Source organism: Mirounga leonina, unplaced genomic scaffold, assembly GCF_011800145.1.
Source record: "Mirounga leonina isolate KUSES-001 unplaced genomic scaffold, KU_Mleo_1.0 Mir_114, whole genome shotgun sequence".
NCBI classification, from domain to species: domain Eukaryota; kingdom Metazoa; phylum Chordata; class Mammalia; order Carnivora; family Phocidae; genus Mirounga; species Mirounga leonina.
The window spans coordinates 40,080,116-40,217,127 of NW_023270265.1; the positions used below are offsets into that span (position 1 = coordinate 40,080,116).

General features: G+C 50.2%; 4 protein-coding genes across 7 annotated transcripts in view; 2 read left to right on the forward strand and 2 right to left on the reverse strand.

Annotated features, from left to right (window-relative positions):
* Positions 1–12,019, forward strand: part of PNLIPRP1 (pancreatic lipase related protein 1) — a 15,501-nt gene extending 3,482 nt beyond the window's left edge. The window contains exons 5-13 of the mRNA XM_035029820.1: positions 118–252; positions 1,565–1,673; positions 3,306–3,425; positions 3,525–3,644; positions 4,963–5,081; positions 5,841–5,970; positions 8,030–8,138; positions 8,716–8,883; positions 11,897–12,019. Of these exons, the coding sequence (XP_034885711.1) occupies positions 118–252; positions 1,565–1,673; positions 3,306–3,425; positions 3,525–3,644; positions 4,963–5,081; positions 5,841–5,970; positions 8,030–8,138; positions 8,716–8,883; positions 11,897–11,960 (1,074 nt within the window). The 3' untranslated portion in view covers positions 11,961–12,019. The remainder of the gene's footprint in view (positions 1–117; positions 253–1,564; positions 1,674–3,305; positions 3,426–3,524; positions 3,645–4,962; positions 5,082–5,840; positions 5,971–8,029; positions 8,139–8,715; positions 8,884–11,896) is intronic.
* Positions 12,020–20,466: 8,447 nt separating this feature from the next.
* On the forward strand, positions 20,467–39,336 carry LOC118020942 (pancreatic lipase-related protein 2-like). The gene is made up of 12 exons (XM_035020865.1): positions 20,467–20,623; positions 23,179–23,333; positions 24,122–24,247; positions 25,240–25,374; positions 26,155–26,266; positions 27,723–27,842; positions 29,021–29,140; positions 31,318–31,436; positions 33,505–33,634; positions 35,384–35,495; positions 36,590–36,757; positions 39,132–39,336. The coding sequence occupies exons 1-12, from the start codon at positions 20,575–20,577 to the stop codon at positions 39,193–39,195; spliced, it is 1,410 nt and encodes a 469-aa protein (XP_034876756.1). The 5' UTR covers positions 20,467–20,574; the 3' UTR covers positions 39,196–39,336.
* Positions 39,337–49,925: 10,589 nt separating this feature from the next.
* On the reverse strand, positions 49,926–56,958 carry CUNH10orf82 (chromosome unknown C10orf82 homolog). 2 transcript variants are annotated; one of them, XM_035029839.1, is made up of 6 exons: positions 56,878–56,958; positions 55,409–55,474; positions 52,862–53,086; positions 51,040–51,226; positions 50,420–50,520; positions 49,926–50,298 (listed from the first exon to the last, which is right to left on the reverse strand). In XM_035029839.1, the coding sequence occupies exons 2-6, from the start codon at positions 55,461–55,463 to the stop codon at positions 50,153–50,155; spliced, it is 714 nt and encodes a 237-aa protein (XP_034885730.1). In that variant the 5' UTR covers positions 55,464–55,474; positions 56,878–56,958; the 3' UTR covers positions 49,926–50,152. The 2 variants fall into 2 exon arrangements, with proteins under 2 accessions (XP_034885730.1, XP_034885722.1); XM_035029831.1 differs by lacking the exon at positions 56,878–56,958 and adding an exon at positions 56,221–56,793 and having other exon boundaries at positions 52,868–53,086.
* Positions 56,959–59,700: 2,742 nt separating this feature from the next.
* On the reverse strand, positions 59,701–121,378 carry HSPA12A (heat shock protein family A (Hsp70) member 12A). 3 transcript variants are annotated; one of them, XM_035029859.1, is made up of 12 exons: positions 121,223–121,378; positions 92,386–92,471; positions 90,811–90,938; positions 87,076–87,262; positions 84,847–84,951; positions 80,274–80,390; positions 72,319–72,490; positions 68,399–68,485; positions 67,721–67,825; positions 66,584–66,842; positions 63,603–63,706; positions 59,701–62,455 (listed from the first exon to the last, which is right to left on the reverse strand). In XM_035029859.1, the coding sequence occupies exons 1-12, from the start codon at positions 121,263–121,265 to the stop codon at positions 61,818–61,820; spliced, it is 2,031 nt and encodes a 676-aa protein (XP_034885750.1). In that variant the 5' UTR covers positions 121,266–121,378; the 3' UTR covers positions 59,701–61,817. The 3 variants fall into 3 exon arrangements, with proteins under 3 accessions (XP_034885750.1, XP_034885742.1, XP_034885754.1); XM_035029851.1 differs by lacking the exon at positions 121,223–121,378 and adding an exon at positions 107,047–107,475; XM_035029863.1 differs by lacking the exons at positions 68,399–68,485; positions 121,223–121,378 and adding an exon at positions 107,047–107,475.
* Positions 121,379–137,012: the final 15,634 nt, after the last annotated feature.

Consider the following 137,012-nt stretch of genomic DNA (forward strand, 5'->3'; position numbering starts at 1 on the left):
GCCAACAAGGAAAAGACCCAACGACCAATAATAACTCTTAGCGACCATTTCAGAGCCCTGGTTGGATGTGGTTTCACGTGCCCCTATGATAACATCCTGGCGTCTCTTCAACACCAGAACATGTTCAAAGTCGAGGAGGTGAACTGCATCTGCGTGGACTGGAAGAAAGGTTCCCAAACCACGTACACACAGGCCGCCAACAACGTGCGGGTGGTGGGCGCGCAGGTGGCCCAGTTGCTCAGCATGCTCTCGGTGAGTCCGCTGGCTGGGCTGCTGCCGAGGCAGGCAGCGCCCACTGGTCTCTGTTGGCTGAAGAGGCAGCTGGGAGTTAGATATTTAAAAAAGAAATAGAAAGAATTGGTATTTGTCTCAGAATCTTACTTCTAACACTGAAATTTGCCTTAATAATGACACGGCAGTGGAAGAAAAGTCTGTAATAGGTAACACTTAAGAGGTGGGGACTTTTATTATCATCTTCCATTGACAGATATGAAAACTAAGGCCCAAAAAGATCAAAGGATTTGCCCCCCAAAGCATAGCACGGGCTAATACAAGAGCTGCCTAGCGCCCGGGTGCCCCCCACTACACCAGGCCCTCTCTCCGTGGGACAAATACGACATCGCCAGGGAGAGTCACGTGGAACCAAAGGGGAAGCATTTGCCCTTTTGATGATCCTATTGGTGTCCGAGAACTTCGTTTGTCACAATCAATTCAGCTGTTTTTATCTACCCTGCTCTTCCATTTTGGCTACTTCTTTAAGTCTTTAATCCTTTCAGTGAAGTCACTAACTCTTCATGATTCTGTTCTATACCAAATAAAGGCCCCAGCCATTTCTGTCTTAGAGTTAAGGGGTCTACAGAAGATCCGGTTGTTTCTAACTACTTCTGCACCCCTGCAAAAATTAAAACCAATGGTGTTTGTTCTGGAGGCACTGAAGATCAACGAATGAGTACAAATGGGTGAACACCTCTGAGCCCCACATGTGCAAACACTCGTAGCTTTATGTCGTTTGTTTGTTCTCCAGTATTGGGGGAGGGCGGAGGGCACAGCGTCAGGAGCTCTGCTAAGAGGTCAAAAGGATACATCCCAGCCCTGAAGAAGCTCATGATGAAGACTTACAATGACAACAGAGTATGGTCAGCATTCTAATGGGGGCACTACAGGGCTTAATGGGAGCTCATGAGGGGGCAGCTAATTCAGGCGGGGGGAAGGGAGCTAGGGGAGTGATTAAGGATGTCTCCCAGGGAGAGACTTTTACGTAGAGAGCTGATGTGTAGGCTGTTTTGACATGAGCTGGGCAAGTGGTTGCGGAGTGGATGGCAAGACCCAAAGATGAGAGAATATGATGTATCTGAGGCCTGAAAGTTCCACATAGGGTTTGGCTAGAATCTAGAAAAATGAATGTTGAGTCAGGAAAGTTCTGAGGGCCTTGTAATGACTTTGGGCTTGATCCCGAGGACGGTGGGAGCCATAGAAGGTTTTCAGCAGAGGAGTCCCATTAGGTTTGCATGTTACAAAAACCACGGCACAAAAATGTTCTGAAAATACAATCTTCCCTCTCCAGGAAAACTACAGCTACTCACCTTCCCAAGTCCACCTCATCGGCCACAGCCTGGGAGCCCACGTGGCTGGAGAGGCAGGGAACAGGACTCCAGGCCTGGGCAGGATTACAGGTAAGGCCTGAGGGGCAGGGCCCCAGGTTTTGTCCCCAGTATCCCCAGAACGTGGTATAAGCCTACAGTCCAGCTAGAAGCTGGCCCAAAGTAGTCTGTCCCCTCAGCCGTGGTAGAGCTGGTGAGAGCCCACACAGGACATTTCAGGAAGCCCCCAGGAGGCCCATCTTTGTGGAAGGAGAAGTAGTGCTTTTGTTTCCCCTTGTTTCCCTTTGCTTCTTCCACTTCTGTCCCCACCCATCCTCTCTAGATCCATGTTTCCTGGCAGTGTGGGTCATTCAGCAGGACTAAGCACCCAGGAAAATGGAGAAGAAAGCTAGTGTGAACCTGAGCAAACACAATTAAGAGTCCACGTTGTTAGTCCCTGCCCCCTTCTCTTTGAAATCAAGGGCAGAATGGCACATGAAAGTCACACACTTCCTGGTAGAGGAAACCCAGCCACCAGTCCTGCAGATCGTTCTTTTAACCCAAGCAAAGCCTCTAATGTATAACAACAGCAACAAAATATATCTATATAATACCATTATAATAATATAATGCTATTATCATTATTATAGTAAGCATAGATGAAGTGCCTACTTGTTCCAAATGCTATGCCAAGTGCTTTACATTTCCTCACTTAATTCTCAGAACTGAAGAAACAAGCTCAGGAAATTGGATAACCGGCCCCAAATCATGCAATGAATCAGGGGCGGAACTGAGATTCAAACCCGGTTCTGCTGTCATGTGGCTCAAGCAAGCCTCTACTTTATAGGAGCTCTCCCTTTTATTTTCAGTAGACAATTATGTTTATGCCTTTTCAGTTGCTCTGGCCAGACTGCCAAAGAGCTATTGACAAATTCAGGAGCCCTGCCAAGAAGGAGGAAATAACAATAATCAATATTTTACTTATATGCCCATGATGATATGCCAGGCACTGTGCTAAAACCTATATATCTTATCTCATTTAATCTTAGTATAACCACATTATTACCCGGATTTTATAAATGGGGAAACCGAGGCACACAAAAAAAGGTTGCATGATTTGCCCAAGGTCATGCCGCTTGCCCAAGAAACAGCTGAGTAGGGATTTAGAGCCACGTTGCCTAGTTCCAGAATCTGTGTTCTTAATTATGATACCATACTACTTTTTTCTTCAAACTTGTGAAGAGGAAAAGAATGTTAAAGGAGAAAGATCTGCAAGTATGGGAGAAAATAATGTGGGGGAAAAAAATCCTTGGTCAGACAAATTTAAATCTCTTGGCTCACCTGCCCTTTTTTTTTTTTTATTAACATACAATGTATTATTTGTTTCAGGGGTACAGGTCTGTGATTCATCAGTTTTACATAATTCACAGCGCTCACCATAGCACATACCTTCCCCAATGTCCATCACCCAGCCACCCCATCCCTCCCACTCCCCTCCACTCCAGCAACCTGCTCTTCTTTATCCATGCACTGGAGCCCTCTACTGAGGAGCAACATTGAAACTCTCTGTCCCTATATTCAATACACAGGGCCATGGCACTGCATGACTTCAGAGTATGGCATCCCTTGGGTTGAGCAATGCATAGCCTGAGCAACTGTACACCGTGGTCCTGCTGGTACCTATGGCCAGGTCTTTTGGTCTGCATCACTGATCATCTCTTTTAGGGTTGGATCCTGTAGAAGCAAGTTTTCAGGGTACACCTGAAGAGGTTCGACTCGATCCCACCGATGCTGACTTTGTTGATGTGATTCATACAGATGCAGCTCCCCTCATCCCATTCCTGGGTGAGCCCAATGATGCTTTAGCTGCAAGCATGTGCCATTGTGTTTGAACCAAGGGAGCCCTCTATGGTGAAAAGCTCATTGCTGTCCCAAACATTTCAGGTTTTGGAACAAGCCAACTGTTGGGTCACCTTGACTTCTTCCCCAATGGAGGAGAGGAAATGCCAGGATGCGCGAAGAACCCCCTGTCCCAGATCGTGGACCTAGATGGCATTTGGGAAGGTAAATCCAGAGCAGCGCGTCACATCCCAGCTGTACAAGTGACAAAGAATGACAAAACAGTTGCTTAAAGCAATTAATTGGTAGCTACCTAATGAAGAAAAGAAATACCATGAAAGCAAACATCCTGGCTCTAAGAGAATTTTTCTGCCAATTCTCCCTTGGGAGTCAGTGATATTGTTCAAGCGCATGTAACTGGCTTCAATTCTGTAGCCAAAATAGAATATTCCCCAATCGTTTCAAAGGCAAGGTCATTTGCACAATGGGAGTCACTACTCCTTTATGTTGGGTCAGGATGAGAAATGATCACCGGTAGGGAAGGCTACGCTGAGCCTGTGCTGTTCCAGGTGGTTATTCTTTGTTGCTGGTGGAGCGCACCTGGGGTAGAGGTCCTCCTCCAGATACAGATTCTATATCTGATGAGGTCAAAAGGACAATGGATAAGTGAACTTTTCAGCCCAAGTCATCACTTGGCACCACACAGGTTTAAACTTTTAGTGGTCTGACCGTATCTAAGGAGTATAGATTTTTATTGAATTTGATCAAAATAACTCAGCACGTATGGATGCCATCAAAGCAGGTATTAAGAATGCAGATTTATATGTTTGTCTCTTACAACCTTCTGAGGGTTTACATGGATAGGGTTGCTTAAGCTCTCCATGAGTAATGATCAAGCAAGTTCAGGTCATGTCTAGCAGGTGCGCTGTGACCTCTGTCCCTTAACAGGAGATATGGGGGCCAAAGAAGGTTATCAGGAAAGGCAAGAGGCTATGCAAGAGAGAAAAGAGCCACCTAAAGTTACTCGACTCTCCTTTTTATTCACCTAAACACAGCATGGAACTATCCTAAATGTCCTTGCCCTGGTTTTGTCATGTCTGAGAGGTCACGTCACATCTGGCTGTGTCTTCAAGGACCTCCAGCCTGGTGCCTGGGACACAGGATGGCACAATAGTTAGAGGCAAGGGCTCAAGCACCATATGGGCTTGGGTTTAATCCCCAGTTCTGCCCCTTCCTCACTATAATCTGTACATCTGAGGCTGGAATTTGTATATCAGTCTGTACTTAGGAATGGTATGGTACCCATGCCCTAGAAAGGCGAGGATTATAGGAACAATGCATGTGGAGTACTCAGAACATTGCATGGCACACAGAAATCTGCCTCTTTAAGTTAACTGTCATTTCTTTTGGACTTACCTTAAATTTACCTTACCTTAAATTTCTGAAAATGTGGTCCCACTTTGGAACCTGTCCACTTGGAGAGAGAGACATTGTTGGCCCCTGACCTGACCACCTATGCAGACTTCCTCCTTTCTTTCCCCAGGAACTCGGGACTTTGTGGCTTGCAATCACCTGAGAAGTTACAAGTATTACTCAGAGAGCATCCTCAACCCTGCTGGGTTTGCTTCATACCCCTGCGCTAACTACAGGGCCTTTGAGTCTGTAAGCGATCATCCCTCCTTGATGGTGGTTGTCCTGCTGTGTTGGAAATTTGCAGTTTCTGACCATCCCTTACTTGTTTTGGATTGCCCCTCAGAGTTTATGATCCTGGGAAGCAGAGGGGAAAAAAATTTTAGGCAGGTGGTGCCTAAAATTCTAGATAAGTCATGTGGGTGAGGAAGATGCTGGGAAATCAGAAGACCCATCATTTCAATGATCTAGAAAGGTTTCCTGCAAAAGGCAGTGTTTGAATCTGGCTTGGAAAATCATAGATTTTAGGAGGAAGATAAGGGGTGCACATTTCTGCCAAGGGCAGAGCAAGGACAGAGCAAGGACAGAAGAACGTATGAGAGAAGAATTCATACGCCAGAGAGAAGGAAAGGTGGATGCTCAGGTTCTAGATACCAGGCTGGGGGTTGGGCCTCTGAAATTGACTGCAGCATATTTACACCACGGAAATTGGCAAATGCTAGGCTCTCGCTCTCGGGGCTTTTTGTCCCAGAGTTGGCTGTTGATCATTCACCAGCACATCACGTGATAGGATGTGTCATCAATCTAACCTGGGGCCCAGGCATCAGTATATCCTGATGGGATGTACATCAGTCTTGGGAGGTCCTGTCCTGGGTGAAGGTCAGTTAGAAATCAATCTCCCTCCTGTTACAGGTGAGGGAAGTCAGGCTGTAGGAGAATTGCTCCCCGAGATGTGTGGGTCAGAAAAAGACCAGTTCACACCTTACAGCTAGATCTCTCTCTTCTTCTTAGAACAAGTGCTTCCCCTGCCCAGATCAAGGGTGCCCCCAGATGGGCCACTACGCTGATAAATTTGCCAGCAAGACAAGTGGCGAGCCGCAGAAATTCTTCCTGAACACAGGAGACTCCAGCAATTTTGCTCGTAAGTTGTATTTTGCCCCTGCTCACCCACGTCAAGGAAGTTGAGCTTCTGTTAGACAAGAGGGGCTTGGCTCTAACCTGAGCTACTTGGGAGCACCTTCTATCATAGTGAAAGGACACATCTGCCCAAACGATCCCATTTAAGACTCGGCCTAAGGATTTGGAAAGAGTCTGCTTTTCTTCCATTTTGTGACAATAACATGAAATGAATAGAAGCATAAATGATGGGATAATAGCCACTTGCCCATCTCTGTGGCAATTTTTATACCCCTGCATTTTTACCATTCCACAGTCCATTGTTCTTTTCATTCTGAAGACTGTGTCATGCACACCCGTTCTTCTATCCATTCATCAAACGTTTATTCGGGACCAGCTCTTTGCTGGGCTCAGCCCCTTAAGAGGCCCAGTTCCTAATGCCCCATTTTCCCCTCTCTGTCCCTCTGTCCCCGATGCCCCTGGCAGGGGTCCCTCTCTGGTGAAGGATGGGTGGGAATCAGGAAGGGGTGATTTCTCCCAAAAATCTGCTGAATCGTCTAGGACATAGGGTAGAGACAGGACATTGTTGGGCCACCTTGTGCCAACCTGTCTTGTGACAGTTCCCTAAGAAGTTGCCCTGTAAAAAAGACAGTGTTTAGGGGCGCCTGGGTGGCTCAGTTGGTTGAGCGACTGCCTTCAGCTCAGGTCATGATCCTGGAGTCCCTGGATCGAGTCCCGCATCGGGCTCCCTGCTTGGCAGGGAGTCTGCTTCTCCCTCTGACCCTCCCCCCTCTCATGTGCTCCCTCTCTCATTCTCTCTCTCTCTCAAATAAATAAATAAAATCTTTAAAAAAAAAAAAAGACAGTGTTTATATAAAGACATAAATATAACATCTGTCTTATCTAGGTTTTGAAGTCAGGTTTATTGAGGTACAATTTATATACAGCAAAATTCACTACCCTCTGTGGAATAGAGTTCTTTGAGTTTTGATAGATGAAGAGCCATGTAACCATCTCTGCAATCAAGATGTAGAACACTTCCATCACTCTACATATTTTTAAAAAGGACACTGGTTAATCAATCCTTCTACTGTTGTAGGGATGCATGAAATGCTGGCCCATATTTCAAAACAACAAATTAAACATGCAAAAACCACATATTCATTCATCAACCAACACTTATTTATGAGCCACAGACTACGCTAGACACTGGGGATGCAGGGATGAGAGAGACAGTCTATGCGTGCAAGGTACATCCCGGCAGAGAAAGCGGGACTGAGCACGCAGCTACGCTCGGCCTGGGTGCGGCAGGTCGCTGCTGTGGAACCGTGGAACCGAGGACCTGACCCTGAAAGGGACGGGGACAATCTCTCTGAGGATGTGAAAGCCGAGTAGGAGTGAGGCAAGCGATGTGTGCTGTTTATGTACATATGTGTGCACGTGTGCGGGTGTGTGTACTCAGTGTAGTTATATGTGTGTAGGTTGTGTGCATGCGTGCTCATGGGCACTGAGACAGCTCTGCAGGTATAGATCTGGGTAACTGAGCCCTGCTCTCTGCTGGACACCACTTGGGCCACTGGGGCTGCATAGATGTGACACAGACCTGTTGTCACAGGACAGCACTCTTGAGCCACCTTTCCAAACATGGGAACAAGCCCGTGTCCCTTCTCTTTTCATCTCATCTCCTAGTGCGGTCCCTCTAGAGCAGAGCTGTCCAACAGAACTTTCTGCCATGATGGAAATGTTCTCTGTTGTCCAATACAGTAAGGGGTAGCCGCATGTGGTAATTTAGCACTTGCCATGTGGCTAGTAAGACTGAGCAATTAATTTTTGATCTTATTTAATTTGCATTTAAATTTAAGCAGCCACATGTGGGTAGTGGCCCCTTTCTTGGGCAGTGCGGGTCTAGAGGGGATGCTGCTAGAGATGTCCTTCTCCTTATGGCCTGGTTTGAGTTGTACCTTAACAGGTAGGATTTCTTATATTTTGATGTCTTAGTGTAAGGGGGTGGGGGACAGGATCTGAAATTTGGGTCAACTGTTTTATGCATGAATAAATTGAACTCTTTTCTATCCCCTGTGCAGGCTGGAGATACGGGGTTTCCCTAACACTGTCTGGAAGAACAGCCACTGGTCAGGTCAAAGTTGCTTTGTTTGGAAGTAAGGGAAATACTCATCAGTTTGATGTCTTCAGGTGAGTTTCCTTTTTTAGCATCATATCTCACTGGCTGATATACAGGGCCTTCAAATCCATGTACCGAAATGCTTATCATCTTTTTATCAATTGATTTTAAATTATTTACTTTATGTGGTAAAGTCAATTTCAGACTTCTGCTGACAATTTTCTTTTCTCAATTATAAAACCAGGCATTTAGTTTTTTCTCTTTCAGTAGATGCATTTTTAAAAGAATATATCTAATATTACCCGCCCCCCGATGTCATGTTTCCTGATTAGCATAGAAACACACGCTTGTTGGGTTAAATGAAGTGGATAACTTATTACTATACAAATAGTTCTTCCAGAAAAAAAAAAATAATAGGAAGGAATTATATAGTTTTCTATAAGAACATTTTGAGTAGAAATTAACTTGAGTTTGAGAAAACAATATTCAAATAATAGTATGAGGCTGCTGGCGTATAACGGGCTCCTCCATTTCTTCATCCATTATTTGAGAATTAATTTTTAAGAACTGATCTCAGCAATCTCGAGTAGAAAAAAGTGTTTTGGCCTTATCTGTCACTAGAGCTTGTTTCTATCTCTTTATTTCAAGGGGGATTCTCAAACCAGGCTCTACCCATTCCAATGAATTTGATGCAAAGGTTGATGTTGGAACAATTGAAAAAGTCAAGTTCCTCTGGAATAACAACGTGGTAAACCCAACCTTCCCCAAAGTGGGCGCAGCCAAGATCACCGTGCAAAAGGGAGATGAGAAAACAGTGTATGTATATCTTCACTGGCTTGTGCCTAAGGATGTTGGTAGAGATTGGTGCTTGTAATGGAAACTCGCCCCAGAGAGTTAGTCATGGTTCAGCCAGCAAAGCCAAGACAATCTACCCATCTGGTGCCCTTTCTTTGCGGGCAAGCAATTGACAGATGGCATAAAGCTTTTCTGTCGGGTGTTCTCAGCCCTATCTGAGAAGGATACAGATGGTATCACCGTGCCTTCAAGGAAAGATAAGGAGGAAAAATGAGAAAGAGAAGAAAGAAATAATTTTTGATGGTATAAGCTTATAAATATGAGCTAGAGAGTAGCTACCTTTTAAAGAGGGGAAGATCATGAAATTTCAGGATAATTTAAAAAAGCAATTTTAGCAAAATATATAAAATCTGAGATAGGACAAGGGAGAGCTGAGGTAACAATCCTTGCAGAATCTTTATCCTGACTTTCAGTGTCCTTTACTGTAGAGCAGCTGGAGGGATGTGGGCATAGTGACCTGAGGGGGGCAAAGCGATTGTCCCCCAAGGCTGGGACCACAACTGTGGTCAGTAGAACACTCCTGGGGTGGCTTTGTGGAGGGGATCCTGGGAACATGGTCACTGATGGTCTTGAGGTTTGGGAAGTTAGGTGAGGTTGCTCGACTCGGACCTCAGAGAATGTGACTCCCCCAGGCAGGGAGGGTGGGTTGGCAGACTTCACAGTCACATCTCAGGCTGAATGACCCCTGTGGAGTCCTCCCTATCCCTGTGAGTCAGGGAGGACAGAGGGACTGGTCCAGCCAGGTGGTAATGCAAAAGGATCTCTCAGCTAGAGCAGAGCACTAAGGAAGCTGGTGGAGAGCCCTCTGAAGGCTCCAGGTGCACCCAGGACCTCCCTGCCCACCCCCATCGGAGGACAATGAGCCTCTAAAATGAGTTCCCAGAGCCCCATTAGGAAATGGACCGTAGCCTGGATCCTGGGACTGTGTAGTTAAAAAGGTGTCAGAAAAAGGTGGTATCATTAGAACCTTAAAAATGCAGAGTGTTTCCAGGAGATGACTTGCTCACAGACAGATCTGAAGAAGGAAACAGATACAAGACCAAATCAGTAAGGGTATTGTACCTTCCAGGTTTTCTGAGGAAAGGCTGTGACTTCCTGCACTTTCTAGAAATGGAACAGAATGTACTCAAGGCCAGCCCTGAGGCCCTGAGGCCATCAGTTCCCACCTGAACCCTCCAGTGGCCTGAATCCCTGAGTCCCTTCTTCCCCTGCCTATCAACCGCAGAGGAAATCTACCTTAAGAGAAGCTAATGTTGGACATCAGATTTTTAAAATATAGTTAGATCAAAACAGCATCAAACATCACAAACTAGTTTGGGGGGGGGGGGTAAAAAAAGCTGAATTTGTCAAATTACTCAAATTTTTTGATGTTAGGAAAACAGCCAGTAAGTAACATTTTAAAAAATCAACATCATCATGGGGAGGCTATGGAAAAATCAAGATTTTAGTCCAAGCGCTTCTTGGACACCCTTCGAATTCTTCTCATTGCCCCATTAGGATTGCAAGTCCTACTAAGGAGCCTGCTGACTAGAATTCCTCCCCAATGACGTGGCTTCGAAGGAAAAATGCAGTTCTCCCTCTCTTGGTTTCTCCCCCACCCCCAGCATCTTCTTCCCACCTTCCTCTGACTTTATTAAGTACCTACTGTATGCCTGGCAAATGGTAGGGGATGCAAAGGCAGAGCCTGCTCTTGAAGAGTTTGCGTGTTAGCTGTTGAGCACCATTGGACCTAAGGTTCACATGAAAGGTCAAATGACAGAAGAAAGAACTCACCAGAGAGGCCCAAAGAGCGTGGCTAGAGAGGAGGGCAGAGAGCCAGGGGGCCAGGGCAGGCCATGATGGAGGGGAAAGGGGGCCACGAGGATCTCCCGGGCTGAGGGATTTCCACTGGGAAGGACGTGAGTGGGGGCGATGGGCTTGGGGTATAAGGGGCAGGGAGCCCCGAACACAGGCGGCAGGGCTCAAGGTGCTGGCAGAACCGGAAGTAGGATCGGAGATACGGCAATAAGGAAAAACAAGTGAAATGCAAAGGGACCGTGGTGAAGATGAGGGAGAAAACCCAGCAAAGCTTCAGAGATCAAAGGCGGGGAGGCCCAAGAAGCTCATGGTTCTTGGAATAATGGGCATGATAGCCACTTACATCCGCATTGGGTTTTGTTTTTTTTTTTTTAATCTTTTATACATTTTTACATTGACTGTCATGACATTTTGCATTATTAACATGGGATTCTCGGCAATCGTGGGAGGGAACGGTGCCTTCTTCTACAAATGGAGACACTGATGTTCAGAGTAACCAGCCCCGTGTCACCCCTGGAAGGCAGGGAGTGGGGAGCCCAAAGGGAAAGAACCACCGACTCCAGGTGTGGAAGGCAAGGTCAAGGGAGGTTTAAAGCATCAGACCTGCCTTTGCACCTTGGTTCCTCCACTCACTGAGAGCCCTCCGCACCTCAGCTTCCTCTCCTGTTACGTGCGACTCATAGTAACACCTCCTCACACATGGCTTGTGAGGATGAAGTCTGCCCAGGTGAGTCAGCGCCATCGCCCGTAGTGAGTAGGAGCTCTATTTACTGTCACTTTTAGAAGGTTGAATCCCGTCTCCAGAGGGGCTCGGTCCAGAGAGAGCCCATCTGCCAACCAGTCTGCTGTGTTGAAGGAGGGCGCACGGGTACTTGTGGAGAAGGAGGCCAGCGAGAGGTCCAGCCGCTGCCTCAAGCCCTGACGGTCCTGTCAGACTGAGGTCGCAGAGACCAGGGCCACTGGGAGCAACACCCACAGGCCACCTTGTCACAGACACCAGCCACCTGTCTCAGGAAGCTCCAAGCTCCAGTCGGTTTTCCAGTGACTCGTTGAAGCTACAACCCTAGTGTTCCCCTCATTCCTTGTGAATTGGAAATTAGCCATGACCAGTTCTTAACAGCCCAAAACCCCACGTAAAGCTGCCCAACACTGACAAAGCTCTCACTGCTGTCTGCAGGTACAGCTTTTGCAGCGAAAGCTCCGTGAAGGAGGACGTTCTGCTCACCCTCATGCCCTGTTAATGTCCAGGCGCCATCCGGCCACTGTGTTAACAGCAATAAAAACCACTGATGCATCGACCCACTCACAACGTCTGTCACTGATGTCAGCTGCCCCTGTGGGGACATTGGGAGTAGCTCATTTAAATAAGTCCTGAGTGTTTCCAGACATTTGGGTTTCTTACCACTGACTTCTGACCACGCACCCCCTTCTTCCCAACTTCCGTGGGCCTTGCGTTCGCTGTCTGCTCCTCACCTCAGGGGTGTGGCATAGAACAACTGGAGGATGGGCGTTGGGGGCCTCAGCAGAGCCTTTGGCCCTGTCCCTCATCTTATAAGTGAGGAGGACATGGAGGCCCAGAGAGGGGGAGGTAGCTGTTCAAGCACAGAGTGAATTGGGGTCCCTTGGGGGCTGCAGGTCCGTGCCCCTGACTCTGATCAGTCACCTTGAGGGATTATGGAAAGGCCATGCTGCGACGTGGCCTCCTTGTGGTGATGGAGCTACTCGGCAGCCCCGCCTCTTGGTGAGGTCTAAGATGCACCAGCATCCAGAGATGGCATATTTGCTGAGCACCGACAGGCTTCCAGCCCCCACTCTTCCTGGGCCCCAGCAGGGGCCATCTCAGGGCAGGGCTCAGCACGGAGGAGGGATGGCTTCTGAGAGGAGTGCCTGGGGCACGCCCCTGCTGAGGAGGGACTTTTCAGTCACCCAATCAGCTGGGCCACTGGGGAGCTCTCAGCCAATCAGACCTTGCCATGAGCCCCCCCACATAGGAGAAGGTATCCTTCAAAGTGGCCCAGCCTATCCCATAATCATTCCCTGGAGCTTTTGCAGGACCAGGAAGGTCACCACCTCCCCTGAGTGACTCCCTTTTTGGTCACGAGACCTCACAACCCATCACGACAGTTTCGGTGCCTTGGCCTCTGTTCCTCACCATTGGTGGTACATCAAGCTCTGACTGAGCTTCAAACTTGAATGTGACTGGACTCGAGATTGTTCCTTGAAAGCAGATGGTGGGGTAAGGATAAAAGGAGCGACTGCAGTTAGGGTCTCACGGTGAAGGGCACAAGGTGAGTGCTCAATCACAGTGGTAATGAGGAGGGTTTTGAAGATGACAGCGGTGGTAGGGGGACGTGCAGGATCTTGCGTAGGGGCACCGAGCAGGAGAACACGAAGCCTGGGGCTGAGGCCCCTTTGTCACAATTTTGCCCAGCGCTGGCCTTGAACCCACACCCTGAACAAGGCAGCACCATGTTGGCAGAGAGCTCAATTAGTGGAATGTAGACTCTGCAAACACCACCAAAGGCCAACTCTGCACCAGCTTCTAGAACCTGAGGAAGCAGACTTGGATTCAGTCCTGGAGGTGTGCACAATAGCAGGGAGCCCAGCACCTAGATCAACACCACCATGCCACCTGATAGTGCAAAAAGGCAAGCATGTCCCAGGACAGGGTGGTCCAGGAGCTGGAGGAGCAAGATGAGGAAGGCTCCTGGGAGCTGTTGGTTCTAGGCCCAGGTCTGCAGGAAGATGGCCTACTGAGACTGCAGGCTGGGAGGTCAGCTAGGAGGAGGAGGCCTTGCAGCTATGCAGAGAAGAGGTGATGAGGATCATATGAGGGTGGCAAGTGGAACTGAGTTACAATGGAGTGGGTGGGCCTTTTGGTTGGCCATGAGAGCCCTTCTCTTTGGTCAAGGACAGCCTGCTTCTCCTGCTCCCCAGACTGACAGAAATGGCCAAAGACTTGGGGGAAAATTATTTTAAATCAAAGAGGAAACTGAGAAAAGGTATGCGGTACAGAGGGAGGAAGCCAGTTGGGGAGAATCCTCAAGGCTGTGGACCACATCATGAGCACTCAGCCCAGGCACTGCCTTGAGCCACAGGAGACCTGGGGTGGCCTGGGTCCCACCTGCAGCTACAGTGGTGGCCATATGCACCAGGGGCAGGGGAGCAGCTGATGGAGAACCCAGCTGGAGTGGGGCAAGGCCCCAGCTCTCTCCTCCCATGTCCTTTTCCTCAAATGCGTGTCCTATTATTGGATACACAGCTGGAAAAAAAACTCCCAGGAAAGCAGAGAACAGCAGGTTCCAAGATGCCTGCTGTGAATTTTGGCTACTTATCAGCGTGGTTATGGGGCATCTACTTCCTGACACCATGGGGGAGACCACGCTCAGCCCCATACATCTGCAACCCAAACATACCATCTCAGGAAGAAAGGGAGTTTGGTGCTCTCTGTAGTTACCTGGGGGTCCATCTGCAGTGTCCGTGTGGCCCAGGCCAAATCTGGCCCACTTTCCAGATTTCAGGGACTACTTGGGGCCAGTTTGATTGGGCTTCTTTTGTTTGTTTGTTTTATTGTTTATATAACAAAAGTGGTACAGTGGGGTGATGAAAATATGCCATATTCACATTTAGTTTATTAGCATAAAGCTCAGAGGACACTCAGTCTGGTTGGGAGCAAGGGAAAAGGCACTGAGCTAACAGTCAGGAGTCTAGTCAAGCCACCTTCCAGTCAAGGTGACCTTGAACAAGGGGTTTCTGTAGAGGCTGCTTTTAGGACCACAGGCTTCAGCAATGGAAACTTGATCAAGACACAAGGGTTCAGGGCGCCTGGGTGGCTCAGTCGTTAAGCGTCTGCCTTCAGCTCAGGTCATGATTCCAGGTCCTGGGATCGAGCCCCGCATCGGGCTCCCTGCTCTGCGGGAAGCCTGCTTCTCCCTCTCCCACTCCCCCTGCTTGTGTTCCCTCTCTCGCTGTGTCTCTCTCTGTCAAATAAATAAATAAAATCTTTAAAAAAAAAAAAAAAAGACACAAGGGCTCACAGCGACCACTGAGCTGGATGCACACAGGCTCATTAAGCGACCCACCTCATAATAGCTATAGGCCCTAACTGACCAACTACAACCAGGCACAGTTCCTAAGATTACCAAAAAAAAGGGACCATTCCATTGCTCCCCATCCCCTCTCGCTCTGCCCTATAACCGTGGCCCCTCACCACCGCCTCGTGGTAGTCGGTCTCTCCTTTGCTGTCCTGTCCTTCATTCCCTTGCAGTGTATTCAGTAAACTTTTTGTCCTGCCTTGCATGAATTCTTTCAATGCCCGCACCACTGGCCCCCACCCAATGGGGACGCCCCACATTTGGCGGTCCCCCCATCCGATCAGAGAGCCGCACCGTTTCCACCTGTCAGATGGAGGCCACAGCCCAGAGCCCTGCCTTCCTGGTACTGTTGTCTTAGGGATCTAACCAGAGAAGCAACAGCACCACAGGAGTGCAGGCTCTGTCTTGAAGTCAGGGCGCTGCGAAGTGAGCGAGGCAACCTAAGGAATGTGGCCACCGTTGGGCTGGACTCAGAGCTACCAGAAGGCTGCAAGCATGCCCCCAGGCCCTGAATGCACACGCTCTGTCCCTGGAGCCTCCGAGGACTCCAGCGGGGGCCAAGGCCTGGCCATCCTGGCTGCAAACCAGACTCACCTGCACTCACTTGGGACCTGGGAAAAGGGAGGTGGGGCGTCATCCCAGGCCCCACCCTAGCCGGGAATAATCTCAGGCCCAAGCGTTTGGTTTGTTTCTTTTTTTTTTTTTTTTAAGATTTTATTTATTTTTTTGAGAGAGAGCACAAGTAGGCAAAGAGGCAGGCAGAGGGAGAGAGAGAGAAGCAGGATCCCCGCTGAGCAGGGAGCCCGACGTGGGGCTCGATCCCAGGACCCCGGGATCATGACCTGAGCTGAAGGCAGCCACTCAACTGACTGAGCCACCCAGGCGCCCCTGGTTGTTTTTTTTTTTTAAAGCTCTCAGGTGATTCTCACATGCAGCCTGTAAAACTCCACCATGACACAGTAGTTTCATGATAAACATGAGTCTCTGGTCGGCTCCCACGGTTCCAGGCATATACTCTTCTCTGAGAATTTATTAATTTTTTTTTTAAGATTTTATTTATTTATTTGAGAGAGAGAGAATGAGATAGAGAGAGCATGAGAGGGAGGAGGGTCAGAGGGAGAAGCAGACTCCCTGCCGAGCAGGGAGCCTGATGCGGGACTCGATCCCGGGACTCCAGGATCATGACCTGAGCCGAAGGCAGTCGCTTAACCAACTGAGGCACCCAGGCGCCCAGAGAATTTATTAATTTTGTGTTTTTATTTTTTAAAGTTTATTTATTTATTTATTTATCTGAGAGAGAGCGCATGAGCAGGGGGGAGGGGCAGAGAGAGAGGGAGGGGCAGAGAGAGAGGGAGGGGCAGAGAGAGAGGGAGAAGCAAGCTCCCTGCTGAGCAGGGAGCCTGACGCGGGGCTCGATCCCAGGACCCTGAGAACATGACCTGAGCCGAAGGCAGCTGCTTAACCGACTGAGCCACCCAGGCGCCCCTTGTGTTTTTATTTTGATGAGAGTCTAGTTTTTTAACCAGTTATAGAGACCAAGTTTTCTTTGTTGTAGTCATTTGCAGCAAGACCTTGGTTGCCTGAGTTGATGTGCAATGAAATGAGGTTGAGGGAATGTTCCAGGGACTTGTGAGAACCTTTAGCGAGGGTGACATCCATGCATTTATTTACTCAGGCCTGAGTATGATTTGGGTCTGAAAACGTGGGAGAGACATCCAGCTTCCCGGCTTTGAGAGCAGAGTTTGTCCCCAGACCTGGAGAGGAGGAGCATCTGCACCCTGAGAGCGGTGGAGGAGGACGGCCTGGGGGGACCTGGGGGTCTCTGGGAGCAGGGGATGCAGAGCCATCCCTGACGGGGGAGGCACAGGTGCAGGAGCTCGGAAGAGGACACAAGCAGGTCCGTTCCAGAACCGTGAGCCCTTCCATCCAAACAAGTGCAGGGTGGGAAGGCAGTCTGGGGAGCAGGGGAACAGCGCTGGGCAGAGGCCCCTTGGTGGCCATACTAGTCTGCTCCGGCTGCCCTCACAAAGCACCACAGACTGCGCCCTTCAACCACAGAAACTTCTGTCCCGGTTCTGGAGGCTACAGATGTTGCAGGGTTGCTTCCTCCCAGGAGCCGTGAGGGGAGAATCTGTTCATGCCTCCTTCCTTCGGGCGGTTGCCGGCACTCTTCGTGTTTCTTGGCTTGCAGAAACTGGACCCCAATCTCTGCATGTTCACGCAGCGTTCTTCCTGTGTGTCCGCGTCTTTCTGTCCAAATTTCCCCTTTTGGCAAGGACAGCAGCCTGTTGGATTAGGACTCACCCTAATTCCCTCATTTATCTCTGTCAAGATCCTATTTCCAAATAAGGTCATATTCTGAGGTCCTGGGGGTTAGGACTCCAACAAATCTTGTGGTGAGGGACATAGTTCAACCCACAACCTCGTATACCCAGCTTCGGAGTTTGGACTCTGCTAAATTCTGACCCCTGTCCACCAGATACCCCCAAGTTATTCTCTTTACATACAGCCCAAATTACATAACCAGCATACAAGTTCCTCGGTGTGCTTTTTCCTCTTCCTAGTCCTTCGATCATTTGTAATTATGTATTTACTTCTAGGCGATCAGTGCCTGTGCCCCATGGGGCCGTCAGTCCCAGTCCCATGAGGGCAGGGAAGGAGCATGCTCTGTTCACTGTTGTACCCTCAAGGCTGGAAGGGCATCCAGCATGTCGTAGCCACACACAAATGAGCATGAGTGAGCGAGAGAACACATCAAACATGCCACTGAAGGCAGCAAGGAGCCACGCACGGGATCAAAGCCCGGAGGAAGCTGGGGGAGGCACCAGGGAGGGGAGATGCATCGGCCTAGAGAGAAGGGAGACCAGTTGCTGCAGGGCAGGCGGAATGCAGGGGAGGGGACAGATAAAGGTGGTGCTGAAGGAGAGGAGGAGACCAGTTTCAACAGACCTCAGGCTGTAGGAGAAGGAGGACCCAAGCCGTCCCCTTCCCCGGGCAGCTGGTCTACCAGCTGGATGGTTCCCCTAGGCCCTGACCCTGGTGCCTGCCAACATGTGGCCAAGGAATGTCTTTTCCCACAGGTGCTGGCCTTCCCTTCCTTCCCAGGGCAGACAGCTGGCAGAATGTTAGAACCTCAGAACCTCAGGCCTCCAGAGAGGAGAGGACAGGAGGGCTGTCTTGGGCCACCCTCCCAAAGAGACTGATCAGGCTCTGGGATGCTTGGGAGCACCCAGTAGGGTCGGCCCTCGGCCACTGGTGACTGTGGAAGGGGTGCCCAGCCCCTCTGGGGGGGCAACTTGGTGCAGGGACAATGTCCCTAAATTGAGAAATAAGTGCAGATATTGCCCAACCATGGCACAGAAGAGAGGGAGCCTGGGAAGAAATATTCCAACCTCTCTCTCCTCCTACCCTCTGATCTCCCTATGGTGCCTCTGGTTGGCTCAACCCAACCAGAAGGCCAAAGGCATGTAGCCTAGGGAGGCAATCCATAGAGCAGGGAAGAGATGGCAGGAGAGATCTAGAAGTTATCCAGCCCAACAACCCAGTGAGTCATTAGCTTCCAATGTCCCATTCTTTCACCCAGCAAATGTTTATTGATTATCCCATAACTACCAGATACCGTGAAAGGCTCTAGAGACAGAAATGCCTATACAGAACTTGACCCTGCCATCGAGGCAAGATCCAAACAAATAATCATGGAAATATAATTACCAACTAGGATATGTTCTATAAAAAAAAAAAAAAAAAGGACAGTGATAGATGTAAAGAAGGGTCTGGTTCTGCTTTGGACATTGAAGAAGGCATCTTTGAGGATGTGACATTGAAGGGGAGCCCTGAGGGACAACTGATTTTAAGCAGGGAAAGAGTGAGGGTCATGTGTTTCAGGAAGAAACAGAATATGCAAAGACCCCGAGATGGACACTTTCAAGAGAGACAGCACATGACCGGCGTGCATGGAGTTCAGTGAGCAAGACTCAAGGTGAGGAAGGGGAGGAGAGCAAGGTCCAGGTGCCGTAAGGGCCATGGTAAGGAGTTTGGGTTTTCTCAAGAGTAATGGGCAGCCACACTGGTGCCATATCATGGGTCTCGGGCTTCCATTCAGTCTAATGTCATTCCAGGCTCCTCAGTGGGGTCCTTTATGAGTCTTGGATCTGACCTCCTCTCTAAGCTGCTGGAGACCTCCAGAGGCAGCATTAAGCTGTGGGGGTCACTGAGGCACAGGCATCCCTGTGAGGCTTCATCATCACCTTACTTGTTCCAGAAACTTCTCTGAAGCCGACTCGAGATACGGAAGTTCAGTCCTTAGATTCCCTCAGCTCTGCGCTGCTCACCTCAGAGTTCTCAGAAGGCAGTGTCACACACACAAAAAAAAAGGAGCCATTTTTCTACACTCTTTCTAAACCTTCAGGAAATTGCTAGCAACCTCAGTGGTTCTGGGATTGGTCCAAGGGTAGGAGTGGAACGTGGAATAATTAGAACTCTCACCCAACTGCCAGTGGGACCCTTTGGGAGAGTGTTTGGCAGCATCTCCTAGAGCTAAGTATACACACACCACAGGACCGGGCAGTTCTACCCCCGGGTATAAGCTTGAGAGAAATGACTGTGTGTGTCTACCTAAAAACTGGATCCAGACTAGAAGGTTTCTAGCAGCATCGTTCATCATAGTCCCAAACTAGAAAGAACCCACATGTCCACCAATGAAAGAATGGATAACCCCACTGTGATATATTCACACAGAAATAAATCAATATAACAGAGTAATAAAAAGCTAATAAAAAGTAATTAAAAGTAATAAGGTAACCAATTAAAGTAAGTAACCAAGTACTTAAACATGTAACAACATGGATGAATCTCAAAAACGGGTTGTGGGAAAGAAGCAAGACCTTAAAGTGCACACACTGTAAAATTCCATTTATAAGCAATTCTAGAACAGATCAAATGAATCCACAGTGATAGAAATCAAAGCACTGGTGTGGGCGTGATGCTAAAAGATCATGAGAGAAACTTCTGCCTGCTGGAAACGTCTTATATGTTGATCTGGGCCACTAACATAGGAGGACACATTTGTCAAAGCTCATTACGCTGTCCTTTAAACTTAAGATTTCTGCATTGTGGTATATCTAAATTATACACCAATTAAAAAAAAAAAAATGGCAGGGCGGCACCTGGCTGTCCTCTCAGCAGTGAAGGAAGGACCTTCTTATCTCCAGGTCAAAGTACAGCTGATACAGCTCAGAAACGGTCTTAATATAAAGACTATGTTTCTAAATAAAGCCAGAGCTGAGCTGTGTTCGTTTTCTTCTTTTGAGCATCTCGGTCGTACGGCCAAGCTGGTGGAACGTGCGGATGTGTTTATGTGATACGTGTTTGTGAGAACCGAAGTTCGAAGCACGCAGGTGCACGGCCCTAGCTAGCCTCCCCTTCCTCTCCTCTCGGGAGGCCAAAGGAGAGGGCGGGTGTAGAAGCCCCAGCCAACCCTTCTGGTGCTGCACGGTAAGTCTCGGCCCCCGTGGGGCAGCTTGGTGGGGCTGGGGCTGCCAGAGGGATGCGGCCCTGGGGGCGGCAGGTGAGGGCCCTGCGGCGGGGAGACCCAGACACTGGGGGTCTCAGAGCAGTGTGTGTGGGGGCAGGGGGAGGCCCCAGAGGGCCCAGGTGCTGGGCTTTGGGTTCCACACACTGTGTGTCCTGTCTGGGCTCGGCTACTGCCGGCCTCGAACCTGTGCCCAGGGGTGTCTGTGTGTCTGTGTTTTTATCTGCGTAGATGCTGCCTTCCTGGACCATCGGCCTTCTCCTGCTGGCCACCGTCAGAGGTGAGGATGCTGTTCCCCTCCCGTTGGGGAGAGAGTGACACTGCCTGGGTGGGCCTTCCGCCGCCACGAATAACAGCATTATCATTATTTCAAGAAAAGCAACTGCCATCCTTCAGGGAGGCTTGACTCTGTGGCAATGGGCTTGACACGGATGATCCCAGGGAATCCTGCTCCGTCCTGTTCTTCCTGCAAAGGCTCTAGGGACGGTGAGGCAGGTGGCAGAGGTGACAGCAGCTGGGGCAGGGGGAGGGGGAGGCGGCTTCGGCAGGCCCCCCACACCCTCGGTCCCTTGAGTGGCCAAGCGCATGCCCGCAGACTAATGTCACAGAGATGACACTGTGTGACAGGCCGGCCAAATGAACCCACCCTCCCGCCCACGACCCCCACTGTCTCTCCTCACATGGTCTCTGTCTCCCCAGCTCCGATCAGTCCCTCTCCTCTGGCCTCTGTTCAGATTCAGATACAGATACCAAGGTCTACTCATCCTCAAACAGAAATAACCTCCCTTACCACCACAGTCCCTGGAGCCTCCGGCCTGCTTACTTCCCATCACCCCCACCCCCGCAGAGGCCGGCCTCACACCCTTGCTGCCTCACTTCGTCCCATCAGGCAGAACCCCTCGCTGCCTGGCTCGGCCCCCCAACCCCTGCTGGAGCATGCTTCCCACAACAACAGACATGGTCTCCTCGGGTCCTTACTGAGGCTTTCTTCCGCACCCAGACTCCCCCGCCTCGTCTCCTTGGCTTGTCCCCAGGCCCCCTCTGGGCCTCCCATCCCAGCCATGGAGCGAGAGCTGGCTCCCAACAGCAGTCCGGGGTGGATGGGGCTGCATCTCAGGCCTCTCTGGGCCCTCTGGTCTCCTTTGCTGGTCTGCCGCCTCCTCCTGCCCCGGACTCGGGCAGCCTCCAGAAGTCACTCCCAGGCAACCCCACCTTTCTTTCTCTACTTTCGAGCTTCCTCCTTGCCTAGCCTCTGCCCCCCCCGCTCCTGAATTCCAGGACCTCCCAGCATGCCTCAAACTCACTTGTCCCAAACCAGGCTTAGACGTCACCTCCTACCCCCATCTCCCCACCTCTGCCTTAATTTCCACTATCATCGGGGGTTAGGACACCTGTGACCTCCCCAGGCTCCCTGCCCCTGCACTGCCCCACCCCACACCCCCGCCTCTCCCAGGCCTCCCTCCTCAGAGTCACCTACACTAGGCTCTGCAGAACACCTTCATGAAGCAGGGCCCCCACACCACTCACCGGCTCGACGCCCTCCAGCACTTCCCCACTCTCTGCCAACAGCCCAGGTGTCTTAACCTGGCCCCCAAGTCCCTGCACTGGCCACCGAGGCAAGCATTACCTTAGTCCCCCCGCTTCCCAGAGTGAATTCCCCTCCTTCGTTACTCCTTCCCTGTTACATTTCCTCTCTCTCTCAAGATGGGGTTTGGCCCCGATCTGTCCCAGCCTCTCCTCAGCACCTAGCTGTAATCCCAATTAAACTTCACAGGTTCAAATCCTGGCTCCTCCGCTGGCCGTCCCCTGGGGCAGCTTACTCTGTCTCTCTGTGCCTCGGTTTCCTCATCTGTAAAATGGGTGTAATAATACAACCTCCTTCCTCACGGGGCTGTTCTGAGTCTTCAGTGGGACAATACTGGTAAAGTGCTAGCATGGTGTCTGGTGCACAGTAAACAAGTATTAACTATCACCAGTTTTTGAATGAACGGCCAGCATTTAGCACCAGCACTTTAGGAGCTGAGGAAGCCTAAGACAGAGACCCACTGCAATCCTCCGGATTTGATTATGTCACCCTCAGTGACAATTTCTTGCAGAAATGTGCATGTTGTAGGCAGAGAAAGGAGTGACATTTATGGTTATGTGCCTTATCAGGGGCATGGGTTGAGCCCCTACTCCATATAGTATGATGCAACAATAAATCATCCCTGTTCTTTAAAAAATTCACCTTTTAGGAACAACAGGGAAAATCTGAAATAGCAGAGAATAATTTGGCGCAAAAGTGTGTGTAAAAGGATGACATGAAGTTATGTGCATTGGACAAATACCCACAAATGCCTACTGCGTGCACGGCCGGCGGTGGATGTAATGGAGAGGTCAAGGGGAATCAAGAGGCACCATGCCACAGATTTTCACATTTGGATAATTACCTGATGCTTGATGAATATACATCCAAGGCCATCTGGGAGTTTCCTGGGAGAAGTAGTTCTAAGGCAGAAGGGTCCCAGGAATTCTCAGTGATTCCCCGACTGGCCAGATGATAAGGGTTAAACATCATTAAATGTGCAATTCCCAGCACCCCATCCTAGGGAGTGAGGTGAATCAGAATCTCTGAGGGAGGGGCCTGGGATTGTGTAGACACACATAGTCACTCCCAGCCCCAGGTGATTCCTATCACCACGGAAGTTTGGGGAACAACAGCTGGCAAAGGTGAAGACCAGTGTTGGCCATAGCCAGGCTTGGGCTCACCCTGAAGAATCCTCTTGTGTAGCTGAGAATACAGTGCTCCTTTCCAGAACCTCACAAGTGCCCTGTTCGTTGCTCTTCCTGCCCCAGGAAAGGAGATCTGTTATGGACATCTTGGCTGCTTTTCTGATGAAAAGCCATGGTGCGGGACCCTTCAGCGGCCTTTAAAGTTATTTCCCTGGGATCCCAAGGACATTGACACCCGCTTTCTCCTGTACACAAATGAAAACCCGAACAACTTCCAAGTAAGAGTGGGTGTGGAAACACTGCACGGTGGGTGGATTTGGGTGCCCACACTGGAGCTTTCACATGGTTGTCTAAAGAAAAAAATGCACTGCCTTGGAACTTTGCAGATGATGCTTCCTCGCCAGTGTTAGACCTAGAGCCAACTTAGCTCTCAGGATCACAGACCGCTATGCATAGCTTAATGAAATCTCTGGACGCCCAACCCAGAAACTAACACATCCACGCACACCCGTGCACAGACCTTCAAAAGTTTCCCAGCTGCAGTTTAGCCTGTTCCTGGGAAAGTATGAGCAGCATTTATGGAGAAGCCCAGGCCTGGCATTCCCTGGGAGGGTCTGTCTTCTTCCTGCACCAGGCAGGGGTGGGAGAGAAGCCCCTCAACGGGATGGAAATGGGGAACTATGAATCCTTCCTGAGGAGCCAGAAGACAGATAGGAAGAGGGGAAACTTAGCCACAAGAGACAAAAGGTGGGGACCCTCGGGGCACCCTTCAGTTCCCAGAAAGCCTACCAGGTGGAAGCAGGGCAGGCTTCCTGCTGGTGGTCAGAAGTGACCAAGAAGGACATGCTCAGAATCCAAGCAGCTCCCAGCTCCAGTCCCTGAGAGGTTTCAGAGAGCTGGTGTCTATCTATAGGTCCCTGAGGTCACCCACTGTGGGGTTCTAGGGGACCAACGCCCTGCTCCCAGCTCCCAACTGGGAGTCTGCTTGGACGCGGCTATGATGCTGTTTTTACTTTGTGATCCTTCTTCAGGCATTTTGCCTAGCACTTTTTTGTAATTAAACCAGCTGATCACTGCCACTGATCTAGCCACGGTCGAGGCTTCCAACTTCCAACTAGACCGCAAGACGCGCTTCATCATCCACGGCTTCATAGACAAGGGGGAAGAGAACTGGCTGATGGACATGTGCAAGGTAGGGATCCCCCCCACCCCGCACCTAGCCACTCCAGATGGAGATCAGCACCCAGCACCCAGATTCAAACCCCGCAGCCCCAGGGTCTCTGAGGCTGGGAAAGGAAATACTCAGGGAAAGAACTGTCCTTTGCAAAACCACCAAGGAAAGCCTGGATTCCCAGGGTATCCATTGTCAAGTTCTCCCAACCCAACAACTTCTGGCCAACCAGCTCCTCTTGAGGCCGAAAAGAACCAGAGTGCAATCAGAAAATTCCAGAGGTGGAGACTACAGCACATTTCCTGACATTTTTCTTTGATGCTTTATGTAAAACCCTTGGGTGACAGGAAAGCACTTAAGTTTACCTTCTAGAGCTTTGCTATCCAATAGACCATTTCTGTGCTGATGGGAATGTTCTGTATCTGCACTATCCAAATGAGGAGCTAGGGTCAGGCTAGAACACCTAGAGTATTGTTGGGAACATAAAAGCAGCACTACCCCGGGCTTCAACTATCTAGTGTAGAGGTCCACAAACTTTTCCTGTAGGGAACCAGGTGGCAGATACTTTAGCATCTGTGTTCAATTTGGGTCATATGGGTCATATGGTTTCAACTCAACTCTGTTTTAGCTCAGAAGCAGAGATAAACAGTAAGTAAACAAATGGGTGGGGCTTTTTCCAAGAAAACTTTATCTATAAAAGCAGGTGGATTTGGCCCTACCTTGATAAGTCTGCTAACCCCTGTTCTAGTAAGAGATCTTTTTGATCTGGGTGTGTCACTAAGTATCCATGAGACCTTAGACAAATCATTTAATCCATTCCGGGCCTCAGTTTCCGCATCTGTTAAGTGAGGATAAGCATACCCAGTGATAGTGATGTGGCAGAAGTGTGGACAAGTGCAAGGAATCAGGCTCTGGCACAACTAGGAGCTTGACGGGTGTGAATGCCTATCTCTGGAGTGTACAACGTGTGGCTGTTGATAAATTGGTTTCTCCCTCTTGCTTGTCTTCCCCAGAAAATGTTTAAAGTGGAGAAGGTGAACTGCATCTGTGTGGACTGGAAACGCGGGGCCAAGACACAATATACCCAAGCCGTCCACAACATTCGCGTTGTGGGAGCACAGATAGCTTTCTTCATACAAAATGTGTCGGTAAAACCCTGCCTGGGCCACATCCTGTGGGTGGCGGGCAGGGAGGAGAGAGGGGGGCACGCAAACACCACCTTCGTCGGACCTAAGACACACCCTAAGGAACCCCCCCCCTCCGCCCCCCAGCCCCGGGCTGGGGCCAGGCCTGGAAGCCCAAGGAGGGCCTTTTCTAAGGTGAAGTTGCACCTTTCCTCCCTCCTGAATTGTCCCGAAGACTCCTACTTATGGGACCCGAGGCAAATTAACCTCTCTGAGGCTCAGTTTCCCCTTCTGAAAGAAAGCCTTCCCTGCATGCTCTTCTGGGGACTCCAGAGCACGCTGGGCTGCCAGCTACTCTCAGGCCAGATGAGTCTTCATTCTCAGACAGCCCAGGACGGAAGGCCCCTTACAGCCTTCTGGAAGGTCTATTCTGGAGAATCCCAGAGCCAGGCCCACTACCCACGCTCTCCCAGGGATCGGGGAGGTGGCCCCGCGGCGGGGTGCGGGTGGCAGCAGGCAGCGCACGGCGGTCCCCGCCCGGGAAGCCTGCAGTTGACTCGGTGGCCGCTGGTCAGCACTGTCGCCCCGCGCACAAGCCGGGCCGGGTCGCGCGGTCGCAGGCGGCGTCCTGATCCGGGGGGTCGGGGGGAGGGGAGATCGGGGCGGGGGGGGGGGGGATCGGGGGCGGGGCTCCTCGCGAGTTTCCAGCCCGAGTCCCGTCCCCATCCCCGCGCCCCGCGCCCGCGCGCATCCCCTGCCCCCCACAGCCCCGCCGGCGGGACCTGACGCGCCATCCGTCCGCAGACCGTGCTGGGCTACAGCCCGGAGGACGTGCACCTCATCGGCCACAGCCTGGGCGCGCACGCGGCGGCCGAGGCGGGCAGGAGGCTGGGCGGCCACGCGGGCAGGATCACAGGTGCGCAGCGCGCGGCCCCGACCGGGTGCGCGCGGCCGGGGCGAGACGGGAGCGCGGCCCACGCAGGGGCCCCGGCCGCGCGCACCCCTCCCCCGCCAGCGGGAGTGGGGGGTAGGTGGTGCCCCCCCTGGAATCAGAAGGTAACTGTCCGTGTTTTCATGTGTATTAGAAAATGCCTGATTGTAAATAAAAATACATTTATTTTTTAAAAAGAAAACTATAACTAGAATATTAAGCGCCTGACTTCAGGGTTATTATTGCAGGAGTAATATAATAATAATAATAAAACTGATTTTTTAAAATTAATTCATCCGTTCCACAAATACGTGTGCTGTGCCATGCACAGGCAGAGAATGAGAAGTGGCCACCTGAAACCTGCCACATCGGAGGTGCTCAGTAAATACTGAATAAATGAATGAGTCACTTGGCAGAAATGAACGCATATAAGACAGACACGGACAACTACTTATTTTGTGCCGGCAAATCAGCATGTGGCTTTGGCAAACAGTTCAATTCACAATGTAATGAATGTCTCCTTTGCTCGGGGTGCTGTGCTGGTGTCGGGGGAGGGATAAGGGGATCGTAGTTCATGTTTCTGTAGAGGTTTTCAGTTTGCAAAGTCCTTTCTCTTCCACCTTTTCATGGGGGTTTCACAATAACCCTGTAAGAGAGTGGTTGTTATTCCCACCATCCGGACAAGGAAACTGAAGCTCAGAGCGGACAGGTGTTTGACCTTGAGCAGAAAACCAGGGCTAAATATAGGTGCCTGAGTCCCGGGTGCCGCTGGGTTCCACCCTCTGCCTCTCTTCAAAGATGAAGCGGCCACAGCGCATTTCAGGAGATCCACAGTCTAGTCCAGGAGGCAGACGATTAAGTAGGCAAGTCAATTCAGGGCCAAATTAATTAAACACAAAATAATCCTATACAAGGTTGGTGGTGTGCGCTGAGAAAGGAGAGGCTAAGTTTTCCCTGAGGAGGTAGTGTTTGAGCCCGGTCTTGGAGAGAAGAGATTTATTAGGGGAGGATGTGGGGAAGTGAGCAGCGGGTGGGGGTAGCGTAAGCAGCCGGAGGGGACAGACAGTGTGGGGACAGGGGACTGAGTGGAGCTGGGCAAGGCCAGGGAGCTTGCAGTCTTGGAGAGCTGTGGTCGAATAGTAACAGGTGAAGGTAAAAAGGACAAAGGAGATGAGGGGGCAAGGGGGCCCCCTAGATCCTGCTCAGAGTCAGGCACTGGGGACTTCTGGATGTTTGTTGACAGTCAGTGACCCCACTTCTGGCCTTTCTATCTCAACTTCTCTCTCCTGAGCAGACCGGGAGCTACAGACCCAATTCCCCAAGTCACGGCTGCTGAGGCCTGGGACTCTTGGCCCAGGAATCCCCATGGATTTTGTGGGTAGAGGGTTTAGAGCTGGTTCGTCTTAGAGTGTGGCCTAACTACTCACCTCCCCCATTTCAGGACTGGACCCCGCACAGCCATGCTTCCAGGGCACGTCTGAGGAGGTTCGGCTGGACCCATCTGATGCCATGTTTGTGGATGTGATTCACACGGATTCTGCTCCCATCATCCCCTTCCTAGGTGGGTTCCCCACTGCACCTCCTGGTGACCAGGTGTGACTGATGCGAGTGGGTCCAGGTGCACCTCACACGCATACCACGAGGCTAACCACAGGACTACCTCAGGCACCAGCCACAAACAGGCAGGACGGTGCCAGTGGGATCGAACTGCCTGCTGGCCCAGGTAGAACCAAAAACACTTCTACAGCCTGAAAGGCTGTCATCAGTCTTCAAATCTTTAGTCCTTTCAATCTGCCAATATCCAGAGGGACAGTTAAAATTCTTATTGATGTTTGACTTGTACCGGCAAAATGCAAAAGTTAATTTTTGAAATTTTTTTTTTTACTTCTTTTGTCAAAGCTATGGTTACTAACAGTTTGTTTTGTTGGAGATGAAATATATCCTTTTATCTAGTTCTTCTAAAGTCAATGTTCTTTTTTCATTATATTCTTATACAACCACTCACAAAACGTGCCAGTGAAAGCATGTTTTTAATGAAAATTATATCATTTATTGAGTGTTTACCATGCGCTGCTTTGAACATTTTGTATACGTCAGCTCATTAATCGTAACAACCCTAAAAAGTGGGTATTATTATTGCGATTTCACTGCCAGAGGGAAGGAGGCTCCACAAGGTCAAGGCCAAGTAATTGCCCAACATGGACAGAGCCTATAGGTAGAACCAGGTTGTGATCACAGGTCTATATGCTTCAAAAACCAAAACTCCTACCATTGTGCTGGGTTCTCAGTATAGCAACATAATGGAATGTGTCTCAGCATAACAATATAACATAGAAGTAAAAATTTTTAAATGAATACGGTAATAAAAATTGCACTAGTCCTGATATGTATCTGCTGGTACATAGTGGTGTCAGGGCATGACGGTACCGCTCAGGGTCTCCCCAAGACAGACAGACGGACAGACACACATATACATACAATACACCTGTGTGCATGCTCGCCCAGAGCCCACCTTCCCCCTCATCTCTCTTCCTGTGTGCTCTCTTCCCTTCTTGAAGTCTGGCCAAGTGCCCATTTCTGAGCACTTTCTGCAGAGCCACAGACAGGGTGGCTAGGCCGAGGAGAGAATTTGCCAAGAAGGTTCTCGCTGTGGCTGGAAGGAGCTGAACGCTGTCTGTGACCACAGCCTACCATTGGGACCACTCACCTCCCTGCTCCCCTCTGCTTACAATATTTCAGGTTTTGGAATGAGCCAAAAGGTGGGCCATCTGGATTTCTATCCAAACGGAGGAAAGCAAATGCCTGGATGTCAGAAAAATATCCTTTCAACCATCGTTGACATAAATGGCCTCTGGGAAGGTACGTAAGTTAGAGAAGCAAGACAGCTGCTGTTCCACTTGGGGAGAAACGGTGCGTGCTCTGTGCCAGGCATTTCCACAACAATGACATGAGATCTTTACTCTCATCAGCCCCATTTTACAGATGAGGAAACTGGGTCAGTACAGTTACAAAACTTGCCCAAGGCTACCCTAGATTTAAGCCCAACTTCTGGCTGCAGAGCCCCGACCTTGTGCCCCTTCCTGCACCGTCGTCCACTTGTCAGGATGCTGAGGCAGGAGGGGACCAGCCCACTGGCAAAGACCCAGCTTGGGCTTTGGCCCTCCGTCCTCCGTGCCTGTTCTTTGAAGGACTGCTCGCTGGGTATAAACAAAGATCTGAGCGGCTTAGACTTTCTTGCCATTTGCTCTGGTCAGGTTCTAGGTACAGAAAGGAGCTGAGCTGGTAGGAAGACAAAGAGGGGGATGTGCTCTGCAGGTTTGGGGAGAGTGTGCTGGAAGCAGGAGGCCTGGGCTCTGGGGGATGAGCCTTGTGTGGACTTCTGTTCATCTGAGAAGGTGGGCTCAGTGCCCCGAATAGGAGGTGACCTAAAGCATCATCTGGGCTCGCTGCCCTTGTTCTGACCTTCGGCTACTCTTGTCGCCCAGCCCTGAAACCGGGCTTCACTGTCCTCCCTGAGAGTGGAGGCTTTGAGTCTGTGATCATTTCATTTTAGGATTTATTTGTCCGAGCTGGGAGTTCCCCGAAGCCAGGGAATGTGTCGGGGACCTCCCAGACGCACCGGGGTCTAGCCCGAAGCAAGCATCCGTGCAAGTCCGTTACACGGGGCTCAGTGACCTTCGGTGGCATTTTTATATTTTATATAGCATCAACATTTATATATGTTGATGTTAAAGAACAGGGTTGCTGAAGCCACAGGCGATATCCACTGACAGTACATGGTGCTTTAACCTCCTCTGGGCTCCGCGCCAGGTTACTCCGGGGAAGACGCAGCTGTTCTGCTCCCTGGGAGACCACCGGAGTCACAGGGAGGGCTGCCCCCTCCCGGAAGTGCCGAGCAGGCCACACATAATGGGAGCCCAGGTTTAATTAAAAAGGCCGTTTAGAGTGAAGAAGCCCATGAACACTGGAGTGTGTGTGGACTGTGTGGGGCTCCTAGTTACCCAGGCTGAGCAGAGGACAGTGCAAGTTACTTGCTCCTGTAGGATGGGATCCCAGGGCAGCAGTTTTGGATGAAAGAAACAGTTCCGTTTGAAACAAGTTCTGTTGTCTGGAGATGAGCGTTGGTGTGGGGCACACGGAACCAGCTTCTGCAGGAAGTTTCTGGGCTGGGGGGCATGTAGAGCCCAGAGCTGTGGGGAGCTAATCCCACTTCTGCTTCCCAGTGTGCCTTTCTCCCTGGGCAGGGAATGAAGCCACCAGACCCCCGCCCCCGAAGGGACCCCCAGCTACGTCTGCTGTTGCCGGGGATCACTTCATAGGAAGTTTTGTACCCAGTAGCTGGAGAAGTGAAAAAACAATTTTCCAAACGAGGGCTTTGGGTTAAAGAAAAAATGGTGAATAAAATGCAGTGACAGAGTGGCCAGAAGCCACAGTAATCGCACTGTCCATTGCTTTTACCTTGTGCCTGGAATAGTAGGAAAGAAAGAGTTCTCAGCCTGGAGCCAAAGACATGGGTAAGCCTGCTTCACTCAAAAGGCCTGTCCGGCATGTCCAGCTCGCAAACTGAGGCCCAGCCTGCAGGCAGAACGCAACCCCCAGCAGTATGTGATTGGCCTTCACAGTGACTATTTAAAAGTTGGAACGTACTGCTCTCATGTGAGCATGGAAAGATTTTCATGGAAAAGTCAAGATGCTAGCTACTCGTGAAAAATCAGAACAAGTAATCTGGGCCTTTACCATGCGATGACTGGCTGGGCTGTGTAGGGTCCCCTTAAAGGCTATTGCTATCCCCACCCCACCCCACCCTCTCTCTCTGCATATACATGTCTCACTGCCCCCTGCATGGCCCCCAGCCCCTACCATTCCTTCACATTACATGCCCGGCCCCAGATTTCCTCCTCGCGCCTACGTATGTCCAAGTCAGTCACAGGTATTTCAGACACTCATCTTGGAGGGGATTCCTCGATCAGTCAGAGTGGTTCAGCCTTCAAAAGTGAAATGCGTCCTGTGAGCTCCGGTGGCCTTTGCTTCCTCAGGGACCCGAGACTTTGTGGCTTGCAATCACCTAAGGAGCTACAAGTATTACTCAAGTAGCATCCTCAACCCTGACGGCTTCCTGGGCTACCCGTGCGCCTCCTACAATGAGTTTCAGGAGGTAGGTCACACCAGGGCTGGGGGAAGATGCTGGTGGCCCTGTGGGCAGTGGGGGTTTTGTCCCTGTGGCTTGGCACAGAGCAGATCTGTAACCTCATGAGGAACGGGAGGAGGGACCGGCCATGCTGAGCCTCAGGGAGACCTTCTCCCAGAAGCAGGGTGGGACCTGACCACTGGGCTTTCCCTAGATCCCAACTTTTTGTTCTAGAAGATTCCCAATCTACACAGGAGCCAAAAGAAGGATGCACCAATTGTTAACATGCAAATGTGTGCATATGTATAGTTTTCTTCTAAATTATGTGAAAGCAAACTCAAGACTTTACTCATAAATACATCCATCTCCTGAGAACAAGGTCATTCTCCTCTAGAACAATGTTTAAGAAAGTTAACATTGATACACTAATATTTTCTAATATATAGTCCATATTCAAACTTCTCCAAATATCCAAACAATGTCGTCTAGAGCTCTTTCTTTTTCTTTCTTTCATTCGCCCTCTCTCTCTTCCTCCTTCCCTTTCTTCTCTTCTCTGCCTCTCTCTCTCCCTTCCTTTCTTGCCTTCTTTTTCCTGCATTGCATTTTTTTTTAATCTCCTTTAATTTCTCTCTCTCTTTTTTTGTTTTTGAGAGAGAGAGAGTGCACATGCGCAGGCAGGGAGGGGATAGAGGGAGAGAGAATCTTAAGCAGGCTCCACACCCAGCATGGAGTCCGACGTGGGGCTCAATCTCACGACCCTGAGATCATGCCCTGAGCTAAAACCAAGAGTCGGACACTCAACTGATAAGCTACCCAGGACCCCCCTTTTTAGGCTCCTTTAATCCAGAACAGCTCTCCATCTTTCATTGGTCTTCCAAGACATTGACAGTTATGAGGATTCCAGACCAAGTGTTTCGTAGAATAGCCCACAATCTGAATTTGTCTGGTTATTTCTTCGTGATTCACCGGGTGTTATCGAGTCCTCAGTGTATCACAACCAGAGACATTGGCATTCATTTAGTGACACTTTGTCTTATTATTTGATGACTTGCAGTTTGATTACTTGTTTAAGATTAAAAAAATCTGCCAGATTTCTCCACTCTAGAAGTCCCATTTCCCCTAAGTGATCTCTGAGGTGATACTGTTCTGAAACAACAAACCAGTGCGAAGGGTTGAGCTTCTTACCCGAATCAATTAGCACTTTGGAGTTGCAAACGTTTAAGGCTTCAAAATATTTTTTTCTCAAAAGTAAAAACAAAAATATATTTATACTCACACGTTTTCCTTTCAAAATTGATTTCGACCTTAACGTTCTCGGGTTGAACTAAGATCAGAAGGGCATCATGTTCAATCCCCAGGGTCTGTGAGTATTCGTTGTGCAGCCTTGGCCATGCTGGTTATTGCTGGGGCATGGATAATAATATACCCAGCCTCCAGCACGTGTCTTGTGCTTTCCAAATCGCAAAATAGCTCTGCATATCATGGAAGATGGATTTGGTGAGAGCAAAGAACAGAAGACCAGTGACACTGTACTATAAAATGTTAGTCTGATCTGAACAGAGCAAACCACCTCCTCCATCCCCAACTAATGAGCTACCATTTGGGAAACATCACACAGGGATCAATTATATAATTCACATTAAAGTGAAGATGGTCATAGACCTTCTCTTCCTCTGCTCTTTTGAAGTAACTTATTTGTCCCATTTATTCCTCCTGGAAGATGTCTTGCATTTCCCTTCCATATTTTAATATTATTGCTTCCTGGATATGACTTGTCTACGCAACTATACTCCAAGTTTTCTGGGTACTTCTTTGGGTACATAGCAGGGCTTCATACAGTTCTGTGCATGATTCTGAGGATGAATGCATGGATGTATGGGTAGATGAATGCATGCATGTCAGTGAAGGGGTGGAAGGATGGATGGACGGTTCAATGGGCAGGTAGATGAGAGGATGGATGGGGGATAGATGGGTGCATGGGTAGATAAATAGGAAGATGGATGGGAAGATGAGTGATTCCACGAGTGACTGAGTGAGTCGGTCAAACAAGCAGTTTGTCAGTCACTAACAAGCAAATTATGTTTTCTTTTACCAGAATAGCTGTTTCCCTTGTCCAGCTGAAGGATGCCCCCAAATGGGGCACTACTCTGACCAATTTCTGGGGAAAACCAGTGCTGTGGGACAAACCTTTTTCCTGAACACAGGAGACAGTGGTAACTTTACTCGTAAGTTTCCATTTTACTCATTTAAAAACTCTTGCAAATAATTTGGAAGGTGTATCAGCCTAATTAGTCAGGACCCCTGCTAGCAACTGACAGAAACTCAACTCCAACCGGCTTAGCTGTAATAGAAGGTCATTATTTAACCAATAATCCTGATCAACGGAATGAAGTGCAGTGATTGGCACAGGCTGGTCACATTTTCACCCACCCTGGTACCAGAAAGGGTGAATCCATTAACAGAAGAAGAGGGTCATGTGGGCAAAGCCACTGTAAGTCAAGAGGTCATGCCTGTGATTATCTGCCATACAGATAATGTAGTCTCCCTACACAATCACGCATATATGCACGTGCACATGCACACGCACAAACACACACACACATAGTGTTTGTGTTGTTGTTTTGCCCAGCTTCTCACCAAAAACGTACAAGATAGTAAAATCATCAAGATTCATTTGTCATAAGTAATAATACATGGTGGCTAAATAGAAGAGTGTTATTTTCCAAGGGAGTGATAAATTTAAAAATATGTACGTATAGCACTTTACAAAACACTTGTCATGTAATCCTTACAATAGTTAGGATGGAAGATAGCAGTTTGGCAGTATCTATAATGTCTCATGTGCATATTTCTTCAACCCAGTCATTCCACCTATCAGACGTACCTTAGGGCAATGCTTGCATAAGAAGGTGCGCTCAAGGATGTTCACTGCAGCACTGTTTTTTTTGTTTTGTTTTGTTTGTTAAGATTTTATTTATTTATTTGAGAGAGAGAATGAGAGAGAGAGAGCACATGAGAGGGGGGAGGGTCAGAGGGAGAAGCAGACTCCCTGCCGAGCAGGGAGCCCGATGCGGGACTCGATCCCGGGACTCCAGGATCATGACCTGAGCCGAAGGCAGTCACTTAACCGACTGAGCCACCCAGGCGCCCTGGAGCACTGTTTTTAATACCAAAAGTTTAGTGAGGAGAAACCTAGATGCCCACCAACTGGTAAACAACCAATCCTGTATTAACCATTAAAAGCAAGGAGATAGTTCTATGTACTGAAGAGAAAAATCCTCTATAGTAAGTGAAAAGGCAAATGACCAAAAAACCATGTATCCCACAACATGTATCAGTCAGGGTCCCAACAGGAGAGAAAACTCATCGAAGAGGCTCAAATGAAGAGACTTTATTGAAGGGTCTACTTTGAGAGGTGTGGGCAAGGTTAAAGGAACAAACAAGGGACGCTGAGGCACCCAGAATCTGGTGGCTGTGGGGCTCCTGGAATGACACGTTATCATAGAGGGGGGAGTTACTGCCAGACATCCGGTACTAGAGCCAGGAGACAGCAGGGGAGCATGAGAGATGGGTCCCCCTCTTTCCTCCTGTCTTCTGATTTCCTGCACACATCTCTTACCAGCTGAACTCAACTGAACACCAGTGGCAAGATCCCTGGTGGGGGTGGCCTTCCAGAACACGGGGTAGGAGAGAGAAGGGTGGTAAATCAGTCTGGGGTGAGGATGGGTGGAGACAATAGAGAATAATGGTGCATCCTATTTGTGGAAGGGGAAAAAAGCCTGGGTATTCTTTTATAAACTTATCTGTGTGTGTGTGAATGCTCAGAGAAAGCTCTAGATTAGGGTTTCTCTATCTTGGCACCATTGACATTTCAGGCTGGGGATTCCGAACTAGGAGCAAGAATCCTTCCATGGGATGATTTTTTTTTTTTCAACAAGATTAGTTCATTGAACTGATTATATGTCTTTGGACAGGTTGGAGATACAGGGTATCGGTCACACTGGCTGGAAAAAAGAAAACGAGTGGGTACTTCAGGATTGCTTTGTATGGAAGTAACGGAAACTCAAAACAATATGAAATTTTCAAGTAAGTTTGACGGTAAAGTGAAATGGTCAGACTTTTCATCACAGAGTATTCATAAGAGATTGGGTATAAAATGATTTATAAATCTGACCATCTACTCTATAGAGAACCATTGAATCCTAGAATGTCAGAGCTGGAGGAAAATCTTAGCGTCTGATCCAGTCATCCCATTTTACAGATGAGAAGAGTGAGGCCCAGAGGGGGAATTCACTATTTAAAATCAAATACGTGCTAACTTCTTTTGGAATGTCCAATTCTGACTTCGGTTTTATTGATATCGACTTCTCCTTCGGTGACGCACGTTTATGTGGCAATTCCCCCAACACGTGCCCTCTCCACCCCCCAAAACAGGCATCCCTAGCTTCTTGTTGCTGTGGTGGTAGCCTCAGCACCTAGCTTTTGCTGGGCAGATGAGGTGCTTGGTAAATATGTGTTGGATGAACTGTAACTGTGCTGTAAAATTATATTCTGTTTTTTGTACTTTTACATAATGCTTTTCAAGTTAAAGCTCTTTGACAACTTTCTGTGCCCCATATGAAATCCTAACAGAAGACCTCTGCTGAGCCACATGCATCTTTAAACATAAGACATTGCGGGGCGCTTGGGTGGCTCAGTAGTTAAGCGTCTGCCTTCGGCTCAGGTCATGATCCCAGGGTCCTGGAGTTGAGTCCCGCATCGGGCTCCCTGCTCCGCGAGAGGCCTGCTTCTCCCTCTCCCACTCCCCCTGCTTGTGTTCCCTCTCTCGCTGTGTCTCTCTCTATCAAATAAATAAATATAATCTTAAAAAAATAAAAAAATAAAGATAAGACATTGCATTAGTTAGTCTTGTAGTGTAATTATAGGGTTAATATGCCTCCCCAAATATTTGATTTCCCCTAAGGACAAATTAAGACAGTAGAAATCTAGAGTCCTATATTTTTTGGCAGATGTGTGCTTCACAAATACATTTGTGTTTTAGCAGCCCCTGGACGAACATGAAGTCGTTCAAGGTATTTGCAGAAAACCTACAACGGCATTGTTTAGGGAAACATTCAATTGCTATCATGCTTTGTATTCATATATCCAGCTGATATAACATTCTATGTCTGTGTTTTCAGAGGATCCCTCAAACCACATGCAAGTCATATGCGTGACATTGACATGGACCTCAATGTTGGAAAAATCCAGAAGGTTAAGTTCCTCTGGAACAACCATGTGATAAATCTTTTCCGGCCCAAGCTGGGGGCTTCGCAAATCACAGTGCAAAGCGGTGAAAATGGGACTGAGTGCGTATCTCTTATTCCACCTACATCTTAGTATCTATACTTACCTATCAAGCTATCTATACATCCATCCATCCATCCAGTCATCCACTTACCCATCTATGTAACTATTTACCCGTCCATTCATCCATCCCTTTCTGTCCATCCACTTAACCTACTCACCTATCCATTTATCCATCAGCCATCTATCCAGTCTTCTGGTCATCCAGACATTATCTACTCATCTATTCATCTCAACTCCCCATCTGTCCATCTGATTTACTTTGAAAAATCAAATATCATTTTCCTTACGCCAGATTCAACTTGGCAGGAGCAAGGCATCAGTTATTTGAGAAACAGGCAAACATGAGACTGTTTTATCTCAAACACTAAGGAAAACACCTAGGCAGAACTTGAAGGAAATCGCTAAGTTAATTCCAGTTGGGGTGCAGTTATTAATGTAAACTGGTTTGTTTGGAGACTATGGCATGAAAAGGATAGAAACTGGGTTGAGATCTCACTCACAGGGGCATTCTCTTCTCATTCAAGGGAACAGAATCTTACTTGGTTGGGGCTGGGAGAGGATATAACTGTATTTAAAATAAGAAGGCCACCTTCAAAGAAGATCCTCATAAATAACAGGCTGTTAGGGTCTGAAGGAAACCTAGATAACCCCCTCAACTGCTCTCATTTTAAGATGAGGAAAGTGAGATATGGCGAGTCGGGCAACTTGTTTAAGATCACAGAGGGAAGCTAGAGAGAAGAATACTAAACCTCAAAATGTGTTCGAAAACACACATCAAGACCTTGCTCAGCAGCATCATTTAACTGTGCTGGCTGTCAACCATACTATTCCCAATTCCTCCGCATGTTGTTGGAAGGATCAGATGTCACTCTGGCTGTGCCCTTCCTTTGTATACTCAAGAGCAGAGCAGAAGCATAAAGCGTAGCCCAGACTTGGGCCCCAGGTCCTCTGACAGCCAGTCTGGTCCTCCTGCCATGGGGCCTGTCCTGCTCACACAGCCAGACGTGGAGCTGAGGATCTGGCAGGCCTGGTGGTGGGATGAATTGTGAAACTGTCTGGATTTCAGAGTCATGAGGTAGGGGTTGGGTGGAGTCATTGTTTTCAAGTACAGTAGGGCCCACACACAATATTTTGCAAGTACCAAAGTCATCCCCTCACATAAGGGATCCCTCATCAAGGAGCTACATTCTGAAGCTGAGCCCTGAGGGAGGGCTGGGTGGTCAACCATCCTCCCCTAGCCAGAGATACCACCAGGGCTGGAAGAGGCCAGGGGTGCCCTGCATCTCATGTCTGGGTACCTGCCCCACCCAACCAGGCTTCACCCCTCAGGAGTGACAACACTTCCCAGTCTTTTTTTTGTTTGTTTTTTAGCATCTTTATTGAGAGATCATTCCCATACCATACAATTCACCCATGTAAAGTATGTAATTCAGTGACTTCTAATATATTCACTGAGTTTACAATCATTTCTGCAATTTTAGAACATTTCCTTACCCCAAAAGGAAACCCCACACCCATTAGCCATCACCCGCTCATCTCCCTATCCCTTTGCCCAGCCCTAGGCAACCACGAGTCTATTTTCTGTCTCTGTAGATTTTCCTGCTCTGGACATTCCATACACATGGAGCCAGATAATATCTAGTCCTCTGTGCCTGGCTTTTTTCATAGCACAATGTCTGCAAGGCTCCTCCATGTGGTAGCCTATATCATTCCTTCTTACTCATTCCTTTTTATTGCCAAATAAGATCATACAGATAGACCACATTTTAGTTATCCATTCATCAGTTGGCAGACATTTGGGTTGTTTCCACCTTGGGGCTTTTATGAATACTGTTGCTTGTATCCAAGTTTTCATGTGGACATACGTTTTCATTTCTCTTGGGTATATAGGAGCAGAATGGCTGGGTCGTAGGAGAACTTTAGGTTTCACTTTTAGAAGAACTGCCAGCCTGTTTTTCCAGAGTGGCTGCCACATTTTATGTTCCCAGAAGTAGTGTATGAAGAACATTCATGATCTTGACTCAATAGGGAAAGTCCCCTCTGGGCAGGCTAGGGTGCCCCTGGGAATGCATTGCCAGGCCCACAGCTGCAGGCCCATCAGAGACTCTTATTTTGGGAAAAAAAGAAAGAAAAAAAAAAATCCTTGGTCTAACACAGCTGATTCACTCCCAGCTCATTAAAAAGCTACAGGAGAGGAGGATGTTGTTTGAGTGGTTTTGCTTAGTAAGAATCACCTGGACTCTGCTTGGTGTAGCAGAGCCTTTCAGTCAAAGAGATCTGAATTCCAGGGGGCTGGCTAACTGCTATTTGCTCATCTGAGGTCCCATTTCCATAAGCAAATGAGTCTCATGCTGAAAATGCTTTCTTCCACAGGTCTAATTTTTGTAGCAGTGACGTGGTCCAAGAAGATGTTTTACAATCTCTTTACCCTTGTTAAAAACGTGGTCATCTCTCTTGTATCTTTGCTGTAATAAATTTTTTAATGCCCTCGGTTTGACATTGAGGTGTTCAATTTGGCATTCTCTGTGTTCTGGGGTCACATTTCAGAAATGATTTGTGGGACTGGAGCCAAGTTTAATCAGAGGTAATGCCTGAAAGCTCCCACCGGCTCTCCCCTGCCACCATCTCTCTCTTTCAGGGCACATTGTGGGGCCTGTTCAAATGTATTTTATTTCCTTAGGCAACGAATTTCTCTCATATTTGATAAAGTCATCATTGCTCCCACGTGTTGCCCACCCAGCTTTTAACATGCTAGGGGAAGAAGTGGACCCCATGCAAGAACAGCCTCTAGCAGGACTCAGATCAGTCATTATTTAGATTAAAGCCTGTCTGTGGCATGAAGGAAGAGGGGCTTAAAAAAATTAATACATGCACGTGGTGCAAAATGCAAAAGATCCAGAAGAATATTCTTACACAAGGTATGTCTCTGTCCACCCTCACCCTCCAAGTCTCTGGTTCCTCTTCCCAGAGACAACCAGAGTTGTTTGTTTGGGTTTTTTTTCCCAGAAATATTCAACTTGTACACTCATGGGTGGCCGTCTCACACAGCCAGCCCCAGCCCCACCGTTTTTATTTCAGACAAATGGTAGCAATAGGTACCATCCTCACTTTGCTTTTTGCACTATCAATAAATTGGATATTATTCTCTAATGGTACAGAAAAGAGCCTCTTCATCCTTCCTACAGCTTCATAGATTCCACTGAGGAGTGTTTGTGGTGTAGTTGTCTCTGCTAATGGACATAGAAGTGTTTTCCAAAATTTCCCATTATGAATATTCACGCAACCACTCTCCTTTATGACTGTTTTACATTGTAAAAATTTGTCCAATAAATGTTTCAGATAGATTTCCTTTGGTCAGGATTGCCAGATTGCCTTCTGTAGCCAATATACCAACCCACACTCCAACCAACCTCATGGCATGGCCGGCCCATGCCAAATTGCCAGCCTTATAGGCCAAGAAGCCAAATACTGGTAATTTCATTCGGCTCCTTCTTTTTTTTTTTTTTTAAAGATTTTATTTATTTATTTATTTGACAGAGAGAGACACAGCAAGAGAGGGAGCACAAGTAGGGAGAGTGGGAGAGGGAGAAGCAGGCTTCCCACCGAGCAGGGAGCCCAATGTGGGGCTCGATCCCAGGACCCCGGGATCATGACCTGAGCCGAAGGCAGACGCTCAACGACTGAGCCACCCAGGCGCCCCTCATTCGGCTCCTTCTAACAGAAGGGGGCTTCGCACCTTTTCCAGCACAGTGAATTGTCTAATCATTTTTTAATTTGGTAGGTTAAAGTGTTGTTCCCTAAATTGTAATTTGTGTTTGTTTTACTATGAGGGTGAACATCTTTTCCGTGTTTAATGGCCCTTTGTCTTTCTCTGTAAATCATCCAAATTGTTTGCCAAGTGTAGGCATTTTTTTCATCTCATTTTTACTTTAAAGAGCACTTTAAAATTAAGAAAACTGGAATATTCTGTCAAATGCAAATATTTTCCCCAAGTTATCCTTCTCCCTGGGAGGAAATGGTAAGTGAGTCGAAGGGCCTGGACCCAGCTCCTACCTGGAAAGTTCTGCAGGTGCCGTAATCCAAGGGGCTGCCCAGAAGGATTGAGCCACCTGAACTCACACTAGGTTAAGGCCAGGTGGTTGAACCAGGCCCAGGTCTCCTGCTTTCCCTCCCAAGCCAGATACGGGCCTGTATGGTCTTCTTCCGAGGCCACTGAGCAGGCAGAGTCTGTGCCCAGGTCCTGGGGTTCTCGGTGCCACCCAGGCAGAGCAGTGGGGGCCTGTGTGGAACTCAGCCCTTCCGGCCTGGCCTTCTGCCCACACGTGGCCTCCCACGCCCCCTGGCCAGCCTGCCCACTTGTTCCCGGGACCCTAGTGACAGGTAGCAGATGTTACTTTCGGGGCCTGAGGCATGGTGGCATGGGGTACAGGAGTTGGGCAGGAGTTGGAGTATTTACTGTTCAAGTCTTAGAATCCAGAAACGGCTCCAGTTAGCAATTCTGGGACTGGCGTCATGACAGAGCACTGCAGGTGATTCATCCCGAGATTCCAAGAATGAGAGCAGAAGGAGCTCTCCCTCCCCTCTCCAGGGATGCCTCGAATTTCTAGCAGAACAGCAGTGCTCGAGCTCAGCACCCGGGGGGGTTTCTTCACTAGCCTTTTCTCTTTGTATTTTCGACATTCTTTTCTTGAAACCCTATCCAGCATTTAAAATCTTGCCCTAATGTGGTGAAATAGGTCCATATCTGAGACCTATGAGGCTCCCTAGGTCTTAATAAAGCTACAAATTCTAGAACAGAGGTTCTCAGCCCTGGCTGTATATCAGAATTGACCAGGTAGCTTTAAAAGAAACCCCACGTCCAGGCCACACCCTAGGCGAGTTAGAATTTCTGGGGTGGAGCCCAACACCAGTACCCTGAAAGCTCCCCTGGAGATGAACAGTCAGGGTTGAGAACTACTATGTATGTTCCCTTCTAGGGGTGCGTAAGGACACTTGCTAATCTTTTACCACTTCTCACCCCGTGATATTGGGCTGTGCAGGAGGGCAGAGGTGACTTCGAATCCTAGTGTCCTGTCTTTCTACCCAAACTACCTGGGCTGGTTACTTCCTACCTCCAACCTCAGTGCTTCCCCGGGAATAACAGTAGCCCTCCGGTACAGGGTGGATGGGACGATGAAACAAGATAAACCATGCAAAACCCTCAGTGCAGTGCCTGACGCTTGACAGACAGCCAATAAATGAAGCAGGACAAGCAGGCGGGCCTGAGTTATTCACAGAGACACCACGACCAAGATTGTAGACAAGTGCAGCCTCGGAAAAGGTATTTGAAGTGGAGACAACAGAGAATTAGTATCCAGCATACATAATAAAAAGGACAGCCCAATAGAAAAATGGACAAAGGGACCGAGCAGGCAACGCACAAAGGAGGAGCCGAATAATAAATATTTGAGTTACCAGGGCGCCTAGGTTGTGCAGTAGGTTGAGCGGTTGAGCGTTGGACTTAGTTTCGGCTCAGGTCATGATCTCAGGCTCCTGAGATTGAGCTCCACATGGCGTTCCGTGCTCAGTGCAGAGTGTGCTTGTCCCTCTCCCTCCCCCTGTGCTCTCTCTCTTGAATAAATTAAAATAAAGTCTTTAAAAAATTTTAAAAATTAAAAAAACAAATGTTTGAGTTACCTTTGCCAGTAATGAGCAGAATATAAATGAAATTAACAACATGACATTTGTACCCATCAGACATTTTTAGCAATAAAAAAGAAATGAAGGGTCCATATATAGCAATATGGGTAGGTCCCCCAAATGTCCTGTTGGGGAGAAAAGCAAATGTTGGGAAGATACCATTTAGATACAGAAATTACCATTTATGTACATTATTATTCCCCAAATACTGCTACCTGCTGCATATGCACTACAAAATATCAAGACATGGGCATTCAGAATCCTTCCTTTTTTTTTTTTTTTTTTTTAAATTTATGAAAGAGAGAGGGAAAGCACGGGCAGGGTGGAGGGCTGGGGAAGAGGAAGAAGCAGGCTCCCCACTAGCAGGGAGCTCAATGAGGGGCTCGATCCCAGGATCCTGGGATCATGACCTGAGCCGAAGGCAGATGCTTAACTGACGGAGCCACCCAGGTGCCCCCCAGAATCCTTATCAATAATGTCATTTATTTTTTGTTACAATAGGATGTAAAGCAAATATGACAAAAAGTTCATCTTTGCTAATTCCACATGGTGGTCACAGAGGTGTTTGTCAATGCTATTTTTTATAGTTTTAATTTTGTATCCAATTTTAAAAGAAAAAGGAGAGAATTAGAGGTTTACAATATTTTGGAGTTCAGAACCTGTGGCTGATAGGAGGGGTTGCCGGTGAGAGGTGACTGAGTGGTTTCTGGGACCCCAAGATGGTTCCATGTCTGTATTTGCATTCAAATCCTGATTTATCAGCCACTGTTCCCGAGACACACAGCAAGAGCCTCCCTCCCTCCCTCCTGCATCTGTCACATCAAAACCCTCCATCTTCAGCCTCTGACAGTCTTGCTACTCGTCCCCAGTGTCACGCCCATCATGCCTGGACCAAATGGCACTACCGAGGAGGACAAAACCCAGGACCTGGGCAATAGCCTGCCAGAGACAGCAGAGACCACAGTTGGAAAGACAGCTTTATTTCTTAGCATTTACCTGCCCCCGGCACAAGCCACGAAATTACTACGAAGATCTCACTGAATCAAGATGTAATGGTAAGAAAAGTGCGATACAAAGCCCTCCATTAAGAACCAGGCGTCTTCATCTTGTCTTCTCAGCCTCCGTGGGGGAAAAATAATGAATACTTTACAAAGCTATTTCGTAACATGTTATGTTAAATGAACAACAAATTACTTTTTCTTTTACTAGCTTTTAATGCTAATAGTCCCATTTATTCCTGACCTTCAGATATATGAGCTATTTTAAATGACAACGTAAAGAGTTCTTGTTTGAAAACGCAAGCTACTTTAGACTGCATATTACTCCTTCTAAGTATAGCGTATGGCAACATCACACATTTATATCTAACTGGTATATATTTCAGTTGACATTTATTGTTCTCCTGCATATGTGTCAAATTTCTTAATGATGACTCCGACAAAAGCATAGAGCTTGGTATATATAAATTACATTTGCTACCATATAATCAGTGTTATCTATTAGAATGCTATTTGTGACAAATCATGTTCAAAATAAAAATTGAATTGATTTGTCTGTTATTTTAACATTGTGCCGCTCACAGCAAGCCTTTGATTGAATCTTAAACACTTTAATGTTCTATTTTTGTTTCAGGCAGATCAGAAATGGGGTTTGCACCATTCTCAAAGCTAAAACAATCTGTAAAACAACAAAATCAAATTTCAAAAAGCATCTTTGTTTTCCAGCCACAGGAGTAAATTTGGTGAAGCTATCGTGACAGGGTCCACAACTTGGCGACCAAAGCCTCACACGCACATTTAATTTCTGTGCATCTATTTTCATCTAAATTAGATTTTAGCTGTAATGCAGAGTATGAAAAGCCTCGGCCAGGCCTTTGTCTCTACATTTTCTGTCGACCCATTGCAGGATTCCTCCCAGCTAATCTGAGCTCCACATCACCTCGCCCTGCTCTGTTTTGGCAGTGGATCTGGATGATGGTCTGTGTCCTGGGAGCACGGCGGTTCCATTTCCCAGAGCCCCCAAAGGGGTCTCTCTTAAGAGGGCACCTGCTTGACCCAAATTACTTATGAGATGCATCACTTATGACTAGCTCCTGGCTAGCATTATCCCCTTGGGTTAACTCGTTGTTTAGGGCAGGGGTTGGCAAATGAGGGCCCGTGGGCCACCTGTGTTTTTAAGGCCCTCCAGCAAAGAAGAATTGTCACATTTTAAAATGTTTTTTTTACGAAAATCAAAAGAAGAATACTATTCCGTGATGCATGAAAATTATATGAACTTAACATTTTAATGCCTATAAATAAAGTTTGATGGGAACCCAGCCACACTTGTTCATTTACATATTGTCTGAAGCTTCTTTCCTGCTAAGATGGCAGAACTGAGTATTTGCGACAAAGACCAGATGGCCCAGAAGCCTAAAAAATTGACTATCTGGCCCTTTAGAGAGAAAGTCTTCAAACCTTGTTTTAGAAGGAAGGGCCTTAGTAATTTATGCTTTTATTAAAAGGGTTGTCACCCTCAGGGCGGGAGGCTGAGGGAGCGTTCAAATAAAACGCCGCGTTCGCGACAATCGATTTCATAGAAAGCTTTATAGACGCATTGGCTGAAAGGTCCTCAAAATGTTAGATAAAAGAAGTTAGATAAAATGAGGGAAAAAAGGACAACCAAGGAAATAAAACAACCCCAACCTTCACCAAGCCACAGATGTGATCAATGTGTATACAAATTATAAAATAAGTCCAAAATACCCTCAGACAAATGGATTGAAAAATAAGCAATCACCAAAATTGTGTTGAGTTTAAGCAAATGGGAGTGGCTTTGGGTCAAATAGCATTAAGCCAGAGGTCTGTTAGCACCTGCCAGTCACCCAGACCCTGGAGCCGGGGTCTGAGATGATGGAAGGCAGGGAGTGCCTCAGCCAGATGGAGAGGCCTGGGGAGAGTTGCCCTTGGTGTGACCTTCAGGAGAACACATACCAGAAACAAGGCCTAAAGGAACTTGGGGCTGGGTGTTCGGCCCGTTCAGGTCATGGAATGCCTGGTGCCCCTTCCTGATGGTACCCCTGGCTGGTTGGGGAAGGTGGGGTATATGCTCCCTCTCAGCCTTTGGAGAATCCAAATAAATCTGGTTTGAATTCAGATATGAACACAGGCTTTTGTGGGGGACACATGAGCCTCCTTTAGGGGAGCCTATTGTTGGAAGACTAATGGAGGCTGGTGTACCCCATTCTCTTCCCCCCCCCTGCCAAGGCCACCTCCATCAGCAGAGAAAGAGGCTTTCAGGGGAGGGCAGGTGGGGACTCTGCCTGCTGGGTCTTCCCATCTAATGCTGGCTCACATTGTAGAGTGCTGATTCTGGGCTGCGCAGCAGGGGAAACTTTGGGTATTTGTTGGGGGAGAAGTAATTTGCTTGAGGAACTCAGAGGCCTTTGGGAAAAGAGCCAAGACCCCAGCTCTTGAAACTCTTGGGGTGGGAGAGAGTCTGATGAGCAAGGCCTAGAATAGGGCAGGGAGATGAGGGCCTCCAGTCTCTGGCCTTAATCCAACCTCTCAACTTCTGCTTTTGGTGGTGGTGTTCCTTTCTAGAGCCTTCAGCTCAGTTAAGGGTAGCCTCTGAGTCTTGGGCCAGCAAAATGCCAGGCCATGCCCTTTGTGTGCATGATTTATTTAATCTTCTCAAATAACCTCACGACAAGGCATCATCATTGTATAACAGGAAACTGGGGCTCAGAGTGGGTGAGATTCTCACACCAAATCACACAGCAGTCCCATGGCACAAACCAGTGTGAGCCCCCCCCCAGCACCTAGCTCTCAACATCCTGAACCCCATCATACCAACTCTGTCGCTTTAGTGTACTTGCGGGTTTCTCATTAATCCTCTCATCTCTGACCTCAGACTGCCTGGGTTCAAGTCTGGGTCTGCCATTTACTGGCTGTGTGACCCTGAGCAAAGTGCCTCAGTTGGTTCATCCATAAGACGAAAATGTTCATAATAAAGAATACTAATTAAATAAGCTATTCCAGGTAAAAGACTTAGACCAGAGCCTGACATAAGCAAGCACATTAGCAGCTGCTGCTGGTTTTATTATTGGTCAGTGATGCCTGATCTGCCTCCCTCCTGGGGTAGAATCCCTGGAAGAAACGTACGGCAGTAAAGAGCACTTCATTAGTGGCCGGGGGTCCTGGGTGCGGGACCGTTTGTGTTAATGATTCACAGTGTGGGCTCAGAGACATAACGCCCCCATCCCCAACCCATGTTGGCAACATTCCCGGGTCCCTCTGCCCCAGTTGGTAATTGACAATAACAATATTTCCTGAGCACCTGGGGGCCAGATTTACCTGCCTAATCTCTCTATTCTCATAACCAACTGGGCCCTGAGTGAGCTTTTTTGTTATCTTCATTTTACAAAGTAGGAACTTGAGGCTCAGAGAGGTTAAGGAAAGCGTCCAGAGTCACACAGCCAGAAAAAACAGAGTTGAGATCCGAACTCAGGGAGTCTGCCCCCTGGCCACAGGCTTCACAGCGGTGCTGGAGCAAGTTAAAGCCGTGACTGAGATCCTGTTTAGAGGCAGCCCATCACGACTCCATGGGATGGGGAGTCAGCACAAGCAACCGGACATGCCCTCCCAACAGCCTGCCCCCGGGGCATTCTCACCCAGGAAGATAAAGAAGTGACCGCAAAAGAGCACTTCAATGCTAGGGAAGCCAAAGTATCCCCGACAAAAGACCCCGTTGTCATAAGCAAATGCACAAACCCTCACCCTCAGTTTGTTTCTTCACGTCTCCAGATCCAGGGACATTTGTCTTATCAGGTAATGGAATTGTTTTTAGTGGCAAGAATGAGCTCATTACGGATGCAGCTTGTGCTAATAATGATAATGTGGTCGGCAGTGAAACCACCCCTCTGCTTCCCCTGACAGACGACGCTCCAGAAATTACAGGCTAGGGAGAAACAGCGCGGGTAAAGATTAAGGAAAAGAATTACAGTGGGGGACCGCTTCCACAAAAGGAGTTGCAGATTTGCACATTGAACTTGGTGATCTTAATCACGAAGTTGTGGAAGAATTAGATACTACGAAACCATTTTTAATGGCATTATTCAATTTTGTTACCTCTGTCACTGGGTCGCTATTTTTTGCTTTTGTTTTACAGTTCAAGCCAATTTTCAAAGGCAGTACCAACTGATTTAGTCGGTGACTTAAACACTGATGCACAATAGGATCCCATGGATAAGATCAAGATGAGAGCTCCTTTCAAGGAAGCATTTCCATCCTGGCCACCCCTCAATTTCACAGGTAAAGAGCTCAACAACCTTGAGTCCAGAGCAGTCATCTACAAATTCTGTGGGTTTGGGAGAGGCGGCCAGGCAGAAACGGCTTCCCCCCCTCCCTCTAACGAGGGGCAAGCAGAGCCATGGCGGGCTGGACCACCTGTCCCGGGCGGGGGACCCATCTATCTCCTGCTTTCCTTAAGGATGGATGCGGGGGTGGGGCGGGGTGGGGGGGAGTCAATCTCCCAGGTCTTAACAAAGTTGGAAAAAAATCTTAACTATATTCACTGAGGTTTGTCCCAGCCCTTTGAACAAGATGTCAGCTACCTTCTACTAAGACATGGCTTTTTTCCTGTAAACATATGATCTCAAGAAGATTAAAATACCTAAAATAAAGATTTTTTTTTTAAGATAACATCTTTTTTCGTGATTATGAAAACAATACCTATGGGCTGTGGAAAACTGGAAAGCACTCAAACAAGAAAATAAAAATAACTAATGATATACCGTCATCCAAATAACCACAGGTAGCATTATGGGCTAGCATCCTCTCCGCTCCCCTCACTGTTTTAAAAATGAAAAACATGATCATAGTGTGTGTGTGTGGGTACACATGGGTTTGCTGTTATTGCACAGTTTTATGGCCTGTTTTTCATGTCCTATATTATAAATATTTGTCCATAAAGGTATTCTTCTATCACATTATTGTTTGGTAATGGGGATAGATTGTAATCCCAAGTCCTGTGGGGTTTGGGTTGCTGCTTTGTTTTGTATGACAATCCCCCTGTACACACATCCTTGGTTGTTCCCCTGGACGAGGAAACCTATCTGGGCCGGGGCCCCTCTGGCTGTCTGGTGAAATATGCAGGCCTCTTCTCACAATAAACATTTTTAAATGCAGAAAGCAAAATACATGACATTACAAGGGAAACTAATTATATTGAACTATGATCAAAGCATTAAATAGGATAATTTTATGAACTAATGTATTTCTTTGTACATAGATTGAATAGCAATATGTTAGGGTGTAGATATAGTCACTCTAATAACTACATAATTATAAAGTAGTGATCAACACTAACATTATGTTAAGCTGTATGTAACAAAAGTCATGGTACGACCGGACCCCGGCTTCTATTAGGCCAAGGTGACAGGTACGGCTGTGGTTTGTTGCGTAAATGAAGGGAATACTAAATCACACTTGGAGGTTTGTAAAAACAAAGAGGTAACTCTTTTCTCATCAAAGTTCTTTATACTCATCGGAGTTAAAGATTTGACACCTGATTTTTCTGCCCAGGGGACCCCAGTGAAAATTCCCACCCTGCGCAAGACTCCCAGGAGTGGAGGGTGCTGTATTGTTTCAGCTCTGCCCATTATTGAGCCTTTGGATGCCTGCAATGGTCTCTCAGCTCCGGGAGCTGCATCTGATGTCTTCTGAGGGCCAGTGGATGCAGAGCGAGGGCAGAGAGAGTGCCTGTTAGTGGCAACAAGTATTAGCCAGCGCTATGGGCCGAATTGTGTCCCCACAAAACGCCACGTTGAAGTCCTAACGCCCAGTACCTCAGACTAGGACTTCTTTGGAAAGGGGCTCATTGCAGGTATAATGAGCTAAGTTTAGACACGCTCATCCTGGAAAAGGGTGGACCCTAATCCAGGGCGACTGGCGTCCTTATAAGAAGGATGTGAAGACACAGAGACACAGAGGGGACGTCATGTGACCATAAAGACAGGGATTGTAGTTATGCCCCAAGGAAGGCCGAGGATTGCCAGCAAGCCACCAGGAGCTGGAGAGAGGCAAGGAAGGATTAAGCTTCTGAGGAAGCATGGCCCTACTAACACCTTGAATTTGGATTTCTAGCTTCCAGAACACTTCTGTGTTCTAGCAATATGCCTCTGTTGTCTTCTGGCGTCCAGGTTGAGGTACTGTTACAGCATTTGAATCGTGAAGCAAATGCGTCTCATGTCTGCCAGTTGGGGTCTCCTGAGGAGGGGGACTCTGAAACACCAGGGTGGGGTAGGCATGGCATTGTGCCAGCGCTGGGAACTGCCACGTCAGGACCCAAGACGGCTGACAGGGACCGCTGGTTAGAGGGCGGGGCTAGGGCTACCTAAGAGCCTCACCCAGGTGCCCAATGCTACCTCAGGGTAAGGAAGAGAGCGGCCTCACCCTGGCTCTTCTCCAGGTCAGCATAACCTAGAAACCCGTCCCCCATAAAAACCTTCAGTGTGCTGAGAAGTATCCTCTTTATTCCCACACAATGAAAGGTCTTTATCATTGATGACACGCTATTGCCAAACAGACAGGGTGCAGGTGGCCACTGAAAGGATTCTTAGGTTTTGAAATTTCCCTAGTGCCTGTTGGGTGTGGGTGAGGGGCTGGTTCTCATGCAAGAATGGTGAGCTTCTGAGTCCCCCTTTAAGTTCACCTCTCCCTGGGAGGCTGTCTGCATCAGCTTTCTGCATGCTTTGCTGAGGACAGTGGCTCGAGATAAATCTTCCCGTTGCACGACATATTTGTCCTTTGGGCACAGCCACACGTCACTGGAGGTCCGGGGTCCTCTGTCAGCAGTCTTCCGTGGCCAAGACAGCTCCCACCTGGAAGAGAAACCATCCTGACCAGTTGCAGGCCGATGGCCCAGCTAAACCAGGAAGCTACTGTAAACATTTCATCCCCTTTTTAAAAGTAGTGGGAAAGAAAGAAAGAGCACTCCCTTACCTGGGAGAGAAAAATCCAGATACTTGGGCAGCAGCCCTCCATGCTGCAAAACTTCTGGAGAAGGGGCAGGAGGAGGTTGTGTGGACCCATCTCCATATATTCTAAAGGACAAAAGTCATAGGCTTACTCCTCTTTTTAATAATAAAGAGAAGAAGTTTAATCTATGTAGGTCCTGTGTGAGCACAGCAGGTTACTTTCTAGTCCTGACGATTTATCCTAAACTTAAAGGATTATCATATCTCCATTTTGCAGAAGGGAAAACTGAGGCCAAAGAGCCGCCCTCTGCAGGGCCATACCATGCCCCTCCCTCAGTGCCCTCGGGCCTTAGGTTGCCGCCAGGACAGGTGGCCCTGTGGGTTTTTACACCCGGCTTCTTCCCTGCGAACCAGCAAAGGCCACAAGCAGGGCTTCTGGAGAATGCTAGGTGAGGTGGGATGGGGAGTGGAGGGTGCCTGCTTACCGTGAAGGCCCTGCTATTACCAACAAGGCCCCTTCTGTACAACAAACCAAACAAAAAAGCAGCCCTAGAGCTGGGATGGGGTATCTGCGAACCCCCTGGCCCAGCATCTGCTCTGGCCCTGGTTCTTGTCACCTGCGGCTGCGCCCCACGCCGGACTCACCCCTCAAATGGCTTCAGGTGTGCCCTCTTGGCCTGCTCCACGATGCCCAGGAAGTCCCTGTAGCAGTTTCTGGCCATGACAGCATATCGCGTGGCACAGCCCAATTCGGTGACCCTGGCTCTTGGGAGGTAGCCAGCCCAGCCAGGGATCGGGGGCTCCTGGAAAGGTTTCTTTATGTTTTTGCATTCTGTAAAAAGATACCATGCTTCCTGAGGGCTTTGAGAAGCCACACAGGGGGTGGTGGTCCCCAGGCAGCTGGCACCCCAACAGTTACCCAGCGAACCCCTAGGCTTCTAGAGGCCCTAAGATCAGCTACCCCTGGTTGGTTGATTCTGTGTGCCAGGCACCTTGGTAGGGGCTTTACCAACACCCTCTGAGTTCCTGCTCTCACGCACTTTGAGGGGCTGACACCATTATTGCCTCTACCTATGGAACAGGACACTGAGACTAAGGTCTTTAAGAAGAGGTTAAGAGAGTCTTGGCCAAGGTCACATGACAAGGAAGTGGTAGGGCCAGGCTTCAAACCTGCGTCTGAGTCTCAAGTTCTTTCTCTTCAACAGATCCTGCTCCTCTCTCAGATTAATAAAAAAGCTTCACACATTGCTCTTTTTCAGTCTACAGAAAAGAAGCAGGAGAAGCACCCAGGTCAGAAGAAAATACATCAGACTGGGCCCCAGGCATCTGCCTTCAGGTCATGAAATTGACCTGGCGGAATTTCCCACCGGTGAGATGAAAGACCCTGCCCGCCTGCCTCCTCCAGGGGCTGTCAGAACACAATCAGGCCACTGAGTCCCAGAATTTCAGAGCTGGAAGGCACCGTGGGGAACATCTAGTCCAACCTTCCCTGCACTTGGATGAAGGAACTATAACCCAGAGAGGGGAAGCGATGTGCCCTAGGTCACACAGCAAATAGTCACAGAGCTGGGCTAAATCTCAAACTCTTAGGCAGATGTTCTTTGTTATGGCTCAGAAAACTTTAAAGCCCAATAAACATGTGAGTCAGCCGCCCCAGACAACTATAGTAATAGTAATAAAGACAGTTCTGGGGGCGCCTGGGTGGCTCAGTCGTTAAGCATCTGCCTTCGGCTCAGGTCATGATCCCAGGGTCCTGGGATCAAGCCCCGCATCGGGCTCCCTGTTCGGGGGGAGGCCTGCTTCTCCTTCTCCCTCTCCCACTCCCCCTGCTTGTGTTCCCTCTCTCGCTGTGTCTCTCTCTGTCAAATAAATCAATAAAATCTTTAAAAAAAAAAAAAAAAAGACAGTTCTGGAGTCCATTACTTTTCCTATAAGACTTTAGACCTTAAAAAACGGTCCAGGGCAAATCATCGTGGTGATTAGCCTTATAGAATCACATCGTCAGTTGTTTTTGTCATTGTTATTGTGGTTGTTATTCAGTGCCTGCCAGAGCTGGGTTCCAGCTGAGGTCTGACCTCAGACGAGGACCACTGCCTCTGCAGACTCACTTGCCCCATCTCTAAAATGGGAATAATAGTATCAACGTCGTGAAATAATGGTGCCCGGCGCAGAGAAAGCAACCCCAAAGCGTACATACTGAGACAGCAGGTGCGGTCTGAACGTTCATGGCCACCTGCAGGGGGGAAGGGGGGTCCCCGTTTGCAGCCCCCTCTGGCCTGACCAGGACCGTGTCCCTCTCTCCCAGGAGATGTTTCTTTCTCATCGTATGAAACCAAGCCCTTCCACCTTGCACCACACCGCCTGGGGATGCAGACGTGGGTTGGAGTCCGTGCTCCTGGGGTGGCTCAGCGGGCTTGCCGGGCCCCGCACTTGGGCCCCAGGAGAAGGGGACTGGTTTCCGGGGGACCGGTACCCAGACTCAGGGGGTGGTATTGCCGATAGTATTGATGTAGCGCCCGCAGGACGGTCTCCTCGGAGCAGACGGGCTTCAGCCTCCGGGCAGTGGCCGTCGAGCAGCGAAATTCCTCCATCTGGTTTTTATAGTGCTGTGTGCTCTCCTGGAAGATCTTCAGACAGTGGGCCATGTTGTCCTTACTGGTGGCTTGCTGGCAGCTAAGGTAGGGCACGAAACCTGCAAGAGCCAACAAATTGCAGCCTTCAGCGAGGCTGTCGGAACCTCCAGAAGCTCCCGAGAATCTCAGCCCATGCCTTGGCATTTCTTCCTTGGCCGACAACACTGCGTTTTCCCAAAGGCCATTAATTCAAGCAGGGCTGCTGTTTGCGCTGCACTGGGCCCTCCCAAGGCCACAAAAAGAAAATGACCTTGGAGCTGGGGAGGGAAGGCCCATTTCAACAAAGACGATGACAGTAATATTCTTTGATAGCAAAGCCCCTGATGTCAGTCTGAACAGCAAATGGGGAAAGCATTTAATGGGCCAAAATGATAGTCTGAGGAGTAATTGAAATTATTCATCTTTTTAGAGAGAAAGCTTATTTTCCTTGACACTTCCCAAATGCAATTTGGGATCTCTTTTTGTTGGACTATCGGGAAATTGCGGGCTTATTAAAAGCTGAGACCTATTACACAAAAAAAGGTAAATTCATTATCTCTGGGGCCGACCCCCTAGAACAATTTTTTACCATTTCCCACAAAATAACATATAATCATTACAATTAGTATGGGTAAAACACAAGTATTTATTTAAACTGGAGGCTGAATCCCAGGGCCTACACTATGGTCACAATAAACTATTTTTTGAAAGAACAAAATGAAGAAAAATTGGTTAAGAACTTGGTTTTCAAGGGCTAAATAAATAAATACCCCTCGCTCATTACTGAAGCCCAACATTGTGCCTGTGTCCCTAAAGAAAACCTGACTTCAGAGTCAAAAAGCAACGACCCTGCCTCCCACATCCTACAAGCAGCCACCTCTCGAAGAATCTAATTACTCGACTATTCTCGAAGTCCTCCCCCCACCAGCCAGGCTCCTCAACCCTGGGGCAATTAAAAGATACCCTCGTGTTGCGAGGGGTGATCGTAGAAACCGAAGGGTCCTGCCACCAGGACCTACTGGGGCCTGGAAAAATTTTATGTAATTGTATATATGCACACACACAGAGGAATTCAAGCTACCTTCGAGAAGTCTTACTAAGGGCCAGGACGATCTTAGGAGAAATCTATCATTATCCCGTGGAGAGGGTTAAAGTTGTGTCTCTCGAATAGATATGTCCAAGTCCAAACCCCTGGGTCCCATGAATGTGACCTTACCCGGAAATAGGGTCTTTGCACACGTCATTAAGGATCTGGGAATGAGATTATCCTTGACTGGGGATGGGCCCTAAATCCAACCGTCTCTGCCTTGGTCCACTGTCTACATCTGGCCGGCTGGCTGGGCCAGGACAGGCACTTTTGATTTTTAGGACACTTGTTGAAAGCACTCCGTTATAAGAGAAGGGAGAGGGCGATCTGAGAAAGAGACACAGAGGTGCAGGGCAGAAGGCCGCATGAAGAGCCATGTGAAGACAGGGGCAGAGAGTGGAGCCATGTGGCCACAAAGCCATGGAACAGCTGAGGCCACGAGAAACTGGAAGAGGCAAGGAAGGACCCTCCTCTAGAGCCTTCGGAGAGAGCATGGCCCTAGCAACACCTGGGTTTCAGACTGCTTGCCTCCAGAACTGTGAGAGAATAAACATCTGTTGTTTTAAAGAGCAGCCCTAAGAAACTAATACGCCCATTTAATAGACATTTTTACTTACCACAGAAAGTAAGCAGCTCTTACAATCACATACATCGAGGCCGAGCAGGGACTGAAACCTCGGTTTGGTAACAACTCAAAGCTTGTTCTCTTAACCAACCAGTAGGACCAGGGGTGAGGCTGGGCGACCTTGGAATAGTCCCCGTGCCTCTCCTCTCCTAAGAATACCTTATGTGAGAGCTGAGGGCCCATGAGGACCACCTGGTTTGTCACAGAGATGTGACTTAGTAAGTTCTCAGTAGCCCAAAAGTCCGAGGAGGAGAATCTTTAGGTAGGGTGGCCAACTGTTTGCCACGGACTTAGGGGTTTCCTGGGACTGAGGACTTTCCAGACAAACCGGGGCACTTGATCACTCTCCCTCTAGGGGACCCAGGAAGGAATGGGACCCTAAGAACAGCCCTCGTGCAAGACTTGAGAAAGCTCAACTTGGGAAAAAGGACAGGGCCTCGGCTTATTCATTGTGTCTATCCCTTATCTTGGCCCCGAAACTCTGAATACATATTAAGTGCTTCCTGCATACCAGGCCATGTCCTGCAAGATCTGGCCTAAGTTCTATCTCTCCACTCGTCAGAACTCAGTTATCAGCCATCTTCAGCAAGGGAGGCTTTAACAAGTGTATTAAAAAGCTAAAGTGCCCATAATGCCCAACCAGTCAGAAAGACAGGACCAGGCACATCCCCAGGGCACACCACCACTTACCACTGTAGCCTGGTGTGATGGGCAGATGTCTCATGAAGGTCTCGGAAGACTCCATGATTTCGCTCGCTGTTAACGAAGGGAAGAGGGAATGAAACGATCTCATCCAATGTCCCTGCCTCAAAACTCACTGTGTGTGTGCTGGAGCCCTTGGGAGTAGAATGACCCCAGCAGGGGGCTGGGACAGAGAGGAGCACCTCCACCTTCACGCAGAACCGGAAGACACTGTTGGCGTCAGTTATAAAAACAAGGGGCGTTCACCTTTTACACAAACTTAGATACAGGTGTGCAGATCCCCGTCCACGAGCGTCTCCCCTCCTGGGACCTCCTCCACCCACCCAGCCTTCCAGCCAGCGAGCCAGCCTGCCCACCGTCATGAACTGTACACACAGAGGCCAGCAACTACGATGAGGTTAGGAATGTAAAGACGAGCGGGACCCAGAAGCCCCCCTGTGAAGCCCCTGACCCTCAGAAGAAGGAAGAGATGAAGCACTCCCACCCCCAGAGCCTTTCTTTCTCCAGGGGGAAAAGGTCGCACTGGGGATGTCTCCTGCCCCCCCCACACACACACCCCCCCACCCCCACCACTGTCAGGACAACGGGCAGTGTCTGGAGACATTTTTGGTTGTTATGACAAGGGGATGGGGTGCTAGCTAATGAGTTAGAGGCCAAGGATGCTGCTAAACATCCTACAAGACAGAGGGCAGCCCCACAAAGAAGAATTAGAATAGTTCTAGCTGGAAGGGCTCAGAAGTCCCCAAAGGTCGGCATGGAGTCCAAGATGGGTGAGCAGAGGGTGGGGGGGGGTGGATCACCTGACATCGGGTTTATGTGGCTGCTGCATCCCCAGCCAGAACCCGTCCCCCTTCCAGGATGGCTTCCGGTCCCCCCCAAAGGGACAGGTCCTGCATCTGGGCATCTGTTGATGCTGCTGCCAAGCCAGTTCATCTCTCAAAAGTGAGGCCTTGGGGGCCACGACCGGTGGTCTCAGGGGTGGTGGGGAGGGCCACGGTCCACGTTCAGTCCGCAGTGCTGGGAACTATAAACACGCTCAGACACAGAGCGCTCGCTCAGGCGCAGCTGACGCGGACCCGCACTCCTGTTCCATCCTCCGTGCCCTAAGGGTCAGTTCCCGTTTGAGTCCCCCGTTTATAGAGGAGAAAAAGAAGGCACGGAGAGGCTAACTTGCTTAAGGGTTCTCCCAGCCAAGGAGGTATGAACGGACGGACGACATCTAATTCTGAGGGCAGCATTATGTTATCCAAAGGCGTGGCCCTGGGGAGGGGGCTCAGTCCGGTGAGGGTGGGTGGCAGCCTGGGCAGCGGCCTGGAGGAGGTGAAATCCGAGGGGAGGAGCGTGGAGAGGACGTGTGCTGGGGGTGGGGGCCCGGAGGGGGCGGTAAGCTCCCCCCCCGCCCCCCCCCCCCCCCCCCCGCCTCCTGTCCCGGGGCAGCCGCACTCCCGCGTCCTCACCTGGGCCCGCCGGCCAGGACCTCTGCCAGCCCGGCCTCCAGCCCTCCAGGTCTCCCGGCCTCCGCCGCGCTCCTGGCCTTTGTGCGCTCACCCCGCCCCGGGGGGAGGGGAGGGGAGGGGCCCGGACCCGCCCCGCTGCCCCTCCCCCTCGCTCCCCCGCCCGCACTGGACCGGAGCCCGCCCCCCCGCGGGCCAGGGGGCTTGGGGCAACCCTAGTCCATGTGGGGGCGCTTCCCCTTGCTGCCCGCTCAGCGTCAGCCCCAGGCGTGAAGTGCAGGGGTTTGCCCAACCAATACTAGGCCTCTGAAGCTGTTCTCCGTACATGGTCTCCCCCCACTTGGGCCCTCTGGGTTTGGGAACTGGGGGGAGCCCTACGCGAGAGGATCTAGGTCAAAGTCGCCTTTTCTGCTGTCGACCCTGGGGCGGCCTGGGGGCGGGGAGGGGAGGTAAGAGGGTTGGCAACCGGCCTTCCTCCCGGATTCAGGGCGGTGTGAGGGGCTGGCAGGGGGGCGGCAAGCAGCCTGGGAGGGAAGGAGAGGCCCGTGTGGGTGGTGACTTCCCTTCACACCCCTGCCCCCCCCCCAGTCCTCTGTCTTCAGATGGTGGGGACAGGGAGGGGGATGGAAAGGGGCCAATGAGCCAAAATGAAGAGGGGGGTGCCAGGGAAGTGGAGCCAGACCATCTTCTAATCATCCTCATTTGATGGGAGCTACAGGGGACCTGAGGCTTCCTCTCCCTGGATTGAAACCAGGATGCGCACTGAGTGACAGGGACAGCAGGAATGAGGGCCTTACCAGACAGCTAGTCCCAGTGGGGCCCTGTACTCCAAACAACTGAAACCTGATCACCCCAGGGTACTACTTTCCCACAGATTTGTTTGTGTCACTGCCTCTCCCAGCCTTACCTGCCTCTACTTCCAGGGAGCTGAAATTCAGATGAAGGCTGGTGAAGCTGCCCACTTAGGAAGAACCCCTTTGAGTCCCCTTCAGTGTCCTTAGGACTCCACTACAGACTCTCCGGAAGCTTCTAAAGCCAGCTCTGGAGGGTGACCCGGACATAGAGCCTGGAATAAACTCAAGATGAAGCAGCCAGCGGGCCATGCCTGCTAGGATGGGAGGGCTAGGCACCAGGCCTCGGCCCTTCCGCGTTGTCTTCAACCACCTGCATCTGGGTCTGGTGCAGTTGTCTGCCCCCACCCAGGCTCATCTGCCTTCTGTCTGCCTAGACCACTTTCTGTAGCTTGGAGGAAAAAGGGGCTCAGGAACATGGATGGAGCCTTAGTTCCCAGCAAACAAAGGAGCCAGTCTTGTTGGAACGAAAGTTAATTTTAAAAAGCTTTTAACACTTGAGAAAAGACCTGAAACTCAATCTCCATCTGAGTGAGATGGGGCAGAGGGGGAAGTCAGCAATGATGCATCTATAATTCCATTCACAAAATCATAGTGCAAAAAAAAAAAAATTGGGGCCACACGAGATCCAGAGTTTTTGCTTTATTAGACGTCTGTGAAGATAGAGTTCACAGGTACAGTCTCGTCAAGTTGTGAACAGCTGTGAAGTTCTGTGGAGTGTGAATTTATCTTGTAGTGAACAAGACCCCAGTGGCTGATATTTTAGAATAAAGTTCCATGTTCCAAGCAGATGAGAGGTGTGACGTAACGGACAACAACTTTTATACGAGTCATCCACTTAGTCATTTCCCAGCATAAATACGCAGCTTACTCACAGCTACTTCAACTCTACAGTGTGAAATTTGATCTTCGACTAATAATGCATTTGGACTCCTGTTTATATTGGCGCATGCGATTCTTTGCCACCCTGGCAATTAACCAGACCTAGACTCTAAAAGCTAAACTTGATCTAAATAACATCCTAGGGGGCGGGCAGGCTCTGCAATCTGGACTCAATCATAATCCAGACTCAATCTGGACTCAATCTTCAACTCTGCGTGAGTGCCTGTATGTCTCCTTCTCTCTCCTATCTTGTCTGTCTGTGACTTGTCTGTCATTCAGCATTTACTAATGCCTGCTGTGTAGAGAGAGGGCAGTTAGAAAGGCGATCCTTTGACAGGTCTGCTTCCAAAACATGAACATCAGATAATACTCCAGGGACAGCTGAGTAATGGTCAAGAGAACAGGCCTTTTAGAAACTTTCTAAGATTAGAAAATGTGTCCACGTGTATTTATCCAGTGTTCTCATTCTACAGTATTTCCGGGGGCAGGAGGGAGAGGAGGGATGGATTGGGGGCTTCCCTTTAAGAAGCTCGACTATTGGGGCTGCATTTCTGGGGCCAGAAGAAAGTCCGGTAAAGTTATCACCCCTCTCCATCACCTGCTTGCCAACAGCGCAGAATTCAACCAACTCGCTAAAGAGAAATCAGATAAGGAGACAGCCTCAGTGCAAGGTGGGAAAGGTCTTACATTAGCCAAAAAAAAAAAAAAAAAAAAAAAGACTTCACTAAATTACTCACACTTACACTTAATCGAGTGGAACAGCTGGATTTGTGCCCCACTTGATTCCTTCCTGGAACCCTCTTGTGCAGACAACACGGCACATGGGGACCACATCTCGCCATTAGAATGACCCAACTCTGCCCCACAAGAAGCTGACAACCCTGCAGGGACGCAGAGAGTTTTCGTAGGTCGTCCTGCACAGTCACGTGGCGTACAGAACCAGAATGTTCAGCTCTCAAAGACTGGACAGGAGAATCGATACATGATTATGCTCCTTTCAATGTAAACTGTGAGCTTCTGGGAAGGATGTGAGTGAAGCAAGGTCTGACGAAGCTGTTGATCCAGCTGTTGTCCCTTTTTTTTTTTTCCAGAGTATTCGGAGCCTCCGCACCTCTGACTCTTGCTCAGTCTCGCATACATAGTCCATAAGCTTAGTATCGGGTACAAATGGATAAGTAAGCGCAATTAAAAAATGAAGCCATGGGAAATTAAAGGCAGCAATGTCATCAACAAAATTCAAAGGGCATTTTCCTTTTGTTCGTTTTTTTTTTAACAAAGCACATTGTAGAAATAAAGATTCTGTACAATATTCTAATACTGTATGTACATAAAATTATATTACTTATAACTAAATTGAGAAGTCTTATTTGCAGAGTATGGCTGGCAACACCAAAGAAAGACCCAGAACACTTAGCTTTTGAAGCAGAGCAGGCAGCAAGAGAACCCCAGCAAACACACCTCTGTGCCTGGATGCGCAATCCTGCTACGAAGTTAAGTTACATGACTAGCATTCTCTAGGTCAGTGGTTTGTTCGTGTTTCACATTCTAGCAGGGAATTCTGCAGCAGGCGGTGTGGAAAGACATGTTCAAATGAAACTGGAAATGCTATTTCGAATCTGCATATTGGCTATGGTAATGGGTTTGTGAATCCAGCTTGCCTTGAAGTGAGTTCCTTAGCTCATCCTCCCTTCGTTTATTATGCATGCCTCCAGGGATTTCAAATAGGAATGAGTTCCAGCAGAGACACCAGTTGGTTCCTCATCTGTTCTTAGGGTCCCTTTCTTCCGACCTTCCTCCTTTGCAGGCTATTCCTGTGAGGGCTAAAAGCGCCACCCCCAAGCCTGGTGGAGCCCCAGCCCCACTCACAAAGGGCAGAGTGTGGGACCCCGGTTCTTCACTTGAAAATCCCTCTCCCCAAGGGGGAGCCTGCAGGCGCTGGTGTGTGCTTCAGCTTCCAACAAAACCTCAAGTTAGGAGTTCTCAGATTCCCATGGAACCAGAGTCCCCCGTGGTGTCTACTGAAAATGCAAATGCTGGTCCCCTCCTCCCCCACCAAGACCCAAATTCAATTTGTAAAAGGAATAGGATCCAGAAACCTGCTTTTAAGAGGCACCCAGGCAGTTCTCACAAGGGGATCCACAGATCAGCTTTGAACCGACCTGGCTGAATTCATCAAGTACAAATCTATGAATTCCTTTTAGATACGCCTAAAAAACTGAAGATTTTAGCGAAACATTTCATAGTACAGATTCTCTACCCACGTATCACCAATGTATTCTTTTTGAAATGTGGGAATGCGGGGCCAAAACTCTTTGGGAGATGAGGGGGAGAAGGGAGTTAATTTATAATAGGGACGCTTGTCAAGGTGAGGGGCTGTTCCAGATTCCCGGGCTTGGTGATGTGAACAAGGCAAACTGCAAGCCCATTTCCTCACACAGAAGCCTACTAAGGTTAACTTGAGTTATTTTATGAATTCAGAAATCAGGATCTGGCATCCGGGGAATGATGTCCCAGCGTATGATTTGGGATAAGTCAGCAGCGCCTAAACCACCCACTTCACTCGAAGCCAGCTTTCACCTGCTGAAAAGTGAGGGCATCAGCTCTCCCATTCACTCGAATCCTAGTAGATTAGCTCAGGCGATAGTTACTCCTCACTGAAGCTATTCAGAATTGAAATTATGAGAACCTAAAATAGTGCCCAGCGTGGGCAGGCCTCTCCCACCAGCTGCACATGCTCCCAGCTCCCACTGAATCACCGCTTTTAATCACATGATGATGAAAAGAAATTAACTGCAGATGGACAGCATTTTATATTGACTGCCATCCAAAAAAACGTAAAAAGAAAAGTCTCAAATAGATCAGGGCATCCTAACAGAGATCCGTTCAAAGCAAGCTGAATCGCCGCTGCAGAAACGGACTGACTCCCTTGTCGGGTGGCTGTCTCATCACTGGGCACCTATGAAAACTAGCTGCTCTTCCAGGATCCTCAGATTTCTTATTCCCAAACCTCCGACAGTTTTTTCTGATTCCTGTGTGTCCTCAAAAATCCCTGTTTCTAGCCCTAGTCGTTCCCATCTTCCCTGCTGAAATTCAGGTGGGCGATGCTGAAGGTCAAGGACAGAGAAAGAAGAGTCAGGGTTGAGGTCAGCAGATGCAGGGGAACAGAGTCCAGGGGAGGGGGCGGGGTTCGCAGGCGGCGGGGCGGGTCTGTTAGTAATTTAAGAAGTCAATCCCAACCTTGACGCTCTTCGAGGTGGCTATGTCGACGGCCGTGGCCTTGATCTCTGTGTCCCCGAACTGCATGAGGGTCTGGATCTCCCTCCGGGCGGGCACGGCTGTGCTGCTGGTCCCTGTGAGATCCAGGCGGAGCGTGCCGCACTTCTTCACCCCCGGGTCGGTGATGAAGCTCACGTCGTCGTGCTCGCAGCTGTAGATGTTGATGACGATGACCAGCTGGGAAGGCTTGGCCGGGGTGTAGCTACGCTTGACCAGCTCCCCCAGGGCCACCGACTGGTCGGCGGAGATGAACTTATCGAAGACATCGGTGCACCAGCGAGTACCGTCCTTCACCAGCAGCTTCTCGGGTGGGTGCTTGCCCTCCACATAGCGGTTCAGCACGCCCACCCCATATGTGAGCGGCGACCGGCGCACCTTGATGACTGCGGGGTCCAGGCCGAAGAGGACGGCGCCCTTGAGGATGGTGAGGCCCACGTCCTGGGGGATGATGATGCGGCACTTGTCGCCGAAGGCAGCCTGGACCGCTTGCTGCAGGAGGGGCGCCTCCGCAAAGCCTCCCACCAGGAAGAGGAACTTGACAGTGGACACCTCAGGCTTCTGAAACAGGTCCCCTGAAAACAAAGAGGAAGGGACAGCGTTCTGTCACCAAAAGCCAGCCGCCAAGGGGGACCGGTGGCCTTGAAGACGTGGGGAACAGACATGGCTGAGCTGGTTGGGCAGAATTTTCGTAGAGCTGGTCTTTAAAAGAAAGGGGTTTGCACACCAGTATGCTCAGGAATAAAAACCAAAGCTGCTGGTAAGTAGACACTCATTTTTACGGCTAGATGGTGATGGTTCTAAGTAGTAATTTGTTAGGCATAAAGGAAGACTGCTAACGTTCTCCAAGCCTGTGGACCTGTTAAGTCAGTCAAGGCAGGCTGTTCTAAAAACTGTCCTGTGGGGCACCTGGGTGGCTCAGTCGGTTAAGCGACTGCCTTCGGCTCAGGTCATGATCCTGGAGTCCCGGGATCGAGTCCCGCATCGGGCTCCCTGCTCAGCGGGGGGTCTGCTTCTCCCTCCGACCCTCCTCCCTCTCCTGCTCTCTGTCTCTCATTCTCTCTGTCTCAAATAAATAAATAAAATCTTTAAAAAAAAATTTTTTTTTAATAAAATAAATAAATAAATAAAAAATAAAAACTGTCCTGTGGTTTTCAAAGGGGTTCTGATTTGGTAGGTGTGGAGTGGGAAGTGGATGGGGGGCCGGGATACTGAGAAAGGTCCCCAGTGAGTCTACCGCGTGTCCCCAGTGAGGGCCACTGAGGTAGCATAGTAACCTCATGGCCGGATTCTGTTTGCCCCCTCGCAGGAGACCTTTCTTTGGTCCACGTAACTGTCCCTCCTCCACAGCAGAGGTTATGGCTCCTAGTGCATCCTGATGAAGCAAAGACTATACATTCCCTAGGCCCTGTCACTCCAGGAGAATATTACTGCAGAGCTCCCAGCATCCTGACTTTGGAAGTCAAACTCAAGGCCCAGGTGAAGACAGGCTCTGGGCTGCTTTATAGTACCTGAAGGCAAGGATCTGGAGAGCCCATGCCCAGAAAGCTCCCCCATACATGCCCAGGCCCTGTCTGCTCCTGCCCAGGCCCCGACCTGTGGCTCCCAGCCCCAAACCCCCTGCCAACCTGACTTCACACACACTACCTAGTGATACCAGAAAATTCAGTCCCCATTCCTGGCTCTGCCCTACTGAGTGGCCGAGCCCTGGCTGATACTTACGAAGATGCTCAATGATGCTGTCAATGGTTGGCTTAAAAAGAGCATTCATGGCATCTGGACTCATCCTCAGCATCCCTTGTGAGGACCACTTCACGAAATCCACGCTGTGGGGGGTGTGGCACAGAGAGAAATAAGCACTGAGTGTGTGAACGGTACCCAGTCTATGTGCACAGAGATGGGCCCTGTCAGAAGAGCTGTCACACTGGAGTGGGCAGAAGGGTTCAAAAGTCCTTGGAAATATCCTCAACTGCCAGAACCTGGACCCTTAGGTGCTCAAAAGCTAAGACACAGCCTCTTCTGTTTCTCTTTGCTTTGGGCTGTGGCCCTTGGGATGGTGGAAGCCAAAGTCTAGTGCAAAATATAGGGAAAGAATTAAAGGGACCTTTCTCGTTTGAATGACATTTTTTAATGGCACAATAGTCCGATTCGAGTCCATTAAAGGCTCATGTGACCTGTCCAATGTGCTACTGCATAAGGCTACAAGCCTGGATGCTCAGGTGCGTTTCCTTCAGCCCTGCAGGCACCTGTCCCATGACCGTGTCGAGCCTAAGCCTACCAGGATGCCCCTTTCTCTGTCAAAGGCATAGAACGTCCAAAGCAATGGCATGGAACAGAAAGAGCACTGGACAGAGATTCAGGATCACTGGGCTCCAGGGTGGCCTCCACCACTCAGAGGCTGTGGGACTTTGGGGCAAGTTGGGCTGCGTTTTCTCTGAGCCCCAGTCTCTTGTCTGGAAATCAAGGATAGCACAACTTGTCTTACCTCCCTCGCAGGGGTTGTTGTGAAGATGAAGTTACATACCACGTCTGTGAAAACACTTTGGAAACTTTCTGGCACTAAAGGAATGCCGGGGACTGTTTACTGCAGCATGTACCCCGCCCATTCTCAAGTTCAAAGAGGCCAAGCAAATAGTGTCTCTGTCCCTGAAGCAAAGCATGCACCAGCTGCTTCCTAGCATCACATTCTAGATGCTGCCAGGGCTGCCCGACCAGGCGGTCTTTCTGTGGCCTTGGCCAAAGGACAATGTGGGATGGTGTGGATTGACCCAGTGGCTGGCTGTGGCCAGTCTCTCCAGAAGGAGAGTGGACCAGCCCCAGAACTGTGTGAGCAGGACTTGGGGTTCAACTCGGAGCAAGCACCTCTGGAGGGGAGCTGGTGGACAGAGAGAACATGAGCCTGGTAAGAGTCTGGCCAGGACCCTGCTCCAAGGGCAAGAAGAGCTAAAATCATATCTACTTTGTTTCCCTTATACAGAACCCAAGCTTTTTAGAGAAATGGCTGATTGCAGGTCTGGGATAGGGAATATAGAAGACGAGCCAGGAGCATCTTCTCTAACCAGAAGTCAGACCAAAACGTCAAATCAACGGGACTCGGGAGCCAACTTGAAGAGGCTCCTACTGGCCAAGATGGGGCATTTTGACTCTCAATCAGGATACAACCGCCATGGTTTAAAATACATCAAATATGCCTATATCTGTGAAATCTTAATGATACTCCCCTTGAGTCCCCACAAAAGAAAAAAAAATGCATTTGTCACTTAGGAGAATGCTAGGAAATCAACAATATTTCTTAACAAAAAATTTATAAATGAAAGGAAAGAACCAAGCATTTGTCTTGTCTTTCCTATATGAACTGACTTCAGGGCAACCAAACCACTGAGGAGAAGAGTTTCTCTCTCCAGAAGCATGTAGCTAACAAATGCAGATGGAGTGAGAGACTAAGGGGCCACTCCTTAGCATAATGGACCTAGGCAACAACCCTCCAAGGCTGCTAGCATCTCAGAAGAAGCAACCAGCAAACAGCATGTGCTCCCTGATGTGAAGCAAGGGGGAAATATTACCCCCGCCCCGCCCATGTAGTGGGCTTGCCAAAAACTTAAACTTGACTCTGACCAAACATCCAGCTCAATCTGCCGATTTGTAAGAAAATACCAGGGGGCTGAACATGTTACATGGGCGTGCAATGAGCAAAAACCCCAGACTGGAGGAAACACTATGGGACAATCAGCTTTATCATCTAATAAACCATAAGGAAAAAAACAAGAGGGGGACCTATATATTAAGTGGGATGTAGGGGCAGGGGCAGATCAGAGAATTGCTGTGTATAGCCATCTTTTGGATATTAATGCAAACTGAAAAAAAATTGTAAGACAATGGGAGAGATTTTAATGTTAACTGGGTATTTGAGGACATTGAAGAATGACTCATTTTAAGTGTGCTCGTGATAACAGTGTCAGGGTTATGATTTTAAATTTATCCCCCTTAAAGATACATACTGACATATTTATGGATTAGATGAGGATCAGATTTGCTTTAAAATGCTTGGGGGAGGTTACGTGAGGATTTAGGTTGGCCAGGAACTGACAGTTGTTGAAGCTGAATAATGAGGCTCATTTTGCCCAGAAGATGTTTGAAATTTTCCACTCTAAAAAGACTTTGAGAAACCTATGATTTTTGTCTATTAATTTTGTAATTCAGCTTTAAAACAGCTTCCAAATGTTCATTTTGCAACAAGCTGAACTACAAACACTTGCCTGCAGCCAAGAGACTCAGACTAGCAGGAAACCCAGAATCCCATGGGATTCATTCAACAAATATTTACTGAGCACCTTCTATGTCTGTACCAGAATCTGTTGTAGATACTGGTACAAAACACATAAAATTCCCTGCTTTCACAAAGCTTATAATTATTAGTACATAATAAAAGCTAACACAAAAATAGTACTTTCCAGGTCCCCGGCATTGTGCTAAGTGCCTAACATAGGAATTCACGTCATCCTCACGACAACCCTTTGAGGTAAGTGGAAACATCATCTCCGTTTTCCAGATGCAAAACTGAGGAACAGAGAGGTTGAGTCACTTGCCCCAGGTCACACAGCTTCTCTGTAGGACTGGAAGTCAGAGTTCACACCCCCTTCTTCCTTCCCATCAACGTGACCCACCCTCTAGAATGACCTAAGCCATTGGTGAGTCCGACTCACTTGCTCTTCCTCAAGGCATGCTCCACGCTGTGCCCACGGAACTTCTTGTAGTAGTCAATGAAGGAGAAGGGCAGGGTGATGTTCAGTGGGTTTGTTCGGTCCGGGGCTGCTGCCCTTTTACGAGACTCAAATGCAATCATTAAGTCAACCCAGGCCGCGGGACGCTTGATTTTGAATTGTTCGATAAAATCCTCTCCGAATATTTTACACAGAAGTTTTTCAAATTCATAATCTACTCCTAAGGATCCATAGGGTCCACCTGGGTCAAGAACAAAAGGAGAGACCCCCCCATGTCAGAAATTGCCAGAAACTGAATCCAAACTCTGAGAAACAGCCTACCCTGTGTTCTTCTCAGAAACATCAAGTAGAGTGACTTAGACCCAGTTAGCAGATTGTAGCTCTAAATTTTTACTTATGCTTTAAAACCCTTAGGTTCTTCTGGGTGGAGAAACTTTTTCCTACAGAATCATCTGTCAACAAGCTGTTTAAATTCAATTACATTTTATTTTATTTTTAAAAGATTTTATTTTTAAGGCATCACTACACCCAACATGGGGCTCAAACTCACAACCCCGAGATGGAAAGTCACATGCTCTACCAACCGAGCCAGCCAGGCACCCCACAAAATCACTTTCATCTTAAATAAAATGGATATATATAACTAAGCATGAGCAACATAGTATTCCCACCCAAGAAATCTAAGGACAGGGTCTGAAAATCAGCAGGCCCACCTAGACCCCGTGATCTGTTAATGACTCATCATCCCACCCCCACCGAGGGAGAGAGCCTGTCGCTTGCTTTGGCAACTTTGATCCAAGACCAGGTGGCCTGAAACCTCCCTAGAAAGCTTAACCAGAGCACGAAACCACAGGTGACAATCAGATCTTTCCAGAACTTTCAGAAAAAGATTCCCTTGTCTAGGATCTAAAACAGGCTCATTTTATGCCAAAACCCAAGTTACAGTCATTTGTGTTTTAAAGAACATTTAAATGCATTCTGCTCCTCAGTTCCACACAGGAACCCTCTCGGGCCTAAAATCCCACGTGCTGGTAGCAACCGAGAGAAGGAAGTACCAAGAGAAATATGACATGAGAGAAACGGCTCAGGAATGAGAAAATCAGCCATGCAGGGGCTCACCTGTTGCTTTATACAGTTCTTTCAGGTGTCCCTCCGGTAACCGTATCTGATGGACGGTAAGGTCTACGGTGCCCCCGCCACTGTCCACGACCACATACTTGTCACCTGGGACAAAGACAGCCATCTTTTACACAGACCGCTTGTCAGCCCCATCGTGAAACAAGCTGGGGGGTGACGACTTGGTATACCCAACAACACCCGTCAACCCTTCTCATTAGCACGATGGTTTTGCAAATTAGCTGCACAGCCAAGTTATTCGTGACTGAAGAGAATGCAGTAATGTCTGCCCAGGAGTGTCAGTTAGCATGGATGGTAAAGAACCCGGAGGAGTGGATCTGTAAGACAGAAGCTGTCCTGTGACACTCAGCTGCGTCCCTGGCACGTACAAGGGGACAACTTCCTGCCAAGGTTTATAGCGCCGTAAAATGACCTGCTGTTTAACACAAGACTTACCCCGGAACTGGGGAGCTCCAATTCCCACTTTTCTTCTAAAGAGTCTGTATGGTTTTATAACATGCAAAGTTATAGCTCCGCAAGAGCTCTCCTTGGGTGGGTGGTCTTTAAAAACCACCTGATTCTGAACATTTTCCACACGTGCCAAAGGAACCAACAGGAATGCATTTTTGCCAACAATATAGAATAAATCCAGCAAGGGCAAAGGACATTCAAGGACGCTACCTTCCTCCAGCTCGGACCAGATTTCTCCTATGACATTCTCCACCAAAAAGGTCCGACTCTGCCGATTACGCCGTATGTGCTCCTTAGCTAGTGGCCGACAGAAAGAAAATGACGGGTAAGAAAGCACGAACAAGTGGGCAGATCATCTGCAGTCCGTGGAGGCAACAGCATGAGGAGGTTTAGGGACAGAACATTTAGCAACACTTGACCAAAAGGATTACATAAATACAACATTGGGAAACACAAAGCCAGACCGGTTCCACCAGCCTCCATCTCTTCATTGCATGGCAGCCTGGCCTGCGCCCTGCTGGAAAACTCGCCTTGGAGAAGAAGCAGCCCTTCCCCCGGTGACACTTCTTAGGGGTTACTAAATGCACCAGATTCCTGGCTTTGCTGTCCCGGGGAGGAACTTGTCTGCCAAGAAGCTTGCAGTGCACTTGGTTAAATTTCACCAGTTTCACCTCAAGGAACCAGATCTGTCTGATGCCAGGAATGTCGGGGATGTTTTCCTAATCTGGATCCCGGATGAAAGGGACTGGAGCCATTTCCCGACCCAGGGGAAGCCAGTATGCTCTTCAGCCACAAGGCGGCGCTTCAGCCACAGGGCGGGCCCTCGGAACCTCGCGAAGCCCTGGCCGCCTTTCTGCTAACGCTGGGGAGCAACGCGGCTGTGGCTCAGGCCACTTAGTGGCTGTGAGGCTTTGTGTGGGGCGACTGCATCCCTCACAGGCCGCCCGCAGCCCTGGGAGGCAGACAGGGCACAGATCATCGTCCTTGTGTTCAGAGGAGGGAGGAAACCAGGTCGGACGAGGTTAAGGGGCTTGCAGTTCCCACGACTCTGTCTTGCAGCTCCACATCCACCCTTGGACCACAGGCCCTCATGCCTTTGAGATTCAACAACTTACAGTGACAAAGCAGAACATGAACGTTAAGAGATGAGAAAGGTGCTGCGAGAGGGTATCTGGGGATCAGCAGGGCACAGCCAAGGTGCCCATTGGGGCAAATCACGTAACCCCTCTGGGCCTCAGTTTCCACATCCATAAAATGGGGATAATAACACTTGGCCTAAGTTCCTCACAGGCAGAGCAGGGACTGGTTCTCTGATTTTATCTCAGCACCCAGTGTGATGCCCAGCACACAGGAGGTGATAATGAAGGCAAAGCACCAACTATGAGACTCAGTACCCAACAAATGATCACTGCAATGAACAATTTAGAGCAATGCCTGATTTTACAGATAAAGGTTCTGTCCACTGCTCTGCTGCCCCATCCCACAACCTTGCCTCCCCTGCCACCACCAATTTTTCTAGTTCCTAAAAACTGGTGCTGCTGACTTTGAATTGCCCTACAAATCCATCTGTTGCTGGTCATCCACTTAAGGACCCTTGACCCTCTACCCTCTTCTAGCAAGGAGCACCGTGTTTGCAAAACAGTGTCTTCTCTGGGGATTAGAACAGCAAGAGCCGTCAGCTCTTAAATTCTTCGGGCCTTGGCGTTCAGTGATGAGGCCGTCTTGATTAAAGAGTTTCTGCAGGCCTGGGAGGGGTCCTCAAACTCAGGGCCTCTCTCCTGTTCCCAGCACTGGCTCCAGATGAACTTCTATTGCAGACCTTATAATGGGCATTTGGTTTGCTAAAACAATCTAGATGTCATTTATAAAAAAATGATCAAGCCAGACTAATAAAACATGTTCTGAGCTCTCAAAAAAAAATTACCATGTTTTTAGGCAAATTAAGCCCAAGATTATAAAAAGGGGATCCTTTACTGATCTCATGAAATCCTTTTGGTGCAAAATAATATGGACAGCAACCCTGTGATGCCGGAGGCAGAGGTCAGCCCCGTTCCCCTCAGTAGTGTCCACTGGGCGTCCGTCATGGAGGAGCATCAGAGGGCAGAGAACAGCCCGGGGGGCTCAGGGCCCTAATTCCAACCAGGGAGCTCCTGGTTAAGGGCCCTGCCAGGCCTCCCCAGGCAGCGCCCCCTCCTTCTGGGAGACAGGCCGTAACTGTAAAAGAAGGCTGAGCTAGAACCCCTGCTTCTCTGCCCCTCTGAGGGGTCATGGCCAACCGTGGGAGGATTTCAAAAACCAAAAAGACCTTCGGAGCGCAAGACGAGAGCAAATTCCACAAGGCACGGGACACAGACATGGAGCAGTGTGGAGGCAGACAGGATAAGTTAAAGGAAAGGAACCCCAAAACTGAGCTCTCGGGGAAGGCAAGCATTCAAAAACAGTTTCCCCTTCAAATGTGAGTGTTACACTTAGGACGTATTAAGAAAAGCTGCACTACGATTAGCTAGTTCTGACCTGAGTATGTGTGTGTGAACCAGTAAGAGCGCGCACGTAAGGCAGGAAGCCCAGTCGGTCGTGTGTCTCTTTTCCCATGAAAACGATGAAGATAATTTAAATAAATATGTCATTCTGAGTATTTAAAACATTAATACATTTGATTTAGTTAGCAGGAAGGCTAGCCTTGCCATACTCCGGTGGAGGCCAAGCATTGCCCAAAAAAAGGCAAATCAAGTTGAAAGGCAACAGCTTCCATTTGCCTGGGTGAGTCAGGCGTGAGGTGCTAGCCCTCAGCCCCGGCAGCCTGGGGACCAGACCAGCGAACTCTCTGCCACTGCCTTATGGCTGAGGTTCACCGACTCCTCCGTCTCCGGTTGAAAATGCAGAGTGGCGACCTCTGGGGCAGCGTGACCGGGTGAAGAGGAAGAGGAGAATTCTGGAGGAGAGGACGCAGGGCCGTGCGAAGGCGGAGCCAGGGCCCCTTTGCCGTGGGAGAGTGCAGACACAGGCCTCAGGTGTGGGGACCCAGGAAAAGTTGGACCCAGGCTGTCGGGGGAACAGGGGGCGGTAGTTCCCGCTAATGTTCTCCCTCCTCCTCCTCCTCCTCCTCCTGGGCCTTCCAGGATGGGGTGGGCACAGGGATGGGTGGCTTTCTGCCCCGAGGTCTCCTCTGGGAACAGCACCCCCAGCACTCCCATCAGTGCCTGTGCTCACTCACGTTGGTAGCTCTGACCCTGACCTAGGGTGTCTGCACCACTCATAGAGCCCCAGATAGAAGGGAAAACAGATCTGAGGACTGAAACTGTGACCAACTTGCATACAGGTGAATGTTAAAGAGGAAAAGTTCCTGGGGCGCCTGGGTGGCTCAGTCATTAAGCATCTGCCTTCGGCTCAGGTCATGATCCCAGAGTCCTAGGATCGAGCCCCTCATCGGGCTCCCTGCTCCGCGGGGAGCCTGCTTCTCCCTCTCCCACTCCCCCTGCTTGTGTTCCCTCTCTCGCTGTGTCTCTCTCTGTCAAATAAATAAAATCTTAAAAAAAAAAAAAAAAAGAAGAGGAAAAGTTCCTTAACGCCCATCCTGGCTCCCCCTAGGCAGTACTATGTCCCACAGCTAAATGCGCATCAGCCGGGTCAGGAAGACTCAGCCCCGTTCATCTGTATTTTCAACTCTGCCAGGTTCACGGCTAAGACACATAATGAGCTAACCACACACAAAGCGGCCCCAGTGAGTGAGTCAGCAGTAAATCAACAGTCTTAATGGAGGAATTAATAACAGGCAAGTGGGATTAGATTAAGAATCAGTTAATGAACAAGAAAAATTAAGAGCCTAGTAAAATGTAAGGCCAAGAGCTGCTCTCAGGGCCACTGTCAGGTACTTAGAGAGAAGCACCCTCCCCCAGCCCAAGGCACACGGGCGGGCAGGTGATAACCCTGGGGTAACTACTGCAGAGTCTCTGAGGGGCCCTGGGGAGGCCAGGTCGAGGGGCCGAGGACAGAGGTGCTTACAGCTGACCTCTCTGGGGGCATCTTGATTCTTCATTACGGTGCTAAGGATCTTTCAGTAATCAGGGCCAAGAACCATGCAGGGGTGGGAGGGGAGCGAGCAGGGAGGGGAGAGAGAGAGCAGGAGGTACCCTGTGCAAACCCAGCTCCCACTGTGTCACCGGAGCTGTACCCGTTGACCGCGGCCTTGCTGCTCAGCTCGATCATCTGGTGCAGCCGCAGCTTCCGGCAGTAGATGGAGGCCGCCTCGGGCTCCAAGGCAATGATGAGCTGCTCGGCGGTCTCGGGGGAGGCCAGGCCTGCCTGGAAGACAGAGGCAGGACCACTCTGAGGACACACACGCCTTGCGCTGACGCCCTCCAGGAAGGGACACTTGTGCTCTGCCTGTCTGGGAAATTCCCTCCACAGACCCCTGCAGGGATTACATTCAGTGGTGATGGGGAGCTGAGCCCCAGGCCGGGTCCCCAAACGCTGCGGAGGAGCCAAAGAAAATGTGTGGGTGCCTTTGGGAAATGCAAGGCTCTCTGGGCCCTGCGGCCTCTTTCATTTGGGACTTGCTTGGCCCAGAACTGAGCAGCATGAAGAGGGAAATGCCCCAAACTCTGAAAACTGTCAGAAGATGGAAGGCAGGTGGTCTGTTTCTGGTTACGATCTAAAGGCAGACCCCAATCTTTGGTGGCCCAGGAAACAAATGGGCCATCCCTGGACCTCAGCTACGTGAGCATCGGATTTGGCTGTCTGGGAATCTGACGTGTCTCCAGCACACCAAGGAGGGCTCCGGGGCTCTGGGAGAAAGCCCTCCTGGAATCCCACACAGTCTCATGCTTTCTAGAATATGGGTCAAAAGGCAGCTGACAGTTACTTTATTCAAAGCCATTACCCCTTTAATAGCAGACATGCTTCTGCTCTGTGACATCTGGCTTATTCCAGTCACAGCCCCTTACAAGAGCCGGCCAAGGGGGTCTGGGACCACCCTTCGGAGGGCACATGGAGACCTGAGCCTGGCATGGCCTCTACCAGGTCCCTGCCCACCTCCCGTGGCCTAGGAACTAAAGCGTGAGGCCTCGCTTGCTCGCTGAAGCCGTTCAAGCCCCGAGGGTTTCCTGGTCGCCAGCATGACGGGACAGAGACACGCTGTGTCCTTCACCACTGTGTTTGCTTTGTTGCTATTCCCTAGGGAACTTCGGGGTGCTGCCCTCGCACCACACCCACTTCGGAGGAGACTCTGGTTCTACACCAAGCCCATAAGGTGTAGTGGACTCATCTTGTAGATCAGGGGTGAACAGTCTGCCTAATGTCACACATGTACGTACAGTGACCTCTCTAGAGTCACAGCCTAGAGTCACAGATGGAAGGGGCTTAGAAGATTCAGTTATTGGACAAGGAAGGGAGAGGGTTCCAGTTAGAATATTAAAAATGCAAAGGCCCTTCTTGGCCTTTTGTACAACTCCTTCACTTTATGCAGAAAGAAACAAAGGCTCAGAGAGGTAGGGTGACCAATGGTCCTGGGTTTCCTGGGACATGGACTCTCAGTGCTGAAACCCGGACAGTCTCAGGCTCAAATGTATCCATCCTGTATGTGGCCGAGCAAGCCCAGACCCAGTCTCAAGCCTCGAAGACCAGCTCTTTAATTGGTTCTTGGTTCTCCTGCTCTCGTTGACTTCAGGTACCAGGGTGGGACCCAGGCCTTTTGGCTTGGACGAAACTCCCAGGGTGTCTCTAATGCTCCTCCTTCTGCTGGTTTCAAGGTACGATCTCTTTACCCAGTAAATCCAGGACAGCACTAGATGGTATCCCACCTCTAATTGCATGTAGACAATTCTCCGTAATAACCGTACCCCCAAATGAACCAGTTAACCGTGTCTTAATGAGAAACCACTGGCAGGCAGGTGACTTAAATCTCCCCCCTGCCAATACCAGATGCCTCACAAGTGGTAGAACCCCTTCTAGAAGACTGACTTTACAAAACCTACACCATCCACAGAAAAACTGCCTCCTTACTGCTTTGTGCCTTCAGCTGTTAACCAACTACACATGGGCAGCATCTATGCCCATCAGTTTGGTCCCTGGGTGCAGAAGGCCTGCATGCCCATCAACAGGCCACTGACCCAGATGCATAACAAGATTTCCCACTACTCCCAACCCAAGGGACTAAAAGTCCCTCTCCCCCAGCCTCCCACAGGGTCACTTAGACATCCTTAGCGCCAAGACAGCTGACGCTGCAGTGCCCAATGACAGGGAACAAGGTTTACAGACCTAAGTGTCACCAGGAAAGTTGAAACCTCTGAACCTTAAGCCCCAGGATCCCAGAAGAAATCCAACATAAAACCAAGAGGAGCCCCCTTCTAAAGGACCGCTCTCGAAGACTGACTTTCCCTCCTTCGTGGGTTTGTAAAGTCAAGGGCCTCCTAGAATAGAAGCTAGCAGGTCCAGCTTTCCAGAAAATGGTGTGAGGAAGAAGGAAAAGCTAGCAGCAAAGAAACAACCAGGCCAAACTGTTTAAGATGCTTTTCCAAAGTTCAGAAGGGAAAATAGCCCAGGAGGAGGGGCGAGGAATGCAGAGCGCCAGGGCCGTGCCGGGGCCATTGGGAAGGAGGAAAGGCTCACTACTGCCCTGTGTCCCGCTAGGATGTCCACCGGCCAGGCAGTCTCCCTCCACGTGGCCAGGAAGAGTACCGGCCAGCCTGGACCCAGCAGTGGGGGACAGGAGGGAACAAGAAGAAAAACTCAATGCCTTCATCCCTCTCCACACCTTCCCTGAGACCGTGAGCAGCCCCTCTGAGGTAGACATGAAGTATCGGGGGGCCGGGGTGGCTCAGTCAGTTGTGTTCAACTCTTGGTTTCGGCTCAGGTCATGGTCTCAAGGTCCTGAGACCGAGCCCCGAGTCAGGCTCTGTGCTCAGCAGGGAGTCTCCTGGAGATTCTCTCTCTCCCCTTCCCTCTGGTCCTCCCCCTGAGCTCCCGTTCTCTCTCTCTCTCTCTCTCAAATAAATAAATAAATAAATAAATCTTTAAAAAAAAAAAAAAACAGATGTGAAGTATTTAAACAGAAAGCCAAATCAGGAATTCCAGAGAAGCGAAGAGCATTGAGTACAGTTACACAACTTGAGGTATGTGATTTACACAATCCAGCTTCCCCCTGGGATGCTCCCGAAACCTGAAGACATGAAAGACACACAGGCTGCCCCAAAATGCCCCAAACAGCATGGCTACACCCCTCAGGGGAGGCCTTTCATCTCTCCCTCCCCAGCTGGGTTGGCCTCAGCCCCGCAGCAAAAACTTTGACCCATTTCCACAGAGGGTTCCCCATGGTACCCAGGAGAGGATGCAGATGGGGAGCAGGGGGGCAGAGGACCTCCAACCAGCAAGGGGGGGGGAGTGGGGAAGGTAAGCTCAGTGAGAGGCCCAGGACAAGCTAACCACACTCCTTTGCTCGAACCAGCCCCCGTCCTGCTCCCCAGAGAGAGTGAGGGGCCATGTCCCAATAGCAACTCCCATGGGGGCCATAGTGGAGAGCTGAAGGATTAAGGCAAGAGGCAGCGGGCTCTGCCAGGTTCCCTCTCCCCAGGAGGGGTCCCAGAGCTGCTTGTGGACTCCAAGAAAAAGAGGAAATGCAAAAGCATCTGCCAGATGCTCAAAAACTCAGATGTCTTTATCTCTGGGCAGGAGGACCCAGTGCCTGGAAGGGTAGGCTTTCTGCATAAACACTTGCAGTCCTTCTCAGCAGAAGCCCACAGCCTGGCAACTGTCAGGAGCCCTGGGATCAGGCCTGGGCCCACCAGAGCAGGGGAGCACTCACTGCTTTGGCTAGTTCTGCCTCTGAAGCTGGTACCTTGCAGCTGCTGTTCCACGTAAGCTCTCCCTCCCCTGCGCCCCGGCTGGCCGAGCACTTAGCCTATTCCATCTCCAACTACAGATCATGCAGACGCGCCGAGCCTCTCCTGCAAGATGCTACTTTCCAAGGTCAGCACATAGCAGGTGCTCGGGGGGTAGCTGCTGAGTGCATGAACCCGCCATCCCTCCAGGCAGCCTTCATTCTGTGATTTCCTGGCCCTTGTCTCCAGAACACGAATGAGAGCCTATTGCTGACATGACCTGGGGAGGCTACCAACAGAAAGGGTCTGCACCAAGAATGCACTAACCCATTTGAGTCCTCCAGGAACCTGGGGCAGCGGGAGTACCACCATAGCCCCTCTGAGAGCCCTGCTTCCTGGTCCCGAGCCCCACTTGGGAGGAGCAGAAAACCACACTCGAGGAGGTTGGGGACGTGGGCCCTGATATCGACTCGTCTGCCCCTCAGCCCTGCTGTCAGCCAGGGAAGCCGTCCAGGGACGCGTGCACAGCCGTGAAGGTGGCCAGACGGGGGGACGCTCTGCGGGGCGCACGTCCAGCCGCCTGGGGCTACAGCTGCACCAGGTCTGGGTGTCAGCCACCGTAGTCCCCCCCACCCCCCAATGTGATTATTTTTCACTGCAGTACCAGCTGTTAACTCCACGTCAGGGGAGATCATCCTCCGTGAGGGATTATCTTTTATTTGACAGGTTTCCAGAACCCACTAGGGTTACACGTTTCCGGCAAACCACCTCTAGAAATCAACTGGACTATATCCTACCCATAATGACTATCCCTCAAGACTCAGTGGAACTGTCTCCCATTCTAGATCTTTCCTGAAGGCCTCAGAAGAGGGATCAGCTCTTCTTCCTGCTACGGGCTGTTCAGCGAATGCTCTGAGAGGGTCTAACGGGGCCCTGAGGCCGTGAATTATAAAACATAGAGATTGAACCTACTTTTTCAAGAAGCATTTGACACAAGAGGAGTTTTTGGAGTTTCACAGATAAAACTGTATCCATAAAGTGCTCTGCAGCCCCCACCAACCTCAGCACTGAATCCCAGACTTCTGAGTGGAGGCCCCAGAACCAGCCCCTCCAGGCTTGCCTCTTCCATGAGAGATGCTGCCCAGAGCCTCATCTCTTGCTCTGCATCCAGGTCTCTTCCCCCTCCACCAGGCCAGTGGAGGAATGAAGCTCAGCCCCTATCTGACTGTGCCGTGAACTTGGGCTCACAGGGCCGCCAACAGGCCTGAAGGAGGGACTCCATTTCCTGCATGCAAGCAGGGGAGATGTGACCAGTTTCCTAGCTGCCCTGACAGAGTACCATCCTACCTCATCCTTCCAGCTCTTCCTTCTGAAGCCAGGCTGATGGGCAGCACTCTGGGTGCAAGGGATGGTGGGCATCCTCAGATCTCAGAAGCTGGCTGACCCAAGAACTATGTTTTGTGCTCAGGTTCTGTATTAGCATTCTCCAGAGAAACAGAACCAGTAGGATGTATGTAAACACAGAAAGAGATTTACTGTAAAGGATTGGCTCACACCATTATGGAGACTGACAAGTCCCAAGATCTACAGTCAGCAAGCTGGGGAACCATGAGAGCTTATGGGATAGTTCCCTTGCCAGCAGCCTCAAGACCCAGGAAGAGCTGTTTCAGACTAAGTCCAAAGGGAGGAGAAAAACAATGTTCCAGTTTGAAGGCAGGTGGGCAGTAGGAATCCCCTCTTACTCTAGGGAGTTTTGTTCTAGTCTGGCCTTCAACTGATTGCATGAGGCCCACCCGCCTTAGGGAGGGCAATCTCTTTATTTAGTCAGTCAATTTAAATGTTAATCTCATTCAAAAATACCCTCACAGCAAACACTCAGGATGATGTTTGACCAAATATCTCAGTACCCCTTGGCCCAGTTGAGTTTACACATAAAATTAACTATCAGAGGTACACATTTTTCTTATTCTGTACCACTAATGGAGGATGAGGAGAGAGAATTGAAGAGATGCTAATTCTGGCCACGCTTCATTTCCATGTCGTCATGGGGACTCTTCCAGAAGACGAGCTAAAAGATACCATAGACTAGTCGGCAAACTGTTGTGCCCCATAACTCCCTCTGCCCCTCTCTCTGAAGTACAAAAGGCTGCGATGAGCCACTCAGCTATGAGCAACCTGAGAGTGGGGCCTCATCTTGGTACACAGCATATGAATCTAGCACCTACATGTCCCAGCACACAGAAGATCGCAGTATGGGTTTGTTTAGTGAATAAATGAATGAGTAAACCAAGAATGATTGAATGGCCCTGCCATCTTGAAAGCCGTTCAGTGACTAAACTCGACACAAGTATCAAATCAGAATTACAAAGAGCCAAAAATTAAGCTGCACAAACGCTACACCCATCAGAAGTTACCCAACAACCAAAGGATGGGGCAGTCTGCAGAGTATCTCTGGGCTTCACAAAGAAAAGTGCCCACGTCCATAAATGCTGGTTACATTCACCCCTCTGAGGTGCCATTTTGATTCTGCCAAACCCTGGAGGGCCCCACACCTCCATCTGCCTGGTTTCCTCCTCGACCCAAGAACAAGGGGCCTCCCCGCCAGGCCCCACTTCTCAGAGAGGCAGTCCTTAGGAAGAGCCAGCCCAAGGCTCCAACGGCCCTGACAAATCTCCCAGTCCTTGCACCTCTTTCTGTTTCAGGCTAAAAATAAGAACTGACCCTTTTCCGGGTCACATGTTTGTTGCTGCAGTTTTCCTGTGGGAAAACAAGAGTCAAAGCCCTGAATCCTGAGTCTCCTTCCTGTGCAAAGTCAGAACGCTGGCTGTGTCTCCACAGACAGCCGTGTCCCAGCGTCCCGTCTTTGGATGCTGCCTGAAGGCTGGCACTGAGGACAAGCTCCAGGATGCCCAGGGCTTCTGTGGACAGCAAAACTGCATTTGGGTTTCTTCCTTTTTAAAGAAGTTGCCTCTTTCTGGAACTTCCAGCCTCTTCCTTCATCCCTATAAAAACAAATCTATTTTTGGCAGCTACGTAGACTGAGCCAGATTCTCACGCTGAAGGGGAGAGCAGAGGAGAGCCTGCAGCAGAGGGAAGAAGGGGAAGTGGGGAGATTGGGGGTGGGGGTGGAGCAGGGACATTGCTCTCCCTGGAACTCTACCTGTCACCTGGGGTAAAGCTCCAAGTGGTGAGTACAATTCATGACACCAAGGTAACCATGGCCATTTTGCTGCATTTGGTACTCAGGGTTGATCGGTAGGTATTTTGAAAGGAAAGTTCATACCTATGGCTACAAACTCAACATCAGAGACATGTCCCCCAGGAGCAGTGGCTGTCCCCTGGGAGGTGTGGCTTCGGGCAAGGGAACATCTATTACGTTGGTGACTTTCCCCAGCCCAGCTCAGGTTGAAGGCTCTGGAAACTGACTCTCATTGCACAGAGTGGGCCCAGGCCCCAGGGTGGCCTTTCATTAACCCAAGGGATTAAGTACAGCAGGAGCCAGCTCTGACCTTGGGGTCAGAATGGCAGGTCAGCACGGCCAGCCATTCTTGCCATGGAGTCAGACCCTCGTGGAAGCCCCGTCATGGCACATGTGGCCTGCGGACAGTGTGAGGCTTGGCGGCCATGAGGGTCCATGGTACCAGGGATGCCCCCAACGCCCAGGAGGAATGGGCTGGCCACTGGCACTAGAATGTTCTATCCATGGCGCCATGCTGACTGGCACACTCCTCAGCCATGCCACTGCCCTCATCCAGGTGTCTGCCACCACACGGGTCTGGTGGCCTCACCACCCCCTGACCCTTGTGCTCCCGTGTTACTCACAAGGTGACACGTGCAGAAGATCATTCTATTTCCCTTATGACCCAGCTGTACAGATGCAGATTTCAACCTCTATACCAAGCTGCTGTGCTTGGTCACGGCCACTGGCTTTCTCTTTATTCCTTTCTTCTTCAAACATTCTTATTGCCTAAGCTTTTTCCTGAGGGTCCATTCACCCACGGCAAAATGTCTCTGTACCCCAGTTTGAAATCCTAGCCCTGGGGAACTTACGGTGTAGAAGGTATAATGCCAGAAAGAAAATTGAGCCCAGCCCAACCCTTATGGACCTGACCCCCATTCCTCCCCCAGGAGGAAGGCTTCATGTCCCCTGGGCAGTGGGAGACCCCTCACTGCCTCCCAGGGAGGCCTGTGAGTGCTGGAGACACCTGAGTGGGGTGACAGTCACCCCCATGGGCATCCTGGGCCGCCACCCGCCCCACCCCCACACTCACCTGATAGGCAGCTTGTCTCATGAACTGCTTGGCAGGCTGTTTCCAAATGGCAGGCACTGTGATGACCCATCTGACATCAGAGTTCTCGAACTCCGACCCCGCCTGGTCACTCAGCTCCTAAAGCCAAGGGAAATGCAGCAGGTCAAGAGGACACAGCTGGTCCTCCTACAGCTTCACGGAGAATTCCAGGCTTCCTGGCCATGAACTCTTGGGGCATCTACTCTACAGCCTCCTGAACTTACTAGTGTCAGGGAGCAAGGGTCTGTTTCCTGATTATTCCACAAGCAGGGGGCTCTGCTCCTTTCACTCACTGAACGTGACTGCAAGCAGGAAGCAGGCAGGTCAGAGGCCTTTGGCCACTTCTGAGTCATGTGACAGGGCAAGTAACAGCCTCCCAGGCCTCAGTTTCCTCATCTGCACAATGGGGATAATAATACCTAGCTCACACTGTTGTTGGGAGGAGTGATAATTTTCTGAGAGCTACATTTACTGGGAGCTTACTCTGTGTTAAGCACTTTGCATACCTCATCTCCATTAGTTCCAGGATCCCACTAGGAAGGGATGATAACTATGTGTCTTTTCTACAGATGGGAACCTGAGTCCTAGATACGTGCAGTACCTTCTGATGACTGCACATCTGGAAAGTGACAGAGCCAAAATTTGGACCCAGACCCAGTTATATCTTAACTCTAAAGGCCAAGGTCTTAACTAAGTTGTTACATGTGGTTCATACCTAGAACAGGGCCTGCCCCATAGCACTGCTTAACACCTGGTGGCAGTTGTTGTCAGAGATGTCACTGTCCTCTGCCTTATGGCAAGGTCAGCACCTCAGGGCAGTTCTCCTAGCAGGACGGGAGGGATATGAACATGACCCAAGCAAGAACTATGCTGCCCTTAGCTTTTGGTTAAGATTAAAACCACATCAGCAGGAACCACACAGATAAAAGGGATTGGCAGAAGTATCAGAGGTTCACACCAAGTCCATGCAGACAAAATACTTCTCTAGAATAGTTCTCAGACTCAGTATTCCCATCTGTAAAATGGGGAGAATAAAAGTAATGCTCTGTGTTTCTGGGGAGATTGAGAACACCTGGAAGAAGCTCGCCCAGAGAAGACCTCTGATAAAGCTTGCTCCTTCCTGCCCTTCCCCTCCAGTTGCCACATTCACCAGACAAATCTGAAATCAAACCTAAACATGCACCAACGCGCATCTGCGTCGGAGTCAGTTCTGGGGACAGGTTTCAGAAGATTAACAGGCTGGCAATTTGTTTCTTCTGATAGGTATCTCATTTCCTCTCTTCTTTCAGTAGATACCTTGGGACGGAGCTACCGTGTCACGGAATTAACTTCCTATGTGATCAGTCCGTAAACCCTTTTTTTTGCCCTTTAAAAAATTTTTTTTTATTTCTAATTGTGACAATAACCCATAATGTAAAATCTACCACATGAACCTTTTTAAAGCACATAGCTCAGCAGTGTTAAGTACGTCTAGTATACTTTTTTTTTAAACATGTTTTTAAAAACACCTCTGCGTGAAACAGCGGGTTTTGTTTTGTTTTGTTTTTATCATGTTTTATTTCCTTGCAGGTCTGCATTGGGCTTTAAAGGCAGGCAAGTAGTGATGTGTGTTGGGAAGTGTTCTAAGCAGGCCGCCGAGCACCATCCAGGCTATTTTAAACTCTTTAAACAGGAAAAGGCTCAAAAGGTGAATGATGGGCTTCCCTGACCGTAGGGAAGGTTGTTTAAAGCTGTTTGTTCACCAGTGGATAGAGTACAGCTTAGAAGGTAAAGGACCCTGCCATTAATTAAACATCTCAGTATGTCAGGCCCTTTTCACTTGCTTTCCTTCATGAACGATGAGCCTGCTTCCTGCCTGTGATTCCTGAGATACGATACTTTAGTAGATACTCTATTTTGCTTATCCTGGTCCAACGTGCAACAGTCCCCTCCTCTGAACCCATCTGTCCTTCCAATACCAGCCAGCCCTCTCGTGGAGGGCCCGGTGCTCATAAATCTCCTCAGAAAGCTTTTCTTCATGGAATTTCTTTATAGCATGCTCCCTGCTGGGAGAATGTGCAACCAGGTTCCCAAAGCTTTTGGCTGAGCTGACATGTTCGAAACCACACACCCTCCTACACTCCCTGTTGGCCCTCTGCCCCCCTCCATCTCTCCCCTCCCCTTCTGAGATGGGCTGTTCACTCTTTTCCCCTTGACCAACCTGAAACACAAGCCAATGTCATGGACTTTCTCAGGTCCTAAATTTTCCCCAGATCCCCATGCCTCTTCCTCCTAATCCAAAGGCCCTGCAGTCATGGGCCTCCCTCTGCTCCTTCACCTTTCTCCAGATGGCTACAGACACGATAGGCAGACAGTCCTTCATTGGCTGTCTGGGCTACCAGGTGCTGAGCCCATGCCTCTGAGATCCCTGCTCTTCGGGCTGACAGAGGTCCACATCTCTGTGCTTCCTAGTCCGCTTTGTTGCCGCCTAGAATCATGTGCTCTCCTTTACACTCTGTCTCCCTCCTACTCCTTCCTTCTGTCCTCTCCCCTCTCCGTCCCCCACCGCCGGTGGAAGAATTACTTCCCAGAATCTACTTCTTCCCTCCGTCCTGGCCCCTTCTTTCTTCTTGGTTTTCACGTTCCCCAAGTGACCCCCCACTCTCCGAGTCTCAGAGCCCTCAGAAACACCTGCTTCAGGATCTGAGTCCACTGTTTCCATAGGGCTTTCCTCCACCCTGCAGGCCCTGGGGATGCTGTGGTCTCCCTCCCTCAAATGTTATCTCTGTGGCCATGGCATTCCCCTATTAGAAATCCTTGGATGGCTCCCCGTGACCCAAGGAGTTCATTAGCTTGGCATTTGAGGCTTTGCAAGATCTCGACCCAAGCTTGCTGTTCCCACTCGATCCCACAGCCCTACCCTTCTCTCAACCCAAACTGCCCGCTTTCCAGAGCTGTCTGCTGTGTTTCCTTTCCCCTGCAATCATCTTGTGCCATTCTACCAGCTCAAAACACCCACCCTTCCAGCTGCTGCCAGTGAGAGGCCCCTGATGCACCTCCACCAGGGAGCCTTCCCTACTGCAGCCCATTGGGCAGAACCTCTGTCTTCACCAAACACCAAACACCCACAATGACCCCCTCACAACACCAATCTGTTGACTACATACTCCTTCACACTCTGTTGATTTCAATGCTGCCAGAACTATCTGGCACACAAAAAGTACTCCAAAAAGAAGAAGGAGGAGGAGAAGAAGAGGAATAGGAAGAAGAAGAAGAAGGAGAAGGAGGAGGAGGAGGAGGTGCTTGAATGGATGAAAGCAGTATTACATTCTCATGTCTTTGTTTCCCTCAGGCCCTATTTCTAGAACTCTATTCTATTTCTAGAGTTCACTAAATTTCTTGTAGTGATCATATAATACCAAATACTTCTAAAGTTCCCAATTCTTTTTGGATAAAGCTCAGTACACAAGGTTCTTTATGCATCTGACTCACACCCACTCATCACCATGCCCATGGACAGAGACACCAAGTGGACAGCTGTATTCCACTTAGAAATTAGCCAATTCTTCCCCATCCAGGGCCATCTCTGCCCAAACTTTGCAACAGTCATCCAAGCGGCTCACTCAGGCACCAGCTTCTCCCCTGGGGCCTGGGGGGACAGGGAGAAGGGATGACAGCAACCATTTGCCAGGAGTTTACTGTGCCCAGCTCTGAGGGAGGTGCCTCATGTCTGGTAAAACAACCCACAAGGTACACGACCTGCCCCACTCTTCTGGTTAGGAATGTGGGTATCAGAGAAATTAAGCACCTCACCTGAGACCCCACAGCTGCCGCACATGTCTTCTGCCTATCTTTTTTACTGAGATGTAATTCACATCTCATAAAATTCTCCTTTTTCAAGCATACAATTCAGTGGTTTTAGTATATTCACAAGGTTGTGCAACCACCACACTCTCTAATTCCGTCACCCCAAAGAGAAGCCCCATTCCTATAAGCAGTCACTCCTGTGCCCTCCCCCAGCCCCGGACACCTGCCAATCCACCTCCTCTCTCTGGGGATTCACCTACTGTGGACATTTCTTACAATGGAATCACACAGGATTGGCTGGCTTCTTTCACTCAGAGTAACGTTTTCAAGGTTTCTCCGTGTGGTTGCAGGCGTCCGTGAGTCACTCCTTTCTATGGCTGACTAATATCTCCTTGTAGGGATAGACTCACTTAGTAACCCATCCATCCATTGATGGACGTTCATGTTGTTTCCCCTTTTTAGTTATTACAAATACTGCTGCTGTAGACGCTCATAGACGGGTTTTCATGTGAATATGCGTTTTCATCTCTCTTGGATATATGCTGAGGAGTGGAATCACTGGGTCATGTGGTAGCCCTGTGTTTAACCTTTGAGGAACTCTCAGACTTTTCCACGGCGGCTGCCCCACTTTCCATTCCTGCCAGCAGGGCATGAGGGTGCATCCTGCTTTCTGAATGTAAGTCCTACGCTTCGTCCCTGGAGGCCGTGCCTGCTCGCCTGGCTGGCAGGTGCGCCTCCCCCTGCCCCAGGGCCCTGGCACGTGTCCTACCTTCAGCGCCTGCTCCTTGAAGTATTGCAGGGCGTACGCGAAGATTTCAAGGGCTTTGATTTTCTTGCCGTTTGCTGCCGTTAGGTCTGTATCCATGGTGAGGTCCTGGTGGGGGAGAGGAAGGAACAGTAAGATGAGGGAGGAGAGACGTACCTTGTGGCTTTGGGAACTGCTACTTGGAGATCTGGGGAAGCCAGTGAACCACATTTCTGTTTCCTGATATTTGGTAGACTGGGATAGTGTGTCTTCCACTATCTCCCACTAAGGGGCCTGGCAGCATTGTCCCCTTATTGTGTCAGGGGCCCTGGCTGTTTCCTTCAGCCTCTACCTCTCACTTTCCCCTCCCTCCCTCCCTCTCATTCTCTCTTCCCTGGATCCTCACGAAGCGGAGGTTTCAGGGAGGCGACAGAGCCCAGGAGAAGAGAAAGGAAGCAAGCACCATTGCTGATGCAGTTGACATACTATTTCCACACCCAGACACACATGGTCACCCTCGGGAGCCCCCAGCAGAGGCCTAAAGCATCACGCCAACTCGCTGACGTGCATGATGCTAAACAGACATGAAGCCTTCATTCCCCGATGAGCTGCCAACCGAGTCGCCAAAATAGAAGAGCTCCTATTTTAAGACCTGTGCTTAATCCTCTTGGGAGTGCAGCATCATCACCTCCCTTCCTCCGCCAGTAGCTAAAGCAGTCCGGTCCCTTGGGTGCAGGATGCCTGTGAGACACTGGCTGGACTGGGGTCATTCAAAAATGACAAGAAAAGTGCTCACAGGGTGGCGATGGGCAGAGAGTGGGAGCGAACATCAGGAGGAAGCCCCCAAGGCAGCCCGAACCCAGAGGCTCATTACTACCGGGGGGAAAAAAAAAATCAGCCTCCGGATTGATCCAGCTGGCTAATGAGGCTTGTGGTTAGAGTTCGAAGGGGCACAAAGCTACTAAAGTGGCCTCGTGGAGCCTGTCGGCTGTCCTGACCCATCGGCACAAGCCCCCCCTTCCCAACCAGCCACCCCACCCCCAGTGCTCAACAAAGACACCCCAGATTTGGGGGCAGGGCAACTCCCAGGTTCAGAAAGGGGACCAACCACCAGGAAGCCAGAGGGTCAGAACTGAAAAAACTCAAAACGGAAGAAATTCCCGTGTTCCACCACACAAGACTGCTGTTGGGCGGTGACCGCCATCAGGTGAAAGGGGGAGGATGCATTTCTAGCAGGAACCTGTCTGCTTCACAGAGAGCCACGCCGATGCACACAGGGCCTCGGAGGCAGGGTGCTGGCTGCAGGGTCTCCATTAACATGGGTTTTGTCATCTGCAAGCACGTTAACAGCAGACAAATGAAAGCAATAATCATAGGAGCGAGCAACTGACTAGAACTTAGTACCAGCACAGCTCTAAGAGCTTTAGGTATTTTGATTCCTTTAATCCTTACACCATCCCCACAAAGAAGGCCCTGGAGTGTCTCTATTCCACACAGGGCCCAGAAAGGTTAAGTCACTTGGATTAAGCATCTTGCAAGTTTCAGAGGTAGGATTTAAATCTAGGCCGTCTGGTCCCAGGGTCCATGGTCTTAAACACCCATTGCCGTCCTGAATCTCTAAGTACCAAAAATTAAAGAAAATCTGTGGGATGTAATGCTCACACTGAAAAAAAAATCCTATCCTGTGATCCAAACTTTTCCATGAATCTTGGGAGAGGGGCCTAGCTGATGTAGACAGCTTACAGAACACTGGCATGCTGGGAGTTGAGCCTCCAATAAATTGGGCACCTGATTTCCTGAGCTACCACTTCCCCACACAGGTTTACTTCTAAACTTGTTAGCTAATCGCCACTGCCCTGGGTCCCCCAATTGCCCCCGGCCCCCAAGGCCTGCCTTCAGAATCCCCGGATCTCCCAACAACCCAGCAACTGCAGAGGGATCTCCTGGCATAGCAGGGAGCCCCCAGCCCCCTCGGCCGGGGCTCCAGCCAGCGTCCACTCTGACCGGTCAGTTGCCAAGGCACACACGTTGTTAAATATTCTGAATATCTCCCTGCCCATGTGTGTATCAGAAAGTGCCGTGTATTCCGCAAAAGTGTTGTGTGCTCCAGGTTGCTTCTAAAATCAAGGCAAATGGATGTTACTTTCTACTCAGGAGAAGCCTGAGGGTTTCCTGGGTTGGGAAGACCTCGGGGCTGGAGGAACCTTGGCTCTCCAATGCGGAGGACTTGGGGCCAGGGAGAGGCTCGCTTACCCCCGTGGTATGCAGCTTCATCTTGAACTTCTCCAGGTACAGCCACTGCTTGGCCTCGTTGGGATCCAGATCATGGTAGAAGTCCCTGGCGGCATACCCAAAGCTGTGGAATTTCCTCTCCGGAGTCAACAAGATAGTGGTCGGAGTCTTCTGGTTGGACACCCCAGGGTCGCCCCCTTCCCATCGCCTGACATCAAGGAAAGGCAGAGGTTATGAGAACCTTCCTTCATAATCCTAGTTCAGGCGGCACTGACTGGAGCACCTACTGTGTGCATGATTCTTACGGATGTGGGTGCTCACGGGAGCCGCGACAGGTGCACTCTGGTTCTGTTGGTTGAGTGGTGATCAGAGACCCGACTTCAGTCAGAGAGAAGAAGGAAAGGGGCAAGCACCAGGGTCTTGCTCAGGAACGAGGTCTGCTTTGACCATCCACTCCATGTTCACTAAGCACCTACTGTGTGCCAGGTGCTGGCGACACAGACACGAAACCTTTATGTCTCTGCCTTCAAATAACTCACAACCTAGGAGGTTATGTCTTTTTGTGGGGGGCGGGGTCTTTTTTTTAATTTGCAAGCCCTCAAAACAAATGTATAGCCGACTTGTGTCCTCTCTAAGACAAGGTAGGGTATAAACAAATACATAAATACCTGCCTTATCACATGGGAACGAGGGACCCAAGAAATGCCCTAGGGGTCAGAGAAGGCAGAGGTGCCGGATGGTAGGGCAAGGGGAGGAATGCAGGGCTAAGGAGAGACTCGAAGGACTGACACAGAGCTGCCAGGATCTTGAAGGATGGAAGGGCACTGCAGGCTGCTCAGAGGTAGGAGAACATGGGGTTTGTGCGGGGATGCTAAGTGATTGGCTTGGGTGGAGAAGGAGTGTATAAATGGGAAGTGTGAGAAATAAGATTGGGAAGGTGTATGGAACCAGGCTGAAGAGAACCCTGGGAAGGGAGAGAATTAATGAGTGAGTAACAGGAGGCCACTAAAGGTTGGAGGGCAGGGGCATGGCAGAATCAGAGCTGGGGTTGACCAGAGCACACTGAACTAGACAGGAAGCCAGGAGGCTGAGGAGGAGCCTCAGGCCTCATCTGGGAGCAGAGGCAAGGGGCCTTAAACAAGGGCAGAGGAAAGGGATGGAGGAGGATGAGCCATCCCGAGGGAGAACCAAGCCAAATGGCCATGGTGTGAGCAGGAGCCAAGGCACCAGAGGCCCCCACTTGGGAGCCCAGAGGAGAAAGCCCCCTTCCCAGAAACCTGGAGCCCTGGTTAACCAAGGAGACTGCAGGGAACGAGGGAACTCCAGGTGAACCTGCTGGCACTGAACTCCCAGGAGGGGGCTGGAGATGGAAGCCTGGGGTTCACAGGAGAGATCCAGGAGGAGAGACAGACTTGGGTGCCTCCATACCAGGATGACAGCCACGGTGACAAGGAGGCAGGAGAGCCCTGATGGGAACAGGGAGGTGGGAAAGGACTATTCCTGCAAGGCTGAGTGCTGAAGAGGCCCCAGAAGAGGAGAGAGGTGAGTATGGACAGATTGGCGGAGACCATGGGAGTCCATCCTGGAGCTCATGGGGGGGTAAAGGAGTGGGGCAGGGAGTAGGTGGAGCCCCAGGGAAGCTTCCTTCCTTCTCTTAGGTAGAAAGGAGAATAGGAAGGAGAGTGAAGAAGGCAAGTGACTTGGTGCCTCCCCTCCTCTGGAAGAGAGGAGAAGCCGCATCTGCCAAGGTGGCCAGGATGCTCTCTTCTTTCCCAGGTTCTGACTCTGCAGCATGCTCCCGTGCTGCCACTAGCCACGGGACCACCACGAGAAGCCTCTGGTGGCGACACGTTGTACTAGAGGAAGCACGCCTCTCCCTGGCCTGCTGGGAGGGTGGCTGAGCTCACACCTGCTCCCAACATAGCACCATTAAGCTTCGGTGGGACCATCACAATCCAGGTGGAGAGCCAACCTGGATTTGCCACACAGCTGGGTCTGGAATCATCCCTGGCAGGTTCCCCAGTCAAGCTCCATCAAGATGCAGGCTTCTACCCACGGAGCCAAAGTCCCCATGATGAGTGCACTGAGACCCAGGGATGCTCACCACCCCAGACGCCGGGCACCTGGGCACTCCCCACATGACCACTCACAAATGGACTTTCTGTTCCCATTAACAACTGACATTTTCACTAGGCGATGAACCTCCTGAGTTATTTCCCTTCCAATTTTTATTCCTTCATTCCTATTAAAATACATACAAAAAAATTGAATTTTCTCAACCATAACTGTGTCAGTCTGTATCAAGGTTAACATGTTCTGATTGAACTAAAATCCAGGTAGGGCCTCCCTCCAAACTCTCTACAAGAACAGAGATGATCTCTCTAGAGGCCTGAGCGCTGCTGATACTGTGTGGATCCCTCCCAAGCAATCTCAGTATTATGTCTGCTCTTCATTTTTTTTTTTTTCAATTTCACTGCAAGACGATCCCTTCGAAATAACATTTCTCAAAACAACTATGGAGAAGTCTAGCTTTTTACAGCATGCTCTTCTCCCTTCGGGGTTTCCATCCCTGGGGACGGCAGAGCAGACCTCGCAGCAGGTATCTAGCTACCCAGATGCAGAATCCTGGTGGCGACTAGACAAGAGGGCTCTGCTGTCATCGGGGCTCTCTACCAGAACTGGCTTTCCATTATTTCCTGAAGATATGACACCCACGGGGCTCTGGAGCCTCTTAGGACATCCAAGCCAAGATTGGGGTGGGGGGGTCACTTTTATTATGACTTATGTTTTAAGCAGCATACTGCAAAAATGCGTAAGATCTTACTCTGGGAGCCATAACTAAATTCCACAGTTGCCAGGTAAAGGAGTTGCAAAACCCATCACAATCTATCTTCAGAGCCGTCCTTGGATTTGGAAAATCAGAGTGATAAACGCCTGGCCCCCAAAGCTTTGAGGGGCCACAGACTCTGCGGGAGAGCCCCGCACCAGAGCCGGAGCGCGCGTGGGGGCCAGGGTAGACCAGAGTCCTCACAGACAGCCCGTCACGCGTGGATGGGGAGGACAAGAGAGCGGTTTTAGGCTGCTGTGTGCATGGCGGAGCGAGGTGGAGGAGGGCAGCAGTGTCCTGAGCACAGAGTATGTCCCAAGAGACCCCGGGCAACTTCAGGGTGACCCTGAAATTCACCCCACTCTGCTTTCTGGTTACTCTCACTTAAGGACTAGCACCTTCCCTGCTTACACTTTACTATGTACTAAGCTTGGCAGGAAATCTCATTTCATACGCACACACACTCTGTGAGACAGACATTGCCACTACCTCCATTTCACAGATGAGGAAACTGAGGTTTAGAAGGTCCAGCAGTTGCAAGGGTCACACAGTACGTGGCCGAGCTGACGCCTGGACCTCCTCCAGCACAAATACCCTACACGTCAGTACCTCTTCCCCGGGATGCATGCTAGAATAACCCAGGCCAGGTTTCAAACACACTGTCCAGGCCCTTCCCCAGACCCACTGAGTCAGAATTAAAGCAATGCTTTTACAGACCAGGAACCTGGAGCCCAGAGATGAGAATGGTTTACCCAAAAGGGGCACAGGGGGTTTGGGCTGAGCTGGGCCAGAATCTAGGACCCGCCTACTAAATGCCATTCACCCGCTTCTTAAACGAACCCCCTCCCCTCCCCCAGGGCCCTCCTCCAAGTCTCCACAGGTACAGTGACTGGTGCCCACACACGGCCCTCCGCACCCACAGCACTCACCTCATCACGTGGATACATTCTGGCTCCTTGGCGAAGCTGTAGGCATAGCCACTGGACGTGGTTCCAAAGTCAATGGCCACCACCACCAGAAACATCTGCTGCTCTGAGACGTTTGGGTCAGCATCATTCTGCGGGTGTTCGGAGTAAGGCATGAGGGGTGGGTGGGGGTGGCCGAGCCTGGCCTTCCCGCCTGCCCAGCTGTGCACCCCCTACAGACAGAACTCTGGCTCAAGTGTGCCGCGTGGTGAGCCCTACAGAGAGGCCAGGCCAGCCTCAGCCCCCACATGGTGGCTCAAGGAGAAATGGAGGGCCAGGCTGCCAGCGAGAAGGCACCTGCCCACAGCCTGCCCCCGCCTTTATCAACTGCTTATGAACACGACTAATTGTGGAAAGTCCATCCAGTCTGGAAGCCCAGTGGTTCCTCGAGTGACACAATCCTTCCCTCACCGCCCTCCCCGAACTCCTGTGCAGACACTGTCCAGAATGCCTTACCAGCTGTGGCCCTGCCACAGCCCCAGTGACCACTCCACCTGCTCAGGCGTGTTGTGAGTGGGAGGAGGGCTCTGCATGCCAGGGGCCCTGGCCATGCGATCCTACCAAGTCCTGTCCCTTCAGGGGCCAGAGCCTTTCCTCAACATCAGGCAAGTGAGTCAGGCCATTCCAGGTTTCCAAACCTTTGTTTGTTTGTTTGTTTGTTTGTTTGTTTGTTTGTTAAGCAGTATAGACTTTTTTTTATATCCACAGAACTTCACATTATAAACCAATCAATGTCGGGCTTGAAGTGTACTGCTTAGAGCAGGGGGTGAGAGCCCAATCCATCTGGCCTCTCCTCACACTGCCCCCCACTCCCCACACACCCCGAGGTGACCCCGAAGCTCCTACAGGAGGGACCCCTCAGGGCGCCGTCTGGAAACCCGCAGTGTGAGGACCAGGCCAGAGGAGGCCAGCCTCCCAGTCTCCCAGGACTGATGGAGTTCCGGGACACCGAGTGAGGTGAAACCCAGCCAGTTCCAGGAAAACCAGGACAAGCTGGTGCCCCCTCCTGCAAAGCCACCCCTCCCCGGGGACTTTTCTCTGGTCGGCTATGTGTAAATCCCTTGAACAGCTGCCCCACAAAAAATCCATCTTCTCATTGAGGGGTAGGGTGGGAACAAATGCCCAGTCTGCAGCCCCCTCCCCATCCAGGCCTTCTCTCCCGGGCCAGCTGATGCAGAAGCCAGCCCAGCCACAGGCTTGCAGACCGGGCAGTTAACTGCAGTCAAAAAGCCGCTGCATTTCACCGATGCCCCGGCCAGAGGTGGCTGCTCCCTTCCAAAGGGACGCCTCGCTGTCTCTGGGCCCTCAGCCTCCAAATGCACCTGCTAATGCACCCAAGCCAACAGCTCCGGAAGCACCAGCCACACCACAAAAAGCCTTCTCAGGCCGAGGGTGGGGAAGGGGCTTGGTGGGCTCACAGGACTAGTCCCGGGACCATGTACTCCCCACCCACGAAGGTGAGGGGCTGCCCAGCAGCCTGGCTCGTGAGAGCAGATCCAGAAAGCAAAGATCGTCAGCACATAGATACACATTTCTTACCACGATATGGGAAGGGGACAGCGGCGTGATTCCTGTGTCCCCCAGACTCCGGGCTGGAGAGGAATATGCAGACGTGGGGGCTGTTTCTGAAAGGAAAGACAGAGGCCCTCCTTAGAAGCAGTGTGGGCTGAGCCTGGGGGCAGGAATGAGCCGTGGGGCTTCCTGCTATGGGCAGGTGCTGCTGTCGCCTGGAAGCCTGAACCCCGCCACACACGTAGTCTGTCTGTTCTGGCACTCCCTTGTGTTTGGTATTTAGAACGACCAAATGAAACACTCTTTCTCTCCCCGTGACCACCAGGCCTCTCACTACGTCCCACCCAACTCCCACTTCGCAGAGACACTGCCCGATCCCCACATGCCTCACCTCCAGGCTTGTGCTCTCTAAAGGGCCAGACCCTCACCTGGGCACCACGATGGACCAGAGGAACCTGTAGCCACCTGAGCAAATGTTTGTGTGCATTTTTTTGGAAGATATTCCAGGTTCCTTGCCCTACCCTACAGATCAACAAGCCCTATTATAGGAAAAAAGGACAAGAATACAGCTTCCAGAAAGAACTTCCTTGCTTAGTGGACACATCACCTCCTCCCTCCCTCTGGCAGAAGGCTGCATCACAATGTGGGAAACTCCTCTCTCTTCAGTGATCCTGATGGCTCTTGACATCCAGTAAGAAAAACCATGGCAGAAAGTCAGGTAGCTCAGCATCCCCGGACCCCGCGCCTCGGGCCCCACAACAGACATGAGGTCAAACCAGAGAAGAGCCAATAGCAAAGCTGCCTGAACATCATTGTATCGATTGCCCTGCTAATCTCACAGTTACGCAGGCGCTGACATTTGTCCTGACACCTTGCCAGGACCCGGTGGCCCTCCCCCAGGAATGAGCACCCAGGGAGAAGTCACACTGTCCCCGCTGGAAGCTCCACGCTGGCCTCCCTGCCCACCGCCCAGGACTGGCAGGGCCGGCAAGCAGCGGAGCACCGACGGTGAGTGACCCTGGGCACCCACAAATCCCGGGCGCTGACTGGGATTCTCTGCAAATACAGCTCCATCTAGCACACAGCCTACTACCTGGTAGGAAGGAATGGGTAGTTTGCTAAAACACACCGGTGGTCAAGGAAACCCAGAGGGTGCAAGGTGTCTGAGAAAGGCCTGTCTGCTTCTAAGGGAGTATAGCAGTGGCCCCATCTGCCCCTGCTGCCACATCGCTTTGGTTAATCCCACACACTTACTGGTTTTTGTGTTTTCCTGCTCGATGAGAACTCAAATAGCATCATTACCCTGGGTGCCAAATGGGCTGAGGGAATGAAATGAATCACGAAAGGGTGATTGTGAGCCTTTGAATCTGCACAGCCACCCCCACTCTCTGTAGGCATCTGGACTCCCTCCTCCTGGAAAGGCTCTAGTTCCAACCCCTGGGAGAAACACGGAGAGGCGAGTCCGTACAGAGGTCCGAAACCAACTTGCTGGGCAAAGGACTTCACCAGACATTTCTCCAAAGAAGACACACAAATGGCCAATAAGCATGTGGAAAGATGTTTAACATCATTAGTTATTAGAGAAATGCAAATCAAAACCACAATGAGTTACGGCTTCACACCCACTAAGATGGTGGCTATAAAAAAAAAAAGAAAGAAAGAACAGATGTTGGCAAGAATATGGAGACACTGGAACCCTTGTAGATATCCGGTGGGAGTGCAAAATGGTACAGCTGCTATGGAAAACAGTTTAGTGCTTCCTCAAAAAGTCAAATATAGAATTACCATATGACCCAGCAATTCCATGCCTAGGCGTCTACCCAAAAGAACTGAAAAGAGGGATTCAGACACTTGTATGTGCACGTTCACTGTGATATTATTCATAATAACCAAAAAGTGGACACAGGCCAAGTCTCCATCAACAGATGAGTAAACAAAATGTGGTGTGTCCATACAATGGAATATTACTCAGATGTAAAAAGGAAAGAAGTTCTTTTACACGCTACCATATGGATGAACCTAGAGAACAATACGCCAAGTAAAATGAGCTGGACACAAAAGGACAAGTATTGTATAATCCCACGTACATGAAATATCTAAAATAGGCAAGTTCATAGAGATAGAAAGTAGATTAGAGGTTTCCAGGGGCTGGGAGGGAGGAGGAAGGAATGGGAATGCTGAGTTTCTATTCTGAGTGAGGTCAAGGGTCTGGAAATAGTAGTGATGGTGGTTGCACAACACTGTGAATGCAATTAATGCTCCTGATCTGTACACTTAAAAATGATCAAAAGGGCAAATTTTATGTTATATATACTTTATCAAAATATGAAATTTTTCCTTAAAAAAACTCAACTTGCTCATCTTAGAGGGAGAGCAATTTCTGATTCCTAGGAGCACCCATGGCTTGGTGCTCTTGAAAAGAGAACAGAGACGTAAGCCCAGCTCCTGGCCCAGCCTGCTGAAGTCCACTCTCTTTGCGAATCTCCCAGCTAAGGGCACCCCCTTCCATAAAGTAGGGGGAGTCCAGCCTCTCTGCCAGGGAGCCCAGCCAGATGGTCTTTCCCACCTGTTGGCAAGAAGTCTGCCCTGCCCACGGCCCCTTGGGCAGCCTGCAGAGAGATGCCATCCAGCAGTGGGAGCCACCTTCCCTCCACCTGCTACCTGCAAGGCCCACGGCCATGTGTCCACATTTGCACAGAAGGTCTTGGAAGACACCAAATGTCTAATTGCCCAGTAAATCTGGTGTTGGCAATTAGCAAACAAGCTATTATCTGCAGACAAACCATCCACCCTGCTGTCTGCTTGGTTCTAATTATCCCATCACTCAGCTCTTCTCAGAGCACGTCCCACTGACTCGCAAAAGAGCATGTGTTGGGCCACACGTTGAACACATGCCTTGGGCCCCCAGAGGACTCCAGGATATGTGAGGACAAGAACCAAGGATTTTCTTGATTCTCTCTGTCCCTCCCTCACCCAATCCCTTGCTGATCACTTAGCCAGGCCTAGAGGCAATTAACCCTCATGGACTTCCTCCATCAGAAGTAAAAATGCAGCTGTACCATGTGATACTTTAAAACTGATTTGCATAGAAGCATGGAGGAGTAACATTTTTATAGATGCATGCATATCATACACACCCACATCTAGAGCTCTACATATCCCAAATCAAAGATAACTCACCAGTTAAGGTGTACCAATCCCGCACAGGAATACACAGAGCCAGGACTGACAACTTTGTTCTATTAGCTAACTATTTAGGATGTCCAAGTGGTGCTCAAAAATTCATAGGGGAAACAATATGGAAAAGGCTATTTCAGGCCCTGAGGGGTATGGGCAATTTCTAGCATGCTAATCATCTCAACCAAGCCAGAGAGCTCTCATTCAATAGGTAATTAATTAGGAATAAACACAATGGGGTCAATGGAATATTATCTATTGATCTATGGATATTTGACAGATCTGAGATAATAGACAACAGAAAAAAGTTGATATATGGAATTTCTATATGCACAAGGTACCTACTGCGTGTCCTGCCTGGCTACCGACCGCTTCCACATCGGCCATAATCCACAGTAAGAAATAACAACTGTCACTAACTGTGGACAATGAAAGCCAATACAGTAACATCTGCCCCGTGAATACACCCACCTACATGATATTCCAGTTCAAGGACAGAGGGCCTGAGCACATGGGGGATGGACAAACAAGGCAAAGTGAAAGGCCCAACAAGGATAGACATTTTTAGAGTGCAGGCTTGGGGGCCAGAAAGGAAGCTGATGGAAATTGAACTGAGACCCATGAGTGGCAAATCAGAGATTAAAGAAAAATACTCCACCAGAAAGTGTCATCAAGGGCAGAGCTGAGGGACCTGGGAGTTCTAAGAAATACCTACTCCACTGTTCCAGCTACATTAAATAGACACTCACAGCATCTTCCATGTCCAGCCCTATGTCCCCCTGAAGTGTGGTAACACAGAGGGATCTCATGATTTCACATCACAGAATCAGAAAAACACCGAACATTTCAAGAATGCAAACAATCAGCCACAGAACCATGGTCAAGCTGAGGAGAAAGAGACCCTGAAGCGTTCTAGTAAACCAACAGAAAACAACTGTCCGGTCTCCTTTGTTATTCATTTCAGATAATTTTACATCACTTCTGTCTTGTGTATTTACTATGCAGTTGGGTTTCTTTTTTAGTTTGTGGGAATATAAAAATAATTTGATACGGATTTTTCTAGGTTCACTCAACCCAGAACCCACCTTCCAACACATTCTTCAACCAAGTCACTTTTAGAATAATTTTTGCAGCAAAGAGGGGTATTGAAAATATCTTTGAATCGAAGTAGAGGATATAAATAAGTAAAAGTCCGACTCAACCAACAAGTCTCCTGCCACAGGATTTTTTTTTAGAACCCCAAACCAGATAATGGAGGCGAAACTAGTTGAACTTACTAGGTTAATACTCATCACTCGCCTTAGGGTTGTGAGAATTAAGACAGGTTTCGTCCGGGCTCCTGTTATAAAATGCCAGACATGTGAAAATCAGACACGTTTTTATTTGCTCCTGGTTCTAATGGCTTTAATCAAAGCAGAGGTTCTTAAAATAAAAAAACACTCTTGATAAGAAACGTCAAAGCCAGCCGTAATTCATGAACTTGCTTGTCGTTCTCTGCTGGAGACATTAGTCAGCAAATGGCCGTGAGCACAGAATTGTAGACTTTCTGAGATACATAAAACTGATCCTGCTCCATAAATACAACATTTTAAAAAAATGAAGACAGAACCCTTGGGCTGACTTTCTCCCACAAGGCTCTAGCCTCATGTGAAATGACAAGTGGTCTCAACAATGGTGACGCCCCAGCTTTTCCGAATAGGCCTTCTTTCCAGCTGTCAGATTTATGTATCTATCAAATAAATGGTGGATTTCAAAAGGATTTTTAAGGTCTGGTCCTTATGATTTAAAAAATGCAATATATATTTTCATTTCTTTCCCCTCCTAGCTGTGAGATAACAGGTATTTGCTGACAATTGCCTAAAATCAGGCTATTTGAGAAAAGCTCTCCCTTTCTCTCTCTCTCCTTATATGCCTTCCCTGCACTGTCATCTTTGAAAATTGATCAGCTCAAGGTCATGTGTAGGTTACGGGCAAAAATCTTTTAAGAAGGAAAATAAAAAATTTTTATTACCCTATAACAGGCTTCATGGCTAGCTGAACTAATGCATTATTACTGTAAGCTGAACTTCCATTTCAGTAAATAATTTATGGGTTTTTTTTTTTTTTTTTAATCACCATGGTTGATGTCCAGAGTAAATGGAAATTTTATTGGCGTGAACTGGAAGGCCCTTCTGGCTACAAAGAACACCAAGTGTAAAATAGCTGCTCTCCAGATGCTAAATAATAATTATGGAAATAAGTATTTATAGTGGCAGAAGCCACAGCACCAAGCCTAGCTGAGAGTAGGGGGCCGCACCAGGCCCATCCTGACACTGGGCAGCATCTTCCAGTTATCTACTCCCTGGGATGGTTCAGGAGATGAGGTGCCCCAACGAGGGAGAACTGGAACAGCTGGATTTCCTGAGAGACAGTGAGCCCCACAAGTCCCTGCAACCCCAGACCATGGTTGGGGCGGGGGTCTCACATGCACATGTGTGTCCAGACCACTGCTAGGGGAGGTGAGGAAATGGTTTCTAGACCAACAGTTCTTCCCACAACCTTCATGAATTACATCCAACAACCTCACGGCCCTGACCCCTGGAACCCAGCATTTGGAGGGGCTCCACCAGATCACCCCATACAGTATTAAGATACTTCTGTCCCCCTGGCTTCTGTTCCATGGACCTTGGGCTCATCTGAGCAGGGCTATGTTTCACTTCCTCTCTGATTCCTCAGCTCCTGACATGTCACAGGCATTCAATAAATGTTGAGTAGGCAGATGGATGGATAGATAAAAGAATGGATGGATAGATAAAAGAAGGGATAGATGGGTGGATAGATGGGTGGGTGGATAGGTAGGTGGATGGACCGTTGAGTGGACGGATAAAAGGATGGATAGTTGGGTGGATAGATGGATGGGCGGATGGATGGGTAGATGGATGGGTAGACAAACAGATGGATGTTTCTATGTACACCCAAAAGTGGATTCAGTGACTATCCACAGATTTGGAGGATTACAGAGGTCTTTCCCAACAGAGGCATTGACCCCTCTCAGTCAGAATATTAGTAATACATGTGCTAAGTTACCTACCTCTAACAATGTGTGGTCAGCTCTCAAAGCACCCAGACCTGCCTCTCTCCTTAGACGTCCCCTTTGGTCAGTGCAACCACCATGGCTCCCAGCTAGAGCTCCTAGACTCCTCCCTTCCGTCTTACCGCATTCTCAAGCCAAGTCATTCCTGTGAGAGATTCTGTTTCTACTCTGACAGGTCTGGGACCACTGAAAACTTGCATTTCTAGTGAGTTCCTGTGTCATCCTGATCAGCCCCAGAGACTGACTCCTACAGCTTAAGACACTTAAGAGACATCACGACTCCAGTCATTGCAATGCACGGACCATACTGGATCGTGATTCAAATGAACAAAACAAGAGCAAATAGAGGGGGCAGAGAGGGCCACCAGCTCGGGCCGCAGAGCCCAGGGGCAGGTCTCCTCAGAACCAGGACAGCTTAGGAAGAGGAAGGGCAAAGCCAGAGTTGGCTCTTTGGCTGTTGTTCATAGAGGGATGTAAGGAAAACAAACGGCTCCCGCTGATGATGCAGACTTTGGGCGGGCTGGGTAGCTGGAGAACCCGTAGGTGTGAACGTTCACCTCTCTCTGGACACACCTTCCCCCTCTGTGAAGTGGGAGGGCCTCTATCACTATGTTTCAATAAACAAAGGACATAATTCATGAGAAACCCTCTGAAATAAATAAATGCCCCACCCACCATCTGCCGCATTCCTTCCTGGGATCAGCTATTTAGGTACAATTTTGACTCCAGGCTCTTGTACAGGTTTATTCAGACTCACATTATTAATTTGAAATTATTAGAAATGTATAAACCCAGAAATCTATCAGGAAAACTCTCCTAGTCAACAATCACCGAATGTGAATTTCATGCCAAGCTCTGAGCTTTAGAGGTGTAACTCACGAAATCCTGCTGTGTGAGGGGGCTGTGAGGTGTGGTCATTCTTCCCATTCCATGGATGAGAAAAGTAAGGCCCAGAAGGTTACGAAAGAAGCCCATGCTGTCAGGATGTCGCCCAGCTGCACAGAGTTCTCCAGCTCTGAGCCTGCATGCCTGCGCTGTGCCCAATGTCATGTCTCCAACAGGTGCCACTCATGATAGATGAAGCTACAAGAGAGATGTGACCCATTTCACAGGTGAGTAAACAGCGTGAGGAAAATCAGGAGGGCACAATCACAGGGCATTGTCATGCCCCAGCTGGCTAGCTCCACCTCTGGGCTCAGAAGACTGTGGAGCTCCTCCTTCTTTAGGTTCTGAAGTCCATTAGGGCTCTGCATCTTGAAAGCCTTAATTCTTCAAATCCAAAGATCAGGGCGTGGGAGGGGCTGCTGATAACATGGGAGTTAAAGGTACAAGTTCAGGGTCAGGAAAGCTTGAGTTCAAATCCCAGGATGGCCACTTCCCAGATGCATGACTTTGGGCGAGCTACTTTATTTCTCAGAGCCTTGATTTTCTCTTCTGGAAACTGGGGGGCGGGGGGATCATGATGATGGTGATATATTTTATAGGGTCGCTCTAAGGACAGAATGAAATGATACCTATAAACCCTGGTGCATGGCAAGCACTCAGTAAATTATAGATGTTATTTATTTCATTACCATCATCATCAAATAGGTCCAACGGCTGCTGCAAAGTAGGCCATGTGTCTACACCAGGGGACAGGCCGAGTGCCCACAGATGCGCAGTCAGCTAATGCATTTCCTTTCAATGGTGCTTCCAGGCTTGTTAATCAAGGATAAAAAGACCCACTGGACAGAAACTTGGCACATGGAACCCTCAGGGAAACTCTTAGCGATGGGAACGGGGCTGTTGTTGCCACGGGTGAGAGAGACTGCCTGATCCCGACTTCACTGCTCAGCCCATCTGCTCACCCCAGCGGCACGTTCAGAAGGACAGAGGAGAATCTGGGAGGCCACCTGCCCCACTCCCACCAGGGAATGAAATGCAGGCTTTCCTGTTCTCTACAGTGAAGCACACTTCAAAACTGAACAAGTCAGTGAAAAAGCTCTGTCCCGCTCCAAGGAGAAGATGCTACCTGCTTGGGCCCCGGGAAGACCCTGGCCTTCCCCAGTTTCCATCATGAACAGCCCTGGGGCAGCTCAGTCCACAGTGGTGCTTACTGTACTGAAGTTACAGACAGAGCCATTCTGGCCCGCTGGTCTCACACACAGTGGAATCCTTCACCTCCCGAACATTCGCCATCTGTCCCTGGGGAGAGGTGAGGGAGAGGCAGAACAGGAGGTGAGGGTGGGGGAGACAGACAGCTGAGGCTTCCTGATGAGGGAGAGCTGTACCATCTCCAGGCAGGAAGGGGTGCCCTTAGCCCAGGTGTACCCCTAGCGGGGGAACCCGAGCATGAACTTCCCATTACAAACCCCTCTGGAGAGTGTCTTAACAGAAGAGACACTGTGCATGGCACAAAGGTGCCTACGTTAGGGGAAGGGATGTCTCCCAAGCAGGGCTGCATCCACCCATAGGCAGGGGTGCCATTTTCGTACCACAAAGGTACCACCCGAAGCCAAGAAATGAAGAGCTCTATCACCTAGAGTAGGCACCATTTCCCAATTTTTGCACCCAGAGCAGATCTTTTTCTAATTCATCTGAGAGCACTCTAAAAGGTAGCCGTGGCACTTAGTAGTCAAATGAGAAAAGTAAAATGGCTGGTAAGGCACTGAGTTCCCCATCACTAGAGGGGTTCAACCACTCAATTGTAGAAGAGTAACAGAGGGTCGGAGAAACCGGGGGTAGGTGGGAACTAGACTGTATAGATTCATGCATTCTGCCTAGATTCACTATGCACTTACTACCCATCAGGAGCTGCGTGGAGGCTGTGTTGCAATGTGGTGAAGCCCAGGGGAGGGCTGGTCCAAATCCCAGCTCAGTTACTTACTGGCCTTGGTGGATCCTGCTGTGTCTACCCACAATCCATTTTGTTCTTCTTAACTAAACCTCCATTTTACATGACTATCATGGAGGCGGCGGAGGGGGACCTTTCCCCAGACCCAGGGCTGATCCCGGATGATTGAAACCGATCATGGCAAACCCCCTCCCCTTACCAACGACAGAAGTGGGAATGGGTGTGTGACTCAGTGTGGGCCCATGGAGCATGAAGGAAAGTCACCTGGGGGCTTCGGGGAAAGAAATATTCTTACTCTAAAGCCAGTGCCCTGAGGAAGAGCCCCTGGGCACCATCTTGCCACCAGCCTGAGATGCAGATACCACCGAAAGAACCTCCATCTGTTCCTGATGGGGTCCGTGAGCTGCCAAATCAACCTGCTTTGGGGCTTGCTGGGCTTCTGGACTTTCTATTCAGAGTTATAATTAATTTCCTTTTTCTGGAAACAAGACAAAGTCAGGTTTTCCATGCTTTGCTGCTAAAAACTGATTCATAGCTGTGCGACCTTAAACAAGTGACTAAACTTCTCTGTGGCTCTGTTTTCTGTCTGTATTAAAGAGGATAATAATAGCTCTTACCTCTCAGGGTTGATAAGGATTAAATAAGAATGCTGCAGGCAAAGATCTTAACAAGTGTAGCTATTATTATTTATACGGTGGCTCATTTTATCCTTACAAACAAACGTAGAAAGTAAGTCGTTATTAGCCCCATTTGACAGCGAAGGAAACCATGGCACAGAGAGGTTAAGCATCTTCCTGAAATCACACAGTAGTGAGTGCCTGCCCCAATGCCTGAGCTCCTTCGCTCCATCACACTCCAGCCGCGAGGTTCCAGGACTCCGTGACTGGCCAGAGTCTGCACCCGGGGCAGCTGGTGACACTGCACAGCGAGGAATGAGAGCTGCGAGGTTGGGGGGGAATCGGGGAGGGCCTGCAAACAGGCACGAGCTTCTTTTCAGAGTGATGAAAATTCTGGAATTTGACAGTGGTGATGGTTGCACAACCTTGCAGATGTCCTAAGAGCCACCAAATTGTATACTTTAAAATGGTGGATTTTATGGTAAGTTAATTTTTTTATGATATGTGAATCTCAATTAAAAAAAAAAAAAATCAAAGAGCTGCTGGAAACCACCCTGTAAGGAAAACTATCCCCCGTCCCGCCTGCACTCAGGAGCACAGCCTTCCTCTCTGGAAGTAGACATTAGTCACCCCCCCCACACACACACACACCCTGGCCACCACTCCCTCCCGCCCTCCCTCCATCCCTGGGCAGCCGCCAACCTCTCCCCAGACACCCTGCTCTTTGGCAGCATGTGAACCCGGGCCCAGGGCAGGGCCGGCGCCCCAGCCACCAGCTGTGTTTTCCCTTTCCCCCCAGATGCTCCGAAGCTGCAGGCTGGACCGAACCGAAGGCCACGCTCCATCCTGATGGAGAGCCGCTCTCAGACGACTTGTCGGGGCTCCCCCCGCAGACAGGCAGGCTCGAGGTGTTCTGGAATCCATGCTAGAAGATGCCCAATAACCTGTGGCCGGAACTAGCCCTCAGCTGAAGTCACCGCCCCATCTTGTCAGGAGGGCAAACTGCATCAGCCTTGGATCATTGTTCTGTGTAGCTACTTATATGTGCCGTCACCACTGAGCGAGGGTCCTGGGGCTGGTAGGTGTTCAGGAACCTGCCTGAGAAATTGCTGCTTCCAGAAGATAGAGAAAAAGAGAAGGCAAGTGTGTGAACCATCCACTGCAGCCCGGACAGGGGGGCTTCCAAGGGGGTGACTCATAGAAGGAGCTCCCCAGGATGCTGGACACCCCCAGGAACCAAATGCCCTCTCGGCACTGGTGGCCCGGCTCTGTACCCAGAACATTGCTCACATGGTGGCCAAATATTTCCATGTTAGCAGGAAGGACAGAAAGTCCTTTCCAAGACTTTTAAAGACTTTTTAAGTTTAAAATCCCTCATTCTTACTCTTTTTATACAAAACCTTCAATGAGGGATTGGCATTCATACAAAGAAAGAATTAGTAAACTGGGTTAAGATATTAACTTTAAATTTTGCTAAGTTAAGCAGGCATGGCAAAATTTCAAGAGAAACTCCCTCTTGAAAGGATTTAAAATAGAATATCTACATCCAGAGCTAGAGAGGGAGATCAAAACAAAGAAAGAAAACCAATGAACAATTCCCCCAGGACCAAATTTGTTCAAAGTCTTTTCCCAGGGAGTAGAAAGGCCATGCAAAGGTACTTTCTGGGGAATGAGGCTCACTTCCTCAGGCGAGTCCACGGAGCAAGGGCCAGACTCCGAGCCACGGGACCCAGAGTGTCTCCCAAAGCATCTCAAGGCCCACCTGAGACCAAGCAGCTTTGATGAGGGGAGTAGAGCCTTAATACACTATATGAATATACTCCATGCATCCCCAGGAAATGCTGCACACTCTGTGTTTAGGAGCCACAGGGAGGCCACGCAGATGGTCCCAGCTGCGCACACACCCCAGAGCGTGTGTGTCGCATGTGCACGAGTGGGCACACAGCCTCCAGGACCCCTGTCCCAGCCACTGCAGTGCCCGGGTGGGTCAGAACTGAGGCCCAGGGAATGGGACTTCGCACCCCCGCACACACCATCTGGAGAGGGCCAACTGCCCAAGCTGGGGACTAGGAAGGACCACTGGGGCATCTGTAAGCCCAGGTGGTCTGTCTGTGGCTTTTTATTACCGTTGTCCCACAGGCCTGTCCCTCCCAGGATGCAGGCCTGCCTGCTTCATTAAGCCCAACCATGTGCACGGCAGCTTCTCTGACACTTCATTGTTATCTTTAACAGCTCCTTCTGGAACTCAATTAATCAACAGCCATCTCCTCTGCAGAGCAGAACGCTCCAGACACAGAGTGACCGGCCTGACTCACGGCAGGCACACCCCCACTGAGACGGAACGTCCGAGCGCAGAGCAGTGACCTCCCCCTCTGGCCGGTGACTCATGGAAGTGACCACAGGAATGCTCCCGACAGGAAAAGTGGGAGCTGGTGACAGGGACACCTGGACAGGTCGCCTCCCTGCCTCTCTCTCCCCACAGACCCAGTCTAGAAGGTCTTGACGATGTGGACACAACGTTGAGGACATTCTGGGTTAGTGAACAAGAAGATTCTAGAAGCCAAATATGCAGTGGGGAATTTCTACCCAAGCTGAACACATCCCTGCCCTAGGACCCAGCAACTCCATGACTAAGATTCTACTCAAGAGAAGGGAGCGTATACAGGCGTCCACAAAAAAGATCTGTTCCAGAATATTCACAGCAGCTTTTTTTTCATAATCACCAAAAACTGGAAGCAATCCAAACATCCATCAATAAAAGAATGGATGAACCAGGTGTGGTATCACTGTAAGATGAAGCAGGACTCTGCAGGGCAATCACTTCAGCATTACCTGGGAAGTTCATCCACTAGGGTGCACGTGAAACAGCGCCCCCGTCCCCCTCAAACCCTGCATGTCTGTCCGTGCTCTCCTTTGCCCCATCCCCATTGGGCTGCCATGAGTCTTGTCCAGAGGACATGTCTCACATGCATATTTAATTCATGAGAATCCAACTCTGAATTATCAGGCCAAAACAGGGTGAATGATTTCAATTCAAACATTGTAATTAAGAAAACTGTAAAATTCTATTTGCACTCTTTATTAGACACTGGGGTAAGTGCCACAGGGGCATTGGGGTACGGGAGGCAGTCCCAGGGTGGTGATGCTTGACTGGCATCTTCAAGGGCAAGTTTGCTGAGTGAACAAGACGGGGAGAGAACACCAGGCAAAGGGAACAGCATGGGCAAAGGCAGAGAGCTGTGGAGAGAGTCCCGGAGGGCCCCACACTCTGCCTCCAGGCTGCTCCCCTGGAATCATGTCAGAACCACCAATTTCATCAGGTTACTCTAAGCCTCAAGCACCTACCGTGGCTCTCTATTGCCCTGCCTATCAGATCTAGCTTGTTAACCCATCAGACGCCTCCCTTAGCCCCTCACCGCTGCCCCATCATTACTGTCCCCACAAACCCCTGCACCAGCTGGACTGTTCTCTGCCATCTGGGAAGCCATCTGCCACCCCCAGGCCTGGCTCAAGCACCCGTCGGCAGGGAGAAAAGGCCCCACTGTCCTTCCCCCACCCACTCCGCCACCGCTGTCATTCCCATGGGAGGAGCTGACCCTCACAACTGCTCTCCAACCCGCCACAGCCCCGGGCTACTCTTCCAGGGTTGGGGATGGGATTGAAAACCTGAAGTTGGCCGGGCCTGGGAAGACACCCGTTCCACCCTCACCAGCTCTGCCACAGACAGAACTGTGTCCTGGGCCTCAGTTTCCACAGCTGCAAAGTGGGTAACAACTATTGCCCCTCACAGGGCTGTGTGAAGATACAAGGGAAGACCTGTAAGAAAATTCCAGCTCTGAGCTGGGTCCAGAGCAGGTGCTCAAGAAGCACAGGCTCTTCTGCTGTCCCAAGACCCAGAGCACCCATGTGCTGGCTGAGGATTTCTACCTGAATCTCCACCAAAGGGCCACGAAGCCCCTGCCTGGACCAGAGGAGGCCCGCACCATCACGACGCACCCCCAGAAACCACTGCAGGCCAACGGGGTGACCACCAACCCCCAGTCCCGAGGCTGGTCAGGCTGACTCATGCTGTCCTTCACAGCCCCACAATTTCCACCCAAGCTGAACGCATCCCTGCCCTGGGACCCCGCAATGCCACAACCCGGATTCTACACGTGAGAAGTGAGTGTACATATGCATCCACAAAAAGATCTGTTCCAGAATGTTTACAGCAGTTTTTCGTCAGCTCCAAAAACTAGAAATGATCCAAACATCCATCAGTAGAATGGAGGAACCAAGTGTGGTATAGCCTGACCAGGAAACAGTACTCAGCAATAAAAAGGGAACAAAGTATCAATACACTCAACAATATGAATGAACCTCAGAAGCACTGTGTTGAGTAAAAGACCCCAGACCTGAAGGAAGATTCCATCCATGTGAAGTTCAAGAACAGGTAGGTACATCTGAAGCGAAAGATGTCGGAACAGTGGTTCCTCACAGGGTGGGTAGATAGAGCCTGGGACAAGGCACAAAGGAATGTCCTGGAGTGATAAAAATATCCTGTATCTTGCTTGGTGCAGTGGTGACACAGTGTATCAGCTTCCTATTGCTGCTAAAATAATTTATTATAAACACAGTGACTTAAAACCAGAGAGTTCTGGAGTTCTCCTGGTTCTGGAGGTCTCAAGTCTGAAATGGGTCTCACTGGGCTAAATTCAAGGGGCTAGCCGGGCCGTGTTCCTTCTGGAGACTCCGGAAGAAAAGCCCTTTCCTTGCCTTTTCCAGCTTCTCGAGGACATCTGCAGTCCTTGGCTCGGGTCCCCTTCCTCTGTCTTCAAAGCCAGCAACAGAGCATCTTCCAATCCCCCTCTGTCTCTGACTGTCCTTCACTTAGAAGGACCCTTGGGATGACACTGGGCCCACACAGATAATTCAGGATAATCTCCTCTTCCCAGGACCCGTGATTTCATCACATCTGCAAAGTCCCTCTGCCATGCAAGGTAACATACCGTGAATGTTCCAGGGGAGTAGGACATGGACATCTTCAGAGGGCATTCTTCGGCCTCCCACACATGGTATGCACGCATGTGGACATTCATCACTTCAGGTGCAGGCTTCACAGCCCGAAGCTTCACTGTTCGTCAGTTATACTCATCACCACAACTCTAAAGAGCACACGGGGCAGGCTGTGGGTGTCACTTCCCAAGAACGGCTTTGCAGGGACCCCCTCACTTGATCCCTAATCCACCCTGCGCCATCGCCCTGCTCTACAGAAACTGAGGTGCAGGTGAGTGAAAACCTCTCCTGCAGCTGGAAGGACACAAGGCTCTTCTGAGTCCAAGTCTGAGGACTCCCAAGCCCAGCTCCTCGAGGTCACCGAAGACCCCTCTTACGGGGGTCAGGACAGTGGCACCAAGGAGAAGGGGTTTCCTTTAATGCCCCCCTTTTACTGCGATGTGGGTACAAGAGTTTCCCCCTAATTCTGCTCTAAGAAAAACAACGGGACCAGGGGAATGAGAAAAGAAAAGTCAAGGTAGGGATGGTGGAGCTAGGGACACTAAACCAGAGAGCCCCGCCTGGTCTAGAGGGGCGGAGACCTAGACTTTCCTGGTAGATCTCCCATGCATTGCAAGTATAGGGAAGGCAATGAAAGGCGCGAGCACACGTTTATCTGCAGGTCCCCCTGCCCGCCCCCGCCGCTTGCCACCTGGCACAGACCACACTGCCCCTCCAGGCCCACCAGTGAGCACCAGCCTCGCCCCTGCAGGGCATGGGGCACTCGCGCTGAGCCTGCTGGAAAGAAATAAGACTGCTCCTGTGAGAAGGAACCTGACAGCTCCTGGGGCAAGACCACGGAGGCAGCTATAATGAGGCGTCCTGCCTGCAGCCAGTGCCCCTTCCAGATGGGACCAAAGGCGCTGCTCTAGCAGGGAGCCACTCCCACCACCGAGGCCCCTGCAAGGAGAAGGGGTGGGGCTTCCAGGCCTATTCGCCATTTTGCCAGATGTCCACCTGGGGGCCCCTGACCACACCCCAATATATGGGGCCTGGATCACCTTTATCCAGGTTCTAGCAGAGCTCTGGGGGGCCAGCCATGGCCAGGAGCACCCCAGCCAAGAACCTCAGGAGCTCTGGGAAGAGATGGTGAGGACTACTCTCCAGCACCCCCAACACACACTTGCACAGAGCCCTGCCTTGGTGAGTGCCCAACCCATCCTGCTCCCAGGGTGTTTGGTACAAGGGAAGCAAGGCTACTTGGGGGTAGCTTTCTTGCAGCTGGGGACAAAGGATATGAGGGAGCGTGACAGAAGTGATCCAGGACAAAAATTTTTGAAGAACCCACACTTCGGCCTCAGAAACCAGCAGGCCCACCACCCACTCTCTCCCTGTGGGACCTTAAGCAAGGACCATAAACTTTTGAGCCTCTGTGTTCTCATTCATAAAAGGAGGGTAGCACCCACTACCTCGTGGTGCTAGGTTTCACGAAAGCCCATCTGTTAGCTTTGTCTCGCTATGCCTGGCAAGTCTGGAATTTCTGAACACCAAGGGATTAACGGGCATGGTGATGTTGACTCTGGGCTTGGGGTCCCGGCTGTCCCTTCTTTTCTTCTTTTGGATGCTATTTTCCTTGATGGACATGTAATGGTTTTGTCATGAGAAGCAGAGTTATCTTTTTTTCACCCAGGACCTACCCAGAACAACTGCATGGGGCAGAGGAGGTGGTTGGGTGGGGTGGGGTGCTCAGAGGTTGGCTTCCACACATCACTTCCTGCAGCCTTCCTGGGGGTCCTGCTGTCCGGCCGCAGCGCTGGTCCTGCCCGAGGCCCCTGCCTGCTCCTCTGTTTCCTGCACCAGGACCCCAGTGATCACCCAGTGATCAGCTCCCAGTGATCACCCAGCTCCCACCTCCTGGGGGCCAGCTCTCTGCCAGGCCAATCTCCCCAGCAGCCCCATGGAGTGGGCTTTATTCCTTAGCTCCATCCTACAGATGAGGAAACACAGCCCCATAGCAAGTACAACACAGAGCTGAAACTGGAACTCAGGACCTGAGCTCATCCTGCAGTCCCATACAGCCTCCCAACAGGGAGCAGAGCTCAGGGACCCTGCCTGGAAGGGGGTCTAGAACTGCCTTGGCCTCAACCTCCTCCAAGACCAGGAGGGGAGCTACATTTTATGAGTGTCGCTTCTGGCTTCAATACTCAACCCTCCCCGCCCCCCCACAATGTCCCCAAATGTTCTCTGCCTGAAGTGGGCCATCCTGGTGCTGAGACAGAAAATTTGCCACCCTGCAGGGTCGGGAGGGAAGGGGGAGGTGCTCTGCGTGGGTTCCAGGCCTCACCCTGGGCTCCTAGGACCTGGCTCTACCCGCTGGGCTCCAACCTTTCCAACCAACACTGTCCGAGGCTTTAATCATTCACATCTGGTCAGAGCCTGGGTGTTCAGTTGCCAAATCTGAGCACGAGCCTGGAGCTGGCCATGTCCAGATGACCATCTGGCCCCCTATGGGTCCTGGGCCCTGAGGCTTGGGGGAAGCGGGCAGGGAGGGTCACCTTGAGTTGTAAGCATATTCACAGATGGAAACCAATTTGCAAATTCTCTGTGAGAGTGGCACTGGCTGTGAGCTGGGGCTGGGGAATGGCACGAGAGAGGAGCTCCGAGGGCAGAAGCAGGTGAGGGGCTGCGTCCTGGGAGGGGAAATCCTGACTGCTCTTCAGTGAGTCACTGGATGATCAGGGCCATCCTTCTGCCACGATCACTGTATTTTGGGCTTCTGTGTTCGTTCTGGGGCTTATTTCAATCTCACTGCTAATACTTCATTAGAAAGGGGCCCTGCCACCCTCCTCCACACTAAGATTTTTTAGGGCCAATCCTAACAGGACGCCCGCTGCCTTCTGCAGCATCTTTGTATTCTCTTCGGGCCTTACTCTACAGGAAGACATGCCCCTTCCATAACATAACTCGGTGAGGAGGGCTGTTTTCCCATATGAATATGCATTCAACACACAAGGTATAGATACAAATAATAAGCAGGACAAAGAACATTCCTACTGCTCCTCGATAAATTCCATCCTGCTGGTTCGTCGTCTTCCTTCTGGAGGACCTCAGGCTCTGGACCCCAGAATGTGACACTTTGGGATTCCACTACCGAATGTTTGGGAAGACCCAAGGAGTGCAGTGTTAGGGCAATGTCTGTGACCTGCTGAGTTCTTTGGGCTTCATTTCTGAATGAACCATACGAACCCCAAGGGAAGACCTATCAGAAGCTTCTAACATCTCTTAGTCTTTCCCTTCTTTTGTCTGTCTCTGTCTCTCTCCTTCCCTCTCCATCTCTGCTACTGCCTTTCTCCCCACGAATACATACATGTGAACACATGTGTACACACACACACACACACACACACAACACACACACCCCAGCCTCTCCTGGGACAGTTCTGATGGGACCCGGCAGCATCAGGTCTTTGCTGGGTCTCTGGCACCTCTGCTCACCACTCTCCTTCTGACCGGCCCCCAGGAGCTTGGTGCCCTCGGTCAGACAATCCCCTGCTCCCCAAATCCTTCCAGGGTGCCCCAGACACCACCAGGCACCAGCGGGGTACTGCCACCCCGATGTCCCTATCCTCAGCCCACCCCCATCCCCAGCACCCCAACCCAAACGGGCAGAGTGTGAGTTTGCTCTAAGGGACAGCATGACCGTATCCTGTCACTAGGTCACTGTGGGCTCTCAAGGTCACTGTCACTTGCTAGGCTTCTGTTTCTTCATCTGGCTGGCAGAATGCTGAAGGCCCCCATCGGCAGCCTCCAGCTGTACCCACTTCTCTCTGATCCCCAAGCCACACTAATAGCTGATAAAGACCCAAAGCTATGAGCCCTTCCCTCACATCTCCACCAATTCCACGTTCCAAGTTCCTCAGCTTACCAAGCAGTAAACCTCTGCCCCAAATTGCTGACAGAGTATTAGGAGGTTTTTAGTTTGCCAAGGACAGACACACACTGAAACTTTTTATTTATTTATTAAGCCTATCATCTGCTATTATATTTGATTTGTAGAAGAAAGGAAAATGGGACTGCATCAGATATCCGTTGCTATTAGAAACAAGAGCAACATTTCTCACAGGCTTATGTCTATTCTCTGTCTACACAGCCCTCACCTAGGAACCATCTGCTGTGAATGACTTACTCCATGACTCACACTGTAACTGCAAGAAGCAGCCGCTCCCTGACCACTGGCCAGGGCTCCCCCTCGCTGGCTCCCCCCACCCAGCAAGTGACCCCAGCCCTGGGCCAGGGCTAACAGTTCCAGGTAGTCATCATGCCTGGACCCAGGGGCCTCCCCTGGCAATCTGGATCGGAGTGAAAAAGACAGATTGGGGAGCCCATAAGGTGGGTGTGCAGGGAGGGAAGGAGAGGCTACAAGGAGGGTAAAGCAGAAGTCATAGAGACTGGGCTGGGGAGGACTCTAGGCTCCCAGTGCGTTCCCTCTTACACCCGGCACAGAGGGAGTTCTAGAAGCCATCCTGGGATCCTCTCTCTAAAATCTCCTTCTTGACTCCTTCTAGCTAGAAAACGTTTAGTTACCCGCCACTAAAAGCCCTCCTTAATGCTGTCACAGAAGATGGGCCACCACCCATGTCAAGAACGGAGGGACAATGCAAGGAAAGAGAAGAGGCTGCTCCTGGGGCAACACCACCCACAGCTCTGTTTCCTCAACAGCTTCTGTGTCCGCTTTGGGAACAGGACTCCTGACACTGGTGCTGTAAACACCTTCTTATCCCAACCGGCAGAGACATTCCCTCAAGGACAATGAGGAAAGGAAAAGAAAGGAAGGAAGTGACCAGAGGAATTTAGCCTTTAGTCCACAGAAACCTGAGGCCAACGAGGCCAGCTTGTGGCCTCCGAGGCAGCAGGCCCGAGCGCCGGCCACTCATGCACCAGCAAGCAGAAATACCAGCCCTTCTGCCATAACGCGCTGTGTTTTCCTGCAAGTCCTCACATTCTGCAACACCGCACACTAAAAATAAAAGGATTCATGGGAAAGACAGGGTTGGTGCCTATCACTCAACACTTGTAGGTCCTTGTCACTTGAGCCCTTCCCAAAACAGTCACGGCTCTAGTAACATTCGTTCACAGTGAGCCGCACTGGCCCCTGGACCCCAAGCCGCAGGGAGGCAATCGTTGGCTGGTGCTCCTCCTTTGAGCTGACAGGCCTCGGGGGGGCCTCACTTCTTACAGAGACCACGCTCACCAAAGTCAAAAAACCCTACCCTGGGTGTCACCTGCACTCGCTGTGTTCTTACGGGGTAACGCCGATCATCGGCCCCCTCGGCTTCCCCATTCAGCGTGAGGGGGGAGGAAAGACACTAAAACGGCCACAGCTTGCACGAGAAGGTGCACCTGTAGACTTTCAGCATTTTTTTTTTAGTTCTTCTGTTGCTCTTTAATCTGATCTATCAAACCACAAACACACTGGGAAGAATTATGAGCCTACACGTCTACACATATACCGACATCATGCCCCCATTTATCAATCATGGAAACACATGCTGTTGACCGACAACCAACTAGTCTCTTGCCTTTTTTTTTTAAGATTTTATTTATTTACTTAGAGAGAGCACACGTGCATGGGAGCAGGGGGAGGGGCAGAGGGAGAGAATCTCCAGCAGACTCCACACTGAGCATGGAGCCCGACTTGGGGCTCGATTTCACAACCCTGAGATCATGACCTGAGCCAAAACCAAGAGTCAGACACTGAACCGACTGAGGCATGCAGACGCTCCCCACCCTTTTTTTTTTAAGATTTTATTTGACCAACAACGAAGTAATTTCAAGTGTAAGATACCGGAAGTTGCTTTTCAGAGAATTTGACTATGAGGAACATCTGATTGACAACGGGTGGCCTTCCTGACATCACAGTCACAGGAAGTTGTAAGAAGTGAGTGACTCTGACCTGCAGGCTGTGTTTAAACGTAAGGCAATTTTTTAAAGTTTGTACTTTTATCACTTTCGTCAAACTGACTCAGATTCAAAGCCGTCACAAATTCTCTGCAGCACCTCCCATGAAGAGGGGGATCTGCCTCTCTACGCCTTGAACCTGGTGGGCCCGTGACTTGGCTTTGACCTCCAGAATGCAGAAGTGACAGCATGCAACTTCTCAAGGGGCCTTCCTTGCTACCTCCTGCTCTGCTCCTCCTCTTGCCGCCCTAAGACCACCATGGAAAGCAGCCCAGCTGACAGCCAGCACCGACCCCATCTTGGACTTGCCAGCCCAGGGGAGCCAGCAGAGGCAAGACCAGCAGAAGAAGCAAGCGGCACAGAATCAGCACAGAATCATGAGCAAATAAAATGGTTACCGTGTTAACCCTTAAACTTCTGGGATGGTTCGTTACATAGCAAACACAAACATAATATGACATTTTGTTGACATTTCGCCAATTCTTTCATATTTTAATAGTTTTCCCCACTTGGGAGCCAATCAACCTTTTACTTAGGTCTCAGGGATTTCATAGACCCCTGAGAAGGGGCTAAACCAATCCCAAAAGTGGCTGTGTCTCCACAGACCCTACCAGGATTGATGAAAAGCCAAGGGCTAACCAACAGCCCCAGTCCCAGGAAGGTATCACGGAGCCGGCCAGAGGAATCCAACTGATGTAAAACACCAAGAAGGAACAGCTCCTAATATTCTAAACCACTCCTGAGGGAGGCTGAAGGCTCTCTAACTAATGCTCCTGATTCTAAGCAAGACCCCAATCTTTCTGGCTGTAGTACACTGAATAATAGCACCCCACCAAACACACCCCTGGCCCAATCCCCAGAACCTACAAATATGTCACCTTACATGACCAAAGGGAATTTGCAGATGCAATGACACTAAGGATCTTGAGATGGGGAGACTGTTCTGGTTATCCAGGCGGGCCTCAATAGAGGTCTTTACACGAGAGCCCTTATAAGAGGAGGCAGGAGGGGCAGAGGCAGACGGAAGGTGTGATGGTGGAGGCATAGGTTGGCGTGATGTGTTCTGAAGGTGGAAAAAGGGGCCACAAGCCAAGGAATGCAGGCAGCCTCTGGAAGCTGGAAAAGGGAGCAGAGTCTCCCCCAAAGCCTCCAAAGGAAGGCTCTGCCACCACCTTGATTTCAGCTCAGTTAGACCCACTCTGGACTTCCTTCCAACCTGCAGACAATAAGATAATACGTTTGTGTTGTTTTGTGCCACTGAGTTTGTGGTAATTTTTAGGATGGCAATAGGAAACTAATACAGCGGATAATTCCTCCTGCCTACAAGAAGGTAGCTTAAGATTCTTACTCACGATCACAATAACAGCTAATAATAATTACTAACATTAATTTAGTGTCTACTTTATGGCTGACCTTGTTCTAAGTGCTCTTCCTATATAAACTCATTTAATCCTCACAAAAACCACATGAAGAAGACTATTACAATCCATATTTTACAAATGAAAAAAACTGAGCTTTCCGGAGGTTTAGTAACTTGCCAGGGCCACAGAGCAGGTCAATGATACAGCCCAGGCTTGAACCCAGGCAGTCTAGCTCCAGATCCCACGTTTCACCCCTACAACTCCCAAATCAAACCAGCAGTGGTAACAGTCAATTCCAGCCACTGAGCGAGCACCTTCTACGGACCAGGCTCATGCTTAGCACTTGACTTATATTCTCTCATTTGATTCTCACAGCACCCCGTTGGGGTAGGATTACCACTCCTCCTTGTTTACAGAAGAAGAAATGGAGACGTGCAATGTTACACCCAGGAATTATACACAGCTGAACCAAGGAGTGTCTGAGCCCGGAGCCTGGGTTTAACCGAAACATCCTCCTGCCTCTCTTGTCCCCCTTGAGGCCCACGTGGCTGAGGAAAGGACAGAGATAAGTAGCATGACCACAGAATTTATCTTTCAAACTGGGATACCCAGAAAGTGAAAGGAGTCACTATTAGGAATTTCACTAGGATAAGAGGTATAAACCAGAACTGTCCCAGCAAACCTGGACACATGGCCACCCTCGAGATAAGGGGACTGAAACCTAAGCCCATATGCTGCAGTTCACAGTTCCCTGGTAGGGACACTGTGCAGCCCCAGCTGACATCCCTAACTGCTTGGAAATGGGTACTATTGATTATTCCCACTTTACAGATGAGAAAACTGAGGTGGGGTGGGGGGAGGGGCTAAGTGACTTGCCCAGAATCCCATGCCTGGTAAGTGGTAAAGCCAGAACTGGAATCCAGGCTGACTCTCCCTATAAAATCGCATGGAAATGTTCTCTCCTCCCCACATGGCCAACGTAAAGCAGCACATCCTAGTTCAGAGTCCCTGAGGGAGGGCCCCGTTCCCCTGGTGGGCAGAGATGTCTGTGGTGGCCCGTGGACTGGGCACTAGTTCTTGCCTGATTATACGACTTACTGGCAGGCTTTGCAAATCCACTCCCAGGTCCCCTTCTCCAGGGCGGTCCAATTCCAGAAGGTCTGGGAGTGAGAATCATAAGTACCTCCCCTCAGGTGATTCCTAAAGCATTTCTCTTCCTGTTCAAGCCCCTCTGGAGAATGACTTCCAGAAAAGAGAATGTCTTAGTCTGGTGCTCCTATATCCCTGACCTCCTCTAAAACTCTCTGGTCTTCCTCTTACCCGGAGTGCAGCCTCAGCACAAAACCTCCCAAGGCAATAGCATTTGCCTAAAGCATTTTGACTGTGTTTGAGTTGCCATACATTTTCGCTGTGGTCCCCTTCTGTTTGTGGCAAGTGACACAGGTTTCCCATTTATGGAACTGACATAAGTAAGACTCTTAAATTAAATGCATTTTTCAAAAAACAGCATATCAATTTTAAAAGTAATCACTAAATCACGGTTTCGGTGGTCAGTACGTATGGCGGAATCAGGAAGGTGAATCTCAAGTGGCTGCAGACTGAGAAAAAGTTCCCTAAGGATAAGATGTGCCCATGAAGGTTCTGCTGATAGCCCTGAGCTCTCTTCTAACATTCCCCCTCCCCCCTCCAGCTATCTCATCCTGGAGCATGTACTCAATTCCTCTGAGCCTCAGTTTCCCCTTGTGTAAAATCTCCTACTTTGTGGAGTATTTATGAAGATTAAATGACACAATACAAGCGAAGCATTTAACACAGAACTGGTGCTTACAAACTCTGCTGACTCAGTCTAGCACCAGGGAATGAACCGTGTCGGATGCTCCTGCCCTCTACCCCTCTCATGCTGAGGTCCCAAGTCTGAAGTCCAGATATGTAGGTAACACACGGATTCCCAAACTTGGCTGTTCACATAAAGAAGTCCTGATAGAATAGTTCTGGGAGGAGGCCTAGGCATCAAGACATTTAAAAAGTTCCCCAGGTGATTCCAATACGCAGCCAGGATTGAGAACCAACCCCAGGGGATGTCCAGTGACCAAAAAATGTAGCTTCTCACACTCCATGCTCCAGGACCAGCCCTCAGCCACCTTCATTCTTGCTTCCCACCAGTGGGCTCTGCAGAGATGGGGGAAAGGCACTCAAGAAGGGCTAACTTCGTGTTTGCCAGGAAAGAGATGTTCACCACTTCCAGGGTCTTGCTTCAGGGCCTGAACATACTCCGCACATAGACCCAAGTCAGAAAAACCCGAGCAGAATCTGCCCTCCTTCTAATGCCTACAAAGAAAGCAGATTAGCTGGACCCGCCATCATGCCACACAAGGCAATGGCCATCCCAGGGAGCATCTGGGTGGTAGAGACAGGAAGGCCAACTCTCCCTTCCTCCAATGGGGAAAGAACTTGATAAATTCCAGCCCCCCTGATATCCGCACTGTTCCCACAACAGACCGAGGCAGGCGTCATGTGCCCCTTGCCCAGACCAGCAAGGTAAAGCTTAGCTGGAGTCGACATGCACTTTGGGCTCCAAAGCCACATTGCCCCTTTACCACCCCCACCCCCCCGCACCTGTTACTGCCCATCTCGGGATGGATTAGGAGTCATTTCCAATAAAGGGGGGCAGCAAGGATTTGCAGAATCCACAGCGGTGGGGTCAATGTCAGTTCTTGGTCCCCTCTCTGACACCCCCCACCCCTGCTCCCCTGGCGATGCCCAGACATGCTGCAGGTGGAAGGCGCTCGCTCCCAGCCACATGCCGCTCATTCATTAAAGCGCCTGGTTCCTCCCTGCTATTCTAATTATGCGCAACAATAATAAAGAAGCTTTCTCCCTTACCAGAGGCCTACTTATGCAATGAGAGAGCATTCTGCCCCCACAATACTGAGTCATCACTCAAACCCTTGTTGGAATCAAGGTCGCATCTCTTCAAGGATTGACTGAGCCCTGCCTACCCCCCTTCAGCTTCCACCCACTCCTGAGCATCCACGTTTCTAGAAGCACCACTTCGCTGCAGAGTGGGCAGGATGAAGATGCCATTCCCCACTGCTGTGTTCCCTTGTGGATTACTGACTGATATTCATTTGACACACAGGGAGGTGTTTATTGAGCACCTACTATGTGCCCTCACTAAAAGTATGGAAATGAAAGACACAGTCCCTGCCCATGTTGGGAGAAAAGGCAAGAGAAAAGTCCAAGCTTTTAGGGTCAACGACTGATTCATATCCCAACTCAAGCATTCATTGGCTCTGTGATTTGATCCCTTGGCCGGGCAAACTACCAAATTTCTCAAAAGCCTCGTTGCCTCATCGGCAAAATGGGGTAATAGTAACCAAACCTCATAGGGCTGTCAGAGGAGTCGATGGAATATACACATACAAAGTTGGACCATTGTAAGCGCTCAATGAACACTAGTTGAGATTACCAACGATCGGTACCAAAGGCTTTGGGGCACAAAGGCCAGATAGATCTCACCAAGATGGATGAGTCTATGAAGGCTTCCTGAGAAGTGATAACGTGCGCTGAGTTTTGAAGGATAAGCTGGAGTTTGCTAGAGAAAGGGAGGATGTTCCTGGTGGGGGGGAACAGCATGAGGGCTAAAGGAGATCACAGGGCTCTGGGAAACGGGACACTGCGTGGGGAGCACGCACAGAGTGGCAGGGGACACAGCTGCAGACGCACACATGGACGTGAAAGTGGGTCCATGGCCAGAGCCCTCGCCAGGCACGTGCTCAGAGAGGCGGGACAGCCTGCCCACCTCCCACCCACCCTTCACTCAAGCCCACTTCCGGCTGTGCCGTGTGGGCCTGCCAGGTCCCTCCCTGGTGGAGTCGGGGTAACAGGACCCTCTGTCAGCCATTCATTCAATCACAATTGTGAGCAGGGCCAACTGAAATAATTCAGTATTTTCCGATTTCAGCATAAATGAAGTCCTCAGAATCTCACCTCCAAAGCCCAACGCAATGCTTCCAGAGGCACCCCCAACACGGGCAAACCCCCCGGCCTGCTGTTCCTCTCCCTAACGCCATCCCCGCCCTGGAACAAATTACTAGATGTCCGCCGCCCATGCCTACCCCTGACTCGGTCACCGTAAGAGCTAGCCCGGCCTGAACCATCCCATGTCCTCCCCACCCCGTTCATCTCATCCTTCTAGGGCTCCCTGTGGCCAACCAAGGCAGGTCTTGGTGGGGGCAGGACTGAAGGTCATCTCAGCTTTTGCTGTCCAAAGCTCTAAAGACGAAAAGTGGCCCTTTGTAAATTAACGGAAATGTTCTATTAAGGAAACTCACACACACAAAAGGAATAGTAATGAAGCGCCGTGTACCATCAGCCAGCTTCCACAACTACCAACTTTCTGCCATTCTTGTCTCATGAGTAACTCTACCCACACCCCACCTCCACTTGCTCTGTTGGGAAACATGCTATGGCCAGCCTTCCTGGCCCACACCACCATCCAGGGCTCTCACTGCCCACAAGTCCCAACACAGTTTGATCTCTCCGCACTCATCCTTTGGCACCAGAAACATCCTTGAAATAATCCCCTGAAGAACACCATTTTTATGTTCCTCATAGAGTAGTCATCACTGGCCACACCCACAGGGGCTACATAGGATGGCGGCAAAGGGCCAGAGGCCTGGAATCAGATGGCCTGAGTCCAAATCAATACTTGCTAGATGTGTGACCTTGGATAGGTCGTTCAACTTACATTTAGATTTCCCACCTGGGGGAAAGGGCAATGCTGGTAACAGATCTGTTGTTGAGGCTTTAACAAATGCTCCTTGCCCAGCACAGAATATTCAGTGAGGAAATCTGAGACATAGATGTGTTAGATGATGGGTGAGCAGGCTCTGCTCCCGTGAGATACTATTAATATGTCTCATTTTAGAGATGAAGGGATGGGAACCAAGAGAGAACCAGCAAGTTGCCAGGGACAGCCTGCTCTGTGTCCCAAGTCCATGTGTTGGATATTCTCACAGGCTGCCTTGAACTGCAGATCACTGGAAGTGAAGAAACACTCTAAGATAGATAGACGCGAACAGTGGCAGGTGGCCCAGCACCACCCAGCATGTGTTTCCCCATCCTGGATGGGGAGCTCTCCCAGCCTGAGGACAGACAACCACCCAGTGCCTCTGTGTGCCTGTGTGTGTGTGTGTGTGTGTGTGTCTAGGGTAGGGGTGCTGAATTTGATTTTACAAGACAAATGGTGTGGGGGGAAGCATATTCCTGCTCACTCTTCTGATTTCACACACCCTATGGCCAACCTTGCATTTGATCCAGCCATCCGCTGTTTATCATCCCAGCATGAGAGGCAAGAAACTTAAGCTTTAGAAATTCTTAGCAAATCTGATGTGCCTCCCTATCATCCTACATTTTCTTTCCAATTTAAAGAAAAGGGGGGGGGGCAATGAATCGATCCAGTTGCTGAGTGATATCCAGACAATGCCGCCAGCCCACTGCCCGCGTTTGCCAGCTGGGGAAGGGCAGAGGCGGGGGCAGATTTGGATGCGCCTTTGGGCCCGGCCTGGGCTCTGGCCTGGGCTCTCCAAGGCCCCTCCCAAGAGTGAACCCTGTCAGGATGCCCCCTCCCCCCCGCACTCCCCCACTACTGCAGTGCCGCGTGGGGAGGCACCTCCCAGATCTGCAGGAACAATGGGCTGGGGAGGGGGCAGGTGCCGCTCAGAGCGCAGCAGAGGGCAGGGGCCGCGGCCACAGACTGCACGACTGCAAGCACCCCACCCATGGTGGCTGCGCAGCCACCTGACTCAGTTTCCCCAGCTTTGAGGTGCCCGCAGATCTTTTCCTGGATGAATTTCCCTTACGTCCCAGACATTTTAATTTCATCCTCGCCAGGCTCATCCTGCCGCTCGCCGGAAGCCACTGGGCTACGCTCCCCTCCAGCGGCTGCTACTGCTAAAGCCCCTCAGGTCAGGGACGCGCGGCATCTCCGTGCGCCCAACTTTCCCCACTTGGGACCCACGATCCTGGTCAGGCCGTCCCCTCCGCTGGCGAAACCATGATTTATAGCCCTGGGCTCCAAAAGCTGCTCCTCCTCTTCCCCTGACTCCCGGGTCCTCCTCTCGGTCCTTACCCGGCACCCTCGCCCCATCTGAGCCCTAACCACGCTCCCCAAAGAAAGCGGCCATGGCCCATTTGCAGAACGCGAGCGTCCGTCCTCCGCACAGGGCGCCACCTTCCTCTCCCCTGCCCGGGCAAGGAGGGGACAGCCGAGCCCCCGCCGCTTCGCCCCTCCACGGCCCGCAGAACCCTGGGGATGGGCGGGGCGGGCAGTGCGCGCTGCAATTCCGCCCGGAGCTGCAGCACCCACGGCCCGCACGTACGTCCGACCTCGGCAGGGCGAGGGGACAGCTCCAAACCCTCGATTTGCCCCCAGGGTCCCACCCGCGCCTCGCTGAGTCACGGAAATGAGCCGCTGGGGATACGGGGCCACCCGGCGGCCGGCCCTTTACTCGGCCAGCGCGGGCGTCCCCGCACAGTGCGCGGGGGATGGACACGGGGGGGTTGGTTCTCACCCGTACTCACCAGGGGCCCCGCAGGAGGCGCCACCCCGGGACCGGACGGCCAGGGCGCCTGGGCGGGGGCTGCGGTCCCCGCCGCAGTGTCCGCACCCCGGCCGGGAGCGCAGCACGTGACCGGCGGGCCGAATCGGGTCCCCCGGACGCCCTGCTCCGCCGCGGCGCTGACCCTGGCCCTCCCGGCTGGGGCAAGCTGTTGAGGGGTGCGCGCCCACTTTCCCGCGGCCGGAGAGGGAGCTGCGGGGCGCCGGGCCGAGCGCGCCTCAGCCCTCCCCGGCCCGCCCCGCGCTCACCTCGGGGCCCCGCGTCGCCGTCGCCGGCCTCCTTGTCCGCCATGGTCGCGCAGCCCCGGCCCGCGAGAGGAAGCTCCGGCGCAGCCCCTGCGCCCGTGCGGGTCCCCGTCCGCGTCCTCGGCGGCGCTCGGGCCGGGTCTGAGGCGCCGGGCAGCGGGAGCACTGCTGTGACGCGGCCGCCGCCGCAGCCCGGACTCCTCCCCGCGCTCCTCCCGGGCCCGCCCCGCGCCCCGCCCCGCGGAGCCCGGCCGGCTGGGGGAGGCCGGGGAAGGCCGGCGCGGGGCCGGGCTCGGCGTCGGCCCGCCACCACCTCCCCCCGGGCCCGTCGCTCCGGGGCTCGCCCCCGAGCCGGCCGCCGCCGAGGAAGGGGTGCGGCAGGGGCTCGGCGGCTCGCCAGCCGGCCGGACGCCGGCGCACTGAAGGCGCAGTGCTCGGCGAGCGGCGGCGACTGGATTTCAGGTCCCCTCGGCCCCGCCGCGCGTCCGCCCCGCGGAATAGCCCGGGGCCGAAGCCCTGCAGCAGGCACCGCACGGAAACCGCACTCTCCCGCGGAAGCCCGCCCCACTCTCCACCCACCCATTTCGCTCCCCCAGGGCCCCAGGGGAGCGGGCAAGGGCCACGCAAAGGAGGAACCCGGCGCGGCCAGGACTCAGGCCGCAGACCGAGGACCTGCGCGGGGGGCCTCGTTCCGGGCACTGCCGCGGGCGGCTGCCTCCAGGTTGCCTGCGGGACTGCATGGCAACTCGGGACCCCGGGGGGCGCCTGTCGCGGAGGCTGCGACGCGCCTTCCATATATGGGCTCCCAAGGCGGCCCTCGTTAAAAGTCTGAGAATAACAGCATTAATAATGCAGAGCTTCGGTCAGCGATTCATCCTCCCGGTCCTCTGGCTCTGCCACACACGCGCGCGCCATTGGCACCTGTTCGCGATTGGCCAGGTGGCTTCTGGGTCCTCTGTGCAAGAAGGCAAGGAGGTTGGTGATAGGACTCTAATGACCACCGTTACTGGGCCCTTCCCTTATGCCTGGCCCTATGCTAAGTGCTCAAGAGCCTTATCTCATTTGCTCTGCATAGCTCTAAGAGGTGGGGACTAGTGGTCTCCATTCTGCAGAGAAGGAAACTGAGGTGTGAGGGATTTCGGTGATGATCCCTAGAACACACACATCAAGTAAGTGACCAAGCTGGAATAACCACCAGCTATCCCTCATGCCCTGCGATGGACCACAGCTCTCAAAAGGCACCTAATGGAGGCTTCATCGTGCGGCCAGGTTATGGAGGAGGGGGTGCGCAGGGGTGCTGAGAGAGACCAGTCTCTGCTCAGAAAGTGATTTTAGGGTGATGAGTTAAAAGGATGAACTTGCCCTCTGTCTGCCTGCATTAAAAATCCCGAGCCTACAGTCTCTGACTATGTATGAGACCATAAGTTAATTATTTAACCTTTTTGAGCCTCAATATTCTCGTCGGTGGAATGGGTACAGAGAACCCACTTCCTAAGAATGAAGATGAGCTGATGCATGTAGCATGCATTGCTTGGGGTCTGGTGCATGATAAGCAGTCCAAAAGGTATTACATGTCATTAAGTCACAGGCACCTTTTCACGGTGGGCAATAGCCCGTTGTGCAGGACAGTGGGGAATAGGGGGCACATGGTGGGGGGCACTCCCAGAGTGGAGAACACTGTTTTCCTACAGAGTGCCCCCTCCTTCCCAGGACTCCTGCTGAGACAATACCGTACTATCTCAGAGGCAGACTCAAGACATGGCCTGGAGGCCAAGAGCACCCAAGGCAGGCACCCAAATGCAGGCCAGGGGAAGGGTGAAGGCAGTTGTGCAGGTGACGAGCCCTTCAAGCTGCCTTCCCAGTTCTGCCCCTGTACCCCTACTGAATGAAGCTGGCCGGGCTGAGGCCACATGGACTGAAGCTCAGAGGGCAGGGACAGCACCAGTGTCACACGGACACATGCCTAAGCAGTGAGGCCAGAAAGAGTTTTTTATTAAACGTGGTTCTGATTAAGTCTCTTTTGTGTTCAAAACCATGCTGGGCCTCCCTCATCTACAAGAAAAAGCCCTAACTCTTCAGCTTAATGTTAAACACCTTTGACAACATGCCTCGTCTGGCATCTTTCTCCCAAGAAGCCTTCCTTCCACCAGCCTTCCTCGGATATGGGCACAGTCTACCTCTCTCTCCCTGTTGGACACCCCCATTGCTTCCCTCCTCTACCCGCCCACATCCAGGCATCCTTCAGGGCCCCAGTCCCAGGCCACCAGCCCAGGGAGAACTAGGACACCACCCAGCCCCCCAGGCTCCCAGAGTATTCTACACACTCACACATTTCGTTTTTATTTTTCTCCTCCTTCTACACAGCTGCCCGGGCAGCTCAGCACTCAGAAGCTTCCTCTATCTGCAGAGATGCTCACCTCCAACACCCAGGACGCGAGGCTCCAGACCTCCTGAAAGTCTCCCCAGGGCACCTCCCAGGCCCTTCCCACTCTCCCAAAGCCCAGCTCATCCTCTGCCACCCTCCCTCCTGGCTGCAGGATCTCTGTAAAGGCAGCAGCCACCCACAGCCACCCAGCCACACACCTGGGCATCGGCTCTCACTCCTTTCTCTGTGTCCATCTGAGTTTGGTCCATCTCCAAGTCAAGTGTTGCCCAGCTGACCATGGACATTTCCGTTCCATGCTCACTGCCACCATCCTCGTCCACATCCCCACCATGTCTCTCGGCCTACGTGTCTGCAGGGCCAGCTCACTGTCTCAGGCTCCTGTCCTACCCCTCAGGCCATTATTTGTGAATCTGGTCTGCCCTGCCCACCCACCTCTCAGCTTGGTCTCCGCCCCCCCCACCCCTCATGACTTCTTTCAATCCCTCGCACCCACCCCTGCCTCTCGGGTACTGGCATTTCAAACGCCTTAAAATGTATTTGATGTTTGGACCACTTGGCCCCTCATCCCTCATCACCAGCAACGTGGAGAACTCAGCATGGACTCCCCAACTCCAGGGAGCCTTCCCTGCACCCCCCATTCTGGCCCGGGTGCCCCTCCTCAGTGTCCTTATGGCACCCCGTCCTTCTCCATCAGGCGCCTGACCCCCAGCACCAAGACGTTGGTGTGGGCAGCCTGTCAGAACCAGCAGGAACCCCACCGTTCCCACCCTCCTGCCACCTATGGAGGAAAGGCCTGAGGGCCATCTGCTCTCTCTCCTGACATGCAGCCACAGGGACACGAGGGCACGTGAGGACGATGGGGGATGACATGCGGACCCCGCACTGTGGGCAGAGAGCAGAAGACAGTCTTGATTTTCAGGGAGAATGAAAGGCAGTGCACGCTCCGCCTGGGGTTTATCCTCAGGGCTTTAATCATCACAGTAATTAGAGGCCGCCAGGCGCCTCACCTACTCGCGGTTTTCTAGCAGAGCGGCCGGGAGCACACGGAGGTGGCAGCCCCTGTGCAGGCCTCCTGAGGCCACAAACAGCGTGGCCTGTCTCCTGTCACTCGACAGAGGGAAGGGCTCCCCCGTCCTCCCCTGACGCCTACAGTCTCGTCACCAGCAGCAGCAGCCTGAGATCTCGTCACTCCTCTGCTACCAGGTCCCACGTGAATGGGCCTCCTGATGCCTCTTGACTCTCGCTCCTTCCACTCTCCCTTCCCTCAGGCCAAAACGCGCACGCCATCCATGTGAACGTGCCCAGTCTCATCAGGGTCTCTGCTCCAGGTGGTGGCCCTGCTTGGGACACAGTCCCCAAGACACGCACACGGCTTGCCACCTCACTCGCTTCGGGAAATGCCACCCTCCCAGATGGTTCTACGGCCGCAGTCCCATCCCCACTGGGAAGTGAGCTCCGTGAGGGTAGGATCTTGGACTGTGTGCGCACCTCTGTATCCCCAGGTCTAGAACAGTGCCCGGTAGGTGGCAGGCGCCCAATAAATGCTTGATGGTGGGGGCGCTGGCTCCGTCAGCGAAACAGGAACATGACAGGTTCGTCCAGCTGGGCGGACCAAGCCCACCATGGGGACATCACACGGACTCCTGGAGCCTCTCACAGCCATTGCAGAACACACCTGTACTTGTGGGAGGTCGCTCTGCAGCAAGTCCCCTCCAGCCTCCCTCCAAACTCCTCTGCACAGGGCTCCCTGTGGACTCCCTTCGGCACCCTCCATATGATCTCCTTTCCACCTTCTGGGTCAGAGGGGCCCAGGCTGTGGTCTGTGGTGGTGGGCAGTGGGAATGCCCCCACCTCCACTCGTACCAATTACAGGTCTCAGGGGGCCACCTGAGTCCCAAGAAGGGGCCCAGCCCAGAGCCAAGTCACCACCTTCTGGTAACCTCATGCCGGTCACTCCAGCCACATGGGCCTGTCCTCAGGTCCCCAAAGAATTGAGTAAATCTCTCTCCACTTCCAGGTCTCAGCTTAAATGTCACTTCTTCCAGAAAGGCACCTGGCCTTCCAAGACAGCCTGAGGCCCCCACTCCATCCTCTGTGCCTGATTCCCCATGCCCTCCTTACACATAGCACTATCACAGCTCTGGGTCACTATTACTATTAACCCATTATATAGATGACAAAATCGAGGCCCAGAAAGGTACAGCTGAGAAGACTAGAACCCAGGTCTTTCCAATGTCAGGTGGCCCATCTCCCCCTCCAGCTGCCAGCTTCCCAGGGTCAGTTAAATAGTTAATGAGTTAAATACTAAACACTTATTTAGTTAAGTTAAATACTTAAATACTAAAAGTTAAATACTAAAGGACAGTTAAATACTAAAAGGAAAATAGCCCCTCAGCCTCAGGCCCTCACCTGACTCATCCTCTCTGGGGTCCTCTTCCCCCTTCAGCCCACAGACACCTCCCTGCAACAGTCCCCTTCCTTGTTCTTCAGCCCCCACACAAAGATACACCTCCCTCCCTTCCTGATGGATCTGCCACTGAGGGTGCTGATCCTGGGGGTGCAACGAGACAGGGACAGAGCAAGTAGAGTGAAGAGTGTGGGGTCACATGGAGTCAGCCAGACCAAGGTTCAAATCTGGGCTGAGTCATTCCCTGCCCCCATCAAGCGACCTGAGGACACACCCCTCTGGGTCTGTTTCTTCATCTGTAAAAGGGGTTGATAGGGGCGCCTGGGTGGCTCAGATGGTTGGGCGTCTGCCTTCGGCTCAGGTCATGATCCCAGGGTCCTGGGATCGAGCCCCACATCGGGCTCCCTGCTAGGCAGGAAGCCTGCTTCTCTCCCTCTGCCTCTGCCTCTCTCTCTCTGACTTTCATGAATAAATAAAAAAAAAAAAGGGGGGGTTGATAATCGTAGGCAGGATAATTGTGGGAGATAATATATGTAAAACACTCAGCGTAGGGCCAGGCTACATATGCCACAGTAAATAGGACTTATTATTTAATTTGCAAATTGGAACCACAAAAAGGCCTATTCCTTGTATATTATAAATTACAGAATGGATCTAGACAAAAAATAATTTGGGATGGTAAAAGACACATGGAAGATATGGGGGTGAGTGGCTTTTTAAAAAACATTTATCCAAAAATTTTTTAATTTTGAGAAACACTGATACTAATCCAAATCTGAGCTTTTATGTAGGAAGCTTCCAGTAAAAGCTGCTTTGGATTTTATGATATGCCACCAGAATTTTGTCTATAAACTGAATATCATAAAAGTGACTCCTTTATAACAGGACCAAGATTCAGATGAGCCCAGGCAACATGAAAACTTAAGGGAGGGGCACTTGGGTGGTTCAGTCGGTTGGGAGACTGACTCTTGGTTTCAACTCAGGTCATGATCCTGGGATTGAGCCCTGTGTCAGGCTCTGTGCTGAATAGGTAGTCTGCTTGAGGATTTCTCTCCCTCTCTCTCTGCCCGCACCCCCACTCATGCGTGCACGCTCACGTGCACGTGCGCGCTGTCTCTCTTTCTCTCAAATAAATAAATCCTAAAAAAAAAAGAAAACTTAAGGGAAAGCCTGGACAATAGGTCAAGGTCCTTGACCTCTGACCTTTAGTATATCTTAAAAATCCAAACTCAGAACTGAATCGTTGTGTTCAGTTTGTACATCCTTTTCCCTTGGATTTCCACCCCATCTGGTATGAATCAGCCTCTCTGTTAACATTCCAAAACACACTTCACATATACAACATGGGTTGCCACATGAGTCTTCCAGGAGAAACATTCAAGTTCCACAGGAAATTATTTCTCAAAATATCACAATCACTCAGGCCTGCAATGTAAACTTGAGAAATGCCTGCTCAGGTAATGAAGGGTCATCCAAATATTTTTTTGTAAGTATTTCAAACAGCAGAGCAAACGTCTGCGGCCACTCTCTCAGCAGTATCCTCAGAAATGCTCAGACTCTGGCTCTGCAAGCTCCTGGTTCATAATAAGATGGGATGTTCTGGAAGCCACATAAGAAGGAGGACAGTGCAAAATGAGACAAGAGACGAGGCTCAGAGAAGGAAAACGGGAATGATCGCGTGGCCAGGACAGCTATCACAAGGGCTGCAACAAATTAGATTGTTAGAGCCAAAAGATTTTGAGTTACAGAAGAAAATTACTTGTTGCATCTTCTCCAGCTCCTAGCCCAGTGCCTGGCTCACAGTAGGTACTCGAGATATGTTTGTTGAAGAAATGAATGAGTGGTCACGTAAATAAATAATGGAGTGGCAACTGGGGCTCAGAGAAGCTAAATCTCTTGTTCAAAGTCATACAATCAGCGACAGCCCCCTGCTTCTCAGCTCCGTCGGGCTTTCAGTGTCCCCCTGCAAAAGACCCAGCAGGGGGCTAACTGTAATTGATTCCTGATGACTGCCGGGGACACCAGAGGTACTAAGGCCCTTTCTAGCTCTGTGGACAGGAATGCGGTGGACAGGAATGCGGTGATGAGTAGCAGTGTCTGCCCCCTGCAGAGAGTGTGATCCCTCCTCTCCAACTTTCTAGAATTCTATACCAGGCAAAGAGAGCATTCTGCACTGTGCAAAGATAAACCTGAGCAGGTCAGCCACATGCAGCCTCAGGAAAAGCCCTTGAAAAATCAAATCTCCCCTATGTCGGTGCTGCCTGGTCACCTGCCTGTCTGGACGGTTCTACCCCACCACGGGAACATCTGCACATCCCGCGTAGATGTGAGAGGCTGCTGTGCCCTCCTGGCCTGCACAGTTGTGTGTCTTCTTCCTGGTGGCAGGTCTATGGTCACAGCATTTGCATGGAGAAGAGGAAGGCAGCACCGGGCTGAGGGAAAGGAGATCTGCCTTAAGATCTCCAGGTTCCTGGCCTCGTGAGAGCTTGTCTCTGGGCCTCACCCATAAAGTGGAGAGGGACCATTAAGTCTTCGCTAAGAGCCCATGGAAAGATGTCCTTGAGTTCTGGAAGCAAACTAAGGAAGAACAATTGGATAAGGACCTTAATCATGAGACTCATTCGCTCCTTCCACAGATATGTATGAGGTTTTACTATGTACCAGGCACTATGTTCTAAGCTTGGATGAAGCCAAACAGCCAAAATATGTGTTCTTGGCCAGCAAGACTCTGCCTTTATTCTGGGAAAAGGGTGCCCCCCCACCATACAGTTCCAGGCTCTCAGCACCCTAAAGCCCAGCCAAGGGCCCTTGGAACTCAGACTAAGACTCAAACTCAAAACTCTCCACTGGTTAGCAACTAAACAAAATGGTAGCTTCCCTCAGGTGCACTGGGCAGAGGAAGCCAGGCCATGCAGGAAGTAGGCTGTGAATGATGGGGCAAGGGAGGGCTCCGGCACCAGGCAGGGTGCCCTGGGCAAGTTAACCAACCTCCTCAGAAGCCCTGCCTCTCCCTATAGAGAGCACAGAGATGTCACCCCCCTCACAGGGTAGTATGATCAATGGAGACAGTCCCATAGTGCTCAGAGCTACCCAGGCGGCAGCTGGGGCTGACACAAGCCAGCCGTTGCACCCAGGCTGGCCCACTTGTATCCCCCCTTAGTCCCAGCCTCAGAGGTCTGCCCATCCTCACTCCCTTTCCCACAGAATCCCAGATCCATTTGCTTGCAGTGGATTGCCATTCTGGACGGTGCTCCAGGCTGCCTGGGAACAAAGCACAGGCATATTGACCAAAGTGAGAAGTGGGGAAAGGCGGGTCTTCAAGGACTTTGGGATTCAGGAAAAAGAAACAGTCTGTGGCTATAAAATATCGTCAAAATCCTGTCTTCTCCCCATCTCCCTTTGACTTCTACTTTGCTTTTACTTTATTTTTTCCTCATTAACAAATGCGTGATAAGCATCACTTCTCTCCAGGGCCACCTCCATCACACTAGCACAGACCATCCCCTTCGTCTCTCACCAGCTTCCCTGGGCCTAGAGCTGCCACTCTTGTGCCCCCTTCAGTTCAGCCTGAGAGATGCCCGGGAAGTTGGTCAAGACCCACTTTTCCTCTGTTCATAACCCCTCCAAAGATATCCCACTCGAATTAGGATCAACGCAGACTTGTTTCCCAGGCCTAAGAGGCCCTGCAGGATGTAGCCCCATTCACCCTGCTAGCTTCATCCCGGTCACACTCCTCTCTCATCCCCCTACTCCTGGGCCTCCACTAACCCATATGACACGTTCACAATTAGAACAAGGAGTCCCTTCCTCAAAACTCTTTACTTCCAACTGTGGGAAACCAGCATAATATCTTAACTTAGTCAAAATAACACACTCATTTCATCTTCCAGAAAATGGAGGTAAAAAAACATTCAGGTCCACAATGTCTAAGATAGCCCCCAGGATTGAACAGTTCACAACCTGACCAACTGTACCCAGTAACTTGACACTACTCTTTCCTCTCGGATTCTTGAGCAGGTCCAGTACTTCCTGCCTCACCCTCTGCTGACCTCTGTCCACACCTCTGTCCCTGCTTAATATCATCCAACTGACACACCTTAAAGGTCAGCGCCCTGGCGAGGCCCTCTCTGGCCCCACGTGTTGTTCCATGTCACATCATGCCACCCCATTTCTCCATGACACAAACATACTTTAAAGCCACTTCTCTCATTTGTTTATTCTGAGCCTTTCCCACGAGGCTGTCCCCTCCCTGTGGGCAGTAGCAATAAAGAATACACTTTAAGTACTTGCTGCATGTTAGACAACACTCTAGGCACTTTACTTCTATTGTCCCATTTCATCTTCACAGCAATGCAGAGGAAGGATCGCCGTCCCCATTTTACAGATAAGAAAACTGAGGCCTGCCATAATTACCCAAGGAGTAAGCGGCAGGGTCAGAATTTGCACCTGGGCAGTGTGGTCTCAGGAGAATGTCCTGGTCTATCCTACATGCCGTGGAGAGCTGTGCAGGACTGTGTCCTGGGGCTCAGCCTGGCACCCGGCACGTAGCAGGGCCTCAAGAAATGTGTCGAATGAATGAACAAATCATCCAACTGGAAGGCAGAATTACAGTTTACAAAGCACCCTCACATCTCTTCTCTTGCTTGACTCATAAAGTACTTAGCGGGAAGTGTCACTATTCCTGACTTTTTTAAGATGAGAATATTGAAGGCCCAGTGAGATCACAAGCAGCCTTGGCCTGAGGTCGTAATTCTAAGCAGCTCCTTTAAGCCATTCGTTTCTTTCAAATCTGCTGTTTAATTTAAAATTTTCATGTACATTCTGCATTCTATCCCATGATATATCTGCATTTGTATTTTGTTTTTGTTTTTTTTTACTATGTTCCCTACGCTGTACCTTTCACCCTCGTGACTTATTCATTCCATAACTGGAAGCTGGACCTCCCACCCGCCTTCCCCCATTTTGCCCAACCCCCCATCCCTATTTGTGTTTGTTTTCTAAGCAGAACTAACATCTTAGATATCTAGTACTTGTTTTTAAAACATCCATCTTCTTGTGGCAAGTTTCAAGCATCCACAAAAGTAGAAAAGAATGATATAATGAATCCCCAGGTACCCAACATTCAAGTTACCAAATTTTAAAAATCCAACCCATTAAGGGACATGGGCTCCCCCAGGAAGCCTTCACAGTAGCTGTCATTCATAGTTTATGCGTCAATATGCTCATTTAATTTCCACAGCCTTCCCTCTGAAGCACAAACTAATATTGGCCTAGATTTCAGATGTGGACATTGAAGATAGTAAGGTCAAGTCATTGCCAGAAGTCTTGGAGCTGGAAGGAGCAGAGCCAGGAGTCACCCAGAGCTGGGCAGCTTTACCATCTGGAGGTGAAGGGCTGCTCTAAAGGAAGTGGGTCCGTCCCTCCTCCCTTTTACGACCAAAGTTTGCATTAAAATCACACCCTTTCCGAAAACATCCCACTCCAAATCAGCCAGGACAGGTGGTCATCCCCCCAGCCTCTCCATCATTCTTTCTTATTCATTCTCCTTTTCCAACAGACACCTGCAAGCCCCTCGTTGTGCCAGTGTGCTGAGATAAAAAGTCTAGCCAGACGTGGACCCAGCCTTCAGGAGCTCCAGGCCTCGGTGGAAAGGAGAGAAGCAGATAGACATAACTAAAACTCGAGGCAGACCTTGACCAGTACCTGGGCATGGAAAATTTATTAGGAAAATGTTCTGGGCCTCACCTACCCTCTATCTCCTCCATCAGAAAGCAAGGCCCTGGAGGGGAGGGGACAAGGAGGAAAAGGGCTAAGGGATAAAGTTTGGGAACTGGGTTATCCTTGGGTTTGAATCCTAGCTCCATCCCTTCTAGCTCTTTAGTCTTGGGTAAATAACGTACCTTCTCGGATTCACTTGTAAAAGAGGGTTGATAAAACCCCATATCCTAGAGCCACTGGAGCATTACATTAGATAATGCTTCACCCAGTTTCTTCAACAACAGGACCTTTCCATCAATGTTGGTTAGTGCAATCAGTTATTACTCATAACCAGTTCTCAGTAATGAGTCTGGCTTACTTGAATGAGGCACGAGCTTTAGAAAAGAGGGTACACATTTCCCAGTAGACTGTTTTCTTAATCAGCCTCTCCTCAGAAAGTCTGTAAATTTGGAAAATAAACAAATTAAAAGTAAAACTTATCAGCCTCCCTTACCCAGCCAGCCGAGGGATGCGGGCCACATGTGAGGAGGACGATATGATGGTCAGGGGAGCAGGGACAAAGGCACCCTGTTGTCTCCCAGCCCACACTGACACACTGGCACACATTCCATGATCCTTCAGGGCAAACCCACGTGCAGCAGGACTGGGGTGGCTAGAACAAAAGCTCCAGGCGTGGGGCCCATCTGGCCTCCCTCCAGGACCTCCTCCTAGGTGGCTAAGAAGGCCCCGGGCCACCGGGCACGCGGTGTGCACTTTGCTAACAGTGGTGAAGGCCACGTCAGTAGTGGGACAAGCACCAGACCGGGTCTCAGGACTCCTGTCTCCAAGACCAGGCTCTGCCAGGCTTTCGCTGTGTGGCCTCAGGCAGGTCACCAAGCCTCTCTGATGCCCAGTCTCCTCTAATGCAGATACAACTCACACTTGTTCCTCCTGCCTCACCCTGCCTGTCGCGGACCCGGAGTGGAATCGCAGCTTTGCCACTTCTGAGTCTGCGGTGTTAATTACCCTCAGCCTTGTTTTCCTCATCTGCCCAATGGGACTACTCACGCACCAGCCTCCCAGTGCCACGGCAAAGAGGAAATGAGGCAGTGTGAGCTGCGTGCCGGCCGAGTGCTCGGTGCAGAGGATGGGTGCCTCCCCCCCGGCTAAACATGACAGCGACACCGACTTCAGTCACCAGCAGCAACAGCCCCCTTCTGCGTTTGCTTATTCTATGCCAGACAATACGCCAAGCGCCCGACTGCGCTCCTTCATTTCCCCTTCCCAAGAGAGTGAGCCTGTGCGCAGGCCAGAGGCGGCCTGCTCTGGGAACACGGCGGGTCCACAGACCAGCCTCTCCCTCCCTGGGGCTCTGCTACGTGCAGTGTAATCACCATCCACAGCCAGGGAACTGCCCCGACCACCCCACCAGAGGCCTTCCCTTGCTGGCATGGAGGCAGGAGGGGAGACAAGGAAGAAGCCTCTTTCCATGACAAGCCCGCACCTGGGCAGCCTGCACCGGGAAAATGGGAAGAAATATGTTGTCCTGAAACCTTTGGTTTGCTCTGAGGATGGAAGGTACTAAGGTGTGGGTCAAGGTAAGAGGGTGTTATTCATTTTACCCCTCCCCGAAGGTTGTGACTGTCTTGATTTCCTATTTTTTCTAGTGTCCCAATAAAGTTCTAAGGCTGGAGCAAGAGGAGAAATAAAAAAATAAATAAATCAAAATATTGAACTTAAAAAAGTTAAGTTTCTGGGTCTTTTTTTTTTTTTTTTTCCAGAAACAAAGCAATTAAGGATAAGACGGAAAATAGAGGAGGGGCGCCTGGGTGGCTCAGTGGGTTAAGCATCTGCCTTCGGCTCAGGTCACGATCCCAGGCTCCCTGCTCAGTGGGGAGTCTGCTTCTCTCTCTCTCCCTTTGCCCCTCCCCACTGCTGTGGTCTCTCTCTCTCTCTCTCTCTTAAACAAATAAATAAAGTCTTTAATAAAAAAAAAAGGGAAATAGATGAGGTAATAGGTTGCATTACGTGTGATCTAACAGGTGTGCCTGTGTGTGCACACAGGTGTGTTTCTCAAAGTCCCAGAGCTAAATACACAACTGTCACAAAGAAATATCTCCACGAAGAAAACAATTAAACAAGCACAGGAAAAGTTATCATTCTCACCAGTAATTTATATGTGTGTGTATATAATTAAACACTGAGAAAACATGGCATCAATTATAAAACAAACAATAGTATCTAATGAGGATGAGATTGTGTTAAAGCTTATCCTTTCATGTAGACATAGATAATGCTGTCATAAACTAAGTTTCACACTTTGGAAAAGCATGTGTAACATTAAAAGTACTTTGATCAATTATTCCTTCTCTTAGAAATCTATTCTAGGTCAAAAGAAAACAATTATATTTATGCATGTATGTTTCAGTGTTATATCATGCAAAGCGTACAATTGAATAGAATTACAAATATAAATGGGAAGGTGGTATAGCAACATGGGAAAATGTCAAAATATAATATTAAGTAAAAAAAGGCAGAAAAAGTCTCTAGACTAATGATTATAACCGCTAAAATTATGCCTGCATGTGGATAGATACCGGCATGCAGAGAAATCAAACAGTTGTGCTAAGACAGAGGGACAATGAGGGGGCCTTTGGTCCTTTCCAGATTCCCTTTAATGATTTATCATATTTTTCTTTCTCCCTCTTTCTCTAAACTCTTCCAAGAGACTGCCCCTCCCTTCCCAGGAAGGGCGGGGAGCTGCATCCTGCCTCTGTCTCTACTCCCACTCTGGCCATTTGATTTGGTTTCTAAATCGTGTTGCTGTTTCTTGAACCAGGGGTGTGCATGTGAGATCAGAAGGCAAACAAGCTCTAGCAAGCACATTCAGCTCTGTGCGGGGGCCAAGGAATTTCACATTTGGACACAAAATGTCAGATCCCACAAAAGTCCTTCTCAGGTCCCCGAGTGAGCTCAGAATGTCTGCCCTTCCCCAAGCCTACTTGCCAGGGCAACCCCCGGACACCTGCCAATGCAGGGTGGGGCTTACATCACCCCATCCCAAGGCCTGTGGCCGCCCTTCAGCACCTCCTGGGTCACGTGTCTCTTTGGGAATCTGATAAGTGCTCAGACTTTGCACACCATTTTGAGGGGTTCATAGATCTACATAGTGGGAATTTATTCATTTATTTACTTATTTGTGCATGAAGACGAGCAGGTGTTAAGAGCCCGTCATGTACCAGACCGGGAGGGTAAATATGAGGGTGGGAAAACATGGTTCCTAACCCTAGAGGAGAGAGAGCATAGTGTCTAGAGGCAGACAGAAAACAAGAAAATACGCTTTCTAATACATTGTGGTTGGGCTGGTCCAGGCGTCAGTTGTGCCAATATCAGAAGCTACTTTGTACTGAGCACTTACTAGATGCCAGGCTTAGCTCAAGGCCCTCTCCATGGACTATACAGTTCATTATGGATTATTGTGGCCTATGTTTAATTCACTTACTCTCCCAACAACCCTAGAAGAAGGTATTAGCCTTATTCTGCTTACAGATCGGGAAACTGAGGCATGGGAAAATTTCAGTAACTTTTTCAAGGCTGGTCAGCAAAGAAGTTTGAGACCTGTGACCCCCACCCCCCACCAGAGAAGGCTGGTAACCAGGCAGCCTCTGTCAAGGTGCTTAACAGCAAATGGGACCGGCCCACAGCACTCCTCAGACTCTCCTTGTGAATGGGCCCCCATGGTATTCTGAATTATGCCTGCACTCCCTGAGCCGGGCCAACTGCAGGGGTCTCCCTGGGAAAAGCAGACCTGTGTGGGCTGACACTCCAGGTTCTGAGTGACAGGGTGGAGGATCGGGCCCCAGGCGGGGAACTGCTGCTCACTTCGGGCCTGCTGAGTGCACCTGCGTGGGTAACCAGGCTGCTCTCCCCCGGCCACCTGACCTCCCTCTAAACACCCCTCCTCGTAAACAGCCAAGGACACCAGGAAGGCTGTCCAGAGTTAGGCTCACCCAGTCCACACACACCAGATGGGGTTGGACAAATACAAAGTCCCATTCAGAGACAGAGTGTGTTTTAGGCTGAAGCCAGGAAGGAAGAAAGGCAGTATCTAGAGCTCACAGTTAAAAGCACAGGCCTGGGTTCGATTTCTTGCTAAATGGCGGTGGGCGCTTCTTGTTGCCTCAGTGTTTTCATCGGTAAAACGGGGATAATAACTGTACCTACTTTAGAGGAGCGTTACAAAAATTAAATGAGATAATACTTGCACGTAGAACGAGTGACTGGCACATAGTAAGCGCCAATAAATGTCAGGTACTACTGATTATAGACTGAGTACTTATAGTAATGTATCCACATATCAAGATAAAAGCAAATCGCATCAATCTACTTCTCTATTCCTCTATAATAGCTATACATGCATTTAAAAGACTAGAAGGAAAGACATTAATGCAGTGATAGTGGTAATCCTTGTATAATAAGCTTATGAGTGACTTTTATTTTTTTATTATACCACCCCCCACAGACATTTTGAACAGATAATATGTTTTTTCTTTTACAACCAGAATAAAATCAATATATGAATCTTTAAAATTGAATCAACAGAAGTGGGATAGGTCGGAAACAGGGGGGTTTAAACAGAGGGGTCAGGCCGGAAAGGCATGTCTTAATGTCAGGTGCCTGACGCCATTCAAGGAAGGGGGTACCTTGATTTGTAGACTTTGGTCTTCTTGGAAACCTCTGAGTCATCCAAATCAGCACCCCAGGTCCCATCTTCTGAGAACATTGCTAACTGTGCCCACCTGCACCGCACCATTGGTCCAGGCCTCCTCGAGACCATGCCTCATGACTTCAGTTGCTAGTTATGGCCCACCCATGTGCCAGTCCTGGGATAGCTACTTTACTGGGTGGTCTCTTAGTTCAGGCCTACAGAGAGCAGGTGACTTGCCCAGGACCACCCAGCCAGGAGGCAGTCTGGCCAGAATTCAAACACACATTTTCTCACTTCAAGTTCACAGCTGATCTTACTAGACAGCTCGTAACCCAGAGAAAACAGGGGTTACAGGAATATGGTCAGGGGCCAGGGTAGGGGGTTTCTATTTTCTGGTTAGAATTCTTGCCTGTGGATAATGTGGGTGTTAACCGTGTGTAATTATATCTGTGTGTATGTGTGAGTGTGTGTGTGTTAGAGACAAAGAGAGAATGTATTTATAAAATGTTTTTCAAAGACTATAAGAATAGGTAGCAACACATGGAGCTTGCTCAGTCAGAAAAACTGAATTTAAAGTAAAAAAAAGGGGGGGGGG

Bases quoted from the DNA above. Each gene is read 5' to 3' on its own strand.
- LOC118020942 (XM_035020865.1), top strand. From the start codon at position 20,575: ATGCTGCCTTCCTGGACCATCGGCCTTCTCCTGCTGGCCACCGTCAGA. The intron at 23,334-24,121 runs GTAAGAGTGGGT...TAATTAAACCAG, and splicing joins AAAACCCGAACAACTTCCAA to CTGATCACTGCCACTGATCT. The intron at 29,141-31,317 runs GTACGTAAGTTA...TTGCTTCCTCAG, and splicing joins CATAAATGGCCTCTGGGAAG to GGACCCGAGACTTTGTGGCT.
- CUNH10orf82 (XM_035029831.1), bottom strand. From the start codon at position 56,353: ATGAACTGGCTTGGCAGCAGCATCAACAGATGCCCAGATGCAGGACCT. The intron at 53,087-55,408 runs GTAAGTGGTGGT...TGGCTCTTGCAG, and splicing joins CATCACACCAGGCTACAGTG to GTTTCGTGCCCTACCTTAGC. The intron at 50,521-51,039 runs GTGAGTCCGGCG...TTTGTCCTTTAG, and splicing joins CACCTGAAGCCATTTGAGGG to AATATATGGAGATGGGTCCA.
- HSPA12A (XM_035029851.1), bottom strand. From the start codon at position 107,092: ATGCCCTCTGAAGATGTCCATGTCCTACTCCCCTGGAACATTCACG. The intron at 66,843-67,720 runs GTGAGCCCCTGC...TTCTTGACCCAG, and splicing joins AGAACTGTATAAAGCAACAG to GTGGACCCTATGGATCCTTA. The intron at 63,707-66,583 runs GTGAGTCGGACT...CACCCCCCACAG, and splicing joins CATGCCTTGAGGAAGAGCAA to CGTGGATTTCGTGAAGTGGT.